Source organism: Amblyomma maculatum, chromosome 11 (genome assembly GCF_055883805.1).
Source record: "Amblyomma maculatum isolate TAMU_Amacu chromosome 11, ASM5588380v1, whole genome shotgun sequence".
In the NCBI taxonomy this organism is placed as follows: domain Eukaryota; kingdom Metazoa; phylum Arthropoda; class Arachnida; order Ixodida; family Ixodidae; genus Amblyomma; species Amblyomma maculatum.
In genome coordinates, this window is record NC_139354.1 from 65,253,425 (window position 1) to 65,397,603 (window position 144,179).

The 144,179-nt window shown below is 44.1% G+C and overlaps 1 protein-coding gene across 1 annotated transcript; it reads left to right on the plus strand.

Annotated features, from left to right (window-relative positions):
* The first annotated feature begins 10,445 nt into the window (after window positions 1-10,445).
* On the plus strand, window positions 10,446-84,851 carry LOC146173996 (A disintegrin and metalloproteinase with thrombospondin motifs 2-like). Its single transcript, XM_084585317.1, has 13 exons — window positions 10,446-10,514; window positions 11,735-11,807; window positions 40,898-40,975; window positions 47,259-47,431; window positions 54,354-54,413; window positions 58,732-58,852; window positions 60,483-60,573; window positions 66,345-66,394; window positions 71,384-71,492; window positions 73,439-73,609; window positions 81,774-81,933; window positions 82,018-82,140; window positions 84,681-84,851. Exons 1-13 carry the CDS (start codon window positions 10,446-10,448, stop codon window positions 84,738-84,740), a joined length of 1,338 nt encoding a protein of 445 aa, XP_084441443.1. The 3' UTR covers window positions 84,741-84,851.
* The last annotated feature ends 59,328 nt before the right edge of the window (window positions 84,852-144,179 follow it).

A 144,179-nucleotide genomic window follows, 5' to 3' on the forward strand; every position in this document is an offset into this window, starting at 1 on the left:
CCTACGGGGCTGGGGCTGGTAGGTCAACGCTGCTTGCGGCGGCGTCTGTCCTGCCACCGAGTTTTTTTCTCTTGTAGGCTGTCATTGCACCCGCCACCGCTTAGGTGATGGACTACGGCTGTTGCGGCGCGTTTCTTTCTCTCCCTCTTCTTTTTCTTTCTTCTCTATTTTCTAGCTTTTATCCGTATAATACAGCAATGCTTCCCCTGATGGGGCGGGGACAGGTAGGTCACCACCGCTGGCGGCGGGGGCTAGCCTGCCACCGATTTTTCTTTGTTGTAGGCCGTCCTTGCACCCGCCACCGCTTCGGGGGTGGTGGACAACGGCTGTTGTTGTTGTTGTTGTTGTTGTTGTCCAAATAACTTATGGCACATACCCACAGAGGGGGATCGGCCAAGAATTGGGTAGCAAAGAATTTTTTTTAATATACTTGCATAAAAAAATGATTTGAGGGGTAGAGGAAAGAAAACAAAACGGGAAATAAGTGAAATATAAAATGAAAAGTGGTAACACTCACGGGAGATTGACACTATAATTGTTGAACAAGTGATGTTTAAATATTTAGCAAGGCAAACGATTTGAGCCCAGTAAAAAATTTGGCATGGCGGTAAAAACAGACATGTGACTGTGCCCAAGGATGGTGGCGCCAAATGATAACAATGTCGGGCTGCTTAAACTAAGGCCAAGCTGTTGCAATGACCTTTCCATCAACTGTTTTCTCAACGTAGTAAAGCGGCGGCAAAACAATAAAAAGTGATCTAATGTTTCTTGTTCACCGCAAAATGCGCAGACGGGAGACAGTGCCAAACCAGACCTGTAAAGATAGAAATTTAAAGGTGGGATACGGCATCGCAGCATTGTTAGTGAAATCTCAAGTTGCCGTGAATGACATACTTTTCTATTCCAAGAATAATTTAGGTGCAGGTAGTCATCAGATCTTAAAAGATGTCCATTTTTCATATTTAATAGAACGTTTCTTCGAAACCTCGCTGCGGTGATGTACGCGGTCGCCGGAAGGATAGATAATACGGGGCCATTAAGGGACTCTTTTGCCAAATTTTCAGCATATTCGTTTAAAGTCACATTGATGTGGCCTGGTACCCATGCCATATGTACAATTTTCAAATGTCTAGGGATCAGGGAGACAAAGGTTTTTACTATTGCAGAATCCACCGACGAAGAGAGAGATGAACACAAGGGTAGAGAGTCGGAAATTACTGCCACTTTAGAAAAATAGGAGTCTAATTTCCGTAAAGCGAGTACCAGCGCCAGAAACTCTGCCTCAAAAATTGGGGTGAAGTCCGGAAGCCGGACAGAAAAAGACCAGTCTAAATGTGGACAATATATACCCACACCCGCCTTTTCATTACTTTGAGATGCGTCAGTAGCTACAACTAAACTAGCAGAAAGACTTCTTAAATGATCTTCTAATAATCCGTTTAGAATAACGGATGATAAGTTTTTAGCATTATTCGGGAATATGTCGTCAAAGACAATTTTAATAGATGAACTGATGGTTTGTATGGGTAGAATGCTAGGAAGGGAAACATTTAAAGGGTCCAGCAAATTTTTGACCATAACAACCTGCGGGGTGTGAAATTTAGACCAATGGGCACCGAAAAAGGAGGTCGGTTGACAGCAAAAAATAGACATAGATAGGTGAAACTCTGATCCATATATCCTTAAGTACGTCTGAACGGTTAGAATTTGTAATCTATATATCAAGGGTGGAATCCGGGCTTCAAGGTAGAGCACATTGTTGGCAACAAATTTTGGAAGTCCAAGACACAACCGAAGCGCTTCTCGCTCCAAGAGAACAAGCGGTCGAATTTTATAAGCTGCTGATCCAGAAAACAAGACTGAACCGAACTCTAAAATTAGACGCACATACATAACATAAATCATTAAAAGGACATCTCTCCACATTCCAGACCTGGGACGACTAATTCGGCGCAACACGCCCACGGCCCGAGCCCCTTTCGTAGCAATATGGTTAATGTGGGGCTGCCATGAAAGATTATCATCATAAGTGACCCCTAAATACTTTAATGATTTAACCTGTGGTATTATTTGCTGCTGATACATTACAGACAGACTTACAGAATCTTTTATATTAAATACGAGGACTGCGCTTTTGTTGATATTTAATGTGAGACGCAAGCCACACAACCAGTTCTCAATAGAGTTTAGGTACGTTTGCAAGTGGATATAAAGGGATTGAATATCCGATGCAGTTGCAAAAAAACGCAATATCATCCGCATATACGTAAGTGCGAACGTCATGATTAACTGGTATTGAGCTGAGTAGTATGTTGAAAAGGACTGGTGAAAGGACTGCTCCTTGCGGCACTCCCCTGGCTTGCTTGTATCTGCCAGAATGGACGCCATTTAATGCAGAGTAAAACTCTCGGTTTTGGAGGAATTCAGATATCCAGGCTACTAAATAATGTGGAAACTGAAGAGATTTTAATTTTTGCAATAGAATGCTATGCTCAACGCTATCATAGGCCTTGGCTATATCTAGCGTTATCAAGGCAGCGTGCATTTTTTGGCGCCGCGCTAAAAGAACTCGACTCTCGAGATCAGCATGCGCATTCCAGATGGAACACTTTTGGCGGAAACCAATTTGGCAAGGGCTGAGGATATTTTCTTTATTCATGAATTCCGAAACACGTATAAGTATGGCTCTTTCAATTAATTTTACAATGTTTGATGTTAATGCAATTGGTCTAATATTATCAATGGACAAGGCACCGCCTTTATTCTTAAGTAAAGGAATTATTTTGGCAAGTTTCCATTCTGGGTGTATCCAAGCATGTTTGATGAAATAATTTACTAGCTCTAATAACGTCTGAGGTGACTCGTCAAAAAGAATTTTTAACATTTTTGAAGTTACTTTATCAGGACCGGGAGCAGCGGCTGGTAATCTCATAACTATAGGAGAAAGCTCAGAAACGGAACTTTGAGGATCATGATTAACTGGTTCCTTTGGCATTTCATATATCGAGCCCGAAGGAAGTGCAGACAAGAAACGCTTCTCCAGTCCTTTGGCAATTGTTTCAATTGTGTCTATTGCTTCATGGGGAGTCAAAATAAAGGAATGTAGATTTTGTGCTTGCGGAATCTTTTTCCGCGAGCGTAAAAAAACAAAAAGAGCAGTTCGGTTGCCATATTTAGAGAGGAAATCAAAATGCTTAGCATCATACTCGTCCTTCGCTTTTGAAACTGTACGTTTAAAAGTAGCTGCAATGAACTTGTAATCCTGCCAGTTTTTCGAGCACTGGTTGTGGAGAAGCTTTTTTCATGCCGCCTTTCTACGTCTGTAATCTCGGGAACAATCAGCATTCCTCCAAACAGCTAAATTATTCCTCTTTGAGCTCCGTACCAAGATCTCAGACTTCTGACGGCAATCCTCAATCACCGAGCATAAGCGTTTTGATTTTTGTTCTTCATCCGTGTTAGTCAATGACTCAAGATTAGAGCTTAACGTTGAGTGAAAGTTATTTTAGTTGATAAATGACTTCATCTGAGAAGTCGCTGGAGTTACAGGGTGATTAACCTCAAACGCAATCGGTATGTGGTCACTAGAGGTGCCACAATCAAGTGTCGACCAATTATTAACGAAGAGACTGGGAGAGGTAAAAGTTAAATATAACACAGATTGACTGTGTTTTCTTATAAAAGTGGCCGAACCCGAATTTCTACAGGAAAAGTTATTATTTGTTATCCAATCCCAAAGACGCTTGCCACAACTATCTGTCTTGTAGCCCCATGACACATGATGCGAATTAAAATCACCAGCCAGAAGAACTGAGTTTCGACAGTTAACTAATAGCAGATCTAGAGGTTTTGTATCTTGTACACCGCTAGGGAAATAAGCATTCACTAAGGAAAACGGACAGTGCCCAGGAATTTCAAAGTCTAGGGCCAATAATTCACAATCTATAGAAGATAACTGGAAAGAAATCTTAGCCCTGTGACAGAATTTTGTACAGACAAATATAATTACACTTCCTCCTTTTGATTGGCGATCTTGTCGGAATGACGGAATGGAATAACAACGACGGCTGTATTTGCGGCGCGCGTCTTTCGCTCCCTCTTCTTTTTTCTTGTCGATGTTCTCTTACGTCGGCACGAGGCAGCGGAGGTGGCTCAGTTACAGAGCCAGTAGCAGGGCCGTGCATTTTCCTTTCTTCCTACAGCCACAACAACAACAGCACGATGCAGTGGAGGTGCCTCAGGTACAGAGCCAGTAACACGCTCGTGTATTTTCTTTTCCTTCTTCCTACAACCAAAACAACAACAGTACGGACGCAACTTCGTTTCGCCTCCATCGAAACCCAACCGCCGGCGATCGTGATTGTTTTTCTTATTGGTGGGCAGGAAAATTGATAATTACGACATTTAGAGCCATAAGATTATAAATCTGTACTGAAATACACAATGGCCTGCTACTTGGCGCTCTTAGTGGCCTATGTAATAAAGGCTTATGAATGATAAATGATTTGATGTTCGAATAACGCATACTACCCACGCAATACATGACAGAAGCAGATGTTTGGGTGTTAGGGACTGATCTTAGCGTTGTACTTTGCTCAAGCTACAGAGGGAGTTTTCTTCATTGCCGCCATTCATGTAATACGGGTATAGTTTAGAAGAATGTTGCACCAGACCAAGGACATGAAAAATATGCCTAGCAGTATGTCATAAGATGAAAGAACGCATGTTCCCGCATTCTTTGATGAGGTATTATCTCTCTTCCCTGGCGACGGCGATGTAGTAAATAGTTGCACTCTTGACTAATGTTTACTGTTAAGGCCTTGCAAATGTTTTTTCTTTTTGGGGTGTTCTTGATTTGTAGCAAATTCAATTTCTAAAAAATGCTCGAATAAAATATGGACAGAGCGAGAAACACAGCAACGTTGCGCTTTGTGTGTGTTCCTGTGTTTCTCACTCTGTCCATGTTTCATTCGCACAGTTTTGGAAAATGAATGATTCACCATCTAGCCCGCCAGAAGACACGTCTTGTAGCATATATTAACTGAACAAGGAATGTGAAGCATTCACTGCTGTTATTTAACAATTTTTGTTCTTTCCGGCTTATTCTTGCGTGATGTTGCAGCATGTTTCCAATCAGTGCCTTATTCAGCCCTCTTTTTAGCTAGCCTATTCGTTAAAGGACAGGCAACATAGTCATAGATTTGGCCGCCTTGCCAAACGTCTTGCGCAAGAAGGGTGGAATTTCTTTTATCTGCAAGAAAATGAATAGATTGATGATAGTGTGTGACATCCTAGTTTATCAAAGAGCTTACATCTAAATTAATATTTTAGTCATTGTTTGGATCTATTGTTACTTCCGGGTAGCCTTTTTATTCTGCCATGAACCAACAGGCGGCAGCTCACGACTGCAAATACTAAGCGATTGTTGGAGCTGTTTTGGAGAAAAAGGTGGCTTAGATGCGCGTTTTTCGCTGGAAAGTAGTAGCAGCAAGATGTGATATATTTAGAAATAAGACAAAGAGGAAGGAAAAGATTTTGCGAGCTGCAGCCTGAAAGCACGAGATCCGCGGCAGCAGAAACAGTGAGCGAGTGGACAGTATAGGAAATAAAAAAGAGGAGTGTTAGGGAGAGAGCACATGGTATAGATTCTGATAAAATAATAATAATAACGTCTCTACACGAGCGTGACCCCCACCAGCGATTGTCTTAGTATGTATGTAACGCTCATCATGAGAATAAGCCCCAAGAAAGCGGCATCGGAGTTCGCCGCCAACCTGAAGATACCAGCACTGAGAGAGGGGATGAGAAGAAAGGCAAAAGCCGCGTATTCTTTGGTTCTGAACTATCCTGTATCTTACCCCACCTTTCTTCCGGTTTACTGGCACAAAATTATTTTAGCTTCCGCCGTGCGAGGCACTTCTTTATTTTTGAGTTTATGTGCTGACATCCACGAACCTATTTTCTCACTCTCCCAACTGTCCATCGCGTCGCGCATTCGCCCTCCTGCATGGATCTTACTTTGTTTTGTATCGTTTTTGTATTTTTTTCATTGTGGAGGGGGGAGGCTGGCCTTGGGAATTCTGGATCAGGCTGACTCTTCCCGTGAGCTGCTTTCTCGCCGTCGCTTCACCTCCCCGCCCTCCCTCTGCTATTTGGATATGTGTGGCTCAGCCTTTGAGAAACTCAATGGGGCGTCGGGACCCATGCCTCTGCGTTCGCTGTTGACCCGAAATCGGGCTTGTCACTTTCTGCAGAGCTAGCGAGATAGGGAAATGCATTTGCCCACTGAAGCGCCGAGGGCCTCCTTGGCTCCTCAGAGTTGGGTTGGGCACGTGCATGTTGCGTCTCTGGCCAACCTCTCAGTTTGTAATTCATAAGTTAAAGTTTTCTTTGTTTTTGTTAGTGAGTGTGCCTCCGTGTCGTCAAAAATTCTTCTAGAGGTTCAAGGTCGCTCTACTCAACTCAGCTTTGTAGTTCACGGACACGAAAGGCACTCTGAGACGGCGTGACAGCTCCAGCGTACCACGCAAACCCGGCCTGCCGGACACTATTTGTAACACCTTTCAATCGTATTTGTACTTTGTCAAACGTCCGGAAATTAATGCACGTAGTCTATATGGCAGTTTGTTTTTGTTCGGCAGGAATTGAGAATGATAAAAAGCTGAGAATGGCTTTTAATAACATCTCTTTGTGAAATGTCTGGCTTGCCGTCAAGCGCGAAGCAGCGCTGATTGATATGGGAAGAATTTCATCTTACTTGTACGGTAATATTGATCTTCCATACTTTGACCACTTTTACCATGCCGTCTGCCATATGTCGCGTAAAGAAACATATTAGGCATATACCTTTTCGCCATAAGAAATCGCAACGGCTTTCTCTTCCAATGTAGCAAGTCATTACCGTCTAGTCCACAGCCAATTGAGAAAATTTCGCCGCATTTGGCTGCAATGTGGCGAAATATGTCAAACTTGTTAGATTCTCGTTAATCCTTTCGCTCGAGCCGCTAAAACCACTCGAAATACTATTGCGATATAGCGCCAGAAATGGCGAATGGGAAATAGTCTTAAGGAATTGCGTGGCGCTTTCATATGGTTTTTTTTTGCATGCGGAATTTTCCGCGCACATCAGTTTCTTCAGGTGCGCAATTTTTATTTACTGGTAATTATGCCGATAGTTTTGTTGCTATCTTTTCCTATGGTACATCATGCGCAGAGACGTAGGTATACTGCTTAGTTTCATTTGTTATTTAGAGAAAAAAGCTCCTCTGAAATTAAAGCGTTCAGGATTTGTGGAAACCTGTGCTAGCGGGCTTACAATGTAACTGCACAAAATGCGCGATGAAGCTAAGGAATGGAATGTCCATGTGTTGTAAAATGTTCTGACATTTGGTTTTGAATACGTTTACGTTAGCGTGTGACAAGGTGCATTGAGATCTGAAATCAGAATGATTAGGTAAGTAGTAAAGAGCTTATTTTGTTTTTGCTTACGTAGGTTTTGATTCCAAAAATGCTAAGAAATATTCATTTTTATGTCATTTCACATGTTTCGCTGCAATCTTTTCTTGTGTTCTTTTGTTTGTGACAACATTATCATCATTTTCTGCAAGGGGTCATAAATATGTTCGTGATGTAAATAACTACGGAGTTAGTTATCTGCAATTTTACGGGTGGATAAAACGTAACTGTGAAAGAATAGATACCAGATGTGAAAGAGCAGAGGCCCTATAACAATTCAGTAGATCTGTTGTCAAGGCTGTGTAGGAAATTGAACTGCATCTCCCAGCGGCCTAGAATGTCACTTCGCTGATATAAAATACAGACTACGAAACTAGCGCAACAGTCTACATTATTGATAGTCACCTGGACTTCATTGTATTGGCTCAGCACATCCTTTTAAAAGGTACTATTGGTCACTTTTAAAATTTATATTTGATTGTGGCACGATGCTTAATTCCCATATGTAAGTATGTGCAATGACATATATATGCTGTTAATTTTTTGCTTTCTATGCTTGTCCGAACTATCAACTCGATATCTCCTTGGTGCATTAAGGCCTGTGTTATGATTTTTTTTGTCTTTTTTTTACACAATGCTAGCGTCGAATCAGGAATGGCAGTTTGTGATTCCTGGAATTTCATCCGAAAAATGGTTGCCGGCTTAGGTACATCGAGTAGGCGGGAGGAAGAAGCAACTAACTAAGCCAGTCCACCCTCCTCAGCAAGGCACTGTTTCCATCCCAGGAGTACCTCTGAACACCTGGATGCCTCCTAGGAGTGTAGTCGCAATTACCTAGACAACCCAGACACCCTTACAAGCACTGTTACTCTGTTCATTTTATACGTATCCACGGGTCGCTAACCAATATTAAGGTACTTTAAAACGTAGCTAGCAGAGTAAGTGGTACAAGATGGAGATCTTTGTTGAATGAATATTCATCGAGTATTGAAAAGGCTGTTTCCTTGCGACAGAGTAGACAGAAGTCAAACCCTTCAATCGTCTGGGTATTCTACCAGCAGGAACTTAAGGCATGTGTCAGAGTCAAATAAATATTTTGTTTCCGTATCCCTTTGTTGTCTCCTTTTCTGAATACATTCTGGTTGCTTACAAGTAAAAGCTTCGTTCAACAATTTGACACAGACATTTATTTGTTACACGCTTAGATAGGAAAATAAGGTCCGATAACCATGCAGATTAAGCTGCTGCAAGGCTCGACAATGCCTATCCAATGCGCAGGCTTACTCTGGGGTATGAATGGAAAAACCTGTGATGGGCCAATGTAGGGAAACCCACTGGTTTACCACGCTTGCAAATGTCATTGGGTAAGGCAGGCTGTGGGAAAGCTAGAAATAAAGCTAGAAATAATGGGAAAGCTAGAAATAAAGTTATACTGGTAGTGCCGAACTGGTTGCACGATAGACCAATATTGGGATGAACGATGGTACAGCAATGTTCTATGCTGTGAACTCCCTGATAGAGCTGTACACGGGCTCGGGTCGGCCCGAAAGCCCGTACCCGGCCCGCGGGCCGGGCTCCGGCCACTCGAAAGCCCTGTAACTCAAGGTCGGGCCGGGCCCAGGTTAATGTATATTTTTCTCAGGCGGGCGGGGCCAGGCCGGATATTCTGATCACGAACATACGTAACCTTTCTGAAAACGCTAATACGGCCATAGTGTGAACAGCGTCCAGAATGCTCAGTAATTTCCCGCGTCTTTCCACGCGAGAGCTTCCGAGTTCTTTCCCAACGTTGACCCACTTTACCTCTCCGCCTTTTCGCCGCGAACGGATCTTTGGTAGGTGGCAGTGACCCAGCAGAGGGGCCGCTTTGGTAACACCAGCGCGGATGTCAAAGCGAAATGGTAGCAAGGCGAGCTCACCAAGTAATTGGCCACAAAATCAACGTTTTGCTTTGATTTAGAGCTAGCGCACTCAGTCTTTCCAGCCACAAGTTGTAGCACCGAAACTTCGACGCCACAGGGTTCATTATCCAGCAGCGCCGCCAATGCCTCAATTGAGTGCATAACTTATTGTGTTTGCAAAATATCTTAATTCTACATATTGTGAGCGCAGCGCGTGAACTTTCACCTCTTTCATCTGTATAGATCATCATCATCATCATCGCTGAGTGCTGCTCGGAGCGTGGCGCGCTGTGTGCCAGCTGGTTCTGGAAAAGAAGAGACGTTTGTGCAAGTGCTCTCCCACAAGTGGCGGAGGGAGGTGCGATTCGTATACCCCACTTCTCGCTTTAGACCCACCTACCGTTCTCCCTGGAGCTCCGTTCAGGCCTTCGCTTGCGTCAACGGCCCTGTGCTATGGATGAGGGCAACGGTGCTCGCTCACCCCCCGCGTCTCCTGTTCCAACTGCGGCTGCCCCTGCCTGGACAGTCACCAGCCGCCAGCGCGATCCCCAAATCTTTGCTGGCCTTCGCGGTGACGATGTCGATGACTGGCTGGACAACTACAACAGGGCCTGTACATTTAACCGCTGGGATGACGCTCATAAACTGCTCAACGTCGTCTTCTACTTGGCTGATGTCGCCAAAACCTGGTTCCTCAATCATGAGGAGGACATCGCTGACTGGCCTACATTCACGGACCAGCTAAAGAAAAATTTCGGCTCTCCGGCTGGTCGCTCAGAGCAGGCAAAGAAAAAATTTGAAGCTCGTCTTCAGCAGCCCGGCGAGTCCTATACGTCATATATCGAGGACGTTCTGGCCCTTTGTCGCCGTTTCGACGCTGCTATGCCTGAATCTGAGCGTGTTCGCCACTTAATTAAGGGCATCAACACTGCTGCTTTCAATGCCTTCCTGGTTAAAAATCCGTCGTCCGTGTCTGACATCACATCCACATGTCAACGTCTGGACCAGCTACAGTCGTGCCGCCTCGTGCAAGACCCCAGTGATGGCGGCTCCCTCATAGATGGAAATTTGCGGTTCCTAATACGCACCATGATCGGAGAGAAGCTCTACGGCTTCATCAACCCCACTGTTGTACCTCCAACTCTTCCGCCAGCAACGGTGAATTTGCGCAGCATCATCAAAGATGAACTGACGAATTTCAACTGCACTGTGGCACCTGCCCCACCTCCCGTTGCCTTCCAACCTCCCTCGCCGCCTCCCATTGCCTCCCAACATCCCTTGCCAACCTATGCCGAGATTACTTCACGTCAACCCCCCCCCCCCCCCCCCGCCTTCTCCGACTTGTTCGGCACCCGTGTGCAGTCACGTCGCTGCCATGGCACCATGTCCTACAGTGCACCGTCCTGTTACAGCCTGGCGCCCCTCCCGCCCTGTGTGCTACTATTGTGGGATACGTGGCCACATTGCCCGTGTCTGTCGCTGCCGCCAGCAACTACAAGCAACGGGGTTATGCTCCTTTTGAACGTGCCCGCGTGTGCCAGCCTGATGGTTCTACACTGGCCTACTCAGATTTTTACCGGCGTTCTTCCTCTCCTCCGAATTCCACCAATGTTTCACGGCCCTCGCGTCCTTCCCGACGCCGATCCGCTTCGCCTTTTCGCCGCACGTCACCGCTTCGTCCTGCCTCGCAACCCTTCCAACCTATAACGGAAAACTAACCGAAGCAGTTTTTGGAGGGAAAGCGGCAAGTGACATCATTTATAGACAGGACCTCGACTGAAAAAAAAACGCGAATGAACTCTGCGCATTCAATTTTACAAATAAATGATAACGTTCGGGACGTTACATTTATTTTATGGTTTGCAGTCTTCCTTAATTGTGGATTTTAAATGGATTATATCAACTTTCATTTCCTAATCGTGTTTTCAGTGAGAAAACATAACCGCCTTTACTGAAGGCAAGTTGTTTCTGAAAATTGCAAAGAGCTGTTCCTTTCATAGAGTTGAAATCGTGCAAAAGGTAAGCTTGCAAATTTCGGGCGTAATTCATCCAGAAGCAGGATAGTTTTCGAAAACAAAAATGAGCCAACGGTGAGAACAGTTGCAGTATTAGCCCCACTTCTCACTTGCTGTAAAGCCGCGTAATTTCGTGAACATAAACTAACGGCTATCGCCCTGGCAACGGAACAATCCTTCGCAGAGTACGTACTTCATGAAGGAAGTGCAGAGTATCAGTGAACTTCTAGGCGGACATCTGAAGCGCACCGTAAGAGAAGGCAGGAAGGCGGAAGCTTAGGAAGAGAAAGATGAACCATAGTGCAGGTCTATGGAATAATTTTGATAACCTGGAGATCTTTAACGCGCACTGATATCATACAGCATATGGATGACGGCATTTCTTCATCAAAGCACTGTCGCAGCCGTCAGGTTCGGAAGCGGGTGCTGATGGAATGTGAGTGCAGATGGCTAATTGTATGGGTTAAATATTCCGAAGGCGCTCAAGCCACGAGAGATACCGTAGTAGGGCAGCCGAACATTTAAAGAACCAAATATTGTTTACTGTATAGTGATGTTGCATTGGGCACTGGCGCCTTCAGTTTTGTGTTCGTCCAAGCGTAGCTTAACGGCTTCGATTGAAGTCATATTCCCCAAAACAAGTAATTGACTCCCTTATCGCTTGAGTGAGAGTACTATAAAGCTAATTCACCCCATGCGGCAGCATATCAGACTGTAAACAAAAGTGTGCGATTCGATACACCCAGCTTGCCTTTTGGGGGTGTCCGGATTCACAACGCAGATTATTCGAGGAGTTGTAAAAGTAGATTGCCTCCGCAGTGGCGCATCATACTTTGTCACACATTACTTCAAAGCGCTGGCCAATGTTTAATGATCGGCCACCACTTCTGGTGCTCTGCGAAATTAGAAAACTGTTGCGGTAAGTTGTGTTTACATGTGTTTCTGGGTCGCCCTCCCAACTCGCATCCCCATACGTTTCGCGTTTTTTAAAAATACTTTGCCTCGGTAATGAGATCTCACATTTTGACAATCTGTTCTGGGATGCTCATGTTTACTCTGCACCGAATAGCGACATCATAGGTGCACTGTGAAATTAGAAAACTGCTTTGAAATTTTTTGGTTTCATGTATTCCTATGGGCGCTAACCTTACTTTTCACCCCCAGTCGTTTGCGGTGCCACGAGCGCCCCCTTTGTTTGTAAACACGGTGTTGATTTATAGGAGCTAATGAACTCATGCGATGCCGTACTTTAAAATCTGCTATTTTTTTATTTCATTTATTTAGTACATACTGCAGGCCTACAGTAGGCCCAATCAGGAGGGGCGAATACATAATATATGCAAATAGAACACGATTAGCAAAATTGAAAAATGTTAAATACAAGTTGTAACACAAAATACAACAATAAATACAAGGCTCAGATGCAAAATACAAAAAGTAAACGTAGAAATAAATGGCTCTCAAATTAAATGCTGTGAAGAAAACATGAAAACATTTTGATTTGCAGGGCGTAGTGACCTTAGTCGTAGACAGTGTAAGAAATTATGAAATTTTAAATACTAACAGAAAAACTTGAGATTGATGTTAAATTTTTACTGCCATTGTTGTATACAGCGTGTTTATGCTGAAAATTTACAATCACTGTGTTCCAGGTATGCATAAATGGAGATTGTAGACCTTGGCCGAAACCGAAGAAGATATAAGCGGCATGAAATAAAAGAAATAAAAATAAATGTTTAACAAAGTAGTCCTGTTCTTTTCATGAATGAATTTAATTATCCGGCAGCACTAATAGGCTGACCAGGCAATTGCGTAGTGGTGCTGTCGTGCCATGATGTTTGGCCTTTCGCGAATGGATGAGCAGATTCGCAGTCATCGACACATGTAATGAATGGTAAAGTATTGTGTATTGACTGCAGACTTAAAGAAAAATCAAAATGGATAGAAAATGACCCAATTCCTTAGTTTACGGCATTTTCGTGGTGCTCCAGTAAATTGCTGCTTTAAGCGCTGTTTAAAGCATCGCCAAGGTGCAATGCAGAATACATGACTTCTTTATCTTGAAGAGCAGCGGTTGTAAGCAGTGCCGTCATTATTACCACTAGACTTGAATCTTGAAACATATTGATGCTTTGCATTAGTATCCAGATGTAATGGTCGTATGTTCATAAAAAATGAGAGAAGTGCCATCAGCATCATGCAGTGCAAAACATAGTAAATTTTACATGACCTTATACATGACTTAGGCTGACAAAAATCAGGCATCAGACAAGGTTTTAGGCTACGAAAGTGCACGTTCGAGAAATAACAGGGACTTCTACTGGTGCATATTAAAGTAAGAACCAATCGTTATTAGCTTTTTCGACAGAAGCAAGTAGAAGTGAACAATCACAATTTATTAATTATAGCCAGACAGACGCTATAATTTGTACCCGCGTACTGTGCAGGAAATGGAGGTGTTCGGTTAGGTATGATGCATCGACAACATACCGATCAGATCTATAATTCGTTAATTTGAGAGAACAAAAATGTTTGCGTGCAACCCTTGTTAAACCTGTCAACAATAAGGCGAGAACAAAAAGGTCTTCAGGTTTTACTGAGATAAACACATTTCGCTTTTTTTTTGTGGAAGATGAAATTTGACTTTTGACGAGGAACGAGAAGCTTATCAAAATGCATTGACAGAACATTTCCCACCAAAACAATGTTGAACCACTTCTCATCCGGTGCGAACAGTAGTTCGCCACGTGAGAAAAAAATTTCGCGAAGCATTTTCTGCCGAAAAAATTATTCACGTCCGAATCACAGAATAATTAATATGCTACAAAAAAATGTAGGACTTTTTTAGGCGACGTTAAATATTTCGTTTGTTAGAAATGAAACGAAGAGCACGGAGGCACGCAATTTCAAATTTGTCGATTGCTTTTTTTATTTTATTTATTTATTTTTTTATTTTTCCCCAAAATTGGAACGGGAGGAAGAAGATGGCTACAGGGTATGAAAGAGCGCTGAACAAGGTTAGAGGGGTGAAACATCAGTTAGTAGGTCGAGCCAACGTTTCGACAAGTGGACTTGTCTTCGTCTGGGTCTCTGATAAAGACACGTCAATTATTATCCTAGACGGCAATTATTCAAGACGAAGACGATTCACTTGTCGAAACGTTGGCTCGACCTTTGAACTGAGGCTTCCCCCCTCTACGCTTGTTCAGTGCTCTTTCATACTTTTTCGCCGCAGTGTGATATACCTTACGCCCAGCTTTCATTGAAATTGCCTGAAATACTGAAATACTCACATAGCCGTTTTTCTGTTTGCCCTGTTCTTAATATAAATGATTTGAAACAAAAGACTTTTACAGTATTTTCTCTGAGAGCTCTGTAAATGACTACTCCTACATTTGCTTGGGCTTCTGAAAGGACACAGAGAAGAAAATAGCCTCGCCGCGGTGGCTCAGTGGTTAATGTTCCCGACTGCTGAATCTAAAGGATGCGGAATCTAATCGATTTGGTGACGGCCGCTTTTCGGTGGAGGCCAAGACCGAGGTGCGATGTTAGTGCCTACTACGCGATGTTAGTGCCAGTTAAAGAACCCCAAGTGTTTAAAATTTCCGGAGCCCTTCACTACAGAGATTCTCACAGCTTGAGTCACTTTGAGAGGTTTAATGTTGGAAGCGTAACCTTTGACGAACAAATATTTTAGCAAATTATTAGTCTGGACTGGTCTGTAATCGATAGTGAACACAAACATGGAAACAAACATCAGCAAGACCTGACACTGAACAGCGCTAAATTAACTTGAAGGATGGAGGTACAAATATACAAAGCGACCCTACGTGTGAATATGAAGCTGAGTAGATTGCAAGTCTAGGATAGGGGGAATTGATATTGGTACGTGGCGGCAAGCCGATGAAAACTGGAGAACAGGGAGACGATGGTCGATGGTAGTGAGATGACGTTTAAAGAATATGTCAGCGGGCCTAGCGCGAGCACTGCTGCTCGCGCAACTGCCCACTCCTTCTTCATTGCTCGTACGTAACATGCCCCGTAGCCACCGAGCGATCGCCCCGATCGTGTAAAAGGAAGTTTACCGAGGTTGATGATTCCATGGCATGATGATGGGCGTGTCTGGATGCTTGAAGAAGAGGAAGAAAGAAGAATAGAACGGCCTGCCGGCACGATGATTCCTGATGAACCTTGACCCAGGACACTCTTGGGCCACACGTTGCCACGACTCGATGACGGAGGCCAAGGCACGCACCGCATGGAATGGGAATGTATTCCAGTGTAGCGGTGTCTTGGGTCGTGGGGTCGCTGGTCGGCACATCAGGTCAGTGGGGTCACATATGGTCGTTCGGGTCTTGTGGGGATGTGTGGCCGTCTCGGGGGGGGGGGGGGGGACACGGCTGAGGAACGGCCAGGTCTTGCTGGATCCGGCAGGCTGGGGAATAGCCATGCGATGCCTCCTAACCTTTCGCCGACGGCGCAAGAAGCCGCAGGGCGCCGAGGCTCCGGACCAAGAACAGGGGGTGATGATGAAGTGCCTCGCACCTCCAACCAAATGTTACGCGGCAGCAAGCCGATGAGAACAGGAGAATAAAGACATGTTAGATGACCGTGAGATGACGTTTATTGAATATGTTAGCGGGCTTAGCGCGAGCGCTCCTGCCCGCGCAACTGCCCGCTTCTTCTTCGTTGCTATAATTACAAATAAAGCAACAAGGAAGGTGACTATTTGGGCTTGCTGTGGCCTAGGAATCTGATCCAGGACTGGCAGAATGAGTCACGCAGCGAGTGGACAGTAATCTGACATAAAAGAGAGGATTGATAGAGAAGTAGTATAGGGTATAGTAAAGTAAAAGTTATAGCTCACTCGGTACACGAGCGCTGCCCCTGGCAGCGACTATCTCAAAACTGTACCGCTGGTCGTGTGAGTAGGCCTCAAGATCGTGGTCTCGGAGCTTGCCTCCGCCGGCGAAAAGTTACCAGCACTGGAAGCCGAGGTGTGGGGAAAGGGGAACGCTGCCGTATTGTACCTTCTGACCGTGCCTCCGCAAGAAAAATCGTGTCTCTTCTCCATCTTTATTTCCGGTCGACCCTTTACCCAGAGAAGTTCTAGCTTCCGTCTTGCGAGGCGCTATTTTGTCTTGGTGAGTGTACATGCGTACATCCCAGAACATGTTTTCTCTCTCGCCCGACTGCGCGCCACGCATCCACCCTCCTCCGTGTACCCCTCTCTATGTTATTTTATATGGGTGGGGGGCGGGGGGAATACGTGTTTGTAAATTCTTGGTCCGGCTGGCTCTTAGCGGGCTCGCCGCTTTATCCTTCTCACCATCCCCTTCTTTCTGAACATGTGCGCGGCTTGAGGAGCCGTTCGGAAACTGAACGGGCGTCAAAAAACATGCCTCTTCTACTGCTGCTGACCTGAGATAGGGCTTTTATGTCACTGTTTGCAAGGTTAGACAGAAAATGAAATGGACTTGCCTGTCTAAACACCGACACCCTTCGTGGCTACTCGAAAACGTGGGTTTGTACAGGAAAGAAGGTTCATGCTGTGTCTCTCACCAACCGCCCCTTTAGTATTTCAGTTATTTTATTTGTTTTTGTTAACCAGCGCGTCTTCGTCGTCCGTGCATCTTCTAGAGATTCGTGGTCTCACGATTGGATTCTGCATATAGCTGTTAGTAATATACGAAGCGAAAGGCTACACCTGGCACGTCGTGACAGCTCCAGCGTACCTTAGAAACCTGCCTTGCAAGACATTTTGTAATCCCTTGCTTTCATCCTCTTACGTTGTCAAATTCTCGGAAACTATTGCAGTCTATAAAAATAAAGTTAAATTGGTTCACAGGAAAGGAAAGGCGCAGTAACTGTCACACTTGCTCTGTGGACACCCGAACCGCGCCGTAAGGGAAGGGAGGAGGGTGGGAATGAAAGTGGAAAGAGAGAAAGAGGAGCCGTAGTGGAGGGCTACGGAGTAATTTCGACCACCTGGGGATCTTTAACGTGCGCTGACATCGCACAGCACACGACGCCTCTTCGTTTCGCCTCCATCGAAACGCAGCCGCCGCGGTCGGGTTCGAACCCGGGAACTCCGGCACAGTAGTCGGGCGTCTTACCACTGCACCACCCCGGCGGGGTGCAGTCTATGTGCCCTTTTTGTTTTTGTTTGGCAGGAATAGAGTCTATGTGCCCTTTTGTTTTTGTTTGGCAGGAATAGAGAATGAGAAAAAAGCCGGGAAAACATTTTTAATGTTAACTCATCGCGAAATATGTAGCCGGACGTCATGCGCAACGCAGCGCTGACCAAATGGTAATAATTTCATATTTAGCCTTTCGTAGTATTGATCATCCACACTTTCACCACTCTTGCCATGTCGTCTACCACTAGTTGCGCTAGGGAAGAGGCTGGTCATCTACCTTACGTTCACCAGAGCAATCACAAGCGCTTCCTTTTCGAATGCAGCAGTCAGTAGCGTCTAGTTCAGAGGCAATTGAACAAACTTCGCCACAAGCAGCAGGAACGCGGCGAAATTATTTCAAAATGTTGAAATCTGCACGTTCGTCCCATGTGAGCAGCTGCAACCACTCGGAATACATTTTGTCGACGAAGTGGCATAAATGGCGAGCATGTTCATCTGCAAGTGAAATCGCCTTATAGAAGCTTATTACACTTTCAAGCAGTTCCTTTTTTGCATGCGGACTATTAGGTGCATACTAATTCCTTCATTCTACCGATGTTTTATTACTGTCTTCTCTCAGCATCAGGCACACTGTTTTCTGCCATGGTGGAGATTATGCATGAACATAGATACGCTGTTTACTTTCATTTATGCTTTAAAAAGCGTGGCGTGACATGGTCCATAGGGTCACGAAGAGTCGGACACGACTGAAAGACTGAACTGAACTGATGCTTTAAAAACAAAGCTGCTCTAAATGTATAAAAACTCGAGCTTAAGTAATGGTGGGAGCTGAAGAAGGTGACATAAATTGATACAAGGGCTCTGCGGCATACGTTCTGAGGAAGAGGTAGAAATTACAATGGCCTGTGGGGTCATGTCGAGGAGCGTTATATGCGAAAGTTAAAGGCAAGGCGGCATTCTTGTGTGGGTGGTTTGGCGAGGCGTACGTAAGCCTGCTGTTATACAGCACCGTTAGCCTGTTGTATTGAGCATGGTATGTTGTCGCGAGCTCTAGCGGTGTGCAAGATGAACATAGGATGTCATCAACTACTGTGGTTAGAAAATAACATTCGTGGTAAGTGAGTCGTTGACGAGGGGCACCAGGATAAATATGATATTTTGCTGAAGTAACTCAGTCACTTTGGTAGCAAAGCTAGTCTTCAAAGCCCGCTGAAGGCATACAGGTAGCACGGGATATGAGGCCCCAGTTGGTCCTCATATCCCTGCAACAACCACCATAATACCTGAATCGCTCCCCAATGAGGCAAAAGTGAACTGGCCCTATTTTGGCTTGCCCAGTCGCTAATGCTAATGCAGACCCCTCTCCTTAATCCAGACCAGAAATGCTCCTTGTCAGACATTTGAGGGTAGACACAACCTATGTGCGGGCTCGACCCCAGACTGCAGACGACAATGGTCCACCTTTGCCGGCGGTTTCAGAACGTAGGCTTTGCCAATACTCAATGCTTCCAGCGATGAACCATGGGTCACATGTTGTGGTCTCTTCAAATGTTGATAACACCGTTATCAGATACTGGCAACATTAGACCAACTTAGCCTGCATCCTTGCGATATTGTACTAGCCGACCAGATTGTCCTATGCCCTTTCGGTATTGGACTAGCCGTATTGACAAACTGGCGACATTGGAACAATTTGACCTTTGTCCCCCTGATATTTTAATAGTCGTTTTTGGAAATTGGTGACATTGGGCCAACACGCCTCATGTTCTGGATATTAGCCGTGACATTTATAACAACAGGCTACATTGGACCTCTTTATCTGGTCTTCCCGATATCGCCAGTGCCGTTTCTAAAAACCGGCTACATTGGAAAAGTTAGTTTCGGTTTCTTCTGATACCGGTCATGCAATTAAAAAAAAAACCACCCCCGATGAAGCAAGTTGTCCCCAGATCTTCCGATATTGTATGTGTTATGTTAAAAACCAGGCTACCATCTGTTGGGAAATAAATATGTATAATTAATATTCAAATCAAAACAGCGGTTCCACGCTTTTGCGTATTTTAACTCGTGTTCAAAAACCATTTCACGGCATTTCTGACATTCACATTTGAAGCGACTGGCTTTCAAACGCCTTAACAGAATCACTGCTGCATCCGAGATTGGGGTCTGCCATCTGCTAGTTTGTTGCACAGTCGGTATTTATATGCATCCTTAATAGAGTATATAACACTTGGTTGTTGAGCAAAGCGCTAGAGTCATCCCTATACCGAATCGAGCAGAAATAAGTTTAAAACATGCTATAATATTTGGTTCACAGGAAAGGAAAGGCGCAGTGTCGCACTTGTTTCAGTAGAAAAAAAAAACTGATTTATAGGAAGGGAAAGGCGCGGTAACTGTCTCACTTGTTTTCTGTGGACACTGCAACCGCGCTGTAAGGGAAGGGAGGAAGGTGGGAGTGAAAGTGGAAAGAGAGAAAGAGGAGCCGTAGTGGAGGACTCCGGAAATTTCGACCACCTGGGGCTCTTTAACGTGCCGTGACATCGCACAGCACACGGGTGCCTTGCTTTTCGCCTCCATCGAAAAGCGGCCGCCGAGGCCGGGATACGATCCCGCATCCTTGGGAAAATTTAGGCGTATGATTGATAAATGATTTGACGTTTGATTAACGTGTACTATGCACCCAATGCATGAAAACAGCAGTTGGTCGGGTGCATTGTGTATGCACCGTGGTTGTGTGTTAGCGACAGACCTTAGCGTTGTACTTTGCTCAAGCTACAGAGGAAGTTTTATTCACTGCCGCCATTTATGTAATACGCGTACAGGCTCAAAGAATATTGCATCAGATCAACGGGAAAAATTTGTCTACGCAGTAGGTCATAAGATGAAAAAACGCATATTCCTTCTTTTTTTGAGGAGTTATTTCCTTCCTTCCCTGGCGATGGCGATAAAGTAAATGTTTGTTGTGTAAACTGTTGTATTTTGACTAATTTTTATTGTCATGGCCTTGCAAATGTTTTTGCTTTTTGTGATGTTTTTGGTTTGTAGCATGTTCATTTTTCATAACTGCACGAATAAAACACGGACAGAGCGAGAAACACAGGAACACACTGCGCTTTGTATGTGTTCCTGTGTTTCTCGCTCTGTACATGTTTTAATCACGCAGTTTTTGAAAATGAATGATTCACCAACTGGCCCGCAAGAAGACACTTCTTGTAGCATATATTACCTGAACAAAGAATGTGAAGAAGTTACTGTTGTTCTTTAATAATTTTTTGTTCGTTCTGGCTTTTTCCTGCGTGATGTTGCAGCATGTTTGGAATCAGTGCCTTGTACATCACTCCACTTTATTTCTAGCTAGCCTATTCGCTAAAGGACAGGCAACATAGTCGTAGATTTGGCCGACTTGCCAAACTTCTTGCGCAAGAAGGATAGCATCTCTTCGATCTGCAAGAAAATGAATAGATTGGTGAGGGTGTGCCATTCTAGTTTATCAAAGAGCCTGCATCTAAATTAATATTTCAGTCATTGTTTGGATCTATTGTTACGTTCGGGTAGCCTTTTTATTCTGCCATAAACCAACAGGTGTCAGCTCACGACTGCAAATACTAAACGATTGTTGGAGCTGTTTTGGAGAAAAAGGCGGCTGAGATGCGCGTTTTTCGCTGGAACGTAGTAGCAGCAAAATGTTATATAATTACAAATAAAACAAAGATGAAGGAAAAGATTTTGCGAGCTGCTGCCTGAAAGCACGAGATCCGCGGCAGCTGAAACAGTGAGCGAGTGGACAGTATAGGAAATAAAAGAGAGGAGTGTTAGGGAGAGAGCACATGGTAGGGATTCTGATAAAATAATAATAATATCTCTACACGAGCGTGACCCCCACCAGCGATTGTCTTAGTATGTATGTATGTCACCCGTAATAATTAGGGGGTATTATTAACGATGCGCCCTTAACGGTGCGCACACTCCCAGACACCCTTTGAGTGAGTGGGGGTAGCTGCTCCGGTCGCAAAGGAGATGCCCTCGACCTGCGTGGCAAACTCAGCCGGAATCCAACTACCTTGTAGTGACAGAAGGGGGTGGTCGTTTGGTGCCCAGCGGTCGCCGGTTCAAACCAGAGAAAGGATCGGAGTCAGAAGTAACAAACAAAACACAATTTATGCACAGCAAGAGACGATACAAAGGAACACACAAGATCACTTGAAATGCTCCCACCTTCATCCCTTCCCTTACGGCGCGGTTCAGGTGTCCACAGAGCAAGTGTGACAGATACTGCGCCTTTCCCTTCCTATGAACCAACCAACCAACCAATTGTTGCAGTCCGACGCCTCAAGAGTCACGATGTGGCCGCCATACGAGACGAGCGCCGCTCCCTTGAAAGTCCGTGGGCTTGCCAGCAGCGGGTGATCCCCGGGAGTCCAGCCGAAGCACAGGCGAGCACGTCACAAAACACTGACGAACTGACTGACTGACTCACAAACGGCGCGGTCGCTTTAAATAGGGCGCGCCGCGTCTGTTTGTTAACTCGTGCCAAAGCTAGCGTGCACACACACTTAACTTCGCTGGTTATAGCTCCCTCTTCTCCTCCCGTCGAGCCGCGCGTCGTCATTGGCTAGGTCCCATAGAAGATGCTGGAATTTTCTGGCTGATTCCAGTCCGATGAACCACCGTACTCCCCGGGCAATGGGAAAGAGGGTGACGGCAACGCGTACAAATCTACGCGCTCTCCCGCGCGGGGAAGGGGGCTTTTCTCTACATGCTTTCCACGTAACGCAAGCGCGGGCCTCGCGCCGTACCGGCTTGATGAAAATGTGCGCCGATTTCGTGACACTGCCCCTCCCTTAAAGAATATTGTCCCACAATATTGACAACAACCACGAACATCGCGCGCACATGCATGCGCTCACAATTATATGGGGCAAAATGTCCACATCACACACATTGTACAAATGTCACAAACTGTAATAACACATTACAAAATTCACACATCAATGCCATGAAATTCACAAACATAGCACCACGCTGTCGTCAGATACACATAAGAATCAACAACACACAGCTCTTCAAATGCGAAGCGCACAAACCTAAACTTCCGAGCGTAACTCCAACCCGCGATCAGTGCGTGACACGCTTCTGTCCGCCAGGGATTCTACCTTCGCTCTAGGCTCTCGCATTTGAGACGCTTCTATGTTCTCCGATCGGGCTACTGAAAATTCCCTGAGGCAAGACTTATCCTCTTGCGAATCACACAACCAATGTGTGCCGATAATTGCCCCTACAACCAGTAGCGCCGACGGATACACGGGAACCTGTGCCAATGCGCACAGACCAACAAAAAGAATCACTGTAATAGTGTTCTTTCCTAGGCACCGGTATTCCTTCCGCTGAAGGTGACATATCCCAAGTAACGCCCCCATAAGTAGGACGAACCCTTGGGCTACCTGCATCAACGACGGCCTAGGCATTTCTGGCTTAATTTCCTGAGTCGTCTCTTTCTTTTCGATTTCCGCCTGAGAGGCTTCCTTTTGTTTCTTCATGTCTCGAGGCTTTTCTTCCGGCTTCTCACGGCCTTGCTTTCCTCGCCTTGCCTTTTTCTTTTTAGATTCCTTGCAGCGCACAGGCGCGGGACTTTGATCAGGATCCTCGGGAAATGTAGCGCTCTTGATATTTCCCAACACCAAATCGTAGATAGGGCGTTCCATGCACAGGGCTGTCAGTTTTCCAGAATAGTATGGCGTCTGCACTTCTAATTTTGCCTCAGGGAGTAATTGGATTGAGCCGTCAATTAGCCTCACAGGGCATCTCGCCAGTTAGATCATTCTCATGAATCAAACTGCGTCTAACGATTACGGCACTGCTACCTGTATCTCGTAGCACAGAAACTGATTTTCCTTTTATCTTTCCCCTCGAAACCGGCATCCGATTCACCGCAGATCCAGGTTGTGCATGTACTACAGCGTTCACCACCCAGATTTTCTTGTCCTTCCGATTAACCACTTTCTCTGCTTCCTCCTCCTCTAGGCCGTGCACCACGCGGACTTTCCTGCCGTTCTTCAGCTCAACAAAGCCATCGGCATCTTCTTCCTCCATGGCGATATTCCGACTCTGACGGAGTCCTCGCGCATGCCGCCTGCGGTGCTGCCTTGTCAGCGTCGGGACACGACATTGCTTTGTGGCCCTTCTGTCCGCATTTCCAACACGAGGATGGATTGTTGGTTGCCAGTTTGCGGCAGTTAGGTGCATAATGGCCTAGTTGTCCGCAGAGATAGCACCTCGGGGGTGACTTTACGCTATGTTTTGTCTGCCGAAATTCGGGCTTTTGAGGGGTTTCAGAACTTACAATTTTGCTCAAATTTTCGCCTCCCTGGGCTTCCAAATACTGGTCTGCAAGTTCCATCATTTCTTCCAGGTTATTCGCTTTTCTTTCTTTTAAATAAAGCGACAGACCAGGGTGACAGCTGCCCAGGAATTGCTCCTTAATTAGGAGTTCGCGAAGTGCGCCGTACTCTAGTTTAATTTTTGAGAGTTCAGTCCAGCGGTCGAAATAATGACTCAGTCGCGCAACATACTGTGTTGCCGTTTCACCGTCCATAGGTTTTCTAGTCCTGAACTACTCACGAAACCCATCCGTCGTAAATCTAAACCTTTTAAGTAATGCAGCTTTCACTTTGTTATAGCTGCCTGCATCCTCAGGAGGAAGTCTTCCAAACACACTTAATGCTTCGCCGCTAAGGCAAGTGCTCAAGATGGTAGCACATTCACTGTCTGTCCAATTTGCATTTATGGCGATCCTTTCAAAACGCAAGTGGAACGCGTCGAGATCGTCTCTTCTTTCGTCGTACTTCGGGATCAATTTACTTGCGTCTATCCGCAAGCTGCTATGTCCTTCACTGGAGCTATGCACTTCAGTTAAACCGTTGTTGTTCCCTGAGTTTTGAAGCTGAAGTTTCATAGTAAGTAATTCCTTTTCTCGCTGAAATTCCTCTTCACGCTCCTTTCTAGCCTTCTCTCTTTCTTCCTCGGCTTCCTTTCGAGCCCTCTCTCGTTCTTTTTCTGCTCTCTCTCGTTCCTTTTCTTCTCTCTCTCTTTCTTCTTTTTCTCTCTGGCTAACCCATTTGCGCAGTTCGGCACCGGACAACCCCAGCTGGGTGCCAGTCTCCACCAACTCTTTCAGATTCATATCTGAAGCGCGAACCGTCTGGGTGTAGCCTAAACTCTGCTTAGCGAACTTCGCCTAAACGCTTCCGCGCGGCACTACCTCTCGCTATCGCTCTGCTCCTACACAGTTTACGACCTCTTCGGAAACTCTTCCGACTCGTTCACTGTCCTCTGAGCTTGAGTGCACCAAACGTCCTGTCGCGTACGCCAGAATAATTGTCACCCGTAATAATTAGGGGGTATTATTAACGATGCGCCCTTAACGGTGCGCAGACTCCCAGACACCCTTTGAGTGAGTGGGGGTAGCTGTTCCGGTCGCAAAGGAGATGCCCTCGACCTGCGTGGCAAACTCAGCCGGAATCCAACTACCTTGTAGTGACAGAAGGGGGTGGTCGTTTGGTGCCCAGCGGTCGCCGGTTCAAACCAGAGACAGGATCGGAGTCGGAAGTAACAAACAAAGCACAATTTATGCACAGCAAGAGACGATACAAAGGAACACACAAGATCACTTGAAATGCACAGACGAGAGGTTCACAGAATAACAAACGCTAAGCATACAATTACACAGGTATTCAATAACATAGAGGCTTTACAACAGATGAAACACGAGAGAGTTACATAAACAAACACCAAATTGTTCACCGGGCACTGTTGCAGTCCGACGCCTCAAGAGTCACGATGTGGCCGCCATACGAGACGAGCGCCGCTCCCTTGAAAGTCCGTGGGCTTGCCAGCAGCGGGTGATCCCCGGGAGTCCAGCCGAAGCACAGGCGAGCACGTCACAAAACACTGACGAACTGACTGACTGACTCACAAGCGGCGCGGTCGCTTTAAATAGGGCGCGCCGCGTCTGCTTGTTAACTCATGCCAAAGCTAGCGTGCACACACACATAGCTTCGCTGGTTATAGGCAACCTGCAATGGAGTTTGCTGAGACATATGGCGCCACCTGGCGGCCGACGGGAGCTAATACTGAGTCGGCGCAGAAGCTGACGCCGTATATGTTGCGGCCGCTGTGTTCCTTCTGCGTTCGCGTTTTGTTATCCCAGTGAGTGTGATTTACTCATTTAGTGACTTCAGTGGTCTCGTGCGATGCTTCGACTACTACGGATGTGAACAAGAATAAAAATAAGCGCAAGGGCGGCGAGAAAGACTACCACAATCACGAAGGAGACCTAAGCGTACCGCTTGCTGGGAGAATGATGAGAGAAGGAGATATTGGCTGCGAGAGAGTAATGTAACTGAAATTTGTTTTGTTATGGGGCCATTGGCGTACAGACGCCAAGAAGCTAAAATAAGACGATTGCCCGTGAGCGGAGGAAACGGTATAAACTTCTGACTCGGGGAGTCGCACGCTGGTTGGGGCACACTACTCAGTACGTGCTGTAAAATTTGGCGTGTACTGGTATATGCTGTGCAAGATCGAGTGGCATACGTCCAGAAAATCAACAAAGCCGTGCAGCCGCAGCATCGTATTCCAGCCGCATTTCAACGGAGGCGAAATAATAAAAAAAAAAAATGTTCGTGGATCTGTGAACCGGATTTCTAATGCGGTGTCTATTCGGAACCACAAAGCCAAAATATCTTCAAAACTTCCAATTACAGATTTCAATAAGCATATTTATCTGTAAATTAGTTCTTAAGGTGCTGAAAAAGTTGAAGTGGCGGAGTGTATAGAGGCCCGTGATACTGGACGCTGAGAATGGAACTTCGTTCTATTGTTCCGCGCCAAATATTTCTTTCACCGACTGCTCAAGCTACTCAAGAGTCTCTTGTCTCAGACGATAGAATATTTCATCATTAGTAACAACAGTAAAAAATTCTAACTCTTAACGACCTCCGTTACGAAAGCTTTGCCGTTGAGTGCCAGCATTTCCCGCCGGCTTTCCCCAAGCTTGAGGTACGGAGATACAAAATGCATGCCAGTTATTGTTGTTGTTAAGGGCTTTATTTTTCCAACGGTGTAGGAGGCCCCCTACTCCCCGCCCCCGGCACGCACAGTTATCGTTGATGACGCACGCTACAACCGCACAGTGCTTGCAATCGCCACGACATCCGTAGCGGGTACCGCACCATGCCTCCTGTAACTCCCGCAGCACTGTCGAAAGGTGCACCACGAACAAAAGTGTTCGTCATGGTACTAAACTTTAAAGCAAAACCGCGAGGAAATTATTATGCTGCTGTAATCAAACAGCAAGAACAAAAAAAAAAAAAGAAGAAACGGCGATCAATCTCTTCTCAGGTTCTCTCTGCACTTTCAATGTTTGGGTATGAGGTGTGAACGCAATAGGTGAATGAAAAGCTACGTTTACAACATTTTTCATTCATTTAATTATTTCTTAATTCATCATCACATATCCGACTAATGCCCTGAGAGAATAAATTTCGTTAAAAAAAATTCCGTCTACTCACGCGACATTCAAAGCTGTGCGCGCGGGTGTTCCGTCGCGAGCGGCGCGCACTTCGCGGTGACGTCGACACCGTTCACGTTTTAAACATGAGCATTCTCCAACAGGCGGTGTCCTTTCGTCAGTATTGGTTTTCGGAAGTAGCTCTCAAGACATTCGATTGCCTTAAAACTGCAGAAAATGAGAGCCGAGATGCTTCTAGCCGTACAACGCGAACGCAACCCGACCGCGCCAGCCTACTCAGATTACTCGGCGCCGCCGTTGGCGGCGCTGAACGCTGCGCTCCACTAGCGCCGCCTGGCCACTGCAGGTTGCCTATAGCTCCCTCTTCTCCTCCCGTCGAGCCGCGCGTCGTTATTGGCTAGGTCCCATAGAAGATGCTGGAATTTTCTGGCTGATTCCAGGCCGATGAACCACCGTCCTCCCCGGGCAATGGGAAAGAGGGTGACGGCAACGCGTACAAAGCTACGCGCTCTCCCGCGCGGGGAAGGGGGCTTTTCTCTACATGCTTTCCACGTAACGCAAGCGCGGGCCTCGCGCCGTACAGGCTTGATGAAAATGTGCGCCGATTTCGTGACAATGTAACGCTCATCATGAGAGTAAGCCCCAAGAAAGCGGCATCGGAGTTCGCCGCCAACCTGGAGATACCAGCACTGAGAGAGGGGATGAGAAGAAAGGCAAAAGCCGCGTATTCTTTGGTTCTGAACTATCCCGTATCTTACCCCACCTTTCTTCCGGTTTCCTGGCACAAAATTATTTTAGCTTCCGCCGTGCGAGGCACGTCTTTATTTTTGAGTTTATGTGCTGACATCCATGAACCTGTTTTCTCACTCTCCCAACTATTCGCCCTGCTGCGTTGATCTTACTTAGGTTTTGTATTTTTTGTTTTTTTTTTTTTCATTTTGGAGGGGGAGAGGCTGGATTGGGATTTCTAGATCAGGCTGACTCTTCCCGTGAGCTGCTTCCTCGCCGCCGCTTCACCTCCCCGCCCTCCCTATGCTTTTTGGATATATGTGTATGTGTGGCTCAGCCGTTGAGAAACTCAGTGGGGTGTCGGGACCCATGCCTCTGCTTTCGCTGTTGACGCGAAATCTGGCTTGTCGCTTCCTGCTGAGCTAGCGAGATAGGGAAATGCATTTGCCCACTGAAGCCCCGAGGGCCTCCTTGGCTCCTCAAAGAGTTGGGTTGGGCACGTGCATGTTATGTCTCTGGCTAACCTCTCCGTTTGTAATTCAAAAGTTACAGTTTTCTTTGTTTTTGTTAGTGAGTGTGCCTCCGTGTCGTCAGTAATTCTTCTAGAGGTTCAAGGTCGCTCTACTCAACTCAGCTTTGTAGTTCACGGACACGAAAGGCACTCTGAGACGGCGTGACAGCTCCAGCGTACCACGCAAACCCGGCCTGCCGGACACTATTTGTAACACCTTTCAATCGTATTTGTACTTTGTCAAACGTCCGGAAATTAATGTACGTAGTCTATGTGGCAGTTTGTTTTCGTTCGGCAGGAATTGAGAATGATAAAAAGCTGAGAATGGCTTTTAATAACAACTCTTTGTGAAATGTCTGGCTTGCCGTCAAGCGCAAAGCAGCGCTGATTGGTATGGGATGAATTTCATCTTACTTGTTCGGTAATATTGATCTTCCATAGTTTGACCACTTTTACCATGCCGTCTGCCATAGGTCGCGTAAAGAAACATATTAGTCATATACCTTTTCTTCACAAGAAATGGCAACGGCTTTCTCTTCCAATGTAGCAAGTCATTACCGTCTAGTTCACAGCCAATTGAGAAAATTTCGCCGCATTTGGCTGCAATGTGGCGAAATATGTCAAACTTGTTAGATTCTCGTCAATCCTTTCGCTCGAGCCGCTAAAACCACTCGAAATACTATTGCGATATAGCGCCAGAAATGGCGAATGGGAAATAGTCTTAAGGAATTGTGCGGCGCTTTCATATGGTTTTTTTTTGCATGCGGAATTTTCTGCGCACATCAGTTTCTTCAGGTGCGCAATTTTTATTTACTGGTAATTCTGCCGATAGTTTTGTTACTATCTTTTCCTATGGTACATCATGCGCAGAGACGTAGGTATACTGCTTAGTTTCATTTGTTATTTAGAGAAAAACGCTCCTCTGAAATTAAAGCGCTCAGGATTTGTGGAAACCTGTGCTAGCGGGCTTACAATGTAACTGCACAAAATGCGCGATGAAGCTAAGGAATGGAATGTCCATGTGTAGTAAAATGTTCTGACATTTGGTTTTGAACAAGTTTACGTTAGCGTGTGACAAGGTGCATTGAGATCTGAAATCAGAATGATTAGGTAAGTAGTAAAGAGCTTATTTTGTTTTTGCTTACGTAGGTTTTAATTCCAAAAATGCTAAGAAATATTCACTTTTATGTCATTTCACATGTTTCGCTGCAATCTTTTCTTGTGTTCTTATGTTTGTGACAACATTATCATCATTTTCTGCAAGGGGTCATAAATATGTTCGTGATGTAAATAACTATGGAGTTAGTTATCCGCAATTTAACGGGTGGATAAAAGGTAACTGTGAAAGAATAGATACCAGATGTGAAAGAGCAGAGGCCCTATAACAATTCAGTAGATCTGTTGTCAAGGCTGTGTAGGAAATTGAACTGCATCTCCCAGCGGCCTAGAATGTCACTTCGCTGATATAAAATACAGACTACGAAACTAGCGCAACAGTCTACATTATTGATAGTCACCTGGACTTCATTGCATTGGCTCAACGCATCCTTTTAAAAGGTGCTATTGGTCGCTTTTAAAATTTATAATTGATTGTGGCACGATGCTTAATTCCCATATGGTAGTATGTGCAATGACATATATGCTGTTAATTTTTTGCTTTCTATGCTTGTCTGATCTATCAACTCGATGTCTCCTTGCTGCATTAAGGGCTGTGTTATGATTTTTTTTGTTTTTTTTAGACAATACCAGCGTCGAATCAGGAATGGCAGTTTGTGATTCCTCGAATTTCATCCGCAAATGGTTGCCGGCTTAGGTACATCGAGTAGGCGGGAGGAAGAAGCAGCTAACTAAGCCAGTCCACCCTCTTCAGCAAGGCACTGTTCCCATCCCAGCAGTACCTCTGAACACCTGGGTGCCTCCTAGGAGTGTAGCCGCCATTACCTAGACAACCCAGACACCCTTACAAGCACTGTTACTCTGTTCATTTTATACGTATCCACGGGTCGCTAACCAATATTAAGGTACTTTAAAACGTAGCTAGCAGAGTAAGTGGTACAAGATGGACATCTTTGTTGAATGAATATTCATCGAGTATTGAAAGGGCTGTTTCCTTGCGACCGAGTAGCCAGAACTCAAACCCTTCAATCGTCTGGGTATTCTACCAGCAGGCACTTAAGGCATGTGTCAGAGTCAAATAAATATTTTGTTTCCGTATCCCTTTGTTGTCTCCTTTTTTGAATACATTCTGGTTGCTTACAAGTAAAAGCTTCGTTCAACAATTTGACACAGACATTTATTTGTTACACGCTTAGATAGGAAAATAAGGTCCGATAACCATGCAGATTAAGCTGCTGCAAGGCTCGAGAATGCCTATCCAATGCGCAGGCTTACTCTGGGGTATGAATGGAAAAGGCGGTGATGAGCCCATGTAGGGAAACCCACTGGTTTAGCACCCTTGCAAATGTCACTGGGTAAGGCAAGCTGTGGGAAAGCTAGAAATAAAGCTAGAAATAATGGGAAAGATAGAAATAAAGTTATACTGGTAGTGCCGAACTGGTTGCACGATAGACCAATATTGGGATGAACGATGGTACAGCAATGTTCTATGCTGTGGACTCCCTGATAGAGCTGTACACGGGCTCGGGTCGGCCCGAAAGCCCGTACCCGGCCCGCGGGCCGGGCTCGGGCCACTCGAAAGCCCTATAACTCAAGGTCGGGCCGAGCCCGGGTTAATGTATATTTTTTTCAGGCGGGCGGGGCCAGGCCAGATATTCTGATCGCGAACATACGCAACCTTTCTGAAAACACTAATACGGCCATAGTGTGAAAAGCGTCCAGAATGCTCAGTAATTTCCTGCGTCTTTCAACGCGAGAGCTTCTGAGTTCTTTCCCGACGTTGATCCACTTTACCTCTCCGCCTTTTCGCCGCGAACGGATCTTTGGTAGGTGGCAGTGACCCAGCAGAGGGGCCGCTTTGGTAACACCAGCGCGGATGTCAAAGCGAAATGGTAGCAAGGCGAGCTCACCAAGATATTGGCCACAAAATCAACGTTTTGCTTTGATTTAGAGCTAGCGCACTCTGTCTTTCCAGCCACAAGTTGTAGCACCGAAACTTCGACGCTACCGGGTTCATTACCCAGCAGCGCCGCCAATGCCTCAATTCAGTGCATAACTTATTGTGTTTGCAAAATATCTTAATTCTACATATTGTGAGCGCAGCGCGTGAACTTTCACCTCTTTCATCTGTATAGATCATCATCATCATCATCGCTGAGTGCTGCTCGGAGCGTCGCGCGCTGTGTGCCAGCTGGTTCTGGAAACGAAGAGACGTTTGTGCAAGTGCTCTCCCACAAATGGCGGAGGGAGGTGCGATTCGTATACCCCACTTCTCGCTTTAGACTCACCTACCGTTCTCCCTGGAGCTCCGTTCAGGCCTTCGCTTGCGTCAACGGCCCTGTGCTATGGATGAGGGCAACGGTGTTCGCTCACCCCCGGCGTCTCCTGCTCCAACTGCGGCTGCCCCTGCCTGGACAGTCACCAGCCGCCAGCGCGATCCCCAAATCTTTGCTGGCCTTCGCGGTGAAGATGTCGATGACTGGCTGGACAACTACAGCAGGGTCAGTACATTTAACCACTGGGATGACGCTCATAAACTGCTCAACGTCGTCTTCTACTTGGCTGATGTCGCCAAAACCTGGTTCCTCAATCATGAGGAGGACATCGCTGACTGGCCTACATTCACGGACCAGCTAAAGAAAAATTTCGGCTCTCCGGCTGGTCGCTCAGAGCAGGCAAAGAAAAAACTTGAAGCTCGTCTTCAGCAGCCCGGCGAGTCCTATACGTCATATATCGAGGACGTTCTGGCCCTTTGTCGCCGTTTCGACGCTGCTATGCCTGAATCTGAGCGTGTTCGCCACTTAATTAAGGGCATCAACACTGCTGCTTTTAATGCCTTCCTGGTTAAAAATCCGTCGTCCGTGTTTGACATCACATCCACATGTCAACGTCTGGACCAGCTACAGTCGTGCCGCCTCGTGCAAGACCCCAGTGATGGCGGCTCCCTCATAGATGGAATTTTGCGGTTCCTAATACACACCATGATCCAAGAGAAGCTCTAGGGCTTCACCAACCCCTCTGTTGTATCTCCAACTCTTCCGCCAGCAACGGTGAATTTGCGCAGCATCATAAAAGATGAACTGACGAATTTCAACTGCACTGTGGCACCTGCCCCCCCTCCCATTGCCTCCCAACCTCCCTCGCCGCCTCCCATTGCCTCCCAACATCCCTTGTCAACCTATGCCGAGATTACTTCACGTCAACCCACCCCGCCTTCTCCGACTTGTTCGGCACCCGTGTGCGGTCACGTCGCTGCCATGGCACCATATCCTACAGTGCACCGTCCTGTTACAGCCTGGCGCCCCTCCCGCTCTGTGTGCTACTATTGTGGGATACGTGGCCACATTGCCCGTGTCTGTCGCTGCCACCAGCAAGACAAGCAACGGGGTTATGTTCCCTTTGAACGTGCCCGCGTGTGCCAGCCTGATGGTTCTACACTGCCCTACTCAGACTTTTACCGGCGTTCTTCCTCTCCTCCGAATTCCCCCGATGTTTCATGGCCCTCGCGTCCTTCCCGACGCCGATCCCCTTCGCCTTTTCGCCGCACGTCACCGCATCGTCCTGCCTCGCAACCCTTCCAACCTATAACGGAAAACTAACCGAAGCAGTTTTTGGAGGGAAAGCTGCGTCGAGTTCGAAATCTACAATTCCTCCTGGGCGACCGTTGAATATCTTAGTAGTGACTGTTGAAGGATTGTACGTTGAGGCCCTCATCGACACTGGCACCGCTTATTCCGTCATGCATTTCTCTCTGTGTTCTCATCTACGCAAAGTTCTAACGCTATACATCGGTCCGCCACTTCGTGGAGCTAGTGAAACTCTTATGAAACCCACCGGCCAATGCACAGCACGTGTCCTCATCGATAACCAGCGGCATCATATTGAATTTATTGTGCTCCCCAAGTACGTTCATCTCATGATCTTGGGGTGGGATTTTTTATCGTCGGCGTCCGCCCTCATCTCTTGCCGTGAGCGCCTTATTCATCTTGCGGACCCCGAAATATTACTGACTTCTGGTTGTTCACCACCACACGTGTTCGCAGCAGTTGATTTCGTTTTGCCCCCAGGACGCGAGCAGCTGATCATCGTGGCATGTGACTACCCTCTCGATGGCGAGGCCTTCGTTATGCCCGCTCCTCGGTGGACCTCCGACGGCCTAGCTCTTGCCTCGTGCCTCACCTCCTTCACCCGTGGTTGCGCGGTGGTTGCGGCCCTCAATACAACTCTCCAGCCGTTCTTACTCCCCATGCCCAGAAGAGCCACAGTTGGGTTTATTTTTGACTGCGATCCCGTTCCCCTCAACACACTTTCCAGCACACCACCACCTGCTGCCAAGCCTCCATTTCCGACATCCTCTGCGCTCGCAGCTGCCATCAGCCCTGACCTTACATCCGAGCAGTCCACAGCTCTGCTAGACGACCCGTTGCGGCACCGAGAGTCTTTTGATGTGTGCGCCTCAGCGTTGGGGAAGACCTCCGTCACCTTTCATCGCATAGAGACGGACGGCTTTGCTATTGTTCGACGACGGCCATATCGTGTTTCAGCAGCAGAACGCAAAGTCATTGTGGAGCAAGTTGCTGACATGCTTGCTGGAAATGTCATCTGACTATCCACTAGCCCTTGGTCCTCACCTGTGGTTCTCGTTCAAAAAAAAGATGGCTCAGTTCGCTTCTGCGTGGATTACCGGGCACTTAACAAGATCACGCGCTAGGATGTTTACCCTTTGCCTCGTATTGATGACGCATTAGACTGTCTCCAAGGCGCCGAGTATTTCTCCAGTCTCGACCTCCGCTCGGGATACTGGCAAATTCTTATGCATGATGCAGACAAGGACAAGACTGCCTTTTGTACCCCCGACGGTCTCTACGAATTTAACGTGATGCTTTCGGACTCTGCAATGCGCCGGCCACCTTTGAGCGCATGATTGATACCGTGCTTCGAGGCATGAAATGGAAAACATGCCTATGTTATCTCGACGACATCATTGTCTTCTCGTCAAACTTCGCTCAGCACTTTCAGCGTCTCACTGAAGTGCTCACGTCCCTTGCTCATGCGGGGCTTCAGCTGAATACCTAAAAATGCCACTTTGCCAGTAAGACCATCAAAGTACTCGGCCATGTCGTCACTAAGGCAGGAATCCAGCTTGATCCCCAGAAATTGCGGCTGTCGTTAATTTTCCTCGGCCCCAACGCCAGAAAGTTCTTCGCAGCTTCCTTGGCTTAGCCTCCTACTTCCGCCGTTTTATTCTTTTTTTTGCAACTTTGCAACAATTGCGGCCCCGTTACACAAGCTCGTGTCTTCCCAAGTGTTTCACACCTGGTCCACTGAATGTGAAGACGCCTTCAAAGCTCTCAAGCAGGCACTCACTTCCACTCCTGTGCTTCTCCATTTTGACGCTGACGCGCCCACCATACTTCACACAGACGCCAGTGGCCACGGTATTGGCGCGGTTCTCTTGCAACGCAACGCAGTGTCTGAAGAGCACGTCGTCGCATATGCCAGTCGTACGCTTACTGCAGCTGGGCGTAACTATACTATTACCGAGCAAGAGTGCCTCGCCGTTGTTTGGTCGGTTCAAAAATTTCGACCTTTTTTGTATGGCCGCCACTTCACCATTGTCACAGACCATCACGCACTCTGTTGGCTGTCATCGCTGAAGAACTTATCGGGTCGACTGGGTCGCTGGGTACTACGTCTTCAAGAATACACCTTCACCATCACCTATAAATCTGGGCGAAAACACCTCGACGCTGACGCTCTCTCTCGGTGCCCATTGATACCTACTGACGCGGCCCCACATACGGTCTCTTCTCCCTCCTGACATCCGGGAAAGCCTTCAGCTGGCCACCTGAATGTTGCACCCATCGCTATAGCTCCACTCGAGAACAATGATGATTTCTCGTCCCTGCAGCTGACTGACCCTTACTGCCGCACAATCATCGCTCGCCTCCGTGGAGAATCAGTTGTCCCAAACAGTCGCTTGCGCCGTCAGCTTCGTCGGTTCCAATTTCACCATGGAACACTTTACCGCGACGTTTATCGCTCTACGGGTCAAAGCTGGGTACCCGTTGCCCCTCACTCCCTTCGTTTTAAAATTATGGAGGCTTACCACGACGACCCCACTGCTGAACATTTAAGCCACTTTAAAACTTACGACCGTATCAAGAGCCGCTACTTCTGGCCTGGGCTTTCTGCCAGCGTCGCCAAATACATTTCATCATGTCCGTCTTGCCAGCATCGCAAGTATTCAACATCCCCTCCTGTTGGCCTACTGCAACCTCTACCTTGCCCATCTGTGCCTTTTGACATGGTCGCCATTGACTTGTTTGGTCCTCTCTCTTTGACGTCAGACGGCAACCGTTTTGTTGTCACTGCCATCGACCATCTAACGCGGTACGCTGAGTCCGCACCTCTTCGCTCCGGTGCCGCCTCTGAAGTCGCCGATGTTTTCCTGCGTGCGATAGTTTTGCGTCATGGTGCTCCTCGTATTCTCATTAGCGACCGTGGAAAGACATTTCTTTCTCAAGTCCTTGAGGAAGTACTGCGCGCAGCCAACACTGTCCATAAGACTTCTTCTAACTACCACCCTCAGACCAACGGACTCATCGAGCGGTTTCATCGCACTTTGTTCGACATGATATCCATGTATATCGCTCCTGATCACCGGAAGTGGGACAACGTTTTACCTTTCGTCACCTACGCCTACAATTCCGCTGTTCAATGCACTACTGGTTATAGCCCTTTCTTTTTAGTTTATGGCCGTCAGCCATCGACAGTATTCGACACCACTTTCTTCTCTGCTCCCTCTACGTCTTAATCTCTGGGCGAAGAGTTTGCCACTCATATGGCCCACTGTCGCCAACTTGCCCGTTTGAACACTGAGATGCTCAACAAAAACGCAAAGCCCTGTATGATCAATGCTATCGAACTCCCTCCTTTTCCCTAGATGATGAAGTTCTCCTGTGGACACCAGTCCGCATTCCTGGCCTGTGTGAGAAGTTCCTCCATCGTTACTTGGCCCTTATACAGTACACCAACAAACGTCTCCGGTGAACTATCGCGTTATTCCCTCGCACACCGTCGCAGATCGACGTCGTCGCTCCGAAGAGATCGTCCACGTCTCGCGCATGAAGCCTTATGCCCGTCGTCCCTCATCCCTGTAATCAGCGACCAGGGTGGCCGCTCTCTTGTCGGGGGGGGGGGGGGATTTGTGCGAGCGCAGCGCGTGAACTTTCACCTCTTTCATCTGTATAGATCATCAACATCATCGCTGACTGCTGCTCGAGCGTCGCGAGCTGTGTGCCAGCTGGTTCTGGAAAAGAATAGACGTTTGTGCAAGTGCTGTCCCACAATATGTGCGATACGTTTATATATTCAAAAAAATTGTCATTTAAAACGTGAGAGCACAGCATTTCAAGACCTTGGTGAAACATATCATCCTAATTTTTTCTTTTTCATCTCTTCGACTGCAATTATATTATGACGGGCCGGGCCTAGCCGAGCCTCAAATCTGAGCGCCGGGTCAGGCCGGGGCGGCCTGACTCAGTGACTTTCGTAGTCGGGCCAGGCCGGGCTCGGGTCAGCAGCGACGGGCCCGGACTGGGCTTGGGCTCAAAATTTCGGCCCGTGCACACCTCTACTCCCTGAAAGTCAATGTGGTTCCGTTATTGATGCCAATGTTTTCCAACATTGGACCATCGGCGGTCCGATGGTGCTGTGCTGCTCAGAATGCAGTAAAGCCCTGTTGAGAAAAGCCGGGGGGGGGGGGGGGGGAGCACATTAAATCGCTGCGGATTATCAGTCACCAGTAGCCGGGAACGAAATATGACGTGTCCGCATGCTCCCCACTTGGTACCTTGTAGGGTTCGTTAAAGCAGTATAATGTGAATGGATGGTCGGTATGGGCAGTCCTGCCGCAGTCGATAGCAAGAGGTGTATTTCATGAACACCGGCAGGCTCTTCTTGAGTATTACCATAAATTCATTAAGCGAACACGTGGCGGATCGGGCGTGTTGCCGCCTCTTGCGTTTCGCACTACTTCCTTGTGAATGTCAAAGTAAACTGCGAACGTTTTCTCAACACTAACACCAGAACTCGGTAGCTGAGTACAGAAGAAATGATAGAAAATAAATTATCTTTGAAGCACGCAAGCATGACGACGAAATGCAATGGGTGGCTTGTGAGTTGTCTGCATTCTTCAGTGGACGTATTTGTGTGGTTTCAGATTATGATGTTACAGTTTTAGTCACGAGCGTTTCAGAGCGTGTCAAGCGACGATCAGATTCAAAGAGAGAACGTCGTCAATCATTGCGGTGGTTTAGGTTTTAAAGGCGCAGGTTTATCTACTACCAGTATGGCACGAAAATGTTCTCTGCGTAGACAAAAGGTCACCAATCGTACGGTAGAGCAAAGTTGACGTCAGTGTCTATCGCACTGCTTTATTTCGAAGTTCAGTTGATAGAAAATGTTTCTGGCGAATATCGAAGCTGGAGATAGAAAACGAACGACAGTTGAAGGTGTTTGTCCGAAGCAAGGAATACATTATTCTGCTTAGCATTTGCTTTTAAATTTTATGTCAGAAGTGTTTGTGAGGGAGTAAGGTAACGTATGCGCTATTTTACATATGCAATCACAGAGAGCAGTCCACATTCATCAGAGAAAAATCAGCGCTGCGACTTTATCGAAGCCAAGTAAATCAATCTTTCCTTATTAAACGCTAATACGTAATTTTAAAAGTAAAAACTAAATATTAAAATACTTGGTAGTTAAAAGGGCTTCCAACTGTTCGAAGTGCTTTCAAAGATAGTGAAAACTATTTATAGTGCGTTTAGGTTTTAAGTGGTGGGATATTAATTTAGCAGGAGGATGGCAGTTGTCGCGTTCATTGGACACTGTACGACCCTACTTCTGATATGTAGCAGAACTAGCTGTAAGTATTAGCTCACAGTGTTAATCATGAGCATGAAAAGCTGTAAACATTTTATGCTAATACTGCGAAAAGTAACTTTTAAAAATAAAAGACAAAATTTATAAATTAATTTGTAAAATATCATGTGACTATATCAGAATGTTGAATACATTCCAATCTACTTACGAATTTGTAGCAGCAGCTTTAGAAAGACAAGGTCACATTAATGTGGTATTCATAGATTTCAAAATCGATGTGGTATTCGATTGCGTCTGACGGTAAAAACTATCGACAAATATTGAAAAAGATTCACTACTTGCATAGATTTCTGCATATTTGTCATTACTCTGACAGAGTGTGTTCACGGATAGTGTGCGTTCTCCCTCGACACCGGTTCAGCGGAGCATTCCACAGGGCTTCATTTTCGGGCTGCTTTGTTTTTAACCTTCGAAAATTAATTAATAAAGCAAATGAGCACAAGAATCACATTATTTGCAGATCAATGCACATTATACTGTAAAAAAATGCAGCCTAAATGACCACGCATCTAAGGAATCGTTTTTCGTCAAAGTAGAAGCGTGGTGTTTCACATCACAAGTGACTTTTAATGTAACGAAAGCGAAAAAAAAAAATCACGCGAGAACGGCACGCTTTCAAAATTACTTACAGCATCAGTGGAAATAATACATCAACAGTTAGCAACTACAAATTCTTGGACCTCAGAAGAAACGAACAAGCTTTGGCGCACGCAGTCTCGGGGACGACGTTGTGCTGATGTAGTGAACAATGACGACGCTGAAGCTAGGTTCGGTTCCCCCTTTTTGCGTTTGTCTGAGCCTCTCCTTTCTGCACCTGATTACCGACACCTCAGATGGCCTTGGCGTGGCCGCATGTGTTTCAAGGCTATGCGAAGTGTCTATGACTCTCTTGCGCTGCAGATTAGCGAACCTAAATATGTATTTATGTTGTTTGGGGCTATCCGCTACTAACTTTTGTTAGTCCTGCAAAGAAATTGAATCCATAGAACACATTTTCTCTTGTGCCGGAGGTTCGCATCTCTCCGCAAAATTTCCTTACCAATTCCCCTTTCGAGATTAGGCCTCCCACTAACCATCCCAGTTCTCCTCTCCTTCGGGGCAAGCGTCAAGGGATATGCCTTAAAACGAGCGAGCGATTCTATTCATGATTACATAATTTCAACAGGTAGATTTCTATGCTAGGTACGATTTCATTACCTTTTGTTTTCCTTTTTATTTTTTCCAAATTCTAGTTAAACGTCTCTATTTATCTGAATACTCAAGTCCTTGAACACACACACACACACACACACACACACACACACACACACACACACACACACACACACACACACACACACACACACACACACACACACACACACACACACACACACACACACACACACACACACACACACACACACACACACACACACACACACACACACACACACACACACACACACACACACACACACACACACACACACACACACACACACACACACACACACACACACACACACACACACACACACACACACACACACATATATATATATATATACAATCTACAATGCACTCTGGCCAGTCCCCCGCCGTGGGTACGTGCCATTTTGTCTGAGGTTGTCATCATCATCGTGTGACGGCGAGCTGTTAAGGCTACGCTTTATGTGTGTCCCGCAACGTTATGACGAAGGTGCTTGATACGACAGCGATACCACAATCTGCATTTCCGCAGTGGCCGACAGCTTGCTTGCTGCTACCACTATGCAGTCCGATGCAACCCTTTCTATAGCAGCATAGCCGGCGCCCACTGTCGTCAGAGTGCAGCCTCTCCGTCGGAGAAACTTTGGCGGCACCGGTGATGTCTGTATCGAAGACTGGCTCTCCGTGGATGAGCGCGTCAGTAGGCGTAACCTATGGCAAACAACCCTGGTGCTTGCGAAGGTCGTTTTCTGCCTGACGGGTACGGCGAGAGTAGGAATTCAGTGTCGTGAAGATCTGCCGCCTGGGGATATATGCCGAGAAAAGCTCTGGGATTTCTTTGGCAACCTGATCGGACTCGAGCTTGGCGCTAAAAAGGACCTAGCATTGCGAGCACAGTCGATGACCGAATCGAATCTGCCGTATATATATGACGCCCAAGCTCTATGTCGCAAAGTTGACAGCGCCATGTCCGAGTCTGAGAAGGTGGGCCACTTCTTAAAGAGAATCGCCCATGAAGCTTTTGATCTCTTTTTATGGAGGTTGTACGACGGTCAAATGCGTCCTCGAGTTATGTCGGCACTATACCCTCTTCGCCCGCTTGCAAAATGCAGCTGTTATTTCCTCGCGTGAGTATCTGTCAACGCTGCGGCATCCGTCTCATTCGGCAAACTTAATCTGGATCTTTAACAGACAGTTGGAGGGTGCGACTGCAATTGCCTTCATTCATAAGTATTCGGACGTATTTATAGCCTAGATCCAAGCTGTGATTCGCCAGGAACTCGTGAATTTAAGCACCCTTGCGAACGTAAGCCTAAACTATCGTGAGCTGTCCGAGCAGCCATCTTTCCAACCCGTCATTATAGTGGTGGCTGCTGCAGCTGCGCCCTTCCTGACGGGGTACCACTACCTCAACCTGGACGAATATCGGATGACCGACATGTGTAATTCAGCGGCTCGCGTGTCGACGACATTTCTCTCCCTTAACGCAGCCTCTAGGTTCAGCCAATTCATTTTCGCTACAATCAAGATCGCAGCAATGACTACGGACCACACCCGAGTTGCCTTTGTCATACGCCGTCCCATGACTTCAACTTTACGGCTCCACGCAATTCTAGACACCTGCTGTCTCACTTAGGCTGCGCTTACAGTCGCGGCTACGTCTTAGTGGGCTCCGTGAAATATATACTCTATTTAAATAAAACATGCTGCTAGCTTGATTACTTAAACAGGCAAATATAAAAGTCGACATAACAAATCCGTCTTTTAGCATACAAACCCTGTATTAGACAGACTGAAGAGCACATCTGCAAAGTATGGAATGGAATCGCTGTACTCAGAAATAATTACATCTTTAGAAATAAATACATTCTTATGTAACTGCAACAGCTGCCAAGTATCTCACACGGTTATTATAAGCAAACCCATCTTGGGTCCATTAAAATGAAGAGGGTGTAAACACGCATTGAAATACATGTATTTATCTCATCAAAATATTTGGGAATATAGAAGCATGCCTATATAAAACATTTCATGCAGCGCAACGTGACAGAGTTTTCCTTAACTATAGAAAATTGTCTGGCAGAACCGGAGAGTGATTGAAATACTCCTCACGGAGAGCGAGTGAAATACTTCTCAGCATCAGTAAACTGGAATGCCCGATTGTCAATTAATTCAGTAGTATGCCAAAAATCATTTAGGCAGACTACTGATGCCGTTTTGCCATTATACTCCCATATTGTGTACTTCATTTACTTGCTCGTCTTTACTCAGCACAGACATCTTTTGCTGCTGAATCCACTGAGCATGCGAGGAGTATTGTAGCCTATCAGTATGTTTGCGATGCCATTTATGTGTTTTGTTATCCTTGTCGTCTTCTTTTTTTTTTCCACTTCGCTTGCATTATAACTGCTTATTTCCTTCCCTACCTCTCATTTTTTCGTTTTTGAATTATGTTAGTATTCTGCACAATATTAACGCGTGAAGAAATCTTGATTTTGATATACGGGCAACATATTTCGGTATCGGTTTCAGTGTACTATTTCTTGCATTACGTTATATTCAGGCAGTTCATATGAATTATTCTTATGTGTTTTGCTGGTTTCTTTCTCACAGTTTTTATAACTCTGCTCATTGTTGTCAAAGCGATAACACCGCGACCGGCAGTACATTTTAAATACTTGAATAAATATACTTCCGCATTTCATCTCTGAGCAGGCACAGATGTTGCTGTTTACTTCGATAAACACGTCAATGCCTTATTTTTGCGAATGTCATATATGTATATATATATATATATATATATATATATATATATATATATATATATATATATTCGTGTGAGCTGAAAGAAAACTTGAGAAGGAAGATATAGCTACGCATCCGCAACTTAGACAAGGTCTAATAATATGATCGTAAAAGTACATTAGTGTATTCCTGAGTTGGCAAACAAATAAATTTTAAACCGATTAGCTTCGTATGACAGCATTAGCTGACCGGCCTGATTTTAGCAAAACCTTGAATAATTTGTTTGACATGCAGTGTGTGCCAATATCATTGAACATTGCCCTGTTGCCTTAGAAATAAAAGAAATTAAAAAAGCCAGGATTGAGTGAAATATAAAGCAACGAAAGTTGTCTGAAGGAGAATGCCGACGATAATGTTGAACGGGAGCTTTATAGGGAATGAAACTTCGATAAAAAATTTGATATTTTTAATTTATTAGTGCATAGGTCAGGCAACCAGGCTTTGTGAATGGCACGGAATACAGAATGTAGATTACACTGGCTACATGTGGTATGTCTATGTTCAACTGTTTAAGACACAATCTACATATGAAATATATAAAGCGGTTCGTTACCGAATTCCTAAAAGTGTTTTGTTGGCAGCGTATAAGCACAGGACAGAAGGCATTTATGCGGACGAGTATCACCATCATCTATCTGCAAAAAAAATTGCTTCATGAATGCTTTATCTTTAATAATCATCAGCGCCAATTATCGGCCTTTTAATGGCACAAGAAAGAGCAACTAAAAATGGCATACGAAGCTACCTAAATCAGTAACGTATGACGTTACTGTTACTAAAAAAAAGTAAATAAGAAAAACTACAAAAAGAAATGAAAACCAGAAATATGAAATGTTAAGCCATAAGTATATTTTAATTAGGTTATAATTAATAATAAAGAAATAATGCAGCTAGAAACTTTCCTGCGTTGCGCATAAGTCTTTTTTATGAAATCGTCCATAAGCTTTCTTTCGTGGAGACAATCGGCCAAACCATACAATTTGATCCAAAACAACAGAATCGACATAATAGCACTGATACTATGCGCATATAGTCTTTCAAGAAAGAATCTAAGAGGCTACCCATTGGCAAGAGTGGCGGGTCAGTAAATAGCAAATAAAAGCATGTAAGCACGACAACTATAGAATTTTACAGCAGGGTAGCAAAAGGAATCCCTTATGAAGGAGAAGACACCGGATAATACCCCTTATCGATGTTTTGGTTTTTTCTAGAATCTAGAGGAACGTGAGGGTTGCCAAAAGAAAGAAAATTCAGAGAATTCTGGCTCAAATCCCTATAGTCTAGGGGACACTTTGGACTACTAAATTGCGATATGGCGAAAGCCTCTAATGCGTGGTTGTCCGAAGCCCTCGATTACGGCACCTTTTTACTTCATTTTCACTCGCACTATCCTTCCTTCTCTTTAGGCGCTGGTCATATGTTCGCGGAGAATTGTGACAGATAGTGCACCTTTTAATTCCTGTAAACAAATTTAAAAGGCAGCTTATTCCTGCTTTACCGCGTTTTCTGTGTGCTCTTTCGTGTAGCGCTCGAGGAAGCGCCAAATAAAAGAAGCAGCACAGATGCCTGGATGGGATCCAAGCGTGGTCAGCTTCGTATATGTGTGAATGACGTCACAGTCATCACTGTCACTAACTACCACTATCTTAGTCTGTCCCCATTTACCACTAAGAGCCTTAAAGATAAACAGTGGCGGTGGTCTTCATGCCAGCCGCGTTGGCATGATGCTAAGTCAGGATAGTTGAAAGCTATAGTGTGATGGAACGGACGACAGTATACACCAATAAAGGATTTCGCCTATTCGCCTAAATACCTTGCGAAAGGGGGGGGGGCGGGGCCGTTGCATAGGTGTTTCTCATCTGTCGCCCCAGTTTTGTGTACTTGGCTGAAGGAAGACACATTCCTGACAGAAATTAAACCATTATTTTTACTCATTGGTTTCGGAACTGCAACGCCATATACTGCGGGACTTGTCGTTGCATAAGCAACGCGATGCGTTGCTGTGCAGCTGTTATTCATCTGCTCTGCTTAGCAACGGTTTGTTACGGGGCCGGTAGACAAGCCAGAGAAGATGTTCAAGATAGTAGCCTCCATATTAGCGTTTTCTCCTTAAACACTTGTTCGGCATTCCTGGGCCACCTTTACCTTCCTTTTACCTTTCTTTTTTTTGCAGTCATTCATTTATTCTCTTTTCGCTATTAATCTTCATCTCCACCCAATTTTCTCTTTCTTTTCTGGATGTTTTATTTTTATTACAATTCATTCGTTTATGCGGGCTAGATTGGATTCAATAGCGTCAACAATGAAATGCCCTATTTTAAAATAGCAAGCAAGGCTCTATAATGCTGTGACAATCGCCAGATTAAACGATTGGTATATTACGTGGAAGCATACACAGCCTATCGTGCACTTATAATCTCTGTGTTAAGCAGAGCCTCATACAAAGCAGTATTTAAAGATTTTGTAGTGAACTACACGACGATATACGAAGACAAGGATGAAGTAAGCGAGAATACCACGAAGACGAGGATAAGGACGACGAAGTGCCGCTGCGCTGCTCGAGCTCGCTTGTGGAGACCTAGACTGGCTGTGTTCTTGTGTGGTTCGCCTTGCAACTTCGAGAGGGCTATTACCCCTGTTAAAACACAGTAAAAACCTCCTTTCACTTGGTGGAGGTGAGCATTTCCTGCCGCCCTGGAGCTCCGCAGCCGCAAACTCCAGACACAAGCAATGACCGACGCTACCACCCCTAGTGCAACCGGCCCCTCATCCGCCGTGTTCTGCGCTGGAGCTTTGCGCCAGCATGATCCTCCTATCTTCAGCAGAACCGGCGACCATGACGTGGAAGATTGGCTGGCCTCATATGAGCGGGTCAGTATTCACAACCACTGGGACGACAACCAAAAACTCAATAATGTCATTTTCTACCTAACAGACGTTGCAAACCTATGTTTACGCAACCACGAGGCCGATATCACATCGTGGTCTACTTTCAAGGCTAGCTTTGCCGATATTTTCGGCCGGCCTGCAGTGCGAAAATTTCGCGCTGAGCAACGCCTGCGCGGCCGTGCACAGCTTCTTGGTGAGAATTTTACCAGCTATATTGAAATGTCGTAGACCTGTGCAAACTGTTGGCTGTCCTCTCTTAAAGACCCGTCCGGCCGCCTCGCACGATAGGCTCTCCGCCTACAGAAATTTGACATCCCCGTTATATATCGCTCTGGCCGTAAACACATGGACGCCGACGCACTGTCTCGTTCTCCCCTCTGCTACGGCGGCTGATCCCGTCCTCTCCTCTCTAACCATCGCTGACATGCCTGCGGAGCAGCGCAAAGACCCGTGGCTCGCATTTCTTATCGACATCGTGTCCACTTCTCCTAACGCTGCTGCACCTTCTCGGGCTTTACGCCGTCAAGCACCACACTTTGCCCTACGAGACGGTCTTCTCTACCGCCGCAATTATATGACTGATGGTCGACGGTGGCTTCTCGTCATTCCCCGCCATTTACGACATGAAATTTGCGCCTCTTTCCATGCAGACCCTCAGTGTGCCCATCCTGGTGTAGGCAAGACGCTTCAAAGAATCTCTCAACGCTACTATTGGCGCGGCATGTACGGTTATATTCGCAAATACGTCCGCTCCTGCATCGCCTGTCAGCGCCGGAAATCATCCACACCCCGTGCTTCTGACCCCTTACAACCACTTCCATGCCCGGCCCGCCCTTTTGACCGCATTGGCGTTGACCTTTACGGGCCACTTCCCTGCACGGTTTCTGGGAACCGGTGGATTATCGTCGGCATCGACCACCTCACCCGGTATTCCGAGACCACCGCTTTACCCGCCGCTACTGCCCGTTAAGTTGCCCTGTTCTTACTACATCATTTTGTTCTTCGCCACGGCGCACCGCGAGAGCTGCTGAGTGACCGAGGACGCGTCTTCCTATCCAACGTCGTTGAAGCTCTGCTGGCCGAATCTCGCATCATACATCGGACCACAACGGCCTACCACCCTCAAACTAACGGGCTGACTGGGCGCTTCAATCGTACTCTCGGAAATGTGCTGACGATATAGGTTGCCGCCGATCAGACTAACTGGGACGCTGTTCTTCCTTTCGTGACATACGCTTACAACACCGCCACGCAGTCAACTACTGGATTTAGCCCTTCCTTCCTCCTTTATGGGCGTGAGGCGTCGTCCACGATGGACACTATTTTACCATATCGTCCCGACTCCTCCGAGTGTACTCTCCTTTCAGACGTTGCCAAACATGCGGAGGAATGTCGCCAGTTGGCCCGGTGTTTTACATCGGAGTCTCAAGGCCGCCAAAAGCATCACCACGACAAAGATCAGACGCCACACGATTTTCCTGTAGGATCCCTTGTTTGGCTTTGGGTTCCCGGCACCCCACCGGGATTTTCATCAAAATTTCGAACCCTTATCACGGCCTCTACCGCATTATCCGTCAAACCTCCCCTGTGAACTACATCGTGGAGCCACTCACTACCTCTTCGGACATGCGTCATCGCGGCCGCGAAAGTGTGCACGTGAGCCGCCTGAAAACGTACTACGATCCGCTCCTCTTGCCCTCACCATAGGTCGCCAGGATGGCTCCTCCTCGCTCCGGGGGAAATTGTAGTGAACTAAACGAGGATATACGAAGACCAGGATGAAGTAAGCGAGAGTACCACGAAGACGAGGATAAGAACGACGAAGTGCCGCTGCGCTGCTCGAGCTCGCTTGTGGAGACCTAGACTGGCTGTGTTCTTGTGTGGTTCGCCTTGCAACTTCGAGAGTGTTATTATCCCTGTTAAAACACAGTAAAAACCCCCTTTCAATAAATATTTCATTGTAACAACTGCATTTTGATCCATGCTGTATTCCAGACTTATTTGCGATTTCATGCTGCTTATATATTACAGTGGCGACGCCCAAAGCCATCGTTTATCCGGAGTTGTTCAAGGGAAGAGAAGACGGAAGCCCTAGTGTTCTGAAAATTGACGAAGACCTAACATTTAATCTGGAGCAGAGTAATGATTTGCATGAAGATTTTTTCTTGCGAACGTATCGCCGAGGGGTTCCTCAGCATGGATACGTAAGTCAAGTCGTTAATGTTCCTTCAATGGGCCCCGCTACCTTGATGGAGAAAAATTTATTAATTTAATGTTTACGTTTTCTGAATTGTAAGTTTAACTTGATGATACGCAACCTGTAAAAATAACAATGTTGAAATCCCGATGTAGTAAGAAGCGCTAAATGTTTATGGGATGCTCAGCCTCCGCCTCTGAAGGAGTCACGCGACCGCGTTCATTTCAACCCGCTGACGGCTCGTGTCGTGTACATGTATTACATAGTCGTGTACATGTATTAAGGCGAAAGCCTATATTTGTTCACCCTGTCGGCGTTGGTTCGGTCACACTACAGCTGTCAATCAAATGCCGTCATCACCCGAAACCGAAACTAACGTCATCAGAAAACTAAAGATGCGGCAAAGATACTTCCATTTCTCCATACTAAAGATACATCCATTCCTCGGATTCCCAACCGAGAACTTTAACCAACTGCGCCACGCCTGGGAGCGTTACACGTACGTCATAATTCTTCTTGTCTACCATCAGGATGATAATTAAAAATACAGAAATCCTTCTCCGGGAAACGAACTTCCATTTCTCGGATCCCCAGCCGAGCGCTTTAACGACCTGCGCCACACCCGGAACTTTGTTTTCTTTATTGCATGGAAGTACTTCGAGCACATTAACCAGGTCGCATTCCGCAGCCTGTCAATACACAGTTACATCAGCATAGTGCTCTCAATTTGATCACACATCAAAATTCCGGAAGACATATACATGCATCAAGTAAATGTAACCAGGCAGGAGGTCGATCCTGCGCAGCATATACCCCCCGCACCATAGCACACTGTTCTCTGAACAGAGACTTCAGTGAACGTGGTGGTTCTGCGTGGCGATCTGTCATGCGACTCGTCCACAGGATAAAAAGTCCCATGTGCACAAAAATGTCACATGGTGCTGCAGAAGCTTCTTTTGTAGGCAAAAACCTTATAGTATGGGGCGTTATATCTACGCCCGGGATCGTGAAACGGGCATCATTATTCTCCTTGTCTTCAGTCGGGATGATAGTAGCTATGACAATGACGCGGCAATTACTCATGATAACAATAATGACATTAGCAATAATAATAATGACGGCGTATTTATTTGATAATAATAATGAGAGCGAACGTCTCGCGCCGTGCGCGCCAGCAACGCTCAGGCTTTCGTGTTTCTGCAGTGTAGACTCTACAGTGATCTCGGTATGTTTTCCTATAAGGTTAATATCTTAATTTGTGTACCCTAATTCCTTACTTTGTGCCTCTATGTACACAGTTACACAATTATTAGCACCCATTCACAGTGAAATACCATCCGAGACAGACTGAAGCTCAGGTTTATCCAAGCCTTATGTAAGAGCACGCGTACCCTGATGTGGCGTGTCAGAATTGAAACCGCAGGATCAAGGCGGTTTCCATCACCCTGTAAACACCAATGTGAACGTTGAATTCCTGAGCTCGCCTTATCTTTGTGACATTAGACACCCCGCCAACCGAACAGTGCACGGTGATATGCCCTTAATACTGAAACCTGCGAGCAGAACGCTTGGTGGTGTCGGAATTGCGCCGAAATACTCATGACAGTTGCGGATGCCTGGAATAAATTGTATTGGAATGTATTAAATATATATAAACTAGAGAATAAGCGTTGCACGTCTTAAAGATCAACCATTTAATAAATTTGATTTAATGCAAAGCAAGATTTCATAAACAAATCTGGATTCTAACTCGCGACACTCTCCGTCTCAGCCGATCATACTATCCACTAGGCCTTGTAGTCTTTTATTTTTCAGCATGATTTTACTGCACTAAAAAATAGTGTATGAATATAACGTGTGCATTTATTATTAGGGAAACAGCGTCAGAACAAAACGATGCGCAATAGGACATACCAAGAGAACAAATATGTACGCCGTTTGGATACGTTCTCCAATGCATCATTTGTGTCATTTGATGCTTCACGTTGGGGGCCATTCCTTATCACGCTGAGTGCTATTCCTTATGCTGAACAGGGCTCAACGCTTCTCCAGTAATTTGCCAAAAGGATGAATAAATACACCGGTATATTCTAAGAAGCTCTGAAAGGTGCGACAAAATGGGACGAAACAGACGCCGTAAGACAATGCTTGGAATGTCGCCTTAAATTCGGAGAAAGACCACGGAAAAACGTATCGCACTATCAAAAATAACTGATACGCCTTGTACCAAAGCGACAGGACTGCGGTACACGCATCCATTCACGCCGTGTAGTACAAGAGGATGTCTTGAGGATGTCCGACGGTGCACCTTCGCTGCAGGAACAGTAAAAGCGGCATTTATCCAGGCATGGTCCTTCAATATAGGGGAGGTTGTTTCTGGAGCAGTAGCCGCTGCCAACGAGATAAACAGCGCTTCAGATGAAATTCACTCGTTAGCTGCTTGTTCCTTGTTTATCATTGTTCTTCGGACCGCTTTTAAAATGGGCATCTTTTAGGTGTACGCTAATTAGAACTTATTTAGTTATAAAAGGTAATACAGAATTAGTAAGTAGGCGAGCCGCCAAGTATATCCGTGTGCCTCTTCCACATGGCTTCACGTGTCAGACTGATGCTGGAATAAGGCGGCCACCAGAATGTCCCCTCTGGTCTTATGTATGCCGCTAAGGTGACTCCAACAATTTACTCTTTGAAACCTGTGTACGGTTAAAATGCTAATGTGGCTTCCCCACTCTTCATTTTTGAGAATGGACAGACTGGTATTAGCCTCGCGCAATTGCAGCTGGCGTTTCTTTTATCATCTTTTGAAAGTTGCGACTATCAGAAAAATGGTATTCATTAGTGAATTATAGGCCAAGTAGGTAACGGTAACAGTCGAACATCGTTTTGTACGTGAGTTAGGGGTTGAATCTGTTGCTACCAAGAGACAGAGGAACAGCCGTCGATGTTAAAAGTATATCTTGTTTAGGTGGTAATCCATCCGGATTGCGCCTAAATGTAGCAGGTTTTTCGGGCGTTCACAGTGCATGCCCTCTATTTTGATATTCCAAAGCACCATTCGAGTGATTGTGATGTTATACGCAAGCTTTGCAGGCCTAGAGATCATTCATACTCAAAATGATTCAAGTAGACAAGCTGCTGCTTAAGCAGAGCGCCGCCCTTGTCGGCTGTACGCCGCCTAGGGCCGCTATTTACAACATACTCGCCTTTGTATAGCCATGTATAGCGGTTGTTGTTACATACAGCGTTTTGCGGTTTAGCGCTTCCAGAGGTCGCTCGAAAAGTATACTGGCTTTTGAAGACAGTATTAGGTTGAATGGCGTCCTAAACCTGCTCAAACATTCTGCACTGACCAGTCTTCAGCAGCGGCAAACACATTTTTTTGCCGTCCTAAAAACCATGCAGTGCCGTTAGGAAAATATTAGGTTTCGTTGCGACATTTTCGATGTTCCATCTACGATCTATAGGTGTTTACATATTGCTATCCTGCTCAAGTAAGATGGCTATTCTTACGGGTTTCTGTAACTAGGCACGTTGTAGAAATAATCAATGAAATATTGATCTCATTAGTGCAGAGCTATGCCTATATCGGTATCTAAGTGTTTATAGTTTGGTTTGGTTTTGGGGTTTAACGTCCTAAAGCAACTCAAGCTATGAGAGACGCCGTAGTGGAGGACTCCGGAAATTTCGACCACCTGGAGTTCTTTAACGTGCCCTGACATCGCACAGCACACGGGTGCCTAGCTTTTCTCCTGCATCGAAAAGCAGCCGCCGAGGCCGAGATTCGATCCCGCGTCCTTGGGCACAGTAGTCGATGCGATGGATGGATGGAACATAGGAGCGTCCCCTTTGAAACGGGGTGGTAGCAGTAGCTATCATGCTCAATTTTCTCCCTATATCTTAATTATTGATTTAGAATGGTTAACTAAACCACCATTCTATTTATTAAATTTTTTTCCTACATTACTAACGTTATGTCACTTCTCTGCTTTTAAGCCAGCAATCTTCCAGTCGTTTTTTGCTAGTTTCCACCGCCGGTTTATTCACCCGGCCACTGTTATCTCTAAAGCCCAGAGCTTCAGGAACAGTGATTGCGCCTGCACCAACTTCCGGATAGATACCATTACATTCCAGTATAATATGATCAATTGTTTCACTGGAGTTTCCAGATACAGCACATGCGTCATCTCCATTGTTAAATTTCTTTTTGTAGCTGCGTGTTCTAAGGCACCCTGATCTAGCTTCAAAAAGTAGGGCACTGCCTCTTGAATTATCAAAGAAATCTTCCTTCCTGATCTGCATATTCCACTTTCGGTATAATTCCACACTCTGTTTCTTTTCCATCGAATTTATCCAATTTTTACCTTCTGTGTTTTTCACCTGTTGCTTAATGCTCTTTATTTCTCCGTCCTTGTTACTAGCATACTTACTAGTTAGTTTCCTAGTTCTTTTCCTCCATTGTGAGTCAACGCTTTTTAGGTACAGGTATTTAAATACTTTAGCTGCCCATCTGTTACTGTCCAATTTCCTCAGGCGCTCCTCATATAATATTTTACTCTGAGCTTCACGTACTTCGAAAGATGCCCAGCCCTTATCTCCCGGTACCGCCTCATTTGTAGTTTTGCCGTGGGCACCTAGTGCTAATCGTCCAACGGATCTCTGATTTGTTTCTAATGTCGGCTGTACCTCTGATTTTAGGCACAAAACCGCATTTCCGAAAGTAAGTCCGCGCACCATAATTCCTTTCCAAATACCCCTCAAAACCTCATACCTATTGTATCCCCACAATGCCTTATGCTTCATTATCCCGGCATTCCTTCGCCCTTTGGCCTTAAGTGATTACTCATGCTTTCCAATGTATGCCGATCCTTCGTTTACCCATACCCCCAGATATTTATATTCTGCTACTCTAGGTATTTCAAGGCCTTGTATTTTAAGACACTGATCAGCTGAGCCGTTGAAAATCATCAGACCCGACTTACCGGCGCTGAAACTGAAGCCTAGAGCGTCCCCTTCGTCTCCGCAATACTTAGAGTTTGCAATTCTTCCAGGCTCTCAGCTAGCAGCACAATATCGTCTGCATACATCAAACCGTGGAGGCGCTGCTCTACTGCCTTTCCACCTACTCTATATGACAGGTTAAAACCTAGGTTACTGTCTTGTATCCTCCGTTCCAGGTTTATCATATAAAGCATGAACAGCACCGGTGATAGAGGATAGCCTTGTCTTAATGCTTTGCATACTTTGACATCGTCCGTACTTCTTATCCCTTCCCACGTAATTTCTACTTTGTTATCCCGGTATATTTCCTGTAGGAACTCTATTATCTCATAACCGATACCTTCTTCTTTTAATATGTTCCACAGGAGTTCCCTGGTTACGTTGTCGTACGCCCCGTTTATGTCCAGGAAGGCCAAATACAAAGGTCTATTTTCCACTCTAGATATTTCGATGCATTGGGTAAGCACGAACAGGCTATCATCTAAGCGCCTACCATTTCTAAAGCCGTTCTGAAGTTCTCCGAGTATCTTGTTACTTTCTACCCATGCTTGCACCTTTAATTTCACCGCCTGCATGGCTAACCTGTACATACCAGATGTTATGGTAATCGGCCTGTAGGATTTTATGTGCATCCTGTCTCCTTTCCCTTTATAGATCAAATTCATTTTACTCTGCCGCCAGCTGTCCGGAATTTGCTTATTCGTTATGACTGTTTCCAGAGGTTTTAACAACGTTTCCTTGCTTTTTGGACCGAGTTCATCAATCAGCTTGATCGGAATTCGATCTATTCCTGTAGATGCGTTTTTAGGAATATTTTTTTCGGCCTTTTTCCAGTTTAGATTGGTAAGTTCTAAGCTGCATTGTATTCTGCTACCTTGTGTTGCTTCCTGATTTGCGGAGATTGCCCTATCGTCACTCTTAAATGACTCGGCTATAACTGATGTAATGTAGTTCACTGCGTTATCTCCCTTTAAACAATTTCCCGCGTTATCTTGAATCCGATCCTGCTTTCTTTGATTCTTCTTCCCTGGCCAGCTTATATGGTTCCAGCTTATATGGTCGAGCGCCCTAACCACTGCGCCACCCCGGCGGGGCTAAGTGTTTATAGTGCCGTATTCTGTAATTCTTCTAGGCGTCGGCATGGCGTCGGAACACCCAGAGGATACATGATTTTAACTTGCTCTGTTTCTTCTCCTGCATCGGATTAAGAAGGGGCGGATAGTGGGCCTTCATGGGTGGCTGCCACAAGTTAACTTGCTGCACGTCGCCTGCTTTTTATCTGGCCGTTTAGTTTTTTACCGATCTCTGGCGATTGATCTAATGAAGTCGCTGTAAAAGAAAACCCCCAACAGTACATTACCACCAGAAGCGCATATTGTTTATGTTGAACCGTGTTTTTTTTTTTCTAAAGAAAAAGAAGACAGAGAGCGCACCGGTTTTACGCGAGGGTAGTTGATCTGTGGAAACTATTTAAGAGCCGCCTACCGCTGTTATCAGCATCCTGCGATGACTTGCCGACCAATGCTTTACTGTTGGAGGTTTATCAGCTGCGGCAATGAAGACATCAAAAATCAGGCATATGTAGGAAGTCACACATTGTAAACTTTAGATTTATGGGCAGTTACTAATTGCATGATCTAAAACAAAGCTCGTCACAAGAATGTTGAATACCTGTTGTTTTCGGATTTTATTCCGCAGTGGATATCTATATCTAAAGGCCTGCTGCACAGTTATATAGGTTGCAAATTTGTGGCTCACAAGAGGACAATTATATAAGAGATTCAGGCATTTAGTACCACGAATGAAGGTAACTAAATGCTTTTGGCGATATCACGTAAACAATATATAATGTCCTGGCCTTTCGAAAGAGTACTGAGCATTTATGTTTTATTTTGTAGTATAACACTGAGGTTCTACAAGAAGATTTATAGCATGACAAAAGGCGACTCGCAGCAGTGTTGGTGTCTGAAGAGGACGGCGCACTGAAAATGGTATGAAGTGAACTTGTGTTTATTATTTTTGTTTTCATTAACTGGTGCTTTAAAAAATTATCGAAAGAAATATATGCAATTGCCTCTGGCATTTTATTGCACCTTGACTACAGCGACGCCAAAGAGAGAGAGAGAGAGAGAGAGAGAGAGAGAGAGCTCTTTAATTAAATGCAGAGATTTTAGCCATCGTGAATATTCACTGACTTGCTACTCTGAGTAGGGCAGGTGGAATTGGGCAATAAAGATTGGAGAAGGGTTAGAAAATAGTGTGTTCATTGAACACGGTGGTAACATAATAGTCTAATGAATGATGGGATTTTTGGATCCAACCAAAACCCGTACTATGTATTTAAAGTTGGATGACCAAGTGAATGGGCAACTTAGAGTTTGTCAAAACACCCATAGCATCTAATAGGCAGATAAGAATAGCATTGCACATCACTGCTGTCTGTTGAAGCCTATATTACTTAACATAAAGCCAACTTTCAGTTACACTCGGGTAGCAGACTGCATTCATTGTTCATAGTGCGCACGTTTTTTGGCGTACGCTGGACATTCGAGGAGAGAATGAAGTATAGTCTCAATTTAGTCGCAGTTGTCACAATGCGGACTATCTAATTTTTTTAAACGGTGTCGCAGACTGTTGGAAAGGCAGCATTAAGAAGACGACTATGATAAACTGTTTCTAGATGACGCGGAAGTCCAGGTTTGATGAAGTGTCAATGGGATAGAGAAAGGTGCAATAATTACTTGGCAAGTTCTAGAGGCGGTTCTTCTCATCCTGGGCATATCGCAGCAGCACCACGTAGCGTGGATAATTATTGACTAGGGCGGCTTGTCTTGAGATGTCTGCAGTAGTACTATGCTGTATGTGAGCAAGCGCTGTAGTGTTGGTAAAATAGATCTCTTCGGACAAGAGCATTGACACTAAATGCGATGAGAAAAAAATGAACATTCATTCCGTGTCAAATGGGGTTATGAACGTGGATATAGTTGGGTAATTCAAACAAGGTGAGTGGTTGTAGTGAACACTAGGTGTCTGTGACGCAACTGGATGTGGGCTAGTACACCAAAACATTCCTTTTGCAGTGCGGAGGGTTCTGTCCATATAAATTATTTGATAATTTTGTCCCACGAGTATCGGACAAGAAGTGCAAGTATTTAGCGATGTGGGGCGTAGAGTTTAATATTAGCCACAATGCTTCTTTGACAGTTTCCCGAAGTATCTTTTAATCTACGTCTACAGACTGCAACACAGGCTTGGGAAGGCTGGTTGGTTGAGATTATAGGTTTTACCATCCCAAAGTAACCCAGGCTATGAGAGACGCCGTAGTGGAGGACGCTGGAAATTTCGACCACCTGGGCTTCTTGCACTGACATCGTGCGGTAAACGGGCGTTTTAGGTTTTGCCTGCACCGAATAGTGGCTGCCGCAGCCAGAATACGATCACGCATTCTTGGGCAGATGAGTTTCGTGCGCTAATCAATGCACAGTATGATGGGAACATGATGGTAAGGATATGGGTGGGTTTTTCTTATACTTATTTCAAAATTTTATATATTGTTGCTTGATGGCTGTAAAAAAAGAGATCGCCCTTTGGGTTTGCTGCCAAAATGTTTTTGGAGGCACAGGGAATTAGGGACGAGTACCGCGCTCATCTTTGCTGTTTTAGCCAAAATTGGTCATGAATTACGTAAATATATTAATGTTGCGTAGCTGAAAATTGTCTGTATAAATATATGCATATCTTTATTTACATTTAGGTAATTTAAGCTTTTTTGGGGTAGTTCAGGTGTTTTTATAAAATTTCTCAAATTAGGTATAGGAAACAAAATTTTGCCTATTTTGCAGGTTTTTATCTCAAATAAAAGTGTTATGGTAGAGCAGCAATAATTCTTCACTGCGTTTCCACCATGCTTATCTAACAAACTGCTAAACCTCATATTTATATCACGTCTCAATACAAAGATACGATCGCGCTAATTTCATGAAAACAGCGAACAATGAAAATGTCTGAAGGTTCTACCACATTTATGAATCGCCTACGATTTCCAGATTTTGGCATAGTATTGCAACGAAGAGAAATGTATTTAAACAAGAGGATGAAATACATATACATTGAGAGACGGCTGCTGTCGCCGTTTTTATACGGTCAAAGTAAATCTTGGATGCACAGGCCGCATAAGAGCTAAAGTTCTCGCGCAGCACCATCACATATTATGTCGTTCATGTCTTTCTTGACGCTGTCAATAACACAGGACGCTTCTCATAGGCCGCTATGGATAAGGGTGACGCTGGTGAAGACTCTCAAGGTTAGATTTGAAAGCAACAATAATACTAAAGGAAGTAGAAGACTTAGAAGCCGTTTTGTAGCTCTTTAGGAGTTAGGGCGTGTTGCTGTTTTATCAATTTGCGATCACTTATGTATGTGCAGCTAGTAATGGCTTACAGTACTAGTTCTTCTCGACACAAAATACTAAAAAAATCGTTTATAGATTCCTTGCTTTCACTACAGTTTGCCTTTTTCAATAAATATAAGTATTCTTTTATACAGCTGCAGGTCAATAAATTAGAGATTTTCCAATCGAAGTGAATTCTGGAAAGATGACTCGGCAGGATAATTTTATGATTTTGTGTTAGGTAACAGGGCCAGAGACGACACCTCTGAATTAAAGGTTTTGCGCTGCTTCCTTATGGATGAGAATATTTTTTATACGGAAGGAAGTTTTTGACGCGTTTGAATTGTGGTGCTGGCGAAGACTCTTGAGAGTTCCTTGGACTGCCAGAAAATCAAATCAGTCGATATTGTCGACCATAAACCCTGACTGCTCATTGGAGGGTCAAATTCTAAAGTTAAAGCTCAGCTACTTTGGTCATCTGATGAGAAGAGAGGAGTCGCTGGAGAAAGATTTGGTGTTGGGAAAGGTTGAGGGTCGCCGGAGAAGGGGTAGGCAGCGAACGCGATGGTTAGATGGCATCCTCGAGGCACTGCAGATGAAGTTATGTGATGTTAGGAAGATTGTGAGAGACCGGAAAGCGTGGCGTGACATGGTCCACAGGGTCACGAAGAGTCGGACACGACTGAACGCCTGAACTGAACTGAACTGAACTGAACAGGGCCAGAGACGACACCTCTGAATTAAAGGTTTTGCGCTGCTTCCTTATGGATGAGAATATTTTTTATACGGAAGGAAGTTCAAGTAAAACGATATACAGTGCCCTAGCATATTTGCAGGTTTCCTCCTGAATGGGATAGTTTGCATGCGATAAATGTGTCATAGTTGTTCATTCTAGCCCCGGCATGCTTCTTTGTTAAGAGCGCTTGAAGAAAGGTTTTTGATGAATTCCTTTCCTATTAAAACATGCTGAGGTTCGTATTTCAGAGAAAATCAAGTTTGTGCACAGAAAAAGATACACAGATCCGGTGCCATCTACAACGGCGGCCATTATTTCGGCATCAGATTTCAAAGCCATAGCTACTATGTCTTACTTAGAGAAAAGAGAATAGGTAGCTTGCGGGGGAGGTTCAGTTCAGTTCAGTCGTTCAGTCGTGCCCGTCTCTTCGTGACCCTATTGACCATGTCACGCCACGCTTTCCGGTCTCTCACTATCTTCCTAACATCACATAACTTCATCTGCAGTGCCTCGAGGATGCCATCTAACCATCGCGTTCGCTGCCTACCCCTTCTCCGGCGACCCTGAACCTTTCCCAACATCAAATCTTTCTCCAGCGACTCATCTCTTGTCATCAGATGACCAAAGTCAGAATGCAGTAAATGCCCGTTAAAACTGAAGACCACATTTGAGGAAGAAAGTCAGTTCATGTTTAAGGCGCTCATTGCCACTTGCCTATACGTGGAGTTTCTAGCCTTTCCTCCGCATGAAATGTGTTACACCCATAATAACACGTGCGCTGCAAAAACTATCAGTAGTGACCGATTGAGCGAAGTGCTACAGTTTCAAGCTGGCCCATCTGTAGACTCACCATATGGTGTAAATTCACGCTAATCCGCCATGGTAACTGTTTCAGAGGTATAGATTGTTTTCGGTTCACGTTGTAGAACGGTAATAAAGTTTAAACTACTAATTGTTACACCTACCCAAGCACTGTCGAATTGCTGTAAACGAAAGCTATATCGGCTGCACAAAACAAGAAAATTTTTGAAAGTAATATCTTCTGGTTAGGGAGAAATTTCATATTTGCTTTTTGTTAGTCATTTCGACCCCATCATGTTCAAGCACATGCGGTAATTTTCAATCTTACCTGCAATGCTAAATGTGCTCCACGACACAGCCAATGAAAGAATTCTCTTCGCAGGAAGGGGTTGTTGGACCTAACCTGAAGATCAAGCCAGTAGTCGGCTCTGAACGGTCGGCACATGGTCGCCATCCACACCTGTTGGAACCCATTGAAGACTCTAATTCTGACCGCTTTTACGGTACGAACATAGAAATCATTTTAATTGAGCATCAAAATAACCTGATCGGTGGAGTGCATACTGTTAAAAAATGTATTATGTTGCAATATTTTTCACAATGTTGCGTGAGCATGATTATAAATGCATGCATAAGTCCCGAAGTGTTGGTTATACTGTGGTAAGTATACGTGGTGGTTTACTGTGCCCAAGGAGGCGGGATCGAATACCGGCCGAGGCGGCCGCTTTTCGATGGAGGCGAAAATCAAGGCACCCGTGTACTGTGCGATGTTAGTGGACGTTAAAGAACTCCAGGTGGTCGAAATTCCCGAAATTCGGAGCTAGGTGACCTTGTAGTTTTGCATGTCAGGCGTAGAGCTTACGCCCCAAAATTTATCACATAGATTGTTTATTAGTGCCTTCAATATTAAGCGAAAGCACCAACGAAAATTTAAAAGACACCTTTTGCGGTGCGTAGGATGGAAGATTAGGCTCTTACCGTAAAAATTTACGAAGAATATCCTGCAAAATTGAACACTTCTCTCCCCCTCAATGAGAAAAGGGCGCTTCATTCGATTTTTCCTTGAAGACTTAAGTATACTTTGCGAACAAGAACTTCAAAATCAAAATTTGTCTATGCATAGGAACTAAAAAATAATTCTCATCATGCCAATAGGAGTTATAAAAGACACTACTGTTCCCTCCAAAATTCTAGCTCAGTTGGCGCACAACTGGCAACTTAATGAGAAATCATTGCAACTAGCTTCTCTTTTCTCCCGAGGTCCCGATACAGTCACTGACTCTGGGACCTCCTTCTGTATGTATAAGCTGGAATATACTAAACGGATATAATAAAATTGAATTGAAATTGAATTGAATTGAAATAAAACCGCGGATATCTTTTTGTCCTGTACAGCAACAGAGATTACATACAAACGCAATGCGCAGGTTAAGAGCTCAGTGATCAATCTTTGAAACTGACCACCCTCTTATCACGTGAATTTAGCATACGAGCCGGTACTTGCCCAGGGAAATGATTATAGGTTAAGAGCAGCGATGTAATTAAGTCGGCAACTTTTCCGCTTACGAGTCGCGCGAAATGTTCGAGAGATGCTTATTTCTTCATGACAGAATATGACCGCTGCTGTCGCCTCAAGGTTCGAGACTTACAATGGGTTCAGCAACCCGGAGTGATACAGCCACCTTTGCAGCTAAAGCCGCATAAGTCGGTTGTCAGCCCTATAGCCAGCCAATCGCTCTCGCGTGTACTGATTGCAATTTCTTTGCTTGCTGGCCCCTTAAATGTCCTTCTAGTATGTCATTTTTGATACCATACTGCATTAGCGGATCGTTTTATGAAACATTGGCATTGAGTCTGAATTAGCATGGCTTAATGTAGGCTCAGACCTTACGCAGCTTACTTAACGTAATTTGTTGCTCCTTGGTACAATTTCACTCACTCTATGCAGAAAACTAGCGCCAAAAGTGCTTAAAAAGTATAAATACTCTCGTTAGGTGGAAGGAAGCATTGCTGATATTTGTGTGCAATTTGCGATTGTTCTAGAGCAAGTTAATCAAGAATGTCCCTTGTGCAATTTACGGCGTCGACAGGACGATGAATACTACGCTTAGCTTTCATATACCTCACAAATAGATGGCCTAAAATCACTTTACAATATTGTCAAATACGTGGAAAAGAAGAATGAAACATACTGGAAGTATGATATGATATACTTCTTAACAAAGTAAGTGCGAACGATCCCGATTCTGTGCAAAAGTCAGAGTAGGAATGAATGAGGCGTATTTAAAGTACGCGGAAAGTAGAGGCTAAACAATCACACGAGATGTTCCTCGTTAGCAAAAAGAAATGGTATAAGCTCCACACCTGGGGCGTCGCCTAAATCAAGTCCCATATCAAGAGAAGCACTTGCAATTTTCGCAGAAAAACGTGACAACGTTACAAGCAGTGAATGAGTTTTCTTTTAATAGCATGAATCGATTTCGCACAACCTGCGTGTGGATGTTTTCGCATGAGTGTTAAAGAAAAAAATATCTATTTTTTTCATTGCGCACAAATGTATTGGCATAGCGTTTGCCCTGGTTAATAACAGGCAACCCGTGCGGAAGGAAAGCGATTTAGAGCGCCTCTTGGGAAGTTGCTAGTGGATCAGGAGATTATTTTCGACGTGGTTGGAGGACGCTGGACAGACGTGAAGCGATAGATTAGTGCGTTCCCTTGATTTTTTATGATACATTTAAAACCTGCATTCTCTAGAAAATCCCATGTTGAATTTTGAGCGTAATGGACATGACATGAGACTTTGGACATGAGACAAGTAATGGACATGAGACTCTGTCCGCGATATCTGGAAGGTAACATGGCAACATGGCCATGCACAGAATGGTGTCCTTGTTTTATGTCATAAGAATACATGACGTGGCTGAGTTGGTAGGAGCGGCCAACTCGGGATTAATTTTTGAGATAGGTGGATGAGGCGGCTATCCAGTACTCTACTACCTTTGGATCTTGAGGAATATACGCTGCCTGTTGGCCTAGTGAAGACACTTGGTAGGAATTACTAAATCGGGTTCTAAATTTTTGTCACGTGGGCTCCGACTAATGTGGTATCTCACAACTGTATGATAATGTGTTATATGTAAGATAAAAGAAGCAAACATTAGGCTGAATAAATTAAGGTTTTAATTACAGAGCAGCCAAGCGCATATATTTGAACGAGGAGGCAAAAGAATAGCAGAGAAACTTTAGCCATTAAACTTGTCCCGTTGCGCCCTTTACCGTATTCTAATACCGGTTTCCATTGGGCGAACAGGAGCAAGAGCAACGAGCAGCCAGAGCAGCGTACGAAAGCACTGGGGACGCGCGTTCTCGTCTCCCCATTGGAACATTCAGGCTGCTCGGAGAGCAGCGTACCGAGGCGGAGCGCGTGACGTCAGGCGTCATGTGATCAAACTTTTCCTGCGCTTGCGTTGCCCGTATATGCCGGCCGAACGCCCCACCGCTGCCGTCTTCCGCCACTTTTCCCGACCGTCCTGCCCGGGCTCCGGGCGGCGAATAACTAGAAGCACGGCCAGTCCCGAGGGAGAGAGCCCGCGCTTTCTCCCTCGGGACCGGCCGTGCTTCTGGTTATTCGCCGCGCGCTCTCCCTCTAGACCGGCCGTGCCAGAAGTGACATCAAAATGGTCACTTGACTTCCTCCGTTCTCCCTGTACTCCGCCGCTGGCGACAGAGCACAGAGGACTGCTCTCGGCTGCTCCCGGGACCACGAAAACGCGCCTCCTCTGCCAATAGAACACAACGCTACTACTCCTGTTCGACCACTGGTAGGCGCTGAAACTCGCGAGAGCACTTTTAGTGCAGCTAAAAGTTACCTGTTTGCCCAATGGAAACCGGTATATTTGTTTTGGCCTCGTTAAGTTCGCACTTCCTAGAAGAACAAATAAATAACTTATTGTTCTCGCGGTTAGGTTTACTGAAACAGCAAACAGAATTATCGGGAGAGGTCATCGCTCTTTTAGATAAAATTTATATAGCGGAGCAGCTCGCATGTATTACAGGATAATTCTGTCCAAAACAGAGCTCCCCTTTTCTCGCGCATAAAATTCAGTTTTCCCGTAGGTCTTTGTTAGTAGTGTGTGGTACTGGTATTCCCTAAACACTTGGTCACCTGTACACTGCGGGCAGGTTGATGGAACCGGTTTTTTAAGCTTATGGAAGCAAGAGTATTGATAGAATGCTGAACTTAGGGCACATAATGCATCATGGAATGACTACAGGGGGAGTGCAGTGTAGGCCGTTGAAATAAGTCTGGCCACATGAGGTTCTTTGTCGTGCACTTGCATCGCGAAGCACAAGTGAATTTGTTTTCAAACCCCATAGAAATACTACAGGTGCAGCCAGTATCGAATCCGCGACATAAAATTCAGCAGACGAGCGCAAATATCTTAGTCCGCTAGTAGGAATAAGCACAATATTTATCACACACCACTGTATACAAAGAGAAATAATTATGAAGTCTAAAGAAGATGACCTGGTGCCAGCGCACCGGCACGAGACGCGAACACCTGTTGTTGGAGCTAGCGCCTACCTTGCAAGCGCCTACCTGCAAGCCTCGACCTAGTCATAGCAAACGAGCAAACGAGTAACGATCGATAATCGCCAGCTAATATTTACAGGCACTGACGAAATGTACAGGAATGTCCACAAGGCAGAAAGTTGCCATGGTGCGATAAAACAGAAAAAGATAAAAACATAATTTAAAAAATGATTACGTTGGTCAAGAAATGGGGAATCGGAGTGCAGCTATGCAAGCATTTTAACGCGAAAGCGTTAAAGGTGACGTTCTGGAGAAACCTCGGCGTTGACGGCACTCTGCGCCAAAAATCTCTCGCAGGTGGCACTTTGTAGATGCATGGCCGCGAGCACGTAATCAGCGGATTGAGTAACGAGACTACATGATGCTCCGAAGTTGGGAGGAGCTGCTAATTCCGGTCACTAATTTGCGGTAGGAGACTCGGGTAGAATTCAACCTTATGGACATTGCATGCCGCCTCGCTAGGCAAGCTACTCGTAAGCCACGCAGACACATTCGTACGGCGTTGATATCACCATCACCATCATCATCGTCGTCATCATCATCATCACCTGGCGGGCTACGTCCACTGCAGGGTGAGGGCCTCTTTCATAATCGTCGAATGAGCCTGGTCCTGTGCTAGCTGCATCCACTAGACCCTAGCGAACTTCCTGATCTCATCCACACACCTAATTTTCTTCCGCTCCCTCCTACGCTTTCCTTCCCTTGGTAACCAATTTATTACCCTGTTGCACCATCGGGTACCCTCCCTTCACACTAACTGCCCTATCCCTGAAAATTTCTTCTTGATTTCCGCTATAATGTCAATAACTCGATTTATTTTTCTGATCCACTCAGCATGCTTCTTAACTCTTAACGCTCTTAAGTTACAACTACCATTTTCCCTTCCAGAGCTCTCTGCATTGTTCTCAACTTAAGTAGATGCTTTCGTTAGCCTCCACGTTTCGGCCCGTTAGGCGAGTACAGGTTACGTGCAGAGGTTACATACTTTCCTGTTGAGCGATACGAGTAAGCTGCTAGGCATAATCTGCGAGTACTTGCAACATGCTCTCGATGCTATTTCTGCCGCACTTTATGTGACTCTCCGCCCCTCCCCCCACAAAGCTTCAAAATACTTGCTATATAGCTTATAATAGACTTGATTGCTGGAAAACTGTTTCTCGGGTACGCTCAAGTTTCTCCTTTATATGTGGCAAGCGACAGCGTTCATGGGTTTTTTGGGGTCCAAACTGTGCCATTCACCAGTCTGTTCGAGGCCTCTGCATTCCCGATGACTATGACCTGCTTCGGGAGCCCAAGCAGGACATTGCGCTTCGGGCTGGGCAGTGCCAGTGCTGATAAGGTCACCAGCTTTACCACACAAGAGGTGTCTATCGTTTGCTGCGCCATTGATAAAAAAAGGGACGCCGACGCCGACGGCGCTGAAGCTAAGTTAAAGGTTCGCTTTTAGTCCTATTCCACCTTTTTTATTTGAATCTTCATCTAGGAAATAAAGGCTTACCAAGGCTGGCTACTGCCTCGTAGCTACTCACACTGTGGTCTTATTCCAATCACTCTCAGGCTGTTCTTGCGCCTCAGTGCCTCCCTGGTTGAGATGAGAACTCCCTGGAACATAAAGGATACAGCGCATGCGGAAAAAAATCTTTCCTGGCTCTCTTTTTGGTCCTTGTTCCAGTTATTTCGTCGCCTGATCTCTAACCTTTTTATACGTGTAATCACAACTTTAACAGAGCTGTTCCTCACCTCAGCGCTTAACGCATGGCCGAATGGCCTATAGTGTTTCTTTTGTACTTGTGGATATGGCATTATACGGTACAGCAGTTGGATATAGCAGTATTGCGTTACCTATTGCGCCTTTCGAGGTGCCCCTTTTGCACGAAAACAAAAGTCTTTTTTTTTTAAGTACGCATAGCTGTAGTACACTAACTATACAAAAAATTTAAAACCCTGGTTTGGTCTTACTAAACAAAATATACCTATGACATTCGAATAATGAAGTTGAACGTTCGCTCATTGATTATTATTTGGATAGTGCGCCGAGATCCGTACTCAATACGCTATAATATAAAACCATCAGAGGCCAAAATAAACTACCAGACAAAATAAACATGGCGGCCCGTCCTTGATGCAGAGTAAACGTGAAAACAATATCTCTAAAAAATCAGCTATACATTTTTCGCAAATATCTGTGACAATCGGACTTCAGCCTCGCGCTGTGGAAGGGCGAGGTTTGATCAAAAATGGAAGTGTTCAAAGCGTGGTAATAATGAAGCAAGGCATCCTTGAAGCTGTGCTAGGGTTCTATCAAATGAAGTATTGTAGAATACACATTTATACCCACATTGTGTGACGTTCGAGCATCTTCGGGGCACATCAGCTAAGAGTTTTAAGTTATGACGCTGTTGTTTTATTTTCAGCCGTCAGATGTCCTCGAGCGGTTCATTGTTAAGGTACCTTCAGATCTCAACGTCATCTACTGTCGTAATCACTAATTGTTTAATTAGAGGCTCTCGGATCTAACTGATACTCCCAGCGTACTGTACTCGTCGAAAACATTGAATGAAAGACCACGTCAATTAAATATAAAGCCGTTCTTCATCTAAGCCAAGCAAATATGCGAACAAGTGTAGCGTGCCTGCCTGAGTGCAGTGTCTATGGCTAGGTTTGCATCTTACGTTCAGTGAATATTGTTTTTAGTGATGCCCGTTTACATGTAAAATTTGCGCCGCACTCTTGACATCAAACCTATTTAGCCAGCTCTTGGCTTTGTTCTCATGGCCAAGCTTGCGCCGCCAGGTTACACGCTAAATGGGAGTAATTCAACAATTTCGCGTTAAGATACTAGCTGTCAAGGAACACAAAATCAATGCCGTCTTTGAGCAATTGCTACATATTCCTATTACAGCCTTCCCATGACAGGTATGTAATGCATAATTATGCCAATCTTACTGAGAGATTGGAGAGAAATTTTGGAAACTAATTTCACAATTTTTTGGCTACGATTCCGGAATTGAATATACAGTGCACATTATTTCATAAAAACACAAATAGCTATCGCAGCAGTATTACCCCATGCAATATATCGATGGGTGATGAGCTGCTCTCTTTCTTTTCTTTTTGAGGGTTGTCCAATGACCATGTACACTTGTTCCTTTTGAATGTTGGGTGTTGAGTTATATTTTTATACATTCTTAACGGCAGATAACAACATAGTTGGAAAATTTCAGTGTGAAGATGACAGAAGAGGACAGTTGAAAGTAGCAGACACGTTGGTTGTTTTTATAAATTTGTGCGATGAAATTTCGGCTGAAAACATACGTCGAGGAATCGATAACCTCGGCGCTTCTATCTGCATGAAATAAACAGGCTGATCCAGGAAAAATTGGTTGTTTACGTTTTAACAGGTTGAATATGGTCGCTGTGGAAGGTTCCCGAAGAAAGAAGTCTCTCGCAGGTGAGTACTCGAATCTGACGTGATTGGAACTCGCTAAGCATGATCTGGTCTCCTTTTTCTAAGCCACTTCCGTTAATTCTATTATTGTTTCCGCAAAACGAAATGGACAAGTTCTAAGAATCAGACTCAGAGACAAGCAGCCAGAGAGCAGCTTACAGAGTGCTTGTCATCGTACATAGCGTGATAGCTTTTCAGAAAGCAAGAAGTGAGAAAAAGCTAGAGATTTGTCTCCAAAAATGGGCTTTCGCTGAAAATACAGATTAAGAAGTGCATTCACACAATGAAGTGGCCAGAAGAGCATGTGTACTTACCTTAGGACGCCTATCTTTTCTTATCGTTGTATCGTCATAGTCTTGGCCTCAGTCATGCGTTTAGGCATAGCTGCCGATAAAAAGGCCTTTGCGGATTTGAAAATGCGAGTTAATGATGTTAAGGTCTTGCTAGTGATCACTTTTGTATTGCTCTGGCTTGTTTTGAAACCTCAAATGTTTCATACGAAACTGGTGTCTTGTATTATTGTTTTAACCGGTTTTCAGTGCGCTTGCTAGCTGAGGATTTCGGCTCGAACTTTTACATATAATTTTGTTAATGCTGACACACGGAGGTAGAGGGCCGCAAAGCTTATTACGATTACGCACACTTCAAAACGTGACCAGGTTGTTTGTATTAACATTTCGACTGGGAAGCAGTCTTCATCAGAATATCGCAGGATATTTTCAAGCATGTATTTATAGGTGTAGTGAAAGGGTGAGTCCCTTCTTCTGATGGCAAGCACACACAGTAGCAGTAGAAAAAAGTAAGAACAAAAAGAAAAAATAGACGGAAGTCATCAAAACAGAAAAGAGGCAAAGCAACACGCATATAGAAAGAAAAAAATACACAAGCACCTGCTCGTCCTGCGTGTGATGAACCGTGATCTGAGTGCCCGTTCTTTGGGCGTCATCCAGAGCGAAATACTAGTCCGTACACGCACAATCGCACAACCTCAATTTCGTCGTGGCCTCTGATACCTCACAAGTATTCTCGCGGGACCCAACAGAATCAAGGTGTGATAGGAAAGGTGGGTGTGCTATTCACCATGCATACACTGTCAAACAGAACAAAAGAAAAAGCCAAAACAACGCACTCATTTAAATAAAAATCCACAAGAAATGTTTCGTCCTGCGCGTGATTAACCACGATTTGAGAGTCCACTTTTTGGACGTCGCCAGAATGAGCCATCAGTCCGTACACACAACCACGCACCCTCACTTTCGATGAGATCCTCGGCACCACACAAGCATTGACGCCTTGCCCGGCGGAATCCAGGAACAGAATTCCGGCGTAATCGGAACCGCACACCCAAAAACATGAAGAATCAGGCGCGGAGTGAAGCTTCCTATTCCTTTGTCACCTTCCTGTGCACTCATCGAACGCGCCTCTGGGGGCGAATCGGGGGAGGGGGAGGGACCCCTCAATTTAACAACGCTTAGTGTTAGCGAAGTACGTTATGGTGAAGGAATACAGCCTAATATATTGAGTGACTAAAGAGAAATGTGGAGAAATCATATTAAAAGAAGAATCAATAATTAGGAGTGCAAACAGGGGTTGTGTGAAGGGAATGAGTCTATTTGTAAAAAAAAAAATCTAAAGTAACGAAACTAAATATAAAATGAAAACCTCTTCGTGTTCTCTCTGGCATACGACAGGGAGTGTACTGCTAAATAACAATTCTCTAGATTATTGTTTAGGTAAGCAACTTAGTTTCCTTGGCCGTTCATTTTGTCCAGAGCAAGCTTTCTTGATATTATAGATAAAGTATAATTCTCGTATTTCTCTTTCGTGGTGGGTGCGGAGGTTAGATTCTAGGATTGTTACTTTTGCGTTATGAAATTCATGACCGGGAATACCACGTCTTGATAGGGGTAGACTGGGTAGAGATTTAACATAGGCCCGGTGATTGCTAAATCTTTTTCTGAAGTGAGTCTCAGGTTTGGTCGGTATATTCGAGCTGACACGCTGAGCATTAGAGTAGGCACGCATATTTGAGATGCCATAGTTGTAGCTTCCTTAATTTCGATAGAAAAGAGGCTAGGCTGACAGCAGTCGTTGACGTGGGCATTTTGACCCAGACGGGGCAACGAAGCTTGTTACATGATGCGCAGCCCACAGTCGGAGGATTTCTAATTTTCAAAGAAGTTAGAATGCCTCGAGTATTCCGGTTCCGTGGGATACAAGACCCGCGGTGACCCCGAAAGAGCAGAATTGCATCGGTCACTTAGTGCAAGAATGTGTAATGGCGTCATAGATTATGGGAAACATTTGGAACCGGTCCAGAGTATATTAAAACTAGATTAGCGTGGCTGGATTACTTTTTTTTTAATTCGAATGCTTCAGCATATGTTCGCTGTCCAATACATCCGCTCTGCCTATTGCACCATCTATAATTTGTCCGGGGTATTTTTGTTGCAAAAGCTTTACATTTAGTTCAGCACAGTCTGTGCTGAAATCAGTTTTTGTTTGGAACAAATGCGGCTAAAGCGCTGTTCTCGGCTGTATGAAATATCAGTCTTACAGTGCCTTGTGTGGTTGCTTTCAAAATGCAGACACTGCTGAGAATCTGTTGGCTTTCGGTAAAGTTTAGTGTATTTGTCGATTTTCAGAAACTGTAAACGTGATGTTTCAGAAGTGTACCGTTGATTTCGAGTAGTGGTGGGAAAATGAGATGGACGGGTGAGCATTGTTGAATGCTCGAATGAATGACACGTGGGCTATTTCATTGTGCGGCCGAATTAAGAATATGTCACCGATGAAACGTTCATAGTACAGGTGCTTGTGATCACATAATGCGAGGAATTATTTTTCTAAAACATCCGTGAACTTTTTTTGCATAATTAGGACATATTCGTGATCCATTAGATGTGCTGCTTTCTGCCCTCATAGTTATGCAGATGACTACCAAAAACACCACTTAGACTATTAAAGTAGTTGTAATATAAAGTACGAACACACACACACACACACACACACACACACACACACACACACACACACACACACACACACACACACACACACACACACACACACACACACACACACACACACACACACACACACACACACACACACACACACACACACACACACACACACACACACACACACACACACACACACACACACACACACACACACACACACACACACACACACACACACACACACACACACACACACACACACACACACACACACACACACACACACACACACACACACACACACACACACACACACACACACACACACACACACACACACACACACACACACACACACACACACACACACACACACACACACACACACACACACACACACACACACACACACACACACACACACACACACACACACACACACACACACACACACACACACACACACACACACACACACACACACACACACACACACACACACACACACACACACACACACACACACACACACACACACACACGCTTGCACGCACGCACAGTGGAGGTGCTGGACACATTCGGCCAGAATCCCCATTATTTCGGACCGTTCGCAGGGTGTTTGGGCGCAGGATGAAGGCTCGATGTCGACCTAATCTCCCCGATTGGTTTATTGCTTAGTCGGCCATTGATCTCTTCTCATCACAACTATGTACTCTTGACTGAAGACTGTCCGTTGTGGAGTCAATGGCATTCACGTGGCTTTACTTCCTTTCATTGGAGAGCCTATCACACTGAACAACTTTGAGACAGTGGAGGCCGCCCATCAAAGTTCATCGCCTCACTCTGCAAATTTACGGTGGGCAAGAGCTTAGCAGGGGTGGATCTCATGCAGGTTAGCGGGCAAAGAATATTCCGGAGTGCCTTTCGTAGTGTGCCTATTCCGCCAACCACCCAGTAAGTGCATCCATGCTGCCTCGTCTGACGTGTTCCAACAGCTTAATGAGCTTGTGTCCGAAGACATTATCGGCATTTCTAATAGACAGAGGCAGGAGAGTTGATCTCGGCTACCTCATTTCAGATAGAGAATGAGGAAAATAGAACTGTCTAGAACTTCCATCCCTAGACAGAGACGATACCCCTATATGGCATCACTAAGCGTGGAGAGCTGGGCTAGTTGGTTTCTAGTACTAGTGTGAGACATTATTCCAGTTCACGAAAAGTACACGGACGAAGGTAGAAGAGACAACACGAACACGATAACGCTGTGACATGTAAGCATGTTTCTGCGGCTTGCTTAAGAGGGTCATGCGCATCTATGTCAAGTTGCGCTTCATATAATATGATAGCTTACAAGTAAATGTCAAAGGGCATGCATGACATAACAGTGAGGCAGATAACGTATGGGTGATAAAAAAGTAGCATTGTGCATGTGCGCACGATGCAGCCTATGCGTGGTAAACGAGAACTGCGTGAAATAGAGGTTTCTGCAGGATAACAACGTAGCGCAAGGCATCACTGCCAACCAGTCAGCTCACTGCTCGTGGCAGATATGTGGGCCGAAGTTGAGGGAGTGTCTATTCTACTGAGATCAATAAATTGGGTCACACGAAGGATAAGCGATAATTTTTTCAGGGGCGTTGATTAAACTTTAAGGCGGTTGTGTGAGCGATCCTTCTTTTGGGCGGACTGCAAAAGAGTGGTAATATGCAATGTAGTTGCTAGTCTGCGCTTAGGTCTTGTGCTGTCTGTTTTAGTATTGTGTTGTCGGTTTGTGTTCTACGTGAAGGTGAATAAAGGTTTGCTCGAAATTGTAGTTCAATATAACTTTATTTTTATGCAATGAGAATGCTCGTACTCAGATCTGTGCTGAATAACCCTCAAATGATTCTAAACAATTGGTAAAAGCAGACGGTGTGTAGGGTAACTTTATTGACAGATTTAATTTGTACGTGACAAAAAAGAAATATTTTCATTGCTTTCATTCGAAGATTCCTGATAATATAGTTCTGATGCTTATATCTTGCAGGATTCGCATTTGTAGCATCTGCCTGCACTAAAAGTCGTGAACAGCTAGGAGAGGACACCCCTTACTCCTTTAGGGGCATCCGAATAATGGCTCATGAAGTGGGTCACACGTGAGTACGGCGCTGTTTGCAGCATAGCGTCGGCCAGGCGACCGGCTTTAGCCATTCATTAATTTTCAGCGATGACATGTTGCAAGAAGAGGCATATCCAACGACATTGGTAGTGCGTATTTAATAATGCATTTGTTAGGAATAAAGTATGGCTTAAGCTAGCCCAAGTAACTTCTTAATGTAGTAGAGGGAAAAATAAACAGGAACATAACAAACAAAACCCTTGGATATAACTTCAAGGTTTTGATGCAGCAGAATCAAAAACAATGGGGACGCAGAAACACACAGGACTAGGAAAAGCTGCACTGACAACTTGAATTACTTATTGGAAACATTCGGTTTTTGTTTCCTTGTCGTCTCGTCACATATCTCTTGATTAAACGATATTCATTGTATGCGTACGCAGTGCTCTCCTTTATCATGCATCGCCCATGTTCTCAGGATCTGTCGTATTAGCCGGCCTTGATTCCTTCCAGGTCACGCACTTCATGCAGATTAGCCTTACATGTGTGTGTTTGTTTTCTTTTGACTTTTTTGTTTGCTTTGCGCTCGCTTTCCTCTCGGAAATTTTATTTTTGCGTAATTTTTAGCTGCTCTTTTTTTCTTGTACTAGAGCTCACATGCTGACCTGCCCGCTTTTTATCTACTTCGGAATACAGTTGTGAAAATAGAATAATGCAACTATTTTGCCTAGCTCTTTATTATCAAATTAGCTCTTTATTATCAAATTTATTATCAATTTCTTCACTACTTTTCGGGAAATCCTGCAAGTGAGGAGAGACTTAAAGAATACATCAGTATTTGTATGAAAGGGTGCTTTTTGGAGGTACAGAATTTTTCCTACCGACGTTGTGCACCCACTGCCTGTATGTCGTGTGCACGTGGATAATCGCACATGCCACGAGACTAACTGGCCATACATTTAGGTGTAAGCGAGGTATTATACTACTTCTTGTGCTGGCAGTCACGGATTCCCCAGAAATGTAAAAAAACATAATAATTGTTCCTCATCTCTTTGATGCTCGTGCGCTCAGTACCTTGACATGTTTTGTAAACGAATAAAGTTGAAAATTATGATGTTAAAACAGCGCTAGAACACGAACAAATAGAAAGAAACAAAACGTGTACTAGCGCTGCTTTAAATCAATGTTCAAAGAACTCTCCCAAGAAGTCATTTTGTGAAAATCGTGGGCACTTCAGCTCAACAGAATGCACGAAGCGGATAAACGGTTACGTGGCAAGAACGAACGCAAGAAAATCACGTTTTATTCTTGTTTTTCAGGTAGAAGTTATGTCGAACGGTTCTTTACCTTGCCAGGTAGCGAACGGTACTACGCGACACGCGCATTTGCTCTTTGACAAGCTCCTACTGTCTATATGTTCATTGAAGTACATGCAACCATTGCGATGAATTAAGAAAGCCATGCGCCGAGTCCATGCGTTGAGTTAGACATTCCTTGTCTAAAACATTGCTATATAGCGCTGTTACTAAATTTCTAGATTACGCGCTTTTGTGGTTCAGGGAGTTCGTGTTTAGTGTGAGCTTGGTGCTATTCTTTGGGTAACCGAAATGAGATTCGTAAACACTGGCACTAGACATATATATACTGTCTTTCGTGAACCTTATGTACTACTGAAGCTTGTAAATGTAACCATGCAATGTACTTTGCATGCAGCAATTATTGAAGCAATGAAAGCCTTTAAACCAGAGTTAATAAAACGAGACTAAAAAAGGAAGAATCGCGTATATCACATTACTCACTTTGCCATTTTTATAAAAAGTACTGTACCTTGTCAGTATCTGAAGCCCCGAAATTGCTTTGAGTCACCGACTTGGTAATGTTTCACTTCGTGTTTGTAGTAGGGTTTAGTAGTTGTAGTAGTAGCATTAGCAATAGTAGGAGTGTATTGTCCAAATTCATATTTGTTTCGCTGTTCTTTTTTAGGTTGGGATGTCCGCACGATGGGACATATATTGAAGGTCATATTAAGTCATTTAGGCCCGACTCGACTGGATGTCCATGGGAAAATGGCAACATCATGAGCTATATTGAAGAAGATGAACGAAGCATGAAATTTTCTTGGTGCTGTGACTACCAAATATCCCAGATGATGTGGTATGACCTTAGTGATGAAGGAATTGACCAGTTTAACTTTTATGTGGGGATTTTGTACGAAGATGTTAAAACAGTGGCGATTTCGGGGTATATATTTTGTATTCTACTTAATACCGAAAACAGAGATTAGTTCTTTGCTCCACTGTGGTGAAACCTCACCTAGCATGTTTGCGAGCATAAATTTGTTCGTGGCATGGAAGCATAACTAGTAAAACACAGTGTAAGATAAAAGGCCCGGAAAGCTCAATATTTTGAACAGACTTTCATTTTTTCATATAAAAGAATGCTTAAGGAATTTTCTTCTGAGCTAAAAAGAAATTGATGGCGCTTTGAATGTTTTAGGCGTACCTATTGTTCCACTTACCGTGCTTTGCAACCCAGACTTTGCACAAAGCCGCCAGCGACAGGCAGCTTTGCGTTAATAATCTATTTTATTCTAAGGCATTGTAACCTTTAAACAGATCCGGATCCTGCACTCACCTATGGGACTCGAACTTGAAGGTTACCGAACATGGTTATACTTAACAAAAATTGTGCGTGTCACGTTAAGCACCCGATTTACCGATATTCTCGTGGAAATGAAGAATAAGAAATGGGCATGGGCCGGACATGTTCTGCGAAGAAAGGTAAAGGACGGCAGCCTTGGGTAACAAACTGGTTTCCAATAGAAAGAAAAAGTAGCGGGGCGAGGCAGAAAGTTAAGCTGACATATGAGTTAAAGAAGTTCGTTTGGGTCAAGTGGATGCAGCTAGCACAAGTCCGGATTATTTCGAGGAAAATCGGAGAGGCATTTGCCCTGCAGTGGTATATTATGGCTGAGGATGATTCACTCTGTTCAGAGGGAAAAGGGCATAGGTTGCAATCATGGTCGTACGGGACGTTGTATGCTAGAGTATATGATTGCAAAAGCACAGGCGATGCTACCCACGTGAAGATAGAGCGAAGTATTCTTATGGTAACATAAAAGCTTAACCAGAAACTCTTGCGCAGCCAATATGGAGATCATGAAAACAGCCAGTTGTTTGCACAAATTTGTGAATAAATATAGCACAATTTTCGGGCAAGTGACATCATTTAATGACAGGACATCGACTGAAAAAAACGCGAATGAACTCTGCGCATTCAATTTTACAAATAAATGATAACGTTGGGGACGTTACATTTATTTTATGGTTTGCAGTCTTCCTTAATTGTTGATTTTAAATGGATTATATCAACTGTCATTTCCTAATCGTGTTTTCGGTGAGAAAACATAACCTCCTATACTGAAGGCAAGTTGTTTCTGAAAATTGCAAAGAGCTGTTCCTTTCATAAAGTTGAAATCATGCAAAGGTAAGCTTGCAAATTTCGGGCGTAGTTCATCCAGAAGCAGGATAGTTTTCGAAAACAAAAATGAGCCAACGGTGAGAACAGTTTCAGTATTAGCCCCACTTCTCACTTGCTGTAAAGCCGCGTAATTTCGTGACCATAAACTAACGGCTATCGCCCTGGCAACGGAACAATCCTTCGCAGAGTACGTACTTCGTGAAGGAAGTGCAGAGTATCTGTGAACTTCTAGGCGGACATCTGAAGCGCACCGTAAGAGAAGGCAGGAAGGCGGAAGCTTAGGAAGAGAAAGATGAGCCATAGTGCTGGTCTATGGAATAATTTTGATAACCTGGAGATCTTTAACGCGCACTGATATCATACAGCATATGGATGACGGCATTTCTTCATCAAAGCACTGTCGCAGCCGTCAGGTTCGGAAGCAGGTGCTGATGGAATGTGAGTACAGATGGCTAATTGTATGGGTTAAATATTCCGAAGGCGCTCAAGCCACGAGAGATACCGTAGTAGGGCAGCCGAACATTTAAAGAACCAAATATTGTTTAATGTATAGTGATGTTGCATTGGGCACTGGCGCCTTCTGTTTTGTGTTCGTCCAAGCGTAGCTTAACGGCTTCGATTGAAGTCATATTCCCCAAAACAAGTAATTGACTCCCCTATTCCCTCAACTATAGCGGAGAAAGGGTAAATATTGCCCTGTATAATAACATATTCAGTGAATTGGGTAGGAGAGGAAGAGGGGGGGGGGGGGGTCTGTTAGCGGAGGAATTCACTATAGCAGTAACAAAGTAAGTGTATTTTGTACACAATGTGACCGCAGAACAGCAATGCAAAAATGACATACCAGGTATTTTAGAAAACCTTTCAGCTGTTTTTCAAAATTGATTTTGGAAGAGAATACGAAATATTTTAGCAAAATTGTCTTGGCTGTGAAGATCTTAATTTATAAAAAAAAAAAAGGTGTTGAGCTGTCCTTAAAGCATTAAAAAAATGATACGGTTTCCATTTACTTACAACCAATTCCACGAGCGAACACGAAATTTCCGCAGTTAGCCTTCAGATCGCATTGAGAATAAGCTTTCTTTTAGGCACTTCTCCAAATGTACAGGAGTTGATTGGATGGAGCAGCCCTGCTCGTTTTCGACTCTGGCTCAGGCCCAGTCGAGATAAATGCAACTGCGGCCCATAGCCGACGTCTTTTGAGGGGCTTTCGCGCACACGTTGCCTACATCCCAGCTCCTTATTTGGCTATATGTGGGATTAAAGGAAGGAGAATCTAGATAAAAGTAACGCACTGACTTAGGTGTCATCCGTCTATCACAGCACTGCACCGTTCCTTGCCTCAGTTTAAAGCAAACGGGAGATATGCAGGTGATGTTCTGCGCGATGGTGGTGCTGTTGGATAATGAAGAATGTAACGGCTTTGTCGGTCGTGTCTTTTTTTCAATCTGAGTGAATTCCCGCATGCAGTGCTAAGCTGTGCGGTGCTTAGACATTTGATGATATATAATATAAATAGTTACGCGCTTAGCGTCGCGACCGAGACGTACTAGTCGGTTCAGTACGCTAGGTACACGCGGCCAGCGGGTACGGCACAGGTGCTACAAGACAAAGGTCGAACGGGCGCGCAAACGTCTTCTTCCTCTTCTTTATTTCTTCCTCCGTGCTCTGTTTGAGAACAAGTCCGTAACACTTCCCCCGTCGCAGGGGAAGTCCTCCGGGTGAGCCAATCGTCAGCACCAGGATGACAGGGTTTCAGACGCGCGACGTGGGCAAGCTCTGTTCGTGAAGAACGTCGGCCACTTTTAGTAAGGCGCGCAATCCGATAGGTGAAGTCACTAATTGCCTCGAGGATAACATAGGGACCGATATAGTGCACGAGCAGTTTCTGACTTAAGCAACGCTTCCTTAGTGGACGCCAAAGCCAGACCATCTCGCCAGGGAGGTAGGTGACGTGGCGATGGTGGTCGTCGTAGCGGGATTTCGAGCGCTTTTGTGAGGCGAGAGTTCTCAGGCGGGCTATCCGGCGGGCTTCTTCAGCCTGGCAGAGGATCTCAGCAATCCCGAGATCGTCGTCTGTGGGGAACGGGAAGATGGTGTTGAGGATGTGTCGAGGAGACAGGGCATAGAGGAGAAAGAATAGACTGTAACTTGTTGTTTCCTTTTGGGCGGTATTGTATGCGTATGTTTTAAATGGTAGCACAATGTCCCAATCCTTGTGATCGGCGGTGACGTACATTGAAAGCATGTTGGTGAGTGTCCGGTTAGTTCACTCGGTCAACCCATTTGATTGCGAATGATACGGGGTAGAATGTCGGAAAGGCGTTTGGCACAAACGAAGAAGTTCTTCGACAACATCAGCGGTGAACTGACGCCCTCGGTCGCTGATCAACACTCCGGGTGGCCTTGGCGCAGTATAACAAAGTGCAGCAGGAAGAGGGAGTCTTGGTGTGCAGTAGCCGATGGAAAGGCTACCGTCTCACAGTAACAAGTGTGGTAATCAGTGCAGATGACGATCCAGCGGTTGCAGGAATGAGATTTGGGAAAGGGTCCCAAGAGGTCTACCCCGACTTTCTCAAAAGGGGATCCTGGAGGTGTCACAGGATGAAGAAGACCAGGAAGAGTGCCGGCGGAGCGTTTGTGACTCGCACACTGAGCACAGCTAGCCGCATACTTCTCAGTGGTTTCACGCATCCGGGGCCAGTAGAAACGTTCTTGGATGCGATAGAGCGTCCGTGTGTGCCGTATTGATAGAATTCACAACGGGCATCAAGGGGAGCAAAGAGGAAGGCCCTCGAGAGCCGATAACTTCAGAGGGCAAAGATGACGGAGACCGCACAGGGGGCTCAAACCGCTGCAGTTCCTCGCGAACTATTTGCCGGATCGTCGAGGACAAGTCCATGAAGTTGTCTTCAATGCTCGCCACAGATGGAACGTTGGCGAGCCGCCCCAATTTTGGCGGTATGCGACGAGTCTTCAATGTCTCGAATGTGCGAACATGCCGAATTACATCACAGACGGCGTTCAGGTCACCTTTGGTAATTAGAAAATTATAAACATCATCTGCGATGCCCTTCAGAAGATATGTCCTACTTTATCTTCCTCGGTCATATTAGCTCTAGCTATTTTGCATAGCTTCAGGACCTCCTTTATGCAAGTTGTACATGTTTCCCCAGGTAGCTGAGCTCTGTGCGCAAGCGTCTGTTCAGCTCGCTTCCTTCGTGCAAGGCAGTCGCCGAAGCACTGGCGCAATTCGGTAACAAACCGGTCCCAGGTGGTAAGAGAGTCTTCGTGGTTTTTGAACCAAACAAGAGCGGTATGTGTTAGGAAGAAAACCACGTTTGCGAGCTGAGCGGCGGCGTCCCAACGATTGTAGCGGCTCACCCGTTGGTAGTGGGTCAACCACTCGTCAACGTCCTAGCCTGCCGCTCCCGCGAAAGTCCGAGGCTCCCGATAGTGATGCGAGGAACTGTTCGCTGCGCCCGCAGGCCGGTCTTCAGCCTGGATCACCGCGTCACCACGGGCTGCTTGCGGGTTATTGGCCGATTGCATGGCGCTGGTTTGCGGTTCGAGGCCCGCAAGACGACGACTCCGGCGAGGCTCCAGTTGAATAGGTGCTGTGTGTAGCGCCAGGGATTGTTACCCGGGATGTTACGCCCTTAGCGTCGCGACCGAGACGTACTATACAGTTCAGTACGCTAGGTACCAACGGCCAGCGGGAACGACACAGGTGCCACAAGACAAAGGTTGAACGGGCACGCACACTTCTTCCTCTTCCTTCTTTCTTCCTCCGTGTTTGAGAACAAGTCCGTAACATATATATATATATATATATATATATATATATATATATATATATATATAATATATATATATATATATAGTTTGTAGTTTTGATGCTGGCACCCTACCGTGCACTTTCGCACAGACCGTGCTCTTTTTTATCTTCTTTCCATGCCTTCTCGCTGTTCCGTGATTTGCGTCGCTGCAGCTCAGGTACCATTGCGCTCAATGAGAAACGCTGCGGCTTTTATCTGCCTGTACAACTCAATAAATCTTTCTGAAATTAATTACCCAGTTGTGCGTTGAGCGCCAATATGGAATTCAAAGCCTAGGCAAGACAAGATATGTCGTGCAGCAGAATAAAATCTGGCGTTTTGTTAACATAGAACCAAGCCTTTGCATTAGATGCAAACGAAGCTCTGTGGACAACGTTTGCTGAAGAAGTCTGCAGTGACTACCAGGTCAAATTCGAACTGCATGTTTACAGCGCGGTCCCCGTCATGGTGGCGCAGTAGATATGATGCCTGACTACTGCACCAGAGTACTGCAGTTGAACCCGACCGCCGGCGGCTGTGTATTCATGGAGACGAAACAGGCACGATGCATCTTTGTCTTGTGCAATATCTGCGCACGTTAAGGATGCCTAGGTGGCCGAAGTCCCTCTGTAGCGTTCCACTACCGCACCTGTTTCCCTCTTTCCGTTTTCACTTCCATCATCATTTCTTCCTTTACGGCGCGTTTAAGGTCTCCGCAGAGGAAGTGTGGCAGATGCAAATGTCTATCCCTTCCTGCAAGCCAGTTGATATTTAGGCGAAAGCGTTTAATGGCTCTTGCGGCATCCGGTGTCCTGCATCGTCCCACTTTAGGAGTCAACCGTCCTGACAGCCACGCTGGGCAGTTCATGTCAAACGGCATACCAACGCGGTTGCCATAGAGAGTAATTAGTTTATTAGTATTAAGCAAAGTGTTTTATTACCTAACTAGTAAATAGTCAATAAATTATTTATTTATGTATTTATTCATTTAGTTATTAGTGACAGTGCCAGTGCCAGTGATGATGCTAATGAGATCTGACTGACTACTACGTCACCACCAGGTGACGTCATGGCCAGATGTGACGTCATCATTATTATTAGTTCATTACTGATTAGTGGTACAGACTGTGGTGATGATAATGACAGAGATGACTGACTATGATGGCATCACTTGGTGACGTCATTACAAGTCACGGTATCATCATCGAATTTCACGTTATTTGACGTCACATCTGGCCATATCTAATAACCGGAATTGATTTCATGATGATCTCACGGCTGGTCGTGCCGTCATCAAACGATTTACTGATATACGAAGCTGAGCCCGCCGAGCGTCCGATGCAGGCGTCCGTGCGGCGCCTTTTATTTGGCCCTTCCCCGAACGCCGTACCACACAGTATACAAAAGCGGACGCAGTACAGCAGGCATCTGCAGCGTTTGAAATTGTTTTACAAGAAAGAAATGGCACAGTGTCTGTCACAATTCCCCGTGGACACATTATCCGCGTCGTGAGGAAACGGAGGAAGCTGGGAGTGAAAAAAAAAAGAGAAATGGGCCATCGCGCAATAGAGCTAGCTTTCGCCTCCCCGCATTAGTAGTCCAATATGCTCCGAAAATTTTATTATGTTTACGATACCGCAAGAAAATTGTTTCCTTCTGCGTTTGGTGCAAAAGAGCGAATCATCATTGCCAATTAGCCTGTCTTTACTTATGAAGAGTACGGAGTGTATGGAGGAGGAGGAGGAGGAAACTTTATTGAGGAGAATTGGCATAGTTCTTTCTTCGTGGGAGTTCGCTTCTCCTCAAGCCGCCCCAGGGGTGGTCATCGCTCGATGGCGCTCGACGCCCTCCTTGGCTCAAGCCGTGATGGCGTGTTGCCGGCTTGGATCAGAGCTAAGCAATGCGGCCTCCCACTGTTCCGAATATCTGCAGGCCTTCCGGCGGATGCATGCTTTCACATTTAAGCATTATGTGTTCGAGATCTGCCCTCTGGTCACCGCAAAGTGAACATGAGGGGCTGTATTCGCCTGGATACATATAAACCAAACAGCTTAAATTTTGCGCTGTAGTTAATGCAGCGCGTCATAACTGGAAGTCTCATTTCTCTGCTCGGCGCTGTGGTGCAGCTTCATGCGCAAGCAGAGCCGAGTCGCTTTGAGGTATAGGGCTGTAAAAAGCTTTATCTGGCTTCAGAGAGTATTAAAACTTCAGCATGGTGAAGGGTTGGATTTAGTGATTTACATGAACCACAAGTCTTTTGTAAGTAGTTGCGAATTTATTGCGTAAAAGTTAAGTAACTGTGTAATTAGAAGTTGCTTACAATTTATTGTATCCGCCACGGCTGAAGGTTTGAGTTTCAACTACGTTTGGTGCAGAACTGCCTTTTATACAAAATTATAAATATCTTCAATGAAACCTATTTAGAAAGACTGGTAGGAATTTGGTGGAATGATATCTAGGGCAATCATCGTCCACTAATCGCCGCTCACTGAAATATTAGGAGAACAAAATTAATAGTGTTGTATCGTCTTTTTGCTCAACTTGAGCGTGTGAAAGAAGCTGGACATTCTTCCAATTAACGAATTACAGCGTGAAAACATAATAAGATAAAATTTGAACCAGTTACGTTTGATTGAGGGTGCACCGTCCATAGAGGACAAACAGGAACGCGTGATGGGCTATCTTGTAGCGTGAGCAGGAATCAAACAAGGATAGGCACGGTATGATAAAAAAGATAAGGAATTCTGTTTTAGGTTAGGTGCGCGCAATTTAATTGGTATACATCGAAACAGGCCTCTGGGGAGATTTTAGCGTGGGTGACATTGCGGCATTTTCCATGTACTACCTGGTGACTAATGAGAGGTGCGGAATAGGACTACGCTTTTGCTCCAAATGTGGCTGCAAGCCTTTACTGCCGAGAGCAATGTGTGCTACGTAATATACATTTGGCGCAGATGCCTAATATTCAGAATCAAATCTACTGATCCCCAATTTAATTAAGGGCGCTTTTTTTGCCGCAGGTCATTCGACGCATCATGTTTGCATCACAATAACTCGAAAACTACGAAGTTCATGCGCAAAAAGTGGACAACGAAATACAGATTACCCGGGGACAAACTCAGTCTAAACATGCAGTGCAGAATGACCTACCCAACGCTTTACAACACTTACTACTTGGAAGTACGTATATCTGAACCTTGTTGCATATTATAATGACTTGATACTGCAACTCCATGATCTCACTGCATGCCTACACTTTCGCAGCGGTACGGGATCAGGCGCTGTATGGCTCAATGTTTTGTCCCTGGCCACCAGTTCCATGCCTCGAATTCACACTGGCCTATGTTACTCATAGACGGCGCTTTGTGTGACAAGAAAAACAAACTGGTACGCTTTATTCATTACACATAGCATTTGCACTGGAAAGCTTCCTTTGCACTGAGTGTTTTCTGTGCTAAACTGTCATTTTAGGTTACCTTGCGTTATGTTCATGTGATTGGTTATGGTAATACGAGTCAACTAATAAACCACTAGTGCCAGTGTAAAATGGTATGAACTTTGAATTGTGCAATTCCAGTACAAAGGCCATCAAATGCAGGTCTAGTGACGAAGCTCGCAGTCTGTGCTAGCTGCCAGGAACAGATATATGGAGGCTATAGTAGGGGAACTAGAATAGCACACTGTCGCCAAAATAGTCAAGCAGGGCACCTTATATAGAAAGAAATAAAGCTTTTAAGTAAACGTGCTCATGAAGCTATAAAACGTGTTGTAGAATTCGTACACCAGGCTATTCGCTGACCGTCGCATTTCGGTGTTGTGCAACCAAACTAAGCGTGGGCGACTTTGCATAGCACAAGCAGCTTGTTAATGAACGAAGTCAGGAAGCAGTGAAGATTTGTCTAATTCTCATGTAGGTTTAGAATATAAAAAGTAGTGCACAAGAATCCAGTCTCCGAATCTCTGCAAGTGCGCGCCAGCGTTTACTGGCCATGCAATGGCTGTACTAGAGATAAGCGTAAGCTGCATCCTCCGCCTCCACTGTTATATGTTTGCCTACTTCCATGTGCACTTTTAGAAAAAGTAAAGTTATAAATATAGCGATTCGCTTTGCCTATCTACCTTAAAATATTGCTATACCTAATGCAAACGTGACCCTGCCAGAGAGGCAATCTGCAGTTTATCTCGTAGAGATTAGGTGTAAACATATATTCTTGCAGTAAAAACACAGAAAATTCTAAAATATATAGGATAGCTTAAAGATAGAAGCAGATGCATTCAGCTACCAGCCAGGTTATTCACCGCCGTAATTTCATATCGCTTTCTGCTTGCTTGTTTTTAGCTATCCAGGCAGCATGCTAGACTATCCACGATGTTTTCAAGAAAAAACGATGCCTAAGATAATACCTACGTTTATTTTGTCAGCCCACTTGTTTTATTTTGCCGCCTTTAGTGTCTGGCCTTTAGCCACCTTCAGCTTAATTGCTGAAGGTGCTGAATGGCGGCCGAGTAAATAGCCATAGAGAACTTTGATCTAGAACGTAATGTATGGATGCGAGAGTTGGACAGTGAAAAAGGATGACCGCCGAAGAATTGACGTGTTTGAATTGTGGTGCTGGCGAAGACTCTGGAGAGTTCCTTGGACTGCCAGAAGATCAAATCAGTCCATATTGTCGACCATAAACCCTGACTGCTCATTGGAGGGTCAAATTTTAAAGTTAAAGCTCAGCTACTTTGGTCATCTGATGAGAAGAGAGGAGCCGCTGGAGAAAGATTTGATGTTGGGAAAGGTTGAGGGTCGCCGGAGAAGGGGTAGGCAGCGGACGCGATGGTTAGATGGCATCCTCGAGGCACTGCAGATGAAGTTATGCGATGTTAGGAAGATAGTGACAGACCGGAAAGCGTGGCGTGACATGGTCCATAGGGTCACGAAGAGTCGGTCACGACTGAACGATTGAACTGAGAACGTAATAAAAATGAGGCTATGTAAAACGACATCTGGGAATTGATATAATTAACTCCAAAACGTGCTCGTCAGCGGAGTTTTAGACGGCGTCATTCTTTTGAATCAGTATAGAAATTTGTTATTATACATTAACTGATTTTCTTGCTTTTTAGTACTCTGAACAAGTAAACCTAAAAATAAAATTTAGAAACGGTGTGGGAATACCGGCTGTGGAATACCTGCATGGAAGCCAATAAAATATATTGGGCGGCGACTAATAAAGCTCCAAACATATCTTTCAATAAACAGTCGCTAGAAAAGAAAAACAAAGAAGGCACAGTATGCACACAGCAGAAAAATGAAGCAATAGGCGGGGGGTCACCTCCCGCCTATTGCTTCATCCGCAAAAAGAACTATCTGGATAAACAATTCCCTGCAGTGGAGGACAAAATATGATGCTAAATAACTACACGTACTAGTCACTTTACAATTATGTCATTTGGGTACCTAATTGCAATTGAGAGGATGAGGCCATGAACGGGAAGATGCCATATCAATTTTGGTTCTTACTCTTCACAGATAAAATATTCTCGTTCTGCCCAGTATACGTGGATTCGTGGCTCATTGGAAAGCTAGAGGAGAGCTGGAAAGGAAAATAAATTGCCTCGGCCACGACGTCATTCATAATTTTGTCCTTCCAAAATATTAAGTTTCTCTCAAAACAGTCGAACTGAGCATTCTTTTCGTAATATATAATGTTGTAAAGAAAATTGGTAATCTCAAATATTTACCCATTTTGATCTCTCATGAAGCCGACTGCATTTCAAGGGAGCAATTACGGTCGTCTTATATGTAAAAGATACAAGTATGTTCGAAGAAGTTTCAAACGATAAGTTCATGTTTTTTCAATGCGAAAGCAAATATTACTAATAATTTTTTTGGTTCGGAAGATTTCTCTTTCAAACTTGTCGCTTTTTTATTACAGGTTTGCATAAATGGAGATTGCAGAGCTTGGAAGAGACCTAGGAAGTTTACGCCGCCTTAGTTACGCCGCTGAAGGAAGAACTGAGCACCCAGTTGGGCGTTACTGGAAGCTGGTTTGGAGGAGGAAATAATAACTAAGTACCACAAATAAATATGTTATCTATCATAATAACCTTATTTATGGCGTTAATTTGTTTAAATAAAGCTTCTTTCAGGACTCAAAATGATGATGTCAAATCAAAGGAACGGAAAATAATTCTGCTTTGCGCATAATGCTAATTGTAAGTTAACAACCTAGCTCTCTAAATCTCTCCAGCAAGACGAAGTTTGACACTTGTTTGACGCTAACGTACATTGTAATAATAACTCGCCAGTAACATTTCGGACGACTGAGTCATTTAGAAGCAACTTTCATTCGTGAACGAGACATCTCTCGCAATTTGTTGTCGCACGCGCAATGGATATAGTCATGGTCGCGGTTATCTTGTGAGCCAGTGCAACTGCTCGCAGTCGGGAGAAGTGTCGAGATGCCGAACGTGGAGAATGCCCCAGATACCATGCCGGTTGATAGTCCACACGAGGCCTAGTTGGCGCATTTTACCACTTCGCTCAAAGAAGCGTTTATCAGCCTCCCAGTCGATACCTTCAAGTTTTCCTGCAATAGAAATTCAATGCCAAAACGCTGATACTGTCTTTGGATGGCTTGTTCAGCGCCACGTATATCGGCTGAAGAATACATGTCACCCCGTCTCGAATAATCATAAATCAGATCCAGCGTCCGCGAATGATTATTTCAATCGGTTGGCCATTGAAAATCACTGATTTCACACGCAGTATTTCACACGCACTCAATGATAGAATAGAAAGGAAAAGAAACGCTGAAATGGCGACAAGGTTTGAAAGTCAAAATGGCGGGAAAATGTTTTAGAGAGTTTGAGGCTTGCGCTGATCACCTCGGTTCGCACTGGGTTGGTTATGAGCTGTGGCATGGATGGATGGATAAAACTCTATATTGTCACGGTGTTGGCGACTGAGGCTAGATTAACAGAGCCGGTACAGGTAGAATCTCACGGTCCAAGGTTTAGATACGTCCTGCGAGTCCGGAGCCGATTCACTTCAACGTCGTCTTTCACTCTGAGCGCCCCCTGGAATTCCTCCCTCCTTAAGCGTAACGCACACAGTTACACGTGCACACAAGCGTACAAAAGCAACCTCCTCCCCCTCAAAAAAAAAGTTTGTAGATGTAGTTTGTCAGTCACCGTGCAAAGTACGGCTTCAGTCGCAAGACATGAACTGTCTCTGGACGAGGTAGCCGACGACCTGTGTGCTCTGATCCATCCGGGAGCACCTCGTAATTGACGTTACTGATGCGTCGCACGATTTTATACGGTCCGAAGTAGCGGCAAATTAGCTTGTCTGAAAGGCCGCGGCGTCGAACAGGAGTCCACACCCACACCTGGTCTACCCCGCACCTCCACCAGATTTGTCACGGTGTTGGCGACTGGGGCTAGATTAACAGAGCCGGTACAGGTAGAATCTCACGGTCCAAGGTTTAGATACGTCCTGCGAGTCCGGAGCCGATTCACTTCAACGTCGTCTTTCACTCTGAGCGCCCCCTGGCAATATTATGTCTCAAAGGCTATTATAGACCCTTGATGAGTAGACCTCCTAGTCCGGCAGTCCATTGCCTTCAGCGCAGCTTCAGCCCGGTTCACCAGTCTTCGTGTGATCATGTGGGTCAACGCTGCACAAAATGGCCTCCCATTGCTCTTTAGACTGGTTAGCGATTGGATCTACCAGGATGTGTTCTGGCATTCCAATATTATGTGGTATATGTGTTTTGAAATTTCGTCGCAGCGACTACACTGTGGGCTGTGTAGCGTGGGGTACCACCGATGTAACTTTTTCGGTGTTGGGAGTGTGTTTGTGTTTACGTGGCGAAGTGTATGTTCTTCGGCTTTACTCAGTGTTTTGGAGGTGGCAGGTAGACTCGTCTAGCCTCTCTGTTTAAAACCAGTATTTACCCACACGGCATTGCGCTGACGTCCACTGCGCCTGAATCCCTTTCCATTTCGTGCAATGTGGAGAATACGACAGTGGGGGGGTTGGCTCGGTGAAGAAGTGGATGCTATTTGCGGTGGATATACCTACCCCTAAGTCAGGTCCCAAATGTTCTGGGAACCACGCCACTCTAGCAAAGATCGGCGGTATTTTGATCATGGTTTTTAGCGCTAGTTTGTATGTTGTTCCCCTTCAGAAGACTGCGGCAGGCGTTTTGTGAGATAGTGAGGAGGAGAACGAACTGAATGCAATCTCCAATGGGTCAGCGGATATTGTGACAAGATACGCGGGAGAGAGAAGTCGAGTGTGCCCAGGAGAAGTCGGAACTTCTAATCCTCAAGAACCCACTAGAACCACTGGCTCAGGATGTAACCGCCCGAGTAAACAAAACAAAAGTCCAAAAATCGTCGGAAATCAAAGTGCTGGCCAATAAATCTCCCAGGGGAGAGGCAACTTCCCCCCAAAAAGGAACTATTCAACACGACAGGCCAAAGTTTAAGAATAATCCGCAAGATCTGTAACAAAAACGATGGCATTCGTGAAAACGAGGCGATTAGGCTGTGCAGGCTTTCGTAATCTCCCGGCTAACGCACCTTTCTGAACCTCAAGAAAAAGAAAGTAGAAAAGTTAGAAGTCTTGGTCAGAAAAGCATATAAGGCGACACTGACCATACAAGCTTTAAACTCGGTCTCTTACAGCTGGGGATATGGAACAGGATATAGAAAATGTGAACAGTGCAGCGAAATTCGCAGTGCGACTGTCCCTTACGAAAAGCGGTAAAGTACTGCTAAAGGAACTAGAAATAACTTTACTTATAGGAAACAAACTGATGGACGATATTCCCCCCAAAATTGAGGGCTCGTATCAAAGCGGCCCCAATACCAAAAAAGCATATATATGGAGCGTGGTATTGGCCGGAGACGAGCAAGAGCCGTAGCACTTCAACAGGCATAGGACGAAATACCAAATACGCTGTACGTGAATGCAGCAGGTCCGGATCTGTGGCATTGTGTTTTCAGATTTCACGTCGAATGTCCATGATTCTTATTCAAAGCGTTTTTGTTGAATGAAAAAAAGTTTTTTTTGGACGCACTAATAGGTACTTTGCGTTTTTCAAGCTCTTCGTTTTCTTGCCATGTTTGACAACTAGTGCAAAGTTATCCTTCAAAGCATGATATCACTAGGAGCTCGACCGTAACTACTTCTACAGTATGGACTATACAGTAAACATTATTAACAAGTAGGAAAATATGCGTAAACTCATTTCATCATTTTTCTTGCTTCGTGTAGCTGGAAACGTAATGTGCGAACGCCACTTACGGCAAAGATGAGGCGCTAGGATAGCATTTGTAATCGGCAAGAATATATCTGAGCATTTACAGAATAAAAGAATAATAGAAGTCTTCATAATTATGCGAAAATAAATAAACGTTTAAAGACTTTTAGGAATACACATGTACGCTCGGATTAACGGGGAGCACTTTGGCTCACTTTATTGCTTCAAGGCGGAAACCTTGCACGCCGCGCTGCTTAGGCATTCACTGTGACGCCGTTTGTGATTTACTAGAATTGTGAGAGAGACTGCGCCTCTTCCTTACTGTCGACCAATTTTAAACGCCGCTGGTGCCTGCTGTACTGCCCCTATTTCTATATATGCTCTGGGGTGCGGCGTTCGAGGAAACGCCAAATGAGGGGCGCCGCACGGACGCCTTGATCGAACGCCCAACGGGGTCAGCTTCCTATATGCGTGAATCTTCTGGTGACGTCATCACCAGTCATGACGTCATGGCCAGATATGCGGCCAATATAACTTCCGGTTATTAGACTTCACCGGATGTGCCGTCATAAAGACGCCACATCTGGTCATGACGTCACCACCGATGACGTCACCATGTGATGGATAGGACGTTTCGAAACGTCTATTACTATTGGTTAGTGATAATTAACCATGACTTGCAATTTTTGAGTACTAGCTAATGTCTGGTTAGTGTTTGTTAAACACCCCTTATCTAGTAAGTGATGGTTAGTGATAGTTACGATGACCTGCAAATGCATGGGCTCTTATGGGAATCTGCTGAGCTATTTTATTGGTCGTAAATTACCACGAAATTATCTTGACAATGCCTTAAATCATGTTTCGATATCATCTTATTGCTATTGATTAAGTATCAATGCAATGGTGATTGGCATATGTCCATATAAGACGTGCACTCGAAACGCGGACACGTTAGCTAGCGACAATATGAGGCACATAAGGCTTTCACCTTAAAATTAGCAGCCTAGCTTTGAAAGTTTAACTGTGTTTAACCTAAAACATTTACTAGCCATCCGAAGCTATCCAGGAAAGAACCGTAACTCTAAAGGCGAGGTGTGGCGCAGAGGAAAAGGCAGCACACATAGACCTGTATCGTTGTAACTTGCTCTTTGTTATCTTTAAATACGGTACAAGGTTTTTGCCTTTTCACATTGTAAAAAGTCTCTACTATACAAAAGCTAGCAAAAAAAAAACATGGCCTGCTGTTTTTTAGTGATTTCAAAAGCAAACATGTAACCCCTCATGCAATGTCCCATCTGGGTGCCCTTGAGGTTCTAATAAATAAAAAAATGACAAAATTGTTCAGGTCTACGATATATGTATCGCTGTAATCACTGTGTAAGATATATCAATGAATATATATCGAATATCTGCAAGATCACTCGCTTGCTGCTTCAGTTCCAGATTTTCCTAATATTTTGATACGAACAGTAAAGGCAAAACAATGGCACATTTTGTGTGATATGTTACTCCAACATGTTCGAACATTTTTCTTTCACTGAAATTGGACTGCACACTAGGGTTTTCTTCAACCTTAGCAGTACGCAGTTGCTACCACGTACAACGAAGGTGACAGTTGCGAATGTTGCGTTAACTGCGTCCGCTATTTGTATAGGTGTGTGACCCATTTAACAACTAGTAATTCAGACTTAAATGCGCATTATGTTCAATTTGTTAAATAAATACTCTAAGTCGATCTGTTAGTGAAACATTCAAGCTGCTTCAACTTACGCGCGAAATGAGAAGAAAGAAAAATGGGCATAATTACCTATCCTTTTTAAGGGTTTTATTTTATCGTTTTTTTTTTCTGACTGAGCGCGACAAAGTCAGCTGCTCTCATCGCTGTCTTCGCGTACAGAACCTCATTCTCTTACATACGTCTTGCTACTAGCCTAATCATTAATCCATTTACCTGAGTCACAATTACATCCAGCACATACATTTTAAGACAATTGTAAGCTGCTTATTATGCAGAACTGCTGATGCAGATATCAAGCCCAGCTTTACAGCACCCTACAAAGATGGCTGCGTGGCTTATTAGTACGGTACCTGAGGCAGGATGACAAGGGACCGAGTGGTTTCTTTAAAAACTCGTCCTCCTATCACCGAAGCATAAAACGAGATCGCAAGTTCCAGCCACCTAGAAGTATATCGTGATCTCACATTACCCGCCGAACAACCAGTGCCCAGCCGTGTGACTGCACTTCATCCCCTGCAAAAGTACGTCAGTAATGTGTCTCCACAACTTCGCTAATGCTGACACCATGTTTTCGACTAAACGGGGTTTTAAGGCTGGTACTGTAATAGGGAGAAAAGAGAAACACTTCTTTTGTGTAAGCGCTTGGTATGGCTGCGACTTCCCACACGATTAAACCATGAATCCATATGAAAAAGCCTGATTGCAGCTTTTAGTCTGCTGCAGCATTGTTTTAGCGTTTTTTGACGCATGCGTTAAACACTAGTACTCATTTTTTTATTAAATGCGAGATGAAAGTGTTGACATAACACAGTAAATAAAAATAATATCGAGCATTCCACCACTCCTAGCTTCGCCCTTTCATCATCGACGGCTCTGAGGTTGGTCATTTTATATCATGCGTAAACATCTAATTTTTTATAAGACTGGCATGTGGCATTTTCCCGCAGGTGCCATTCCCTAACCACCCTGTCCTTTGATTTCAATTTGCAGTGAAGACAACCTTCACCGTTTGAAGACATTTTCCCTTTATTTCAATATCAATATCAATCCAGTTCGAATAAATTGACTCAGATTATTGAAATGAATTAGATATTTATGAAAATTAAGATCTTAAGTACGCTGTTGTCGATTGCGGTGTAAGATGCAACGTTATGGTTGTACCAGTTCCGTAACTGCTGTCAATTTGTAGCGGGCATTTTGCGTGTCCAGTTTACCAGCAGTAGCTGCTAATATGCGGTTATTCCAGGACCATGCAGTGACAATCAGTTTTAGGAAGCTGCATATTAATAGCAGTTGAAGGGTCCATTGAGTCTAGGTAGGTGCTCCATCGGCTTCTTCAGCGTCTATGTTTTGCCCTAGAGGGCTTTGTCCTTTCCTGACCGATGCCCAGATACCTATGCGTCCATAAAGCGCTACTGAATCCCTTTACGCATGGACAAAGAACCTTTTAGATGTGCCATACTAGGCTATTGCATGCATACGGAGACGAAGCGAACGCCGCTAATAGACGAAATTCACATAATTACTCCACTGCCTCTTGCTTCCGCGGTGCCATCTCAGTGTAAGACCCAAATTCAATGGAGAGCGAGAGGATGTATGCCCCATGATCATTCTGATCACGAAGGCACTTTAGGTGATGTGTGTTAAAATATTTCAAAAATGTCATAGACTGTACACCTCTGATGTCCAGTATTCTCGCTGTGAACAATACAATTAGGAATGTTCTAGCCATGCCTTTAATAACACCCCTGTATGAGACGGACAACATTTTTTCAACCGTGGCAGCTCCATCTAGCTGGAACACACGCAATCAATTGACATTGCACGAAGGCATGCGCAGATGGTCTACTCAACTCTAGTTCCAATACCCCTCTCATCGCTATTTGAGTCCACAAAGTATTTTCGACATGGTCATTGATTTCGGAGACGATGTTTCTATCTGAACATTCGACGGTAGTTTTGCTAATATGCAGTTTAGTTTCAGTCGCTCAACGTTCTCTCTAACAAAGGGGTGCGGTCGGAGGTATTCGTTCTGAAACATTCTTTCTGTAGTTAATGAATTTACAGAAGCAACAACTTTGGTAATTAGAATGGCCTGTTGTTAAGCCACGTATTTGTCATCAGGAGTGCTAGACATCAATACATTTCAAAAAAAAAGGGAACTTTTGTTCTGCTTGTGTTCCGTGCTTAAGTGTGTAGTCTCGTCCAACGCCGAAAGCTCCATCAACCTCCCATCTCCATACCACAAACGCCTCGAGGTATCGACCGAATACTCATCTCACCCTGAAAAAGTTTCCACCGGTCAAATCGTTTTCGCAAGTCAAAGCAAACACCTCCAAAAAGCCAAATCAGACTGGAGTCAAAGGAAAAAATAGCTGTGTACAATGCGTACTCCTCCTCAAATTGTCAGAAGGGAACAAAGTACAATGAACAAGCACATTTTGATATTAAAAACTCGGAGAGGTTTTCTTTTACGCCACTGCTGCCAGTACAGGACTCTCAAAGTGGGTGTGGCTACACGTTGCGTTAATTGCACGTTTGTTTGGTGCTGCACTTAAAAATGCAAAATTTATAGTTGCCGTTTTCCAAGTAGACGACGAACCCCGCCGCTCGTGTTCGAAACTGGGAGCTTGAAGCTACTCGGCTATCTGCTGTACTTCACACGCCAATTTCAGCACTCTTGGTTAGCAACATAGTGCGGAGTTTTATCGATCTTTTAGAAAGGTGTCTGCTTTGTAAGGCCTCACGTTAATACCGAGAATACCGATTTTAGATTCAACAAATGAAGCATGTACAATAATTCAATAACAATAACAATGTACGGAAAATAGGCAGAGCAAGGGGCTCCGGCCAACGGGAACCTTGAGCAACTTCGTGGCAGAATTATAAATACGGTGCATAAGTGTCTCACGTTGCTTTGTACTTTTTAGACGGTGCAATCAAAGTTACAGCTTATACATTTACGTTTAATAGAGAGAGAGAGAGAGAGAGGAGGAAGGGACAGATTTTCTCAATTTTTTTTTTCACTTCCCTGCCTATCAGTTTCTAATATTAACTATAATTATTAGTCATTATATACTAGCACCTCACCAATATCACACGGAATCTTGCAGACACATCTTCTGGACTGACCTCTCCCACAGTTTCGGCGCACGCGTTTTGGAGACGCCACAAGGAGCTGTTACGGATTTTGCGTTAAAATACATCTACCTTGCACTGCGCTTCCAGCGATGTGTATTTTGGTATTACCGCTGTATTTCCACGCATGCGTCCGCTCAAGCGTCCTTGGCAATTAAAAACGTATTCTACAACATTCTCCTGCTTCACCTACGTGAAACTGGCGTCAATGTATCTTCAAATACCAATCTCCGAGATGTCGATGAAGTTGCCGTGATAAACAGCGCTGAATGATTAAACATCACACTTATTAGTATTAATCACATCGCTCTTGAGATTTCTGACGTGGTGGGATATGGCTAATCCCAATGATAAACTTTCTTTTTTCAGAGTCGCAGTCTGAATAACTCCAATCTCGCTTCAAATAGCTGGGTGTTTCCCTTTAAGGTAACAAACATTGATACGTTCATGCGTTGCATCGTGTTTCTTACATTGAGGCGTGCAGGCTACTTTTCCTCTAGCGAACTGAGCGAGTGCTCTACCTTGACGTTTTTACCCGTCAATTGGAGGTGTTTTCTTCTAAGTCCTAGCCACGTACTTTTTACATCTGCGTTAACCCGACCATTTATGCCAAACGTTTTCTTTACCAGTTTTTAAATATATTTCCTACCCTCCTGGTATAATCAATCTTTCGTTTTTAAATATAATTCCTACCCTCCTGGTATAATCAATCTTTCGCACGCATGCAGAGCAGAATACGTTTCATATCGTGCTTTCGTCATGCAAAGCCACTGTTCGCATACATTGTCTATCTTGCATCTTCTATTATTCTGCGGTGATACCTATTGCTCGTCTGCGAACAGTGAACTAAATTATTCCTAAAATGACTGAGTTTCAGCATGTGAACATCATTGCCAAAATGAGCCTTTAACCTCAAACTGGGATATGCTTTATTACTGTGGCATATATAGAATCTTTCGCTCTAACGGTCGTCATTGATATTCAGGTATATGTGGCGTTAGCACGTCCCGAGATATTTGTATTCTGCTAGTATTACACAGGCAAATATCACTGGGATTTGTGTTGTAGCTATCTGTTCAATGTAATTTTAAATGTCATAAATAATGTTATAACGTAACGTAAGAAAAAAAATTGTGTTATTCCGATTTCATGCATAATATTTATAAGCGGCTTATGTGATAAGCTCAAGAAGTTAGAGCACATCAACTCGTCATTTTTATAATTCCAAAAGTTTCTATCATGGTACTTCTATTACTTGGCAGTTCTGTTACCTCAGATGAGATAGTTCTGTTGCTGAGTCAGCGGCAGAAGTGCAAGAGACAAGTCGTTCTTATTACCAACAGGCAACACAGTCCAGTAAAGAAGGTGTTATAAGGTTAAGCCTTAGTGCATTAATAAGCAAGAGCTGTTGCATGTTTAATTGGTAGTTTGAACGTTCTGGAAGGATATATAGAGATACATACATACGTACATGCATACATACATAGACATACATAGACATACATAGACATACATAGACATACATACATACATAGACATGCATACATACATAGACATACATAGACATACATACATACATAGACATGCATACATGCATAGACATGCATAGACATGCATAGACATGCATAGACATGCATAGACATGCATAGACATGCATAGACATACATAGACATACATAGACATACATAGACATACATAGACATACATAGACATACATAGACATACATAGACATACATAGACATACATAGACATACATACAGACAGACAGACAGACAGACAGACATACATAGACATACAGACAGACAGACAGACAGACAGACAGACAGACAGACAGACAGACAGACAGACAGACAGACAGACAGACAGACAGACAGACAGACAGACAGACAGACAGACAGACAGACAGACAGACAGACAGACAGACAGACAGACAGACAGACAGACAGACAGACAGACAGACAGACAGACAGACAGACAGGCAGACAGACAGACAGACAGACAGACAGACAGACAGACAGACAGACAGACAGACAGACAGACAGACAGACAGACAGACAGACAGACAGACAGACAGACAGACAGACAGACAGACAGACAGACAGACAGACAGACAGACAGACAGACAGACAGACAGACAGACAGACAGACAGACAGACAGACAGACAGACAGACAGACAGACAGACAGACAGACAGACAGACAGACAGACAGACAGACAGACAGACAGACAGACAGACAGACAGACAGACAGACAGACAGACAGACAGACAGACAGACAGACAGACAGACAGACAGACAGACAGACAGACAGACAGACAGACAGACAGACAGACAGACAGACAGACAGACAGACAGACAGACAGACAGACAGACAGACAGACAGACAGACAGACAGACAGACAGACAGACAGACAGACAGACAGACAGACAGACAGACAGACAGACAGACAGACAGACAGACAGACAGACAGACAGACAGACAGACAGACAGACAGACAGACAGACAGACAGACAGACAGACAGACAGACAGACAGACAGACAGACAGACAGACAGACAGACAGACAGACAGACAGACAGACAGACAGACAGACAGACAGACAGACAGACAGACAGACAGACAGACAGACAGACAGACAGACAGACAGACAGACAGACAGACAGACAGACAGACAGACAGACAGACAGACAGACAGACAGACAGACAGACAGACAGACAGACAGACAGACAGACAGACAGACAGACAGACAGACAGACAGACAGACAGACAGACAGACAGACAGACAGACAGACAGACAGACAGACAGACAGACAGACAGACAGACAGACAGACAGACAGACAGACAGACAGACAGACAGACAGACAGACAGACAGACAGACAGACAGACAGACAGACAGACAGACAGACAGACAGACAGACAGACAGACAGACAGACAGACAGACAGACAGACAGACAGACAGACAGACAGACAGACAGACAGACAGACAGACAGACAGACAGACAGACAGACAGACAGACAGACAGACAGACAGACAGACAGACAGACAGACAGACAGACAGACAGACAGACAGACAGACAGACAGACAGACAGACAGACAGACAGACAGACAGACAGACAGACAGACAGACAGACAGACAGACAGACAGACAGACAGACAGACAGACAGACAGACAGACAGACAGACAGACAGACAGACAGACAGACAGACAGACAGATAGATAGATAGATAGATAGATAGATAGATAGATAGATAGATAGATAGATAGATAGATAGATAGATAGACAGACAGACAGACAGACAGACAGACAGACAGACAGACAGACAGACAGACAGACAGACAGACAGACAGACAGACAGACAGACAGACAGACAGACAGACAGACAGACAGACAGACAGACAGACAGACAGACAGACAGACAGACAGACAGACAGACAGACAGACAGACAGACAGACAGACAGACAGACAGACAGACAGACAGACAGACAGACAGACAGACAGACAGACAGACAGACAGACAGACAGACAGACAGACAGACAGACAGACAGACAGACAGACAGACAGACAGACAGACAGACAGACAGACAGACAGACAGACAGACAGACAGACAGACAGACAGACAGACAGACAGACAGACAGACAGACAGACAGACAGACAGACAGACAGACAGACAGACAGACAGACAGACAGACAGACAGACAGACAGACAGACAGACAGACAGACAGACAGACAGACAGACAGACAGACAGACAGACAGACAGACAGACAGACAGACAGACAGACAGACAGACAGACAGACAGACAGACAGACAGATAGATAGATAGATAGATAGATAGATAGATAGATAGATAGATAGATAGATAGATAGATAGATAGATAGATAGATAAGGATGAAGATGGAAGTCAGGGATGTTAACCAGAAAGGCCCCCGGTTGGCTACCCTAGACTAGGAAATAATAAAAATCTGAAGAACACTCACTATGAAAGCACGTGACTTGTTTGTACTTAATTTATTGCCTCATTGTTCTACGCTGTTGCACCTTGAATCAATATGAACTCGCGTTCATTGCGTCAAACCTCTGGTTCAGTCAATGGGATGCAGAAACCGAAAATAAGATTTCTTTAGCCTTTTGTAATGCTAAAGGAACCGTGAATAGTATTGTGTGATTCTTAGTCACCCTCTGTTACCGGCTTTTCGTCCGTCAACACTGCCAAGTACAAGCCCATTTTACTGTAGCTAACCACGGGGTTTAAATGAAATAATATTCGTCTGCCTGCATATTATTTGTTCCTCCTGAGAATCTAATCATCCACGGTAGTCAACCTACGGCTTCTTCTAGTCGCAGCCATCTTGTCGTCTCTCCTTCATCCCTTCACAAGGACGTAAGAAGAACTTATTTATTACCACTATACAATCTCTAAATTATGACCTATATTTTATATTTGGCTCAATTAGAACGGCCAATCTGTTCGTGCTAAATGACAAACAAAAATAGTTCGCACATCTATGCAATTAATCTCTTACTTCTGATGCTGCAGATTCAAGGATGGAATGCTGCGTCACATTGCTTCAAAGTACCCGTACTTCTTCTGGTGCAATATTTGGCTTCTACGTGTCGCCGTATTAATGCTGAAAACCATTGCGGTTCTTTCAGAACTCAAGTATTCATGGCTGCTACTAGAATATCTTCTTGCATAGAGTGATAAATCGCTATGTAACCATTCATTGCTATCTATATTAAATTTTTTACCTCAGAGATAATGTTTGAAGTTTCTGGGCTGTCACCGAGTGTCGCCTACTTCACTTCGTCAGTTCGGGGGCTCATTGAGTCGGTATCATGTTCCACACCTCTGGCGAGCCTTGCGCCAGCACAGGGCTATACTAGACGTAGTTCACGTATAGACACGAGTGTTTGTCATTGTGTCTTATTGTCGCAAACAAATGGAATCTTCATTTCTTCTTTTTTCGACAGCCGCCTTCATGCGGCCTTATCGCTCTGATTCTGGCACGCTGATGAAATTTGTATTTTTCGACTGTTCACACTTGTTAGCACAAGATGCGCCGAGATGCGTTTCGAAGAGTGCGGCCACTCGCATGTGTTTCTGCAATGTTCCAGATTGTGCTAGTCACCGTTTTCGGCTTCCTCTAGATGTTTCCTCACCGCCTTTAAATCGAGCGGCTATGAGTGGAACGGGTCTTCTAGTTCGACGATCGACGCGCGTGCTTGCTGTTATCGCCACTGCCGAGTTGCTCAGTTCTTTTGCGGGCACAAGTCAGCCTAATAAAGTTTCATTCAGGTTGAACACCAGTGTCTTTGTTGCTGGCTGCTGGGCTTGTCACCGCTACCTGACAATATTGTGAGCCGGGGAACATATAAAAGCCCCACCTAATTCCAGTGGTGTTCCCGTTGACAGCAACAGCCCGTTTTGTGACGAGTATTGGCCTCGAGATCGAGCCGAGTTACCACCTTGCGGTGCCTCGGCGAAACCTACTCGGTGTGGAGGCGCGCTCGCGCCGCATTCTAGCCAGCAGTGTTTACATGCGCGCGTACGGCCTGGTGGGTGCTGCGTTTTTCGCGCTTCAGACTCTAGATTTTCACCCGCCTGCCTCTATGGCAGAAATGTGAAAGTATTGTTACCGTGTATATCACGCTGCATAATGGCATCATCATCATCATCATCATCATCATCATCATCATCATCATCATCATCATCATCATCATCATCATCATCATCAGCCTCACTATACCCACTGCAGGGCGAATGCCTCTCCCATATTTCTCCACTTAACCCGGTTCTGTGCTAGCTGCATCCACTTGTCCCCTGCGAACTTCTTAATCTCATCCGCCCACCTTAATTTCTGCCGCGCGCCCCCTGCTACGCTTTCCTTCCCTTGGAATCCAGTTTGTTGCCCTAAGCGACCTCGGTTATCCGACCATTATGCATAATGGCATATCTATTCGGTATTCGGCGCTTGAAGTTCTTTGTTGCGAAGCGTCTCGATCACAGCGACGACATCGTTAGGCGCAGTGTCAAAGCAAAATAACGGGCCGGCGACGTCTACGCAAGCGTCAAAGATTGTAAACTCTCACTTCGGTTCATATTTAACCAGCCAAAGGACGAGACACAGGAAAGAAGAGGACAGGACAAGGCGGGACTAGCCTTGTCCTTTGGCTGGTTAAATATGAACCCTTACCAACTTGCCCACTTGTCAACCTTGTTGAATCTCTATTTGGTTTGGAATCAGACAGCTACAGAAGCTGCAGCTGGCTTGAACGCTATTGCAGACGAGATGCAGATTGGCAGGCCATTGTGTGCTCTATGCACAGTAACGTTGTGGCCGTTTTTCTTTATTCAATAACGTTGTTGGCGTGCTGTCCTTTTGCCATGTTAATCATTCTGCTAAAATCTCGGTTCCGCTAAATGTTGCTGCTCTCCTCTGTGCAGAGGCATTGCTTATGTGAAGCACCAAACGTTTAATTATTCGGGCTTATCTCCCTTCCCTTGCATGAACTATTTTAATTCGAGGATAAGTATATTTGATAGTGGCTAGAATACGTAGAGAATAGATTTCATTTCAAGGCTCTTTGACATCCGGCCTCTATTATGATATATTAATCCTATAATTTTTCTTTGCATAACTAGATGATGACTACTCAATATTTACAAAGCTAAATAAAATAATCACCTAAAATATTTGCTGGAGTAAAACCGCGCTCTTGCTAAATTATTGCATAGTCTTGGCAGCGACTAATATTCGTTGCATGCCTTGCAACGCAAACTAATTGCGGAAGGTAGAAGATGGTAAATTTGTGCCAGTGTGAAAGTTTCCTGTCATACGGCCAAATATATTGGCATTTGTTTAGGTCAATACACAACCAATTTATCATTATTAAATACCACATGCGTTAAAAATTTCCAAATACATTCTTCAGGTCCCATATTCGTTATTCAATCAGACTATCATATTTTCTGACATAAGCTGCTTAAAGCACCCGCCTCAAACTGAGTTTAGCGATGTACGCGCTTCACTCGGCGCGCACCACATGCCCAGTTAGCTTTCCTGTGCGGCGAGAGATCCTGCACTGTCTCAGCGGGAAAATGTTGATGTGCAGTCACATGTATAGGTGTGGCATACTTGCCGGGCAGTATACGTTGTCTGTACTATATTTAATTACCTTAAGTTTTGAATTAGGAACACCGTGGGGAACCAGGTCAGAGCAAGAACATTGCATATGCCTGGGCTTCGAATATTCCAGAACCGCAACTATCACCGTCCCGAATTCTACATTCTGCGTTGCTTGCAGAATGTACAATTCAGGTGACAATTTGCGTCATCATGTAGCACCGTGACGCTTTATGAGTTGCAATGCACTCGCTGTATTGACATTAAATTTGTCTGTCTTGCACTCGTATGTCTATTTTACACGCGCACATTAGTGACAAGGGGGACAGAAAAACAAAATTTCACTGGGCAAGTGTAACGTAAAACATATCAGGCCGGAACTGCGCGATACAGCAAAAAGAGAAAAATGCGTCCAAAATGACGACAGCAAAACTAAAAGACGGGTTGTTGCGCACCTTGTTTTTCTACGATCTGCGCTACTTTTCGGCACCATTCGCCAACTGTACAGTTCTTGCGAAATATTAGAACACTCTAAGCACTAAATCGATTATGATTTGCACGGGGAACGTATTATTTGCCCGCAAAAATGCCGTATTTCAGCAATCTGTTTTTTTTTTCCATAAAACAGTGGTGTAAAGACTAGTGTATGGAACCTAACACGCAAAAAACGGTGCTTCTTAGAGTAACTCGTAAAAAAAAAAGTCAGTTAATTTCAGTATCGCTTACACAACTGTCTCATTTCCGAAGTTTGTAGTTATATCTTGGTGTTACTATTTCCAATAATCTCTCCTGAAGTGCTCACATTTCAAATATTTGTTCATCATCTTTTAGGAACTTTGTTTTATCAGACGTAAACTCAAAGATGCTCCATCCAATCTTAAACTACTGGCTTACACCACATATATCAGGTCTAAACTTGAGTATGCTTCGATCATCTGGGACCCTCACACTAAAAAGACATTTATCAAATTGAACAAATAGAGAGAAAAGCGGCGACGTTCATCATTAATAAATATCAAAGAACTGACTCTCCTACTAACCTCATGGCCGCGAACAACATTCCGCTCATAGAAACTCCCCGGAAAATGACTCGTTTACTCTTTATAAAATTTCAAACAACCAGCTAAACCTCAGTCCTCGGCCGTGTATTAAAGTTCCCAAGAATAGGCGGACACGTCATCACCATAGTCACTCATTGCAGCGCATTTATGCAAAATCTAAATTATTTATGCATAGGTTTTATCCAAGGACAATTTCAGAATGGAACCCTATTCCAGAAAGCTTAATTCAGTCTCCAGACTTTGGCCAGGCTCTACAGCAGCATCTGTTTGGTTAGGAGTAGGGTGGGAGTTTTTTAGGCCATGTATTTTTACTTTGATGCCACGGAAATGTTTTTCATGTTTTTCTTTTTTGTCACTCCGGCTGTTGGTCAACACATTTCATGTCATTACATTGCCTCTGTTTGGTAGTTTTGCGGGTGCTTTGTGTGATGTATTGCGTTTCTTGTTCGCTGTATATATGTATGCCACTCATGCTAGGACCGGAATAATGGTCAGCAGTATGTTGGAGTAAATAAAATTGTAAACAAACCGACACCACGCGCATTTCAACCAGCGCCGCCAACTGCCCGTCCCCACTATTGGAGCTACAGTGGCACCACCTCTTGTCACATCTCGCGGCCCATATAGGACAGGCGTTGTGATTACATGCCTGTGTTCGTAAATGAGGCACGATCGAGCTTGGTTTAAACCTGTCCTAAGAATACAAATGGTCGTGAACCGAACGTGCAGTTTCTCATCTTTAAACAAAGTAGGTAGGAAGAGGCCTTCTATTATTTCAGTATCACAGCCACTTTGTTTTTTCACTGCGCTTCTTATTTGCCTCAAAAGCTCTCCGAGACCGCAGCACAACCCCTTACTTGATCTTGCAGTTTGTAGGCTAGCAAGAGCGCGTGTGTTTGAGTGCGTATGAGTGTGAGCATACGTGCCTACGGTGCGTTATTCGACAAATCCAAAATCCGTACTTCACTTGAATAGTGCCAGAAAGTTCACCACTCATGAACCACCTATACTTATCACCCTGAAACGTTTCCACTGACTAAAGTAGACTGTTTTACAACTAACATGCTTCAACCAAGAAATTCGCAAAACGGTGGGATAAAATTAAAAGAGAAATGTATATACAGTGCTGCTTGCCTAGATTCCCAGAAAGAAGTAAGACAGAAGGGAAGCAAACTAAATCTTTGAATGTTAATAACTCAAAGATTTAGTTTGCTTCCCTTCGGAGTATGTTGTGTTCGTTGAAATTTTACCCTTCTTTTCACTGGTTTGTGCCGACAACAAAGTTCTGGTTTGCAGGTGTGCAGTCTTTCTGGGAAAAGATCAATGCCTCCGTCAGTGCTCAGTTATTCTCTTTTTGCCTTCACCTTTTCCACGAAGAGGTTACTGCGCTAAAAAATACACGGACAAAAGAATTGGACAGGACGTGCGCGGACTCACAACTGAATTTTAATGGATGAAAGAAGACATAGATACACTGAAAAAAATACATCACGCCAACCGGCCATCAAAACCCAAATAGGCACAATCGTCACAAGTTCGCGTACAAATATATCATTTCACAGTCTGAAAGACCTACGTACTCTCTTGATAGTGCACGCCTCGAAAAGCGCTCGTGTGCGGCGGCCCTACATTCTAACAACTGATCGTCTGATTAGCATTCCAAAGTGGCAGAAAGTTACAGGCCCTGCAAAAAAGAGACAAATAAGCTTTTACTTCCACTTCTCGAGAAGACAAGGGTTTTGTATTGTCATAATGATCGCCGCACAGGGGAGCTCTTCGCGGCGTACACTATCAACAAGAGAGCACGTGGGTGTATTTGTGATCCTTCTGCCGCACTTGCAGATTGTGAAATGATATATTTGGAAGCGACCTTGTGACGATAGCTCTGATTTGCGTTTTGATGGCCGGTCGGCATGATGTCTTTTTGTTCAATGTATATATGTCGTTCATCCATTAAAATTCAGTTGTGAGTCTACGCACGTCCTGTCCACTTCTTCTTTTGTCTATTTATTTTTTAGCGCAGTGACCACTTCGTGGAAAAGATGAACGTTAACCAACTAGCCCAGCTTACCGCTCTAACGCTGTTTTTACTTTGCCTATCTAGTTCAGCTACCCCACACCTACTTTGTGTGTGCATCCATTGGCCGTTGTTTTTTTCTATCTGTATACAGACACGTCTCCTCTCCATGGTCTTCTCATTAAAACGAATATGTGGCAGCGAATGCGGTACCATCTGCGAAACCGGGAAGAAGACAACATCTAAACTGTCGGTGAGCCGTAGTTTTTCCACCATGCGCATTTCAACGTATCATAACAAATAGAGTAAATGCTTGGCCGTGATGCCTTCACTCGCTGCAAATGCTGCTAGATATAATTCATTATTGGAGTAGTATGTTGTTTGCCAAAATCCCTTCTGCACGGTAGCATTTCATTTCTCGTTGATTCCCATAACAAAGTTTATGGAATATGTCTTAATTTGCCTTTAAAGGTGTGGCAAATATTCCAAAGTCTCTGATCGATTGTGCATTTGATATTTTCTTTCCTCATATTCAGCAATACGCAAAAGTCCTGCATGTTTTCAAGGCTGGCTGTCTGCTGTGATAGACAATATGCCTAGGCGTTGGTGTAAAAATTGTTACTAAATGGCGGTGCGATATTTTAGGCGGCTTTATTCTTCTATATGTCTATACAATTTGCACATCTGCTGCCTGTACAGTTCAATTTAGAAATATTTTTGTTCCGCTCACACAATCATTCCTTATACTAAATGTTCCGCACCCTTTACGTCTTCAGAAAGTAGGTATGAACGGGCTACAGACAAAAAGGGCTGAAACAAAACAGTCAGGACTATGTTCCACTGAAATGATTCCACGAGAAGGCTAGACCCGCAAAGAGCGAACCAGCTGTTGCTAGAGAGTTTTAGTACTGCGTACGTAAGCATACGGAGAACCCTTGCGTACGCAGGCTGCCTGCGTGTTGATCACTGCGCATGCGTCATACGCAGCACTATCCTTGCGTACTGCGTATACGTTGCTTGCATACGCAGAAATCCCTACCTCTGCGTGCGTTCGCTGAACCGTCTGCGTGTTGCTCTCGTGTATGAGAAAGCTCGACAGAAACGTTTGGCTATATGGCCGTGCATAACAAGCAGCAAACACGCCGTTTTTTTTTCTTTTTATTGCAGACGATTTGGCGTTTCGTGAGAAGTGAAAACTTCTAATTCATTTGTTGCTCCGCAGTACAGGGCGCGAATTTCAAATTGTGCCTTATGCGACGCACAATTCGTTTTCTATGAATGCACTGCGCGAACGCGCCAACTTCTAGCAGGTGTATTTCGTCTCCAGGATCGCTGAAACCTGAAGCAGTAGGTACCAAGTTTCCCGTGGGTTTTGCACTACAGACAAACGCCGTGTTTACAAACAAATGGGGCACTCCCGAATACGCCGCAGACTGGGGGTGAAATCTATAGGCTTACCACCCATGAGAAGCTGTGGAAGCGAAAGATTTCAGAGCCGTTTTATGTCTTCACGGAGCACCTATAATTGTTGTTTTGTTTTGTATAGAGCAAGTACAAACATCCTAGAACAGACTGTGAAAATATGAAGTGCCATATCAAAGGCGGAGTATCTCTATAACACTGCCAGACTTAAAGGGGTACGAGTTGTAGGGCCCTTAGAAAACATGTAAACACAACTTACTGCAGTATCTTTCTCCTTTAGCACAGTACCAATGGATCGTGCCTTTCATTAAAAATTGGCGAATGATTTGAATAAATGTGTAACAAGGTATGCTAAGTCATTCCGCGGATAATCTATTTATAAACACCGCTAAAATGCTTGTTTTGAAGCCGCATATACCGCATAGACGCTCGTTATGCACTGGGTGCTTCTCCCTATCGTGGAAGCTTCTCGAATACAGCTGCCGTATGTACTAAATTTTCCTAATACCCGTCATTCAAAGTAAGAAGCCCATAGACAAAACTACATTCAAAAAGCATTTTTAAACGTCGGAAGGGAACGATCCGTTGTAGTAGACGGTGGCGCAGCCGACGCTCTATTCGATCGCAGACGACGCCAGCGACCGCGAACGACATTCGTGTGAGCAGACGGACTGTTAGTCGTCTGCCGCTGTGCACGGTTCATTTTTTGTGCCGAGTGATGATTACCTTTAGCTTAAAAGCTTGTATGATTTGAGCGGCCGAATTTAAGAGGAAACGTTGAAGATCTCGGAAGAGCGGACAGCTAGATTTCAGGCGTGTCTTTACAACGCAGGTTCATCGAGGCGCGTTAAATATTGTTTGGCTCCAAAAAAGCTGTAGCACATTTGGTCATACTTTTTCTTCAAATTATTGGCTAACTTTTCACCATCTGCCGAGTTCATTAGTGCTGGCCTAAACCCGAAAATTATTTTGGTAAGTTTTCTTTGCATATGTTGCCATAGGCCACGCTCCCGACTTTTACGGCATACGTTTCGTGATATATTAATTATACTCCCCTGTCTAATGAGACTTCGTATAGCTTCGCAGTGTGTTCTCTGAGGTTCATAGCTACTTTTCACTGAATGATGATATCATAGGCGCACTGTGAGCTCAGAAAACTGCTTTGACGTGACATCGTTTCTCTCGGAAACACGGTTTGCTTCTTCGGATTTAAATTATTTGCACAGGGTTGTATTGTTAATTTTTTATTTCTACAACGTTTTCAGGGGGTAGTGTCCCGATTCGGTCAAAATTATTCATTATATTCTCATTCTCTGCAACAACGACGAACCAGAGCAGCACCTTTGCAGCATGGGTTCCATCTCTCGCCTGTCGGAAAAACAAAAAAGCAGGCGTTCCTGCGCTGGAAAATTCAGCTTTTGGTTGGCTGCGAGATGTCACTACACAGGCCACGGCGCTTGCTGCGTTATCTTCCGGACTCCTGCGTACGTATGGGCTTCGGCCCTACTAAAAGTCTTTCTGTGGCATGTACGCGACCATGCCGTAGCGTTCCGCAAAGTACGTGGGCTGCGCGTACGCAGCGCTCACTACGCAGTACTAAAACTCTCTACTATTTTAATTAGGAAATCCTATTCACTTTTGAAGCGGTGACGCTTTCGGCAGGGTCGGATTAAAATTGATTAAAAAAAAATTTAAGGACCCATGTAAACCCCCTCTCGCACGCACAACTTCGCCTCCTCTTGTTATTTTTGAGACTACATATTTTAGAATTCTTATAGAGAGCAGATACCGTCTTTAAAAAGACTCGTAGTATCTGGGGGCTGTTTATTAACATCGCATGAACATATATTTTCCGCACTACCCACCGACATAATACATGAACATCTAGACGACGCTACTCTAGGAAATGACAGTGCACGCAACATCCTCCCTCAACAATCACAATACAACTCATGTAAAATAGATATCAAGAGTGTTTTTTTTTGGCTAACTAGATAACGTGGGACGATTTGCTGTGTGCGCATGTACAAAGTACAGATGGGTCTTGTTTCTTAGTTGTTATCATAAAACTTGATACATCATGTAATATTTTAGTGAATTCATCTAGCCAGAGGAATGGAATCTCACCTAAGGGAAGGTTTCTACAGAAACTGCGATATTATGTTCCTTATACTGTCTGGATGATGTACAGCAGATAAGGTTTATTACTCCAAACGCCGTAATAATGTGGGGATATGAACCGTTTAGAAATAGTGGAGACTTTTGAAAATGACATCGCCGCTCAATCAGTATAAAACTAACGTTCTAACACTGTCCCAGTCTAGAAGTGAACCCGCCCAAAAAATTAGTGTCCTTATACTTAGAGGGTGCTGACATTCCAAACCGACCAAGCCTATGACCGCCCGCATAGTGAAGTAGTCGAGGAATTTCTACTAATGAGATATATCTTTGACGCACACGGACACCCCACAGTATACACGGGGGTTTTGTGCTTTGGTCCATCGAAAAGCGGCCCCCGCGGTCCTGTTCGAACTGTATCCTTGAGATCAGCAGTCGAATGTCGTTACTACAAAGCCACTAGTGCTAGGTACATCAAAAAGAGAATGAAACCAGAAACGAACGCGACAAAAACTATCATGTCATTGCTGCTTCAGTGTTCTGCTTACTTTCCTAATAATTTCTTCAATTCCTCCTGTTTTTATTATATCTTTCTGCAGGCGTTCCTTCACTATTTATAACTTCCTGATGAATGTGGGCTTTAGTGTAGCATTACCTTTGACACCGACCGACTGTGGGGCAGTTGGGCTCAGTAATAACTTGTGTTTCCTGCCCTTGGTTACTGCCTTAAAATGTCTCGAAAAAATGTTTATGCTTGACTCATCCCGTAAACTTGTTTCAAAGCTCATACCAAAATAACTTGAGCGCGAACACTTAAGTTCGCACATGCGCAGTGGAATTTTTTTTTCAGTCGCTCGTAATGTCGTCTCCCTGTTATCCAGATACGTTTTTTTTTTGGAATATGCTTGGATATTTTATATTTGGTCTTCAACAAGCTACTGCCTCACTCTCACAAAATTGCCGTGATAGTTTTTTTGCCTTCTTAAACAAAATGCGCACCTGGCATCTAAGATTCCAATCATATGCCATTTCGTACGCACCAACTAACACCGAAGAATACCGCAACACAGACATACGTAATGTAATCATATAACACATATGACACCGGTATGATATCTGTAACAGCATACTCATATTTACTTAAACATTTTTTCGTAGGCCTATTTCACTTCAATTAAGTTTTTACAAACATTATTGCCACTCATCAATTAATGAAGAGTTACTTTCGGAATTCGATGCAGTTTCCTAAGATGTTGTTTTCATTAAAAACAGTACAATATACATGTCATGCAAATCATGTCGCGCATTTTCTCTCGTTCCACACATTATTACAAAAATATTTTTCAATTATGTAACTCTTCGTGGTTGGTAGAAAGCTACACTGAGCAAAGCGGTGGCAGTGTCCAACAGTGGCATAGCATTCAACATAACTTGCTGCGTAAGTGGTTCCTGTATGTTTCTAATTTTTGTACGTGTAGTTCTTGGCACTTATTTATTGCTTTCTATACATTCCTCAAAGGGCTATTGTGAGAAATGTTATGAGAGAGAGGGAGTTATGCGGGCGAACAAGTATAATGAAAATCATATTCAAAGTTTTTCGATGAGCCGAGTAAACACGTCGGGATCGACAATTGTGGCTAGTTTAATGAGTAGGACATTCCAGTCTTGTGCTGTGCGCAGGAAAATGACTGCTGAAGATAGTAGCAGGTGCTTGGGAGAGATAAACTGCATTAATTTTGCGGCAGCGGATGATTCAGTGGTCTTTTTCTGTAGGGGCTACTTTTTTTATTGCGTAAGTATGCCCTTCAGCATAAGGGTCTAAGTATATTGATACAGGCCTGCGGCCCCAAAGAATGCCAACAGCTCTCGGTGGTGTGGGCCATGTGTCCAAACTCCTGTGTCAGGCTGTCTGGTAGGGTGGTAAGAGTGGCTTCTAAGGTGTGCCTTGCGGGCCAAGCGAAGACCAGAACAAGTTGTTAGGAAGTGGTCTAGTGTAGCCTCCATAGCAGGAGCTGGCAGAACGGGAAGTTCAGGGGAGCAGTCTGGGTGGTCCAGGAAGATTTTATAGCCGGCGTTAATGCACCATCCACGCGGATTCTTCTCAGCGCCACCTATTCAGGGCGAGTTTAACCGCCGGGAAAATTTGATCCACACGATGGAATTAAAGCACGCGTGTAGTGGCGAAGAACTTCTTTCGCAGGCACTACGGCATCTCCTGCGGACAACGTTAACATAGGCAGAGGATATGTCACTTTCTGGGAACAGAACGCATCATCAGTTTCTGTGAGACGGAGCGTAGGGTGAGGAGTCCACACCACACGCACATGACAAGCAAATGTTTGCACGATATTGCAGATGTCGTTGATTATGTCAAAGATATTAACTATACTCCGTAATGCTCGCAGTGCTTGGCTGTATTCTGTATGTAAGAGCAAATGGTCGGCGGGGCAGCATATAGGCTGTTTGATAATGTAGACAAACCGTCGCGAATGGCAACGAGCTCTACTATTAGAGAAGGAAGGTACGTTGCTTCTCTTCTATATGAACATATCTGGTGCATTTAAGGAAGCATTGAACAAATGAGACATAGTATGTAAAATCTCATAGTCGGTGCTTGCGTTTACAGAAGCTTGAAGCGCCCCTGTAGTGTCTGTGTAATGATCGGGCTCTGCTTCTTCCATCGAATGTTGAACTTGGCGCTTTTCTCGTAGCGGACGGTTGTTTGTCATCTGTGGTGGCTTACACAGAGGTTCCGAATTCGCTGCTTCAAGCAGCGCATAAGACGAATCAAAATTATGCGCTAATGCAGACGCTGCAGGAATAGCTTGACTTTTCAGGTAGCGCGCTGCACAATGCTTCTCGACGAGCTCGCCAATGTTGTTCAGCTGGGCTTCCGCTTGGAGACTGGGAATGGATGTCAGGCGAGGGAGGCCAGTGATGGCACGCATTGCCTCTCTATTGACTGCTTCCAAGCGTTCCCAATCTCTTAATGTGAGACGTTGAAATTGGGCTTGACAGAAAAGCTGAGGCTGTAATACAGAACGCCCTAACGTTCGAGCCATGTTGCTGCAAGCGCCGCTTGCTTTTTGGAAATTACGCCGAATTAGGTGCAGGATATTAGCGGCCTTCAGCCGTGCAGATCGAACCCATGGCGCTGCTGAACTAGAACTGTCCATTTCAACACCAACCAACACCAACCAGCTGTCATGGTGCTTTTAAAAGCCTGCGTCTACCCCATCGTTTTGTGATAGACATAAAGTTTGTCTTTTCTACTGAGAGCGCTAGGACAATTTTCGTGCACCAGTCAGATATCGTGTCAAGGGCAGTCTGAAGGCCTAATTTTGGCAGCTTAGATCCGTGTGTATTGGTCATACCGTTACGTCATCTTCATACATCAGCTAAAATATCTCCGGAATGGTTGTTAGCTGCCTGGCCAAAGGTAAGAGCGCCGTGTTAAATAGTACTGTTGCCTATCGAATCCTTGAGACACACCACTCTTTACGTTGAAGTGTCCAACACGTTCTTTACCAATCCGTATGAAAATAAAATGGTCTTCTAAGAATGATCTGACAAAGTTACATACTCTGGGTGGGAAACGTAGCAAGCGTATAATGGCTAAAATCGCTGAGTGGCTGACATTGTCGTAGGCCTTGTGGACGTCCATTGTTAAAATGGTACGGATTTTGCGGGATCTTCCTCATAAGTAGTACCATACTGGAAAGGTGTTCTAGCCCATTTTCAGTGCCCAAATGAGGGCGAAAGCAAATCTGAGCTGGATGGTACCAGTTGTATCTTTCAAGCCACCATGAAAAGGCACATAGCTAACATGCGTTCTAGTAGCTTGCAAAATGTGGACGAAAGCGCTATTGGGCGAAGGTTGCTTACCTCAGTGGGAGGTTTCCCGGGCTTAGGGATTGGCACCACCTCAGCATGTTTCCAAGGGGTCGGGACATCTACAGAGGTTCAAACTGCATTCAGTGTCCCAAGCAGCCACTCTAAAGCTGGCTGTTCAATATTTTTAAACACTTCTTATGTCAGTCCATCCGGCCCCGGAGCTTTGCGCGGTTTCGGTTGTGCAATAGCTGCAATAAACTCGGCCATTGCGAAATATTTTTCAATGCCTTCAAGATCGTCTTTGCTTGTACGTGAGCCCGCATCTCACGGGAGATTATTCGGGCTGATGGACGCAGGTGGAATTTGCTTCAATTTTACATAGGATTAAAAAAGTTTCTATCGAAAATGCCAGGAAATCAAGTGAAATACTCTCAATAAATGATTCGGATGCCACTTTTATAAAACAAAAATAACATAATATTATTCCTACGTCGCTCCTGCTGCACGCAACTATAGGTAGGATTGGGTTCTTCGAAACTCTTACAAAACGCCAGCCGGACAAACGAGAGTTATAGCTATTTCATAGAGAGGAAACTTGTGCAAAATTAAAATATTCGTTGCATTGCCTCTTTTTTAAGGATGCATTTGCTCAATCACTTGCAAGTGAACAAACATTCAAAGTCCCGCTGAACTGCAAAAGCAAGCCTTGTTTGTCCTGCACAAACAATAGATGACCTATATTTCCACGATCGCATAGGATGCGATACCCCATTGCACCTAATCCCGCTAATTAACAGTTATCAAAGTCCACTGAATGCATCTTAACATCGAATAATAATAATACTCTTACCAGTCCAGAAGTGTACTTATTGAGCTGCGTACCTTGACAATTTATCTAGAAATTGATATGCGCATCGCTTTTCCTCCTTGAAAAAAACTGAAATGAGAACTGCATCGAGCAATCACAAACCACCCAGAATATTATTCATATCTGGAACTGTCTGAAGGTAAACAGAGGATGGTACTCATAAATATGACTTTGTTGACCGGCTTCTGAACTACGCCGGAGCTGTCGTAAGGTGTGAGAGGATGTGGCTTGCCTTTTTGCTTGCTCAGAAACAAGGCCGAACGTAAGCCTCGGCTCCAAACACACACATGCGCGCCGCCGTCGCTATTCTTGTCAAGCTTGTTGTCAGGCAAGCTACCAGAACAGGCTGATTACCTACTGTACTCAACTGCTCGAGCGCACGCCAACAGAGCAGGGCATACTGAAGACTGGGAAGCACGCGGGAAGAGGCTGAAAGATCTGCAGAAGGACGAGGAGAAAGGGAAATAGCCGCGTCTAGCCAACAGAGGGTGTTGGTCCAGCGCATTCAGGCAAAGGGACGAGTGAAAAAAAAAATCACAAAGAAAAAAGCGCCTTGCGCGGGCAGAGGTGTTGGGTCGCTGTTCTGGGAAAAAGGGGTAAGTCGGGAGAGATGATGCTAAGGAGAGGCTTGGAGGAGGCGAAGCTAGTGAAAGAGGACAAAAGCACGGAAAATGCCTTGTGGGTCGTTCACAGCCAGACATCCAGGCGATTTTTGCAGCAAAAAGCGCGGCTTTGACATAGTTGTGACTTAAGAATTTCCGAACGCTCCCATAATATGTGCAACCCCATGCTGTAGTCATTGTTCTTTAAAGCTGGCATAAAAATGCTGCCATAAATTCAGAAAAATAATTTTTAAAATATACTAATTATAGTTACGCTGTTTTATTTAGGACACATGTGGTACACAAGCTAAGAGCAAAAACAAAATACAGCGGGCAATTTATTCTATCCATAAAAGAGCAATCCAATTCAATTTTTTTTACTGTAAACGAATTTGCCGGTTGGGTGGCGACATGATTGTGTGGCCCGTACGTGTGTGCCTCAGCTTTATTGAAGGGAAGCGAATTATGGCGTGTTCGCATTGCAGCGTTATGAGAAAAAAAATGAAGAATGCAAGAGAACGATTATATAAGTGGGTAACTACTTCGGATGCATATTTTCGATAAATACAACGTGTAAAGCGGAGACTTCGGAAAATAAATATGAACACTTGCATGAAGTAGCAATAGAGTTACTACAAGAACCCCAAAACATTCTGAGAAGAATTTACTACATTCTAAACAGAAGGAAAAGAAAACCAAAAGATGAAATCAAGGAACGCAGGGACATGTTCTAATGTAAATGACACGACGCACAGAAGCCTGGAATCCTCTCTGCATTCTTGGAGCCGGCCCCGTATATAATGCGTGCTCAATTTCTGATTTTAAAACACGAGGTGATCGATTTCATTCTAGTATTTGCTAAAGCTGCGGATCAAAGCCGCTTAGCCAATACACTTCTAAAAACTGTGGTGCAGTTATTCTAATACACGGATGCAGGCTCTGGACTGTGGAAGTCAATTTTGTGTTAGACCATGTTCGGCCCGATTTCCAGGTGCTTGTATCAGCAAACCGCAGAAAACGCATTAAGAAGAATGCCATTCAATCCTTATGAAATAAGCGCGTTTTAATTCATGGAAATCGGTGAAACGCCGTTCCGTTATTGCTGCACCTAGTCTATCTAAGACAAATAATAGAAACTTGTCTAAGCCATGCTCGCCGCGGTCGTTAATTACTTGATTCGATAGAGTAAGCATTTTACAGCTCAGTTTTCACTCCGGCTGGTTGTCTTCGTTTTCGCTATTATGCGCCCATTCAAACGTTGTTACTGCCAAAGTAACTATACCTCATATATGTTGTTTTTCCCCTAAACCTACTACGTGAAAATGCATATACAGTGTTCCGCAACTTTATCGAACCCCCGTTTGAAAAAATGTCCCGCCTCAACCGGAGGCTCATTTCCCCTGAAACTGAGCAGAAAGCTTACGCGTTGCTGACCCCTTCTTTATGAGGTAAGTTTCACTATGGTGCTTGCTTGGTTTGGCCGCGCATGATGAGAAACCACAACCGTCTGCGACGAGACTAAAAAGTAAAAGACGCAAACGTAAATTTTCTGCCGAAGGGCAGCAGTGGCACCATCTAGCACCATTACAAGATTTTACCATGCTTGGCTTGGCGTTTTTGAACCAAAACGCTTTCCCCCAGCGACGCCAGATGACGCCACAGCTGCCTTTTGCTAGAAACTCTGCGCCGGCGTTTTTCGCTCCTCAGTCTCGTTGCAGACGGTACTGGTTTTTGATCATGCGCGACCAAACCAAGTAAACACCATGGTCAAACGTACTTCGTAAAGAACCCCGGGGACAACAACTCGCAAGCATTGAGCGCAGTTTCAGCACAAATGAGCCTCCGGTTGAGGCGGGACCTTTATTCAAACGGCGGTTCAATAAAGGTGCCGAACACTGTATATTACACAATTATTGCGCATAACAGTACACCGAATATTCTGTGACAACGGTCGTAAACTTCCCCATTTTAAACATCGCATAGGTGTAACATAAGTGAAGCAGCAGACAAGAGCCATTGGGGTCAGTGTTTTGGAGCGGCACTGACAATATGGGCAAAGTAGCGGACAACCAGGGCCATCGTTGAAAGTGTAACGCAGTGGCAATGTTCATATGCGAAGTACAAAGGACATCATTGGAAGCAGCAGTGAGTGGAATTGCCTGTATTGGCAAGCGAGTGGCAACGTGGGTTCGTTGTAGGGCCTTATTTGCCAAGACGTTGTCATTTTGTTTCCAATATTGGGCCTTTAATTTGTGCTGCCCTGGCATAGTATCAAGTTCCTTGCCACACGCACCACTGTCTGAGATTGTCCATGTGGCCCGTATCAAGCCTTACCAGCCGCCTTATCCGCTCCCGCCGTAACAAGCACCGGGAATATGCTTGCAATGAAGAGGCTCATGACATGGAGAAGAATTGAGGGATTGTGATGAGAGACAACGACGTGGAAGTGGGCGCGGGCAACTTGGCGGTACATTTCCTGTTGTGGTTTGTAAGATAGACTGCGTTAACCGGCCATATCAAGGCGCAGTATCAATATCGTCGTGCTTTGAGGCACGGCTCAAACACATATCAGTACGATCGGCCCAAAAATTTCGACCTTTATTACATTATGACACTGATTAATTCATTTAACAACGCACTGTTCTTACAAACGCTCCTGCCTTTATTCAACGCAAGAAGAGATGCTTAGCACTGCAAATGAAGGGCAGGATAACATCGATGGGCTCGCTATCATTCGATTCTTCTGGCGGATAGAACTAAATACGACCAAATTTCATGGCCGCCAATAGGCAAGTATTTTTTGAATCAACAATAAGGCTGCACATTATCAAGCACGCGCCAGCGCCTCTTAGTCCACTCTAGTAAACCAGATGCTTCTTGTGTTTGCATGGTCTCTCCAATCTCTTACGATCGAGTGGAGAAGAAAATATCTTGATTTCTTCACTTTGACACCCATCAACCGTGTTAGGAGGTTCCTATTTAGTTTAGTAACAAATAGAATCACAATAAATGATTGAAATTAATAGGAATTATTCGGTAGACAATATAATTTAGACCTTAATGACGCAGTTTTACATTCTTAAGTTGAATACACGACTACTTGTTTGCCTGCACCCCAAAACTGCTCATGGAATGAGATGTGGATCGGTTGCGTCGGAATTTTCAAAGCAGAAATATATTTCTCCCTGTTTCATTTTTTTTAGCCCGTCTTTCGCGAGCTCCTTCTCTGAGAATCGTTGATAAAATAGTGTTTTTAGACCAAGTGTAATAAGTTGCTTTTCGCGAGCTGACAGCAGCTGTAGATGTTTAGCTCACTGTCACCCGCTGGTGCCTTCTGAGAGTCGCGCAGCATTCATTTATATTTAATTTATATCCATTTTTTACATGCAAGGTCTATGATGCCGGCTTCAACGTCTGCGTCATCGATGCCTGACCTACTGCACGGTAAGGTGGTCTAACCGAAATTTTTTCCCGTGTGATAGCAAGGAATTATCTTAGTTCTAAAACCCCCCTTTTTGTGCGTGAAACGATAAAGAGAAAGCCGCAAAACGATGTAATACTATACCTGTATGATGTCTGCTCTTTACAGTCGGAATTATAGGTGGATAGCCTAATGGGCAGACGACGTACCCAACTTGACACTCTTTACCAGCAGGCACACTATATGTTACCGGCATGTAAGTGTTCTCTAAACGGTACAATTAGTTGCGCGTCGGTCGTAAGCAGTTGATTTATTTAAACGAGGGAGTATGCAAGAATTCTTATATGCTATCAGCAGTGCCTTCGTTTTGCTCTCTCAACGTAATTATTCACCACGCAAGCATTCCTCCATCAATATTTCTCAAGTGTCATTACCGGATGGCTCCATGGTTGGCTGCAATAGCGACCGCATCGCCGTCATTGTGGAGCACCGTACACCTGGCTGTGGGTCGTTCGCTCGTACGCTAAAAATAACGGATCTTAATATGGCATCAGACTTCCTTGGCTTTCATAAAAAAGTTATCTTAAACAACGGTACGCTATGAAATAAACTTTGCCCTGAAATAAATGTTATGCGGTGGAGTAGCTACAACTTAAAGCTGTGGAAATGAACTTTGATCTTTTTGTCACTCTGTGCCAGCGTGTCATTCTTAAGGGCAAAACAAAACCGTCACGACGAGTGTCTGGATTATGATGGTGTCACCAATGGATAAGGACTTATGACAAAATGCGAGAAGGTTAAGCGAACATCACGTGCTGAAACATCGCAAAATGAGGCTTCGATTCTTGAGGATGACCGCAATCAAAAGATTGTTATTCGAGCTCTTGAACAGAATGTCCTACTGCTTTCGTACGACTATTAGTTTAACTGTTCTTGAATATTCCTAACGTTTCTACGTCAGTTCTACGCTGAAATGGAATACGCGCACACACGTGATGTCTTAACCCTATTGTTTGGCTTTTATCTGCGACAACAGGAAGTTTAAATACCTGTTTTTATAGCTTTTTTAGTCGTCACATTCTTTTTGGAGCGTTAAGATGGAGCTGGGAAATCACGCCCTGTATCCGGCTTTAACAGAAACGCAGTCCTGTTTGCCTAATAATTTGAGGGTAGCTCCCGTGTGGCCAATAATTACTGAGCGCCGGCTTGTGTGCGCGCGGGCCAATGTGCGCGTACGTGTGCGCGCGTGCCAATCTGTATGGATATGTGCGTACGTGCATGCACAGCTTCTTCGATAATATGTAGTTTTACTCACCACACCCTCCACACCAGAAACGCGTCAACGCTTGTCCCACGCACCATATACTCACTCTCGAAAAGTTTAAACTAATCGAAAGCTAATCTTGCATAGCCTACGCAAATCATCATAAAATTCGCTATACTGGGCAGTACAAGGTAAAGGCAAACCTGAAACTTTGGTCTAGTTTAGATTGCCAAAAAAAAAAAAATAAGAGAAGGTGCAAACTAATCTTGTATATTTGGTACTCATGTGTTTTGTCTTACATCGCTGCCAGCCCACATTATGCTTGAGAAGTGGACGCGGTTACACGCTGTTCTAATTGCGTCCTTGTTTTCTCGTTTCGTTGCGAATATAAAACTTCTGGTCTACAGTAATTCCATAGTAAATTAGATCATCCGTACTAGTTCATGACATGATTTCGGTCCTAATTTGGTTTAGCTGATTTCGCTACCGTACGCGCTATCTTGAATGCTCTTCGGTGGGGCTTCTATACGGCTGGTACTTAAAGACCTGCTTGTAAAGCAGCGAGCTCTTTACTTCTTTACACTGAAATACTTATATGGCAATGAACACGCTATTTTCCCTGAAATCATACATGCGACACTTTCTCGACTGACGGTGAATTATACAGTTTTCAATTGCTGGAGTTCAAATATTTTTACTGAATTGCACACATTGTTGGATATGATATTTTAAATCATACTTGAGGAGGCTAAATATAATATGGTATTGGGATTCCTTAACAACTTTAGGTTGATTGCGGAAAATCATTATGTGTGCGAGTATATATTGTTCAATTTTCCTCTTAAGTAATTACTGACCCGACATGGTGGTTATGTTGTTAGGACACTTAACGGTTGAACTAGAGGACGCTAGATTGAGCCCCGACAGTAGTGTTCGTGGGAGGCGCAAAACAAAGTGTCAATGTAAGCGTGTTAAGAACGCACTTTTTAACCGCCATATATTGCTAGTTTGGTACGACAACTGGTGTCACAGCGCTTAAATATTCCTAACTTTTCTACATCAGGAATTTCGCCAAAATTGAATTTGCCCGCACACTTGCAGTTTTCAGCTGTTTATTCCGTTCGTTTCAGCCTTGGTCTTCCGCAACAGGAAGTGTAAATGCCTCCTTTTTAAAGCTATTTGTGTCATCGAAGTCTTTTTGGAGCGGATAGGCGGGGATAGAAATCATGTCGTGTGTGTGGCTTGTTACAGGAGGTTTACATGTGTGAGAAAGAGAAACGTACACCCAAGTTTGCTCGATGGGATTGGTGTGGTCTAGGTTGTTCGTTGTATCTAAGACACAGGACTCGTCCGGTAACAAATAGCATGAGAGAAGCACCTCCCTCACCAATAATAACCCAGCGCTTGCTGCGGGGGCGTGTGTGTGCGTGTATGAGTGCGTGTGTGCTAGGGTATATGGATCTGTTCGCCAGAACTGCGCAGTCTATCGACCATTTAAACTTCAGCCCCTTTCCTCCACAACAGAAACGCCTGAAGTCATCTTCCACCTAGCAAAATCACTCTCGAAACGGTTACACTAATCACGAGTTAATCTCTCAAAGCTAGCACAAAAAACCATCAATGCTGCTATACGGTGCGACGGAAAATAAAGGAAAAATGAAAGCTTAGTTACCCTATGTTAGATTCCCAGAAGGACGTAACACACAATGTGTAAGCACATATTCGTTATTAGGAACTCAGCAAGTTTTTGTTTTATGTCAAGGCCAGTCCATATGGCGCTTGTTGAGCGGGTGTGGCTGTACAGTGTTTTAATTACGCTCTTGTGCTTTCTTTTTTTCCGACTTCAAGACTTGTTCTCCGCCGTAATTCCAGGAGAAAAGTAGCGCATACGTTTGAGTTGTCAATTTTGCTCTTAAATTGGCTTGACTAATTTCGATACCGTACGCCCTATCTTGAGCCCACATAGGCGGAGCTTCCATAAAGCTGTCTTTTAGTGATATGGTTTCAAATCTCTGCACTTTTTATGGCTTGTTTTAAAATGAAGGTATGGCAATAAATAAGCAATAGTCCATGCAATCGAGCAGACACCTTTCAGGACTGCAGGTGAGTCATAGCCTTTTTCACCTGGAGTACGTATCAACGTCTCCCATGTCGTCGCACGTCGAGTTCTTCTCTAGTCGTCGCACTGAAGACCTGTAGGATGGCCTAGGATTGAACGTTGTGATTGGAGCTGCGCAGTGCGGCGGGCAATCTCGACGAGTGGGTTAAGGTTTAACACCGTTCAGCGGTGTCTTACACTCCCAGAGTATGCGCTTAAATGTTTTTATTGCAAAACTTGCAGGTATTGATGTTATAATTTTTGGGAAAATATTTAGTACTGACGAAAGTTCGAGTATATGTTTGCAAGATAGAATGCTTTGGGGTTGGTTAAGTTATTGACGCGTTAGCCTGTCTCTCCACCATTTTTAATCATTGCTCTCTCCTACATAGTCCTAACCTTGGTGTTGATCACTTCTTTCCGCACGCAGGACAACACAGAGGAGTCACAACACAGCCCGCAGCATCATTCAAGGCGAATGTGGACAATTGCGGTTCTACCCACTAAACTGTGGTGTCATTGCTGGTGTTCCTCAGAAGGTCCTTTTACCGTTACGATATTACTCAACTGAACCCATTTGCAAGCTTTTGATACGCGTGGTCTGTTGAATGTTAAGGACAGTTTTGCTTACTACTGATAACGTATGTTTTCACTGTGAAGCCGAACGTGTACCAAGGCCGCTATCGAACTTGCTTTTCAGGAAGCATTTCTGTATTCTTTTTAGGACCGAAGTGATAGCATTTTGATATAATTGTTTTATGATAATGAAGTGATTTGTTGCATATGTATACCTCTGTTAATTATGTTTTCAAAATTGACAAATTTGTATTCGGCCAAGAGGTGGGCACTGCTGCTCCAATGAAGATTTTAAATTATAGATGTAATTAGCATTATTTGCAACGCTAAGGTTCCTACTAAAGGGTTTTCTCAATATCCCGGTTTCAGTTCATAACGAAGACTGTATTGGTTTAACAATGAGAAAAACAATGCTCACCTTTTGTTTTGGTGGAAGTTTGCTATTAATTGCTATGTCAGCTGTGGTTTATCCAGAGAAAAACAATTTAACATTGCGTAATAGTAAATATATTATTAGTTCTATTCATTCCCATATCGATGCTTCTGAAGACGTAGCACTGATAACATGCAGCGTGTGCTGGAGCAATAGAGACCACTACTGGTTGAAAAATCTCCTGCGACCTGCAACGACATGGAGACTGCCAAGTCCAGGCTTGCCAGCGCTGCGGCTGCTTATAAGGAAAAACACCCGGAACTCCGTAAAGACAAATATACTCGTGCGTAGTCTAGATAAAAATGCATCTAAGTGTCTCAGCGAAACGTTTGCATCTGTGTGGCTCGTTTACTTGGTTGGCTGGATACTAATCGAAGACAGCGCAGTAGGAAAGGCTCTTCTGAGCCGATATGTCTGGCCCTGCTCTCTGAAAAATGTCGCTTTCAACCTGGACGCAGCGCAAAATCCTCAAAACAGCATCACTGGCCAAATTACAGGCCCATTGCCGTACTTTTATTCCAGGAGTTGCAGTCCTTACCCTCAGGTTCGAACACCGAAATACTCCATCTTAAGAAACAAGGGTATCCGTGTTGCATGCAACCTAATTGCGCCTTTGAGAAAAGGTAATCTTCCAAACTGCAAAACGTGGCGTGGCGATGGGATATGGAATGCGCTCAGGTTGTACAATGCGACAGTGACAAAAATCTTTTACACCGACCGAAACCAGCTGGCCATGGATCTCTTGTACAGTCATATTGACGTTCATGGAAATATAGCATCCTTCGGAAAGTACGGCCTCGCAGAATTCGCCGTATTTCCTCTGTTAAACTACAATTACGATACATTCTATGCCAAAGCAAACAATTCTGTCCCATTGTCATTTCTCCAGATGGTGAAGGAATGCGAGCTGGGACTGCTTCTCTTCACGGTAACGCTCTTTTTTGCTTTTGTCGCTTTGGTAATAGCTGACAGGGTTCGAATGAGCAATGTTTCCTTGAGCAGTATCTTGGACTCGTTAATGTTTTTGATCGCATCTTTCTACGCAACATCCGCTGTCATGCCTCGCGTTCGGCAGAAGACTATGGTGCCAGGCATTGTATATAGTTTCTGGCTGTTAGGCCTTCTACCGTTCTCAAACTATTTTCGGGGAGAATTGATATCAAGCTTCACAATGCGGGCATTTCCGGACGTGATTGATACACTCTCTGAGCTGGAGGTTGAACTCGACAAAGACCGCATCTCTCCGTGCGTTATAAAGGATACGTGCCTGCATGACCGTTTAGAAAACAGTACAACGTTCGGCGGGGTCTACCAGAAGCTGAGCTTAGCATTCAACAAAAATAAGAACCGAGCAAAGCTCGCCGTTCATGACTTCTTCGAGTGTCTAGATTGCGCCCAGCGACAAGATCGCGTCTGCATTTCCTTTTCCGCGCCTTCGTGGATGTCTAAGAATCGTGACCGGCGAATCATTGAATCGCAAGATCGTCTAAGTCTTGCCTTTATGTCGCTCTCTTTACGAAAAAACTATCCTTTAAAGTCTGCCTTGCATGCAGTTGTCAGAAGACTTATTGAGACGAAAAATTTGCGCCAGCCAGAATTTCTTTCTCGCTATGAGATTAGGAACGCAGATATTGGTGTGGACAATGTAGAGGTAGAATCTCTGCATTTTGATGAACTTATATTGGTTTTCTTTCTACTTGCGGCGCTGCTGGCCATACGCATCGTCGTTTGTGTGTTGGAAATAGCATTCTACAACAGGAAACCGTCGGAATGTTCTCGTGTTCTGTAGGTGTAGTTAAAGACAATGCCTCAACGTACGAAAATAATAGCATACATATTATACCTGACGCGTTCAATCTCTTGGTACGACCTACTCTTTTGCGAAGCCCACCAATGCCATATAGTTCGGTAATCTTGACTTCAAGATTGGCCTTGCTGCAGTTTTCTTAGCGCATCAATTCTTACATCCAGTCTTAACGCCTCCATTCGAAAAGATTTGTGAATTTTCGTTCATTGTTGGTAGAAAGCCGGTGAAAATGAAACCCCTAAAATATATTTTCTTGGCTAACGCAATGCGCCACCAAGTGGTAGGGCGCCCGACTATTCTGCTGGAGTACGCGGGTTCGATCCCAGCTAGGCTAAATTTTATTTTAGGCTCTAGGCTGGGCTAAACTCTTGACCACGTCAAAATTAATAAATAAACAAAACAAATCTCCGTACCTTAACCTTTCGTACGACCCCTAAGCCTTCTACCATCGGAAACTTTCCCGTTTGCCGCCGCGTTGCCGTCATCGCCACCACGACGAACGCCAGATGAAGACAGAAAGAGATGCCTCGCACGGGCTATCTGAAGAACGCCGGAAGAACTAGTTCAAAGAAGAAAGGCCCTCTGAGCTTGATAATGTTTTCCCAAAGATTGGGTACTTGCTCCATTACCAATGAGAGTTGGTAGTGGCACTGTCACAAGGGCATGCTTGTTAAGCCCTGCCTTATAGATTGACCGTCGGGTAGGTTGCATTTGCAAGAATAATCGCCGTGACTGATTTTACTAGCTGCTTACAGCGGTAGGTGCTAGACAGATTTGACGTACGTCTGCCTGTGGGCGACCTCTCGTAGGTGTGTATAGGTATATCCAGCACTTGTATCACTTTACATGGGGTCATTCGTCATCACTAAAGACTTTCTTCGAATTACTAGTCATGTAAAGCAAATCTACTGACAACCTCGAAATATATGGGCCCAGCGACGTCGTCTAATAAAGGCTTCTGGAGCTGCTATTATTAATCTCGGAATCTGCGATCAGCTCCTCGGAGATATGCGCTTCACGCACTTCGAATGCTAAACACAAGTCTGGAAGCCCCAAAATATTTCCGAGACTTACAGAATAAAAGCCCTTCAAATAGGCAAATGTGTGCACTTTTCGTAATTTTTCGCTTATTGGGGAATATTCAGTTGTAGAGTAGAGTTCGGGATGTGTGTTCCTGCATTTCGTCTGTCATATCTTGGCGCTTTATTTGTTGTTTGTCAGATCGCGCCAATGGATGACATCACCCTGCCCAATTTTCAGTCTTATCAATCACGTAGCATCTCCCCTGGTTTGTGGAAGCAGTGTGGGCAGGAGTGTATGACGTTTTATAATGCACCTTTCACAGAATGTTTAATATTACCGGCCCAAACAATACTGCCGTGAAATCAATGTCTGGGTGACCAGCTTATTTTTATCAGGGAGGATTGTACTGAAGCCAAAGGCACTTTTCGCAAGCTCGAGCCACTACTGTGCTATACAACCTGATAATTGCATCCCTACCGTAGAGCGCTGAAAATACGCTATTTACATGCTTAGGCTTCAACGTTGAAGACGTGCTAATAACGATCTCGACGTATTATGTGCCTTCCAGTGAATGTGGTCTAAAAGGTGTCCAATTTCTGAGGCAAATATTATTATTCCGAGACAAAGCTTAGTATTCTAGAAACCAGACAGGGGTTGCATAGTATTTGTGCCACTACAATTTCGTATCAACGTGCTTTGCATTTGGGCAGTTGCTAAGGCAACGAATGTATTGTTGACGCACTAACGGAGTCCCCTCTGTACATTTTACTGGAATGCATCCTGTGTGAATTGCCTGAGACAATTCCCGTAGAAAAAGACCATTACGCACATACAGTATGCCGGCTACGTTATACTTCATGATGCTGAATTTGTGCTTTTCATCTGCCCTACCGTTTGGGTATTGTGGACCGGTTTAAGGAACAAATTAACAACTGCTTATCTAGAGCGTTTTGCATTGCTAAAAAAGGTTTAAATCTATTACTTTTTTAGTACATTTCGCTTCTTTGGCTGAAATATAGCCATTCTTTTGAAGCAGAGAATATATTCAGTGAAATGCTTCCGGCTCCACGAATTTCCAACGCAGTTTTTGTCTGTCATGTGAATAAAGCAGTAGAGACGAGAATAAAAGCACATCTACATAAAAATACAAAACGCCACAGTCTCATTTCTTGTATGCACATACTTTTAGCCCTGATCTTTTGTGTGCTGCAGTTTTTTGTAAGAGAACACCCGCGATCGACATACTATCTGCTCAGTATTGTAACGCGATAGCGACGAAGCCGAAACCAGCGAATAAATGTACCGGCGGTGGATTCACTTGACACCTTATTGGGCACACTTGCTTCCACAAAGCCCAAAACGACTCGGCAGCGGCAATAACAGCATGCCTGCATGTTGGTCATAGATCTAAGAATGCCGTGCGGACAAGCCAGCGTGCAAATTAAACAGTACGAAGTATCTAGATAACGAAGAAGAGGTTGATCACAGCAATCTGGGACATTTTGAGAAAGGACGCGAGCTTAGTGAAAAATTCTATATCGCGCCAAACAGGTATTTACCAGTCCTGTATTATCCGCTATAAACCCCATACCGGTGTCAGCAGTCCTGAATGAAGTTTGTAATGAATCGGTAAAACGCTCGAATCGCACAGAGCAGTTGGAGTGGCGTTTATACCGGACATATGTCCGGTATGCAGGTCAATCAGACATACCTTGTGCCATATATATCAATTCGAACGGATCGGTTCCGGTATGCAGCTAATACCGGACAGTTCATGTCCAGTTTAACGCAAACCATATGAACTCGTCATTTATGGAGCTGATACTGGACGGAGTATCTCCCCTTATCAGCTCAACCGGAACGATCTGATGCTTAATTAGAATGGACTGCCGAGAAATGCCAGCGCACGCACGAAATACGCATGACAACATGAACATTGCAGCGATAACGTTTCTATATACAGGCGGTACTCTTTATCTCATAAACACGGCGAAGATATTCTCACGCCATTAACGCGACCACGTAGACCTCCTTCACAGCGGACGTCACACAGCCAGGTGATAGTGACGCAGGCACCACAAGTCAAGGTCCAACAGAGCGCGCCTACCTCGAATTCCTCTTCTTTCTTCCATTTTCTGGCTATCTTTCCCAAACCTTGCTTTTCTGAATTATGCTCCGTAACAATATGAAGCTAAGGTTGTGTATATTAGTCAATACATGTGCACATCGCATGGCTTTTGCGCTTGCAACAGCCACTGAATCTGCATCTGTTGATATTGCGATGTATCTTCATATGTGGGACAGAAGAAGAGCCTTCGACGTGAAAGTGCAAGAAAGAACTTAGCCTTTCACTACAGAAGACAAAATAATGGTCGTGCATAACTGAAACACAGCGATGACTATCGAAATATGCAGATAGCCGCATATCAGGCGACGCATTTACGAATGGTTTACATAAAAGAAATGCTAAGTCGGAAGTGTATTCATGGACGTCATTGCTCTACGGGCAGCATGTGGAGCTGATATAGACAATATTACAAGCATTATTAAGCCGGATCACTGTGTCTGTTGAAACGAGTATATGCATTTCAAGACGTTGAAAAAGCTTAACACTAGTAAATCGGGGATATTCTGAGATTTGCTGCGAGAAAGAGATGCAGCATAAACATGCGGGACATTGCTGACCATCGTGACAGCCAGGAATAAGATTCCGCAGGATTAAATGGCACTCAGTGAATTACGACCACAACTTCTACAGAAGAGTAAAATATACAAAATGCGCTAAATACGGTCAAACATAACGGCTGTATTCTGAACATACTTGCCCGATTTTTAATTCCTCCGTTTTAAGGTGGCCCTAATCGGTGTAGTTGGCAGTCACCCAAACTCTAATTTCAAGGGCAGGTATGATAACGAGAATTTCCACCGAACTAGGAGAGTCTGCGAATAAGCGGACTTTGGAAATGGGCCCTGGCCATCAGCCAACTCGATTTCAGTAACCCATTCGATCAGGTCGACCGGAGTTATCACTTTGACCTTCTCCGTTACTGTGAGATCGATGATGACATGATCCTGTGGCTAGACATCTGCTACGCTGAAACAAAACCCATCCTTCTTAACATATAGCAGGGCGTGCCCATTATCATATAGAGATATTCGGCATGGCTGCCCCATGTCGCCTCTCCTGTTCGCAATACATCTCGAACTACTATGCCAACCGGTGGTTGCTTCTATATCTATCCCGGTCTTAACAATAAGGGCAGACGAACTTCGTTTACTGCTTTATGCTCATCCCTCGTGGAGTAGGTTATACACCTCACTCGCTGGTTCTGTAGCCTATCTGGTGATCACCTTAACCTAAGAAAGTCGGGGGAAACCTGGCAAGGAGAAGGTCCCAGGAAACCGGTTGACTTTCTAGAGATTCAGTGGAGGGACATCGTTGGTGAGCACCTTGGAGTTAATCTTCATTTCAATGCTGCAATAGGTAGGTGACAGATGCTAAATGTATCGGCAGTGCAGAAGAAATTTCAGTTATGAAATTCACGACATAGAGCTTTTTCACGAGGGCTTCAGTTCGATGGCTCTGTAACACAATATTACAACCTGCTATCTTTTACACTGCCCGGGTCTCAACTATCGACAAAAATTGAACATCACACTCTATCGATTCTGGTCCGTGATAATTTGTCGTTTGAAGAACGAGACAACACTGCAAAGTAATATATTCGGGAGCCTCCACACGCTCTATTGGGGTCTTGTGTCTAAATTACTCCCACCGCCACTTGTTAAGGTAGATGAAGTTGTTATTAAACCATGTCATGAATTTATAGATGTCTTGCTGCACTAAACCCACCGCTTTATTATTTTTAGGTCCAGCTAAGATTAGTGCCGTGTCATCAGCGTACTGATACATACTGGAATGTAGATGCAGCTGCGTAACATCATTTATGTACAAATTAAAAAATAAGGGTCCTAGGACGGATCCTTGTGGAACACCACATTTTATGGGAAGTAAAGCACTCTTAACTCCATTTATTCGAACAGCTTGCTGTTTGTCCTTGAAGTAGTCATTAAATAGCTGTCTGTATGGTCCACGGAATACCATCAGATATAATGTTTCAATTTTTAAACTATGGGCAATAGTATCGAATGCTTTTTTGAGATCTAAGAATAGCGTTAATAAGATTTTGTTACTGTCTATATCTTTGCTCACATTCTCCGCAAAACCTTCAAGTATGTGGTGGTGCTTTTCGCACACACAAAACCACGCTGAGACTCAGACAACAGGTGGTGCTTATCTAGAAAATGAAATCATGCGCTTATATATTACTTTCTCCAGGACGCATTCTAGACACAATAGAATGAATGGGTTTAAAATTTTGACACTGTTGCTTATTACCGTCTTTATAAACAGACCTTATAAAGATACCTTCATTTGACACGGGATTTTACAGTACGCATGATTTCTAATAGTATGTGAAATTTGATAGCTTCAAGTTTATCATAATCTATGATAAGATCTCTATCCGAATTACATCGTATCCTGGTGGCCTTGTTAGAGATAGCCTAGTAAGAGCCTCTCCTACTTCTATGTCGGTGAGATCAGTCATATATGCTGAATGAATATTTGAAGGAAGAACTATGCCCGCCTTCTGTGTTTGGGTATCACGCTGTCGCAGAGATTCTGCTATATTGGCAAAAGCGTAGGTAAATTTATTGCTCAATTCATCTAGTTTTCTACAGGGAAAGGTATTAGCGGTTATTTCATTTATAATTCGTTTTTTTTCTGTTTTCCACTTAAATAGTTAACAATATTCCAAGTTTTCCTTGCATCTCTTTTACAGTTATTTAGTTGTTCTTTAAAGTAATTATTTTTCGCTATCCGCATCATAGTTGTTAACTTATTCCCGGTTTGTTTGCATTCTTCTTTTAAACCTGCATTAGAGGGATCCTGTTTGCAGCTTTGCCATAAACGTTCCTTTAAGTAACTTGTTTTTATTATATTGTTGTTTATCCAAGGTTTCTCTACCTGCCTTCTCTTCATATGGACAGTTTTCTCTGAAGCTCTGTAGATGACCTGAAACTGCTTAATTAGTTGAGAGTATGCTTCATTATGACTGAAATTCAGGAACAAATCCCTGTCATAATTACCAATTTGGCGATCAACTTTCTTGTTATCTAAAATAGTGTTCTTTAACATAAACTTTTCAACAATAGTCGTCTCTACCAAGAACTGTGCTGGTTACATAGTAGTGATCTGCTATGTTTTGTTTTATAATGCCAGAGTATGCTGTCATATTCATCATACGCGTATTAATATGACCGATGCATGGACGCACTAGTTTAGCGCCCAAAAATTCTTTCCTTGTAAAACCTGAAACAGTCATTTCAAAAGCGTAGCCTGTGAGAGCTGTTAAGTAGTCAGATACACCATATTTGCCTACTAGGAGGTATCAATGTTAAAGTCGCCAACTAATATGACATTATTATGTTTGTCGAAGCTCGCCAATTGCATCTCGAGTTCATTAATAAAGGCGTTTACATTCTTCCCAGGTGGTCTGTATACAGCACATATAACGAACGACAAATTAGGCCTTTCAAGTATGAAGGTGATTACTTCCGCCTCACTAAAAACCATTGAAATGTTTCCATGAAGCCAAGAATGCTTAGTAAAGATCACCCCTCCTCCCTTTCTGTCATCCCTACAGAGCGAAAATTGTTTGAATCCTTCAATTTGATATAAATGCGCCGTGTCTCTTTTAATGTTCACCTCAGTTAAAACAACATCTTAAAATGATATGAGTTTATACACATGCTCCATTAAAAGGTCCCAGTATTTCTGAAGGCTTCTGATGTTCACATGTATCAAGTCAAGTGATATAATTTTTTCTGCTCCTTAATATTGTCTGGCCTGCGTGTTGTCCATTATCTAGTGGGTTAAATTCCTGGTTCATGTTATTAGTGATAGGGTCTCATATGCCTAGCTATTTTATTATTAGTCGTAAATTATCATGAAATTACCATGAAAATGCCTTATATCATTTATCGATAACATCCGATTGTTAAAGATTCAGTATCGATTCAATGGTGATTGGCGTATGCCCATATACGGCAGGCACCTGAAACGCGGACATATTTTCTAACGACAGTATGAGGCATGGAAGGGTTTAATTCGCCCAAAATTGGAAGTTAGGTTTTGAACGTTTAGCTGTGTTTAACTTATAGATTTTACTTGCCATTCGAAACTATCCAGAAAAGAACCGTAAATTTTGTTTTTTATTATCAACTTATTTATATTCTGCGTTCAATTTATCTTACTGTGAAATATCACTGTTTTGTACATTATTCTTTACCTGTCATTCATAGGAGGTCCCGATATAGTCGCTGACTTTGGGACCTCCTTATGTATGCATATGCTGGAATGCACACAACGCTGATATAATAAAATTGAAATTAATTGTTAAGGTGAGATGCGGTGCATAGGAAAAGGCAGTACTCATAGACCTGCATCGATGTAACGGGCTCTATGTTATATTTAAATATGGCACAAGGTTTTCGCCTTTTGACATTGTAAGAAGTCGGCCGCTAGCAAAAGTGCTTTAGTGATTTGAAAAGCAAAAATGACAAAATTTTTCAGGGCTACGATATGTTTATCGCTATAATAACTGTGTAAGATATATCAAATAATATATATCGAATATCTGCAAGATCCCTCGCTTGCTGCTTCAGTTGTTCCAGATTTTCTTAATATTTTGATACGAACAGTAATGGCTGACCGATACCGCAATTTGTGCAATGTGATGTTAATCCACCACGTTCGAACTCAGAAAACGCGTTTTTCTTTCACTTGAATTGGACTGCACACAAGGATCTTCAAACTTAGCAGTCGGCAGTTGCTACCACTTACAACGAAGGTTACAGTTGCGAATGTTTAGTTAACTGCATCTGCTATTTGAATAGGCGTGTGACCCATTTAACAGGTAATAAAACTTAAATGCGTATTAGGTTCAATTTGTGAAATACTACTATTAAGTCCACTCTTAGTAAAACAGTCAAGCTGCTTCAAGTTACGCGCGAAATGAGGAGAAAGCGAAATGGGCAAACTTAAATATCGTTTTTAAGAGTTTTCATTTGCCGTTGTTTTTTGTCACTGAGCGTGACAAATTCAGTGGCTCCCATCGCTGTCTTCTCGTACAAAACCTCGTTCGCTTCAATACGTTTTGCTGCTACCTAATCGTCAATCACTTTATTTGAGCCTCAATGACATCCAACACAGTTATTTTAAGACAGTTGTAAGCTGCGTATTATGTGGAAGAATTGCCGATGCAGATATCAAGTTTAGTTCTACACCGCCGTGCAAAGATGGCTGTATGGCTTAGTACAGTGCCTGAGGCAGGATCATAAGTAAATGAATGGTTTCTTTAGTAGCTTGCCCTCCTATCACCGAAGTATCTCGTGACGCCACATTATCCGCCGAACAAGCAGTGCCCAGGCGTGTCACTGCACCTCAACCCCTGCGAAAGTACGTCAGCAACGTGTGTCAAAAACGTCACAAATGCCGATATCATGTTCTGTACAAAACGGATTTTTAAGGCTGGTGCTGTAACAGGCAGAATAAAGAATCACTTCTTTTGTCTAAACGCTTGGTATGGCCGTGACTTCCCACATGGTTAAACCATGAATCCATATGAACACGCCTGTGTATAGCTTTTAGATCGATAGGCAGGTAGATAGAGAGATAGGTAGATAGATAGGCAGGTAGACAGATAGATAGACAGACAGACTTGCGGTGGTAGTCTTGGTAATACGCAGGTTAGATTCAGTCGCTCAAAACCTCACTCTAACAAAGGGGTCCGGTCGGCGCTATTCGTTCTGAAACATTCTCTTTCTGTAGTTCATAAATATACAGAAAACCCAACTTCGTTAATTAGAATGGCCTGTTGTTAAGCCCGTCTTTGTTTATCAGGAGAGCTAAATACCAATAAATGTTACAAAAAATGCGAACATTTATTCTGTTTGTGTCCTGTGTATGCGCGTGCGCTTGAGTGGAAAGTCTTCCTTAATGCCGGACGCTTCATTATCCTCCCATCACCATACCACCAACGTCTCGAGCCATCGACCCGAATTCTCATCTCACTCTGAAAAAGTTTCCACCGATCATATCGTTTCCGCGGGTCAGAAGAAAATCCTCCACAAAGCTAAATGGGAGGGGAATCAAAGTAAAAAAATAGCTGGATCTATAAGTACTCCTCCTCAAATTGTCAGAAGGAAACAAAGTACAATGAGCAAACAAATTTTGAATATTCAAAACTCGGAGAGTTCACCGTTTACGCCACTGCCAGCCAGTACAGCAATCTCACAGTGGGTGTGGCTACACGTTGAGTTAATTGCATTTTTATGGTGTTGCAGTTATGAATACAAAATTTATAGTTTGACGTTTTCCAAGTAGATAACGAACGCCTCAGTCCTTGTTCGAAACTGGGAGCTTCACGCATCTCAGCTAACTCATTTCTGTATCTTACATGTCACTTTCAGCGCTCATGGGTGGCAATATAGTGCGGAGTTTTATCGATCTGTTAGGAAGGTCTCTTCGTTGTAAGGCCTCACTTCAATACCAAGAATACCTGTATTAGATTAACGCGTGAAATATCTAGAGTAATCCAATAACAATGCGTATCTACGAAAAATGGGCACCGCAAGGGGATGGTATATAGGATGCATAAGTGTATTCCGTTATATTGTACACTTTACGCGGTGCAATCGAAGTTACAGCCGTTAAATTTCCGTTTATTAGAGAGAGAGAGAAGAGAAAGGGAGAGACTTGCTCTCTATTTTTTTTCATGTAACTGCATATCATTTTCTAATATATAACTGTAATTATTAGTCATTATATATTAGCACCTTACCAGTATCCCACGGAATATTGCAGACCCATCTTGCGCACTGATCTTGCGCACAGTTCCTTCGCACGCTTTTTGAAGACGCCATAGTTTTCGCGTTCAAATACAACTACCTTGTACTGCCTTTCCAGCCGTGTGTATTCTGGTATTACCGCTGTATCCCTACGCATGCGTCCGCTCAAGCGTCCTCGGCAATTAAAAACCTCCTTGCTCAATATTTTCCTGATTCACCTACGCGAGTATAGAGAACTGGGCGAGTTGAATTGGATTCACCCTAAAGCAGCGCGAAACACAAGGCTATAAGGAAAAGGAGACGAGACAAGCGCTAAGTCTTGTGTTTCGCGCTGCTTTGAGATCACCTGCGCGGAACTGGCGTCATAACTTTAATGATTCCTAGAATATCAATCTCCGCGACGTCGATGCAGTTGCCGTCATAAATAGCACTGCGTGATTGAAGATCAAATTTATTAGTAGTAATCACATCACTCTTGAGATTTCGGACGTAATGGGAATGGCGAGCCTTATTGGTTAAATTTCTTTTTCAGAGTCACATTTTAAATTACTCCAATTTCGATTCAAAAAGCTTTTTGAGCTATTAAACATTGATACATTAATGAGTTGCATTGTGTTTCTTACATTAAAGCGTGCAGGCTACTTTTCCTCTATCGAACTCTGCGAGTGTTCAACCTGGATGATTTTACCCGTGAATTGGTGTCCCAGCCACGTGCTTTTTACGTCTAAGTTAACCAGGCCTTATCTGCCGAGCGTTTTCTTTAGCCGTATTTAAATATATTTCCTGCCGTCATGGTATAATCTAGGTTTCGCGCGCATTGAGAGCAGAATGTGTTTCATTCTGTGTTTCAGTGATGCCAAGCCACCATTCGCCTACATTGTCTATCTTGCATCCTCTACTATTCTATGATGATGTATATTGCTCGTCTGCGAACAGTGATCTCATTTCTTCCTAAAATGGCTGAGCCTCAGCGCGTGAACATCGTTGCCAAAAGGAGCCTTTTACCTCAAATTGGTGCATGCTTCATTACAGTGGCATCTATATTCTTTCGTTCTAAAGGTCGTTAAATGATATTCAGGTATATGTGGCATTAGAACGTCTCGAGATATTTGTATGCTGCTAGTATTACACAGGTAGGTATCACTGGGCTTTGTGTTGTAGTAATCTGTTCAATGTAATCGTAAATGTACACGTCTCTTTATCATGAAAATATTTGTGTAACACCTATTTTATTCATAAAATTCATAAGGAGCTTATGTGTTAAGCTCAAGCAGTTAGAGCACATCGACTCGTCAATATTGTTATATATCCAAAATTTTATATCTTGGTATTTCTAACAGCTGGAAATTCTGTTACCTCAGAAGCGATAGTTCTGTGGCTGAGTCTGCGGCAGAAGTACGAGAGACAAGTTGTTCTTATTACCAGCATGCAACACTATAAACCAAACAAGGTGTTATAAGGTTAAAGCACTACTGCAGTGTATGAAGCCTTAGTGCAAAAATAAGGAAGAGCTGCTGCATGCTTCATTGGGAGGGTTTGGAAGTTCTGAAAGAATAGATAGATAGATAGATAGATAGATAGATAGATAGATAGATAGATAGATAGATAGATAGATAGATAGATAGATAGATAGATAGATAGATAGATAGATAGATAGATAGATAGATAGATAGATAGATAGACAGACAGACAGACAGACAGACAGACAGACAGACAGACAGACAGACAGACAGACAGACAGACAGACAGACAGACAGACAGACAGACAGACAGACAGACAGACAGACAGACAGACAGACAGACAGACAGACAGACAGACAGACAGACAGACAGACAGACAGACAGACAGACAGACAGACAGACAGACAGATAGATAGATAGATAGATAGATAGATAGATAGATAGATAGATAGATAGATAGATAGATAGATAGATAGATAGATAGATAGATAGATAGATAGATAGATAGATAGATAGATAGATAGATAGATAGATAGATAGATAGATAGATAGATAGATAGATAGATAGATAGATAGATAGATAGATAGATAGATAGATAGATAGATAGATAGATAGATGGATAGATAGATAGATAGGCAGACAGATAGATAGATAGATAGATAGATAGATAGATATACAGACAAAGATATAGATACAGAGATAGATGGACAGATAGATGGATAGGTGGATGGATAGATAGATGGATAGATGAATAGATGGAAAGACAGGAATGAGGATGGAAGGCAGGGATGTTAACCAGAAAGGCCTCCGGTTGGCTACCCTGAACTGGGGAAATAAAAAAAAATTCAAAGAATGCGCGCTATAAAAGCATGTGACTTCTTTGTACTTTATTTATTGCCGCATCTTTCTACGCTGTTGCACCTTGAATCAATAAAACTCGACTTCATTCTGTCACACCTCTGGTTTAACCATTTGGCGCAGACATTTGAAATAATATTTCTTCAGGCACCAGAAGGCGATAGCCTTTGTACTGCTAAAGAAATTATGAATAGTATCGAGTGATTCTTAGTCACTCTCTGTTACCGGCTTTTCTTCCGTCAACACTTCCAAGTGCAAGCCCATTTTACTTAAGCCAACCACGGTGTTTAAATGAAATGATTTCCGTCTGCTTGTGTATTATTTATTCCTCCTCAGAACCTAATCATACACAGTAGTCAACCTATAGCGTCTTCTAGTCGTAGCCGCCTTATCGTCTCTCCTTTCTGCCTTGCAAGTACGTAAGAAGAAATTATTTATTACCAATATGCATCCTCTAAATTATGATCTATATTTTATATTTAGCCTGAATAGAATGTCCAATTTGTAAATGAGAAAAAAAAAATATTCGCACATCCATGCAGTTAGTGGCTCCTTCGCGTCGCCGTATTAATGCTGAAAATCATTACGGTTCTTTCAGAACTCAACTAATCCTGGCTGCAAACTGAATATATTATTGTATAGAGTAATAAATTGCGGTGTAACCATTCATTGCTATCTATTTTATATGTTTTGCCTCACAGTTATCTTTTGGCGCTTCTAGGCTGTGGCCGAGTGTTACTTCACTTCGTCAGTTCGGGGCTCAGTGAGTCGGTATCATTTTCCATACCTCTGGCGAGCAGTGCACAAACGTAGCTATACTAGACGTCCTTCACGTATGGTGACGAGTGTTTCTCATTGTGTCCCATTGTTGCAAACAGCTGGAACCTTTATTTGTTCTTTTTTCGACAGCCGCCGGCATGCTGATGAAATATATATTCTTTGATTGTTCATATTTCGTTGTCATGAGACACAGATTTATCCGTTTTTTTCTCGCCCAAGATGCGCCGAGATCCATCTCAAAGAATGCGGCCACTCGCGTATGTTTCTACAATGTTCCAGATTGTGCTACTCACCGTTTTCGGCTTCATCCGGATGTTTCATCGCCGCCTTTAAATTGAGCGGCTATGAGTGGAACGGTATTCTTGTTCGACGACCGACGCGCAAGCTTGCTGTTATCGCCGCCGCCGAGTTGCTCAGCTCTTTTTCGGGCGCTAGTCAGCCCAATAAAGTGTTTCATTCAAGTTGAACACCAGTGTCTTTGTTGCTGGCTACTGGGCTTGTCACCGCTACCTGAAATATTGTGTGCCGAGGAATATATAAAGCCCCACCTAATGCCAGTGGTGTTCCCGCTGACAGCAGCAGCCCGTTTTGTTACGAGTATTGGCCACGAGATTGAGCCGAGTTACCACCTTGCAGTGCATCAGCGAAACCTACTCAGTGTGGAGGCGCGCTCGCGCCGTATGCTAGCCAGCAGTGTTTACGTGCCCGTGTACGGCCTGGTGTCTGCTGTGTTTTTCGCGATTCCGGCTCTAGATGTTTACCCGCCTGTCTCTTATGGCAGAAATGTGAAAGAAAATATTTTTAGTGAGTATGTCGCGCTGCATCACTCCATAGTTATTCGGTATTTGGCGCTTAAAATTTTTTGTAGTGCGGCAACTCAATCACAGCCACGATATCGTTAGGCGCAGTGTCAAAACAAAACTAACGGGTCGCTGACGGCTATGCAAGCGTCAAAGATTGTAAACTCTCACTTCTGTTTGGAATCCGACAGCTACAGAAGCAGCAGTTGGCCTCAACGCTACTGCCGACGAGATGCAGATTGAGAGGCCATTATGTGCTCTACGCGCAGTCAAGTTGGCGAGCTGTCCTTCTGCCATGTTTATCACTCTAGTAAAGTCTCTGTTCAGCTAAGCGTTGCTTCTCTCTTCCGTGCACATCCATTGCTTATATGAAGCACCAAACTTCCCTTGCTTCTTACATGAACGAGTTTACATCGAGGATAAGTATATTTGGTAGTCGCTAGAATACATAGAGAATAGATTTTATTTGAAGGCTGTTCAAAATTCGGTCTCTATTATGATAAAATATCCCTACTATTTTTTTTTTGCATAATTAGACCATCACTACTCAATATTTACAAAGCTAAACAAATTAATAACCTAAAATTCTTTGCTGGAGGAAAACCACGATCTTGCTCAATTAATTGAATAGACTTGGCAGCGACTAATATTTGTTGCATGCCTTGCAACGCAAACTAACGGTGGAAGGTAGAAGGGGCTAAAGTTTTTCCAGTATGTAAGATTCTTCTCATTTTTCTTCGGTCTTTACACTACTAAATTACCTTTAATCAATAACACACGCAATAACAATTTTCATATGCTTTCTTCAGGCCCCATATTTTTTCTTGAGTCAGGCTATCATATTCTCTGACATTAGCTGCGTAAAGCACCCGCCTCTTACTGAGTTTAGAGATGTAGGCGCTCCACTCAACGCAGCACAAGCCCAGTTAGCTTTCCTATGCGGCCAGAGTTACTGCACTGTCTCGGCGGGAATCCATTTGGAGAAAAAGCTCGCACGATTTCCGGCTTTTTCTGCAAAAGTTGCTGTGCAGTCACACATATACGTATGGTATACTTGTCGGGCAGTATACGCTGTCTGTACTATATTTAATCACCCTAGGTTTGAAATTAAGAACACCGTGTTGAACCAAGCTGCGTCTTCATTTCTAAGACAGTTCAGAGCAAGAACATTGCATATGCGTGGATTTCGAACATTCTATAACCGCAGCTCTTATCGTCACGGAGTTCGCCATGGCCTGCAGTGCGCCAGTCGTTGAAACCAGGAGCAGTAGCTTTTCTTAAAAAAATAAACGTGGACGAGAAACCAATATGAGTAGTATCTCCGTTTCTCGCAGAATGTACAATTCAGGTGGCAATTCGCGTCACATTGTAACACCGTAATGCTTCATGAGGTGCAATGCGCTCGTTGTAATTGACAATAAATTTGTTTATCTTGCACCTGTATAGCTATTATACATGCGCACACTGGTGACAAAGGGGATAGAAAAACAAAACTTCACTGAGCAAGTGTAACGTAAAATATATAAGGTGGGGATTGCGATACAGCAAAAAAGAAAAAAAGACGTCCAAAACGACGACCACAAAACTAAACAACGGGTTGTTGCGTACCTTGTTTTCTTACGATCAGCGCTTCTTTTCGGTACCATTCACCAACTCTACGGTTAGTGCCAACAATTGGAACTCGGTATGCACTAAATTGATTATAATGTGCACAGGGAACATTTTCATTGCCAGTAAAACTGCTGTAGACTTGGAAACAAACCGACAGAGCGTGCATTTAAACAAGCGCTCCCAACTGCCCGTCCCCAAAATTGGAGCTACAGTGGCACCACATCTTGGAACATCTCGCGGCCCATATAGGACAGGCGTTGTGATTACATGCCTGTGTTCGCGTAAACCAGGCACGATATTTGAGCTTGGTTCAAACCTGTCCTAAGAATACAAATGGTGGTGGACCGATCGTGAAGTTTCTTGGCTTTAAACAAAGTAGGAAGAGGCCTTCTAATATTTCAGCGTCGCAGTTACTTCGTGTTTTCACTGAGCTTTTTTTTATTGCGGAAGCAATACTACTTTCACTTTCAAGCCTTTGCGGTGCGACGGCGGTGCACATGAAATGACCTTTCGCATGACCTCTGTGTGACGTCACGCCTCAAAGCTGGGTGACCAACTCGCGCCGTCCGTGAGAGACGGCGGTGCGCATGAACGGCGGCCTAACTCCAGGTCTCTCCGCCAGGAGCGCCACAGGAGTTATGACGTCCCGCCTCAAAGCTAGGCGACCAACTCGCGCCGTCCGTGAGAGACGGCGGTGCGCATGAACGGCGGCCTAAATCCCGCTCTCTCCGCCCGGAGCGCCACAGGTGTTGTGACATTATACAGCTGTATAAAGCGGCGACCGACTCGCGCCGTCCGTGAGAGACGGCGGTGCGCATGACTACGATGCCGTCTACTGCTGAGGATGCTTTCGCAACCTACCGGGCTTAACCAAGCTAAGTCTCTGCCAACTTTTTTTTTGCCTCAAAAGCTCTCCTACACCGCAGCACAAGCCCAAAATTGGAATTTCAGCCCGTAGGCCAGCAAGAGCGCGCGCGTGTGAATGCGTATGAGTTTGCACACATGTGCATACGGTGCGTTATTTGACAGATTGAAATTCCGTATTTCACCTGAGTTATCCAAGAAAGTTCACAACTCACGCACCACCTATACCTATCACCCTGAAATGTTTCCACTGATCAATGCAGAATGTTTCACAACTAACACGCTTCAACCAAGAAATTCACAACACGGTGGGATAAAAAGTAAAAGAGAAATGTATATACAGTGCTGCTCGAATAGATTGCCAGAAAGAAGTAAGACGGAATATTCAAGTGCAGCTGCGATGTTAGGAACTCAGTAATTTGGTTTGCATTCCTTGGGAGCATGTTGTGCTTGTAGCAATTGTACCCTTCTTTTCACTCGTCTGTTCCGATAACAAACTCTTTGTTCGCAGGTTTGCAGTTCTCCCGGGAGAAGATCAATGCCTCCGTCCATGTTCAGTTATTTTCTTTTAGCCTTCACCTTTTCCACGAAGGGGTTACTGTACTAAAAAATACAAGGACAAAAGAAGAAGTGGACAAGAGGTGCGCAGACTCACATCTGAATATTTATGGAAGAAAGAAGACATATGCACATTGAACAAAAAGACGTCATGCAGCCCGGCCATCAAAACGCAAATCAGCGCTATCGTTTCAAGTTCGCGTACAAGTATATCATTTCACAACTTGGAAGTGCGGCCGAAGGATAACATACACCCATGTGCTCTCTTCTTTATAGTGTACGCCTAGAAAAGTTCTCGTGAGCGGCCGTCCCTATGACGGTATAAAACCCTTGTTTTTTCTGGAAGCGGAAGGCATACCTTATTTGTTTCTTTTTTGCAGGCCCCACATTTTAACAACCGGTCATCTGATGAGCATTCCAAAATGGCAAAACATTGCAAGGCCTACAAAAAAAAGACAAAGAAGGTATGCCTTCTGCTTCTAGAGACGACAAGGGTTTTTTACCGTGATAGGGACCGCCGCACACGAAAGCTTTTCGAGGCTTGCACTATCTAGAAGAGAATACGTTGGTTTATTAGTGATCTTTCGGTCTCACTTGCAGATTGTGAAATGATATGTTTGGACGCAAACTTGTGACGACAGCGCTGATATGCGTTTTGATGGCCGGGTGGCATGATGTTGCATTTTTGTTCAATGTATATACTTGTCTCTCACCCATTAAAACTCAGTTGTGAGTCTGCGCACGTCCTGTCTACCTCTTCTTTTGTCCGCGTGTTTTTCATCGCTTTAACCCCTTCGTGGAAAGGATGAACATTAACCAACTAGCCTGTTTACCGCTCTACAGCTCTTTTTACCTTGCCTATCTAGTTTAGCTACCCTACCCCTACTTTGTGCGTGCATCCATTGGCCGTTATTTTTTTCGATCTGTATAAAGACACGTCTCCTCTCCATGGTCTTCTCATTAAAACGAATATGTGGCAGCGAATGCGGTACCATCCGCGAAACCGGGAAGAAGACAACGTCTAGACTGTCGTTGAGCCGTAGTTTTTCCACCGTGCGCATTTCAACGTATCATAACAAATAGAGTAAATGCTGGGCCGTGATGCCTTCACTCGCTGTAAATGCTCCTAAATATAAATTATTATAGGGGTAGTACGGTTGTTTGCCCCAACCCCTTCTGTTTCGATAACATTCCATTTCTCGATGATGCGGATAACGAACTTTATGGAATATTTCTTAATTTGCTTTAAACTTGTGGCCAATATTCCTAACTTTCTGATCGATTCTGCCTTTGATATTTTCTTTCTTGACATTTATCAATAAACAAAAGTAATGCACGTTTTCAAGGCTGGCTGCCTGCTACTCGTAGACAATGCACGGGCATTGGTGTGAAAATTGTTACTAAACTGCGGTGCGATATTTTAGGCGGCTTTATTCTTCTATATGTTTATACAATTTGCACATCTACTACCTCTACAGCTTCATTTAGAAAGTTTTTCTTCTGCTCACACAATCATTCCGAAAGCTAAATGTTCCCTACCCATAACGTCTTCAGACGGTGTATATGAACGGACTACAGACAGAAAGGGCTGAAACAAAAAAGTCGGGACCATGTTCCACTGAAATAATTCAACGAGAAGGCTACACCCGCAAAGAGTAAACCAGCTGTCGCTATTTGCATGAGAAAATCCTATTCACTTTTGTAGCGGTGACGCTTTGGGTAGGGTCGGATTACTAGTGATGAGAGCGTGCTTCAAAAAAAAAAAATTCAGGGACTCATTTAAACCCCCTCTCGCACGCACAACCTCGCCCCCTCTTGTTGTTTTCGAGACTACATATTTTAGAATTCCTCACAGAGTAAAAATACCATCTTTAAAAAGACTCGCAGTATCTGGGGACAATTACATCGCATGAGCATATACTTTCCTCACAACACCGACAGAACACATGAACGTCTAGACGACGCTATTCTGGGAAATGACTGTGTACAGAACATCCTCCCTCAAAAATCACCATACACACTCCTGAAAAAAAACATTACAACAGTGGTTATTTTTTGGGCTAATTCGATAACGCGGTACGATTTGCTGTGTACGCATGCACAAAGTGCAGATGAGTCTTTTTCCTCAGCTGTTTTAAATACCAGAAAAATCATGTAATTATTTAGTGAATTCATGTAGCCAGACAAATGGAAGCTCGCCGAAGGCAGTGTTTCTACAGAAACTGAGATATTATGTTCCATATATTGTCTGGATGATGTACCGCAAATAAGGTTTATTACTCCAAACACCGTCATAATGTGGGGATATGAATCGTTTAGTATAGTGAAGACTTTAGAAAATAACATCACCGCTTAATAGGCACAAAACTAACGTTCGAACACTGTCTCGATCTAGAAGTTGAACTCGCTCAAACAGATAGTGTAGTTATACTTAGAGAGTGTTGACATTCCGAAGCGACCAAGGCTATAAGCGACAACATAGTGAAGTGATGGTGGAAGTTCGACTAACGAGGTATATATTGGACGAGCACGGACACCCCAAAGTATGCACGGGAGTTTTGTATTTTTGTGCATCGAAAGCTGGCCCCCACGGTCCTGTTCGAACTGCCTCCTCGACTTTAGCAGTCGAATGTCGTTACTACAAAACCCCTAGTGCATGGTTCATCCAAAAGAGAATGAGCCAGAAACCCACGCGCGCGCGAGAAAGAGAGAAACATTATTTTTGAGATTTAGATTGTTTTTGCCTTGGGCTGCATTCAGCAGCTCTAGGCGGCCGGCAGTACGTCTGTAAGGGACTTCTTGAGCTCTTGACGAGGCCTGGGACTGGACGTCTGTGTCCCGGCTGGCAGCGCAGGATGTCAGTGTACGTAAAGAGCAGTTGGTAGAAATTTCCGGATTCCTCCACTATGGCGTCTCTCATAGCCTGAGTCGCTTTGGGACGCTAAACCCCACAACCAATCCAAAGTAATCAAATTTGTTAACGAAGTTAAAACAGTGGAGAAAGCTCCGTGCAAGTAATAGTTGAGGCACATGGTTCTCTATTGACAGCAGTGAGAGCGTAGGAGGGTTCGACCATGGTTAAGTTTTAAGGATCATGAAACCAAATCGCGTGCGCTAGAGTTGTGCTCGGGGCAGGTTGTCAGATGTGGCCATCTGCGCACTGATGTGTCACATGCTAATAACGGATGTATGAGGAGGAAAATTATGGATGGAAACGATTGATGGTGATTGGTTTTGAAGAAAAGGTATACGATAGATATTGACTGATTTAATTCATAATAATAACAGCTAATAAAATAATATAATATCTATCAATGACTACGGATTCAGCAATAAATCAGACGATAACTTGTATTACTAGGTATAACTCAGCATGACTACGCAACGCGCATTATGTCAAAAAAAGAGTAGTAATTACCGCAACTTACTGGAAATTAGTAAATATGCTTAGCTATGACTGATAACGACTACAATAGCTAGGCACGACTTAGCATGACTACGGAACGACCGGTATGTCAAAAGATGACTTACAATAATGATAACGTAAAAGCAATGATGGTTTGGTTGGTTGGTTTATGGGGTTTAATGCCTCAAAGCGACTCAGGCTATCAGAGACGCCGTAGTGGAGGCCTCCGGAAATTTCGACCACATGGGGTTCTTTAACGTGCACTGACATAGTAATAAGAGCCAAATGATAGCAGAGGAAGGGTATGCTTCCTGTGTTCTCCTAGTAAGATAGATTTAAATGAGGCTCTAACGTTTTTTAATTCTTTCCTTGCAATTTATAACTCGTGCTGTAGGCAAAGATTAAATAGTTTCAGAGAACACGAAAAAGTGCAGGTATGGCATCTGCACAGAAGTTGTTTATTTATTTTGCTTTACTTAGTTTCTGTAATAATGAAAATGTGATTTTAAGGTTTATATTTTTCTCATATATAAAATCCACTCGTGTTTATGCACGATAAATGTTTCATCCCCTATATAGGACTGTTTGTGTCAACTCCATAGATTTATGCCCGGTAATTGCAATTATTTTTCTCATGCCTACTGGTGTTAAATTCTTTATGTTCGCTAGCTTTAAACGCCAAGAAATCATGGAGAGCCACTGTGCCTGCATGCACAAGGGTGTAGCTAGCGCAGCATTTATTAAAAGTGCTGAATTATTTTTTGTTAGTACTGCTATAGTGTACAGGTGTTACCTTCCTGCAAAAACGTTTTTTTTTCAGCTTCAATTTCGGAGATAATTTTGCCTCACTATAGAGTACAAGGAAGCATCTGGAGCTACCAAATACGATTCAATCCTGAGCTGCCTTTTCCTCTTTATACAGAAGCGTAGATGTCCAAGAGTGGTTTAACTGCAGTTTGAAGCTGTTTATTTTGACGCCTTAGTTAAGTGTATTCTCATGGTTTAATTATGCAGTGCTTTTCTGCCAAGCTTTTCTGCAGACGCATTCAAATATCTTATCAGCCCACAGGTTATTCAGTTTATCACGTGTTTTTAATTCAGTGTTTTACTGTGATGATAACTTGTGTCAAGCGATTGGCAGCCTTTATAGGCGTGCGTTAATGTTTGGTGGTTTTCACCGTGTAACGGAGTGCTACTCTGATCATTTTCATTATATTTCTTTCTAAGCCCTCGCGCATAGAGCCAAATGCAAAATTAAGCCTCGTTTATAATATACATTTTCAAATGAATATTAGTAAATATGTCCTGTTGCACCGGCACAATGTTCTACGCTTCATTACGTTGCGGTATCAATGCTAGCTAGCTCAATTTCTTTCCTCGAGTTTCTGGTTATATGACTTTTACCAACACTAGGAACAATTTGTAATCTGTGAGCCTTCGTACATCCCGGAATTGCTCGGCAGGCACCTGGTCAGCGCGATCTAAATTCTAGTTTATCATAAAAATTTTGGGGCGTTGAAAGCAAAGTTTAAAACGTTGCTTTCACCACGAAACGGGTAAAGCTATAAATTTTCGTCATATAAATCATGAGCAGGTTGTGATATATTTTGTGGAGGTGAGGCTCCCTTGCGATATTTGCTCTTAAAATTCTGTTACCTTATAACGGATACCTCTATCGTTTCTCATGTTGAAGACGATTTTTAAAAGCCTTGCCTATATTACAGCTCTATTAAAAAGTCATGATAAAAAGTAATCTACTGTTTATAGTTTCTCTTAGGAGCTGGGCTTATCGGATTATTACGTAAAATGCCTCATCTACTTAATCTGGGGTTTAAAAGAAAGAAAGGCACAAAAATAAGATAGCGTCTGGCCGGGGTGGAACAGTGGTTACGGCACTGGACAACGCTTCCTAAGGATGCAGGGTCGAATTCTGGCCGGTGACTGATAGAGTTATCCTTCTTTGGACTTGAAATATTTGTACTGAATTGCCCACACTGTTGGATATGATAGTTTAAATTATATTTGATGAGGCTAAATATAATATGGTATTGGAATTCCTTAACAACTATGATTGATTGCGATAAATCAATATGTCTGCAAAAAATTTTTTTAATTGTGCCCTTAAGTTATTACTAACCCGACGCGGTGATTCTGTTGTTAGGACACTCGACGGTTGAACTCAAGGGCGCTGGATTGAGCCTCTACAGTAGCGGCCGTTTTTCGATGAAGGCGCTAAACAATGTGCCAATGTAAGCGTGTTAAGAACGCACTCTTTAATCGCCATATCTTACTAGTTTGGTACGACGACTCCGTCTCACAGCGCCTAAATATTCCTAACTTTTCTACATGGGGAA

Excerpts from the sequence above, each read along its gene's own strand:
- LOC146173996 (XM_084585317.1), top strand. The coding sequence starts at position 10,446 with ATGATCGGAGAGAAGCTCTACGGCTTCATCAACCCCACTGTTGTACCT. Across the intron at positions 11,808-40,897 it reads GAAGCGGGTGCTGATGGAAT|TGGTGGCTGCTGCAGCTGCG; the intron begins GTGAGTGCAGAT and ends CCGTCATTATAG. Across the intron at positions 47,432-54,353 it reads GGGTTCCTCAGCATGGATAC|CATGACAAAAGGCGACTCGC; the intron begins GTAAGTCAAGTC and ends GAAGATTTATAG.